The sequence below is a fragment of the Hyperoodon ampullatus genome (assembly GCF_949752795.1).
Source record: "Hyperoodon ampullatus genome assembly, chromosome: 6".
Classification (NCBI taxonomy): Eukaryota; Metazoa; Chordata; class Mammalia; order Artiodactyla; family Ziphiidae; genus Hyperoodon; species Hyperoodon ampullatus.
This window is the reverse complement of record NC_136919.1, coordinates 103,846,953-103,991,131: the sequence shown is the minus strand read 5'-3', so window position 1 is coordinate 103,991,131 and position 144,179 is coordinate 103,846,953. Positions and strand designations below refer to the sequence as shown.

The window sequence follows — 144,179 nt, the reverse complement described above, 5'->3', positions numbered from 1 at the left end:
TGCAAATGAAGCAACTGACAAAGGATTAATCTCCAAAATTTATAAACAGCTCATGCAGCTCAATAGCAAAAAAACAAACAACCCAATCCAAAAATGGGCAGAAGACTTAAATAGGCGTTTCTCCAAAGAAGATATACAGACTGCCAAGGCTATTGTTTTTTTATGGCCCTGGTATGCAAGGGGGTTGTTCTGAAAGGACACAAACAGGTAATTCTCTCTTTCAAGGATTTTGGTCGTAGTAGTTGAGCAAAAACTACAGTATGATAGGAAGCAGTTCGTTTTCTTTGTCTCATATACAGAGTTAAAATTAAAAAGTGAAAAGACCCTACGTTTTATCATTTTATATTCAACACTGATCTACATAAGTGTTAAAACAAATTGATCTTACTACCCATTATGATTATTAAGGTACCAAAAAAAATTCACTTTGAAAACGATTCCTGAATATGGATACATTTTGTATTCAGAATCACATGGAAAAAGAAGCCTCTTAATTTACATGGGCCAGTGTCCCATAGTTATTGATCATTAGTCATGGGAAATAAATTAATTTTCTAACATCCATCATTTGCTATTTTTTTAAAAAATAGGGATTTTATTGTTCAGCACAGGGAAATATAGCCATCATTTTATAATAATTAAATGTAGTATAATCTATAAAAATATTGAATCACTATGTTGTACACCTGAAACTAATATAATATCGTAAATCATCTCTGCATCAATAAAAAGAGGTATTTTAGTTTTCTTATCAGCTGTTCTGTTCTTTGTTAAGAAGTGAGGAAAAAAACACTTACTGATTCTAAGGAAGTCAGATCCTTGATTTGCCTGATGATTATGAATATGAAAAAAGTGTTCTCTACAGAACAGTAGCTCTTAACCAAAAAAAGGCCTGCTCTAACATATTCTACAAAGAAGACTGTGCCAAGATATAGCAATCCTTTTTGATTCTTTTGAAGTTTAAACAAATAGTGTACTCTGCATGAATTTTATCTTTCAACTAAATCATTCTACTGTGGAATTTATGATGCTATACTACTAGTTTACGAAGAAAGTGTAGTAGGCTTCACATATCTCCATATCTTATATTGATGTCATTTAAATTCTAATACCAAACTGTTATTGTTTCATAAACTAGGAGAAAATTACACTTATAACAAGCAGGAGAAGCTGGCAGAAACAATAGATTTTCCATTCTTTGCTTTCTATTGTTTTTAAGCCTAATTACCCTAGTTGACCAATTAATGACAACACATGATGAAATTTTCCTGACTGCTGATTAATGAGCTCTAATTTCACTAGCTTTGTTACTGCTAAGGCTTCCACTAATTCTATGTGTGAATGTCCTCTTACCCTACTCCTCCTACTTTCCCCTTTGAACTTCCTTATATGTAGAGAACCCATTTGATTGACTTAAGCATCAGAAGATACATATAATCAGAGAAAAAGCAAAAAAGAATGACTATAATGCCAATTAGTATAACTATTAATTAGAAAATATGTTTTGGGGATTTTCAGACAGAATAGGAGTAGAAATGACAATAGTTTAGTTTTAGGAAAGCTGTAGTACACAAAGAGAACCCCACAGAGAATTTTGCAGGAATTTAATATATCTGATATACACTCAATTTGTGCCCATGAATGGTGATCAACTAGAAGTAAAGGAGAATCACATAGTTACATTTCTGGACAAATCAGGTTATCAGAATGAGGTAATAATGGCAGTTTACCTCAATCACTTCTTAGGCTTTCTTATTTACTATGCTAAATGTTAAATGAGATTTCTGAGTAAAAGCATTACAATGACTCCAGCATTGTGGGACATGAAACACAGTGAGAACTCAGAGCAGGGAAGGACATAAGTCAGGTAAAAAGGAAAAAGAATTGAAAGAGCTGAAAGATGTATTACTTGGCTGTCAGGTGTTAGGAGAGTTTATTTGTGCTTTTTCTTAATCTTCATAATGCTCTTGTCAGAATGGTAGTAACATACCCATTTTTTTTTTTAGATGAGCGACCTTTAAGTGTAGGTTGCACTTGATTGTCTGCCAGGTTTTCAAGTCTGTGATGGGGACAGTAATGTCAGAAATTTCAATCCCAGTCAAATCAAGACCTGGTAGAAACACCATTATGGAAGTGCATAGTTTTGACCCAAATTTGACCACATTAAAATGTTGTTCTTTCTTCTCCAGGATGATAGTCTGTATTTCAAGAAGAATTCTAATTCTTGCCCCATAACAATTTCTCTGAGTTCTTTGTGCCAACTAAAGCCTTTGATTGATTTTCATATTAGCAAAGCCCTGGAATTCTATGCAAAATGCTATGAATAGTTAGCAAATAGCAAAAGGATGCAGAGCCGTTATCAGATTCTCAAAACTCAATCAGATTATCTAAGAGTTTTCATGAAATGTGGTAATGAATGCCCTTTCTGTATCCAAACATTATAATATTTTTAATCCTTACCGTGGTCCCTGAAATGTCTATTATCTCCAATTATCAGTAAGGGAACTGAGGCATCGTAAAGTCTAAGTAAGTGAGAGGTCTGGAGTTCAAATCCAGGTCAGTTTCAGTGTTGAACACCACTAATTCTATAGCCTACACTGCATTCTATACTCTCACTGTAGATAATCAATAAATGTTCATTTATTTCCTTTACCCCAGTTGGGGACAAAGAACATGGGTGTGTGAAAGAAAGTACAGATTAGTTTTAATGTAAATGATATAATAATAATGCTAGTCAGCAGTTACAGAATATTCATATTGTGCTAGGAGTTGAGCATTAAGTACTTTACAGGCATTCTTTTATTTAAAATCTCATATATATAATACCTACCTTAGGAAGTAGGTAATATAAATGTGCCAAGGTGATTGAAATAACGTGGTCACGTACAGTCAATGAAACTGGGAAGGAGTTTTCTGGGCTGATGGTTGAATTTTGGCCAAGACATTAAGGGGAGAAGGATGAGCACTGGTGGGGAGACTGAAAACTTATTCATCATAGGGAGAAAGCACTGGTGGAAGCATTGTACTGCTTGCTTAAGAACTGTTACCCTCATAACCCAAAAACTGAGGTTTTGCTGAAAGCTGAAGGCAGATTTCTTGCAGTGTGAAAAAGAATTTACTGATATCTCTTCATGTTTGAACATGACTGTTTTGCAGATTTGTTGAAATGACTCAAGTTCTCTTTCAGATCTGGACTAAATGTCTGTGTCATAGCATTAGGGCCCATGAAGCAGCATCTGCAAGCCCATACTCACCTCCCCCCTTTTTAGTGTTTTGCACTCTGGAAAAGCAAACAACAGCAACAACAATATCTTATTTCCTTTTATCTAGAGTTATTATTCATCTTGTCAAGAAACCCATTTGATATATTTATGCCAAAATATAAATGAGATTTTTCCAGTTTTATTGAGATTGAATTGATATATAATATTGTATTTGTCCAAGATGTACAATGTGATGATTGATATATATATATAGTGTGAAATGACGACCACAATAAGTTTAGTTAACCTTAATTCACATAATTACAAATTTTATTTTTATGATGAGAACTTTCAAGATCTACTCTCTTAGCAACTTTCAAACATAAAATACGGTATTGTTAACTGTAGCGACCAAGCTGTACATGACATCACCATTACTCACTTATCTTATAACTAGAAGTGTTTATCATCTTCACTCATTTTCCTCACCTCCAACCCCCAGCTCTGGCAACCATCATTCCATTCTTTCTATCATGAGTTCAGTAGTTTAGGTTTCACATATGAGATCATAAAGTATTTATCTTTCTCTGTCTGACATTTCATTTAGCATAATGCCCCCCAAATCCACCCATGTGGTCACAAAGAGCCAGATTTCCTTCTTTATCATGGCTGAATAATAGTACGTTGTATGCACCCCATTTTCTTCATCCATTCATCCACAAAAATCACTGAGGTTGTTTCCATGTCTTGGCTACTGTATTGGGTTGGCCAGAACGTTCATACAGTTAATGAATACACTGTTCAATAAAACTTGGTGGAAATGAAAAATGTGTCTTTCATTTTTACTTAAAATAAATCTTTGACAAAGACAGCTAGGCATCCCTTTGAGTAATGACTTATATCGCATTGAAATATTTTAAACATACGAACAGTAATAGCTTAAATGACAAATGTTACTAATATTGACACAATTGATCAAGGAGAATATGTTAGAATATGTTAAAATGCAGATGGACAGTGAAAGAACAAATATAACTTTTAACTAAATATTGCCTTGATAGTTAGAGCATTGGTTAAGAACATGATAACAGGTTTCATCCATTTCAAGAAAGCAGAATATTTACAGATCACTTAACATTTACTAGGTATGTTCTCAGTCTGGAAGGATATATTTCATTTACATGTGTCATTTAATTTAACCACATCCCTCTGTAATAGATAGTGTTATCCCTATTTGCAGATAGGAAACAGGTTCAGAAAGATTAAGAATGTTACCTAATTCTAGTAAGTAGCCAAACCTAAACTGATCTAATTCCAGGGCAAAGCTCTTTCTGACACATCAGTGGGGGTCTTTATCTCTTTGAGAATTGTTGAACATTAAAAGCCTTCTTCCAGGTAAATGCATAAAGAAACAACATGAGCAATGATATAACAATACAAGTCTCACTAAATAATTGGTGTGTTTGGCCTTGCTTTTGCTGATAGATCTTTTGCAAAATTGCTTTTCTCTGAGATAGTGGACTTTAAATATTTTCTTTGAAGACTTTCCTAAACTATACCTATCAGAAAGCTACTTTGCTTTCAGGCTAAAGAAAAATGAAAGCTTACTTAACTACACTTAGGTGCCAGGGTCATACTATGAACTCTACACCTGCCAGGATTCACGCTAAGATAGGGTGACTCCGCAAACTTTCCATAGTACTGTGATTTCTTTCTGATATTTTGAAGTAGAAATAATTTAATAACTATTCACAAAAGAGAGAAACACTGTTTCTTCGTCCTCAATATCATACTGCTGTAGGCTACTTCTTTTTCTCTTCTGTTGCCCCTTAGTATAGAGAGTGTGTTTTGGGGACCCTCCTTCACGATCTTCTCCATTCCAAGAGCATCTTACATAAATCCAGGACTTCTCAAGCAGCCGGTTTTGCCAGATGGTCTTAGGGTTGGTTGTACCCATATATGTATAATCCTGATCTTCTCAAGTAAGGTCCTTCTAGAGCATAATGGCTAAGAGAATTGGTGCTGATACCAGACCTGAGTTCAAATCCTGCCTATGCCCCTAACTAGCTGTGTAACCTTGGATAAGTAACTTAATCCTTAAAGGGATTAGATTTCTCACCTGGAAAATGGTATAATAAATGCATCTACCCCATATGGTTAGTGTGTAAATTAATGTAACTTGAGATGGTGCATGTTAAGCATTAGCACAGTGCCTGTCTCTTGTTAGTAATACCTTCTTTTATTATTAATTATTCTCTTTATATTCCCAGTTTCAGCTAGGTGCCTAACATATAATAGTTGTTCAGCAAATATTTACTGGATTGAACTAGCTCTGAAATTTAAGCATTGGGTCAACAGCAAAGTAGTCACCCCATCAATATTTCTCCCACAGAAAGGGAGAATAGATGGAAGCCAGCCATTATACTTTCTTTTCTTATTCTAAACTTCTCATCCAGGCCCAGCAATAAAATAATCTTCCTGAACCCCAACAATTTCGAGAATTTTTCAAATCACACTATTTGAAAATAGTTGGATTTCCCTAATCTAATATGTCCCAGGGCCCCAAGGTCACCAAGCTTATATTAATGAAGTCTAGTTAAGATAAATGATTACACTTAGTAAACCAACTGCTTATGAGCTCATTGGGCTTTTTAAAATTTACTATCTGCACTTCATAGAGACACAAGTATTTTGCTTTTGTAGGACACTCAACAGTCAAAGTAGTCTTTGAAAAAGCACAGATCAGATGCTATTATTGCACTGCTTCTAACCTCTAAAGGCTATCTATTGTAAAGAGATTAAATTTTCAACTACTTAGCCAGGTTCACAGGGACCATGTGCTCTGGTCACTTACTACATCTTTCCCTGACCTTCATGGCATTCGAGGCACAGTTGTCTTTTTCAGTCCCTCAGATGCAACAAGCTCTACTTCTTGCTCTCCCGGCTTTAGATTGGCTAATCCTTCTACCCAGACCAATTTCCCTCTGATCATTAAGGTCTCGGTTCAAACGCCACCACTACTATCTTGACCAAAGAGACCTGCCTCCTCAGTGCCTCTCCGTCCCATTGTCCAGTCGTATTTCTGTCGCTGTACAAAATTTATTTACATGTTTACTCTGTCTTCCTCCACCACTGGACATTTGCTTAAGAGCAAGGACTTTGTAATTTTTTGCTCACCACTGAATCTTCCAAGGCTTGCAGCAGACACTGGCACATAGAAAGTGTGTAGGAAATGTGTGTCTAATAAATGAATAAATATGTGAATGAAAAAAAACTGAAACACTAACACAAGAATATTCTCCTTTCAAAAGAATAATGAAAATAATTTCATTCAATAAGAGTCATTCTTAGTTACTGATACATGACTTAGTAGTTCCCAATCAATTTAAAATGTTCCATTTTTTTCTGATACTTCACAAGTCATTAATTAAATGTTGCTCACATTTAAGGCCAATCTGTGAGACATTATTAACTTGTCTACTCTAAAGTTCCAGCATTAATTCAGGCGGGGCTTCACCAAGTACTGATCATGTGACCTTGGCCTCTCATTGCCTCAGTTTTCTCATTTGTAACATGGGTATAATAATAGGCTTATTTCATAGGCCTATGAGGAAAACCTCATATATATATGTGTGTGTGTGTGTCTATATATATGTATTTAAACAGTGTCTTAGAATAGTGTCTGGCACATGATAAGCATTACAGAGTATTGACTGCTGCTACTAGTACTGTTATTATGAGAACTAACTGTTGAGAATAATCCTTCATATACTGGTTTATTCCACTGAAGATAAAGGAAACTAATAGAATGTTAGAAATCAGATTAAACACACAAAGCCAATAAAATATAAAAAGAAAGAAGATGATGAGAGTGTAAAAACATAGAAGAAAAAATGGTTTTTGTTTTTCTTATTCTTTTTCTTTTTTAAAGAAGGAAAGAGCCTAGAAATAGGACAAAAACTATTCATTGGCTATACTGAAATGGGAATCGCTGGTGACCTTCATAAGTAAAATTTCAGGACAGTGGGCAGTGAGATTACGGAGAGAGAAGTCTGATGGATGTAAATTATAGAGTAAGTGGGACGTGAGGAAATGGAAACAATATATGAAGATAACAATTTTGAAAAGCTCAGACATGAATTGGCTAAAGAAGATATGCAGGGATTAGGGGAGGAGGGAGGCTTTCATGTTACACGTATAGTTTTTAACATTTTAAATTGGAGTTACTAGTCTAGAATGAGGTTGAATTTTGGCAAGAATCATTCATAAGGAGTAGATGGGTTGTAGAAAATGCAGTGCTGTGAAGTACTTGAGAAGATGAGAGAAAATGAAATGCTATCTGTAGTGCACATGGCCTTTTAACTTTAACTCCGGTAGTAAAAGGGAATACAAAGATCAATGCAAATGCTAATGAATTCATGGATTTGGCAGTGGACTATTTACTGACTTCTGTGTTCTTAATGAGTTATGAAGCACCTCACCGGCTCAGAATGGAGGGAGTAGAGAGGATGGAGATTAAGTAAATCTTGTAAGAAAATAGTCTTTAAGGAGAATTAGAAAGAGCTTACTGTAAGTCAGAGTAATATTTCCAGTCTTGAAAATCCATTTGAAGCTGGTGATTATTAATTTATTGGAATACCAATTTGCCCTGCCACATGATTTTTCTCCAGCTACCTGGATATAAGTTACACAGAGGCAGAAGAGAATGAGAGATAACAATCGAGTGAAAATACAATTAGTATTTTTTTTTTACCTTTCTCCACATCCCAGCTCCAACTCTGGGGAGCCTTCATGGACATGGCTGCCCTCCCAGCCTCCAGCAGTACTCTGTTATCAAGGAATTCAAAGAAATGGAACATAGGTTTCCAACTTATTAATTTAGCAAAATCAAAAATTATATATAATGTCTTCTGTTGGCAAAGATGTTTGCAATATAATTTGGTTCCATCTTTTGACAAGTAATTTGGCAATGTCTAGCAAGATAAAAATGTTAATAGCTTTTTACACATTAATTCTAATTCTGGACGCTTATGCCAATAAATACTTTATAATCCAGAAAATTATTATATAAAGATGCTCATTGTCATGTCATTTGCAATAACAAAAAATTAGAAACACCTTTAATTGTTAACAATAGGAAAACAGTTTAGGAAATTATATCCACTTAGTAGAAAATTACACAGTTAGTATATTATAATTACAAGATGATGGAGCAAAATAGAATAATGCTTAATAAAGAAAGAATGAAGAAAGCTGACCTAAAATTGTGTCTTCCTTATGACAGTAATTATGTAAACATATAAATATTTATTAAAACTTAAAACCAAAATAAGGTTTTAAAAGCTCTGTACCAGTAATGGGGAGTTTATGTTTGTTTCAAAATATTTTTTAACATAACTTTTATAATTTTGTTTTTTTCTACTCCTTTTCTTAAGAATTTCTGATTATTACCTCATTTTTCGTTTCATAGTTTCAAATAAAGTCAGCAATTTTATCATCAGAGAAGATTAGACTTATTTGACAGTTCATAATTCCAAGTTATTTGGTATAAAAAGACCATATACACTTGTAGGTGTTTTCAAAATAAAATTTCGAAAAAAATTTTTTTTTTTTTGCTTAGTCTTTCCTAGTATGGAGATTAAGCAAACTACCTAAAATTGCTAGCCATTCTTTTTTCATTTTTGGCATTTTATTCAGTTATTCACAGAAATGATAACAAATGAGTCTGCAGTTGCCTCTGCCAATTTCTTAAATCCTCTATTATCCACAATATGAAACCATACTACTATGAATGCTTCCAGTATTTTCAGAGCTCTTTAGTTATTATACTTGAGCATTCTGTATGAAGTATCTTATGTAAGTGTAAAATTTAGACTCAACTAATGGAACCTTTTCATTTCTTAGTTCAAAAGTGAGAGATGCTTAATCCAGCCATATGATTAACAATTACTTGTATAGTAAGAAGCTCCTAAATTATTGTTTTATGGATACCTGGCAGTTTTCTTGCCATTTCTCAGAAGTTCTCTATTAAACACATTCTCTCTCTCTCACACACACACACACACACACACACATTGTGATTAAAAGCACAGACTTTGGCATTATGAAGTCTAAGGTTCAATTTCCAGTTCTGTAGTTTCTGGGCCACTTCACTTTAGTCAAGTAACCTAATGTCTCTGAACCTTGTTATTTTCATCTGTAAAATGGACATTATAATCATATCAGACAATCCTCAAAACATCCGTAATGATTTTAGAGTTTCAGAGTCAGGTACAAGCAGGCACTCAGTAAATGGCTAGTGCTTTTATTACTTTAATATTATTTAGGTCTTGATTTTCCTTGAGTCTGTGCGTCCCCATAATGCAACGTAATTTCTGGTAGATTAACACGTGTTTTCACTAAAAATTTTAACTGAGTTCATTACTTTCTGTGCAACCCAGATTAGTTTTTTGCCTTTTTTTCTGTGCCGTCTGTAGGTGTTCAATAGATTTATTTAATAAATGTATGAATGCATGAATGCATAGATGAATTTTTGAATACTTCTTTTTGAGAAGGTAGAACAAATGTGACACAGTAGAACAGATAAGAAAATAGTCCATGGAAAAAATGGCAAAGTCACATATGTGCCCAGGGCCAGCCTAAGAAGAATTGCTTTTTTTTTTTAAGGGAAAATGTGTTGAATAGCTTATTTTAATTATTTTTAAAAGTTAAGTACAAGTACTTCCCTGGCGGTCCAGTGGTTAAGACTTCGCCTTCCAATGCAGGGGGTGTGTGTTCAATCCCTAGTCGGGGAGCTATGGTCCCACGTGCCTCGCAGCCAAAATACCAAAACATAAATCAGAAGGTGTATTGTAACAAATTCAATAAAGACTTTAAAAAGTGGTCCACATCAAAAGAAAAGTTAAGTACAAAAATTTGCTGATGATTTACATATTTAGCACCAATAAAATAATGTGAGATTAGCTGTACTAAAACAGGATGTTGAGCTACATTCACATTAAGTGACATTATATAGTCTAATTTTGTGGAAAACTTCTGAGATGGCTGATAAAAAGTAAGATGGTGAGTGACCTTTGAGCAGAAAAAGACAGAAAGAGAAATGGCCTTTTCTACATTCTATTGTGCCTCTAAGTAAAATGCTTGGTAATCTAGCTACAAAGCTATATGTCATTTGGCTTTAGGCACCTACTGTGATTTACCTTGTGAAGATCAGATTTTGCCATGGAGAGGATTTGTAAAAGTATCACACATTCCAGTACCATTGGCAACCACAGCTACCAAAAACTCTAATTTAACTTGATGAACCTAATGTCAGATGATAGTATCATTTCTTGTGGGTGTTTTCGGAAAAGGTGGGTAGGAAATGTATAAAAGTGAATACTTTATTGACTGAAATAACAATTCATCATTTTGAAAACATTAAATACATTAAAGTTGTTATAGCATCAGACATTAATATTTCACTGTACTTTAGACATTGCCTACAATCAAAGTGTTCTGCCCTTTGAAACAGAATCATGCTTGTAGTATGCATTAATCATGTAAAAGATTAAACACTGAAAAGAAATTCAGCCTTTAAAGACAATTTGCTTTGATTTATTCAGTGGGTTCTTCCAAAAAGTTAATACCAAGAATTATTGCTTGTTGAATTGGAGTTACAAATTCTTTCAGAGTTACTTAGTATTTTCTTTAATATCAGTATCAAGGAAGGTAAAGCAAATTGACATATTTTTTGGGAAATACAGGCACATAATCATAAAACAAGAAACACGATGTTTTTATAGACTTTATTTTTTAGAAATGTTTTAATTTTACAGAAAAATTGAGAAGATAGTATAAAGTGTTTCCATATACACTATACCCATTTCCCTCTATGATGATCCACTTACATTAGTATGTTACATTGTTACAATCAATTAACAAATATTGATACATTATCATTTACTATAGCCCATCCATTAGTCCAGTTCCTTAGTTTTTACCTAATGTCCTTTTTCTATTCCAGGATTTCATCCAAAACATCACATTACCTTTAGTTGCCATGTTTCCTTAGGCTCCTCTTGGGTTTGATAACTTCTCATATTTTCCTTGGATGACCTTGACAATTTTGAGTAGTTAGTTTTTTGTAGGATGCCCACTACTAGAATTTGTTTGATGCATTTTTCATGATAATATTGGGATTATGTGTTTTGGGGAGGAAGACCACAGAGTAGAAGGGTTATTTTGTCAGATCACATCAAGTGTACAAAGTATCAATATGCATTATGAATGCTGAGGTCGACTTTGATCACCAGGCTGAGGTAGTGTTTTTCAGGTTTCTCCATCGTAAGATTACTGTTTTCCCATTTTCATACTGTACCTTTTGGAAGGAAGTCAATATGCTCAGCCCACAACTAAGGAATAGGGAGTTATGCTTAAGATGGAGTACTACATAAATTATTTGGAATTCTATTGCACTGGAGATTTATCTATTCTCCTGCATTTATTTATGTATCCAATTATTTATTTATATCAGAAGAACTCATGGATTTTTATTTTATGCTTTGGGTTATAATCTAATTCTACTTTAGTTACTTTGTTCCTCAAATTGCTCTAGTCCTGACCCTTGTGAACTCCTTTCAGTTGGCTCTTGTGCCACTCTGAGGTATCCCCATCCTATATATTTTTTTGGAACTTCCTTACTTTCTGACACTATAAGATGGTCTTGTCTATAAATCTTGTATATTTACTGCCCCAGTCCTAGAATCAGCTATTTCTTCAAGGATAACTAGGTCTTTTTAGTGGAGAACGGTATTAGACAGCAGGATCTGGGTGTGAGGTGTGCTAATTGCTGCTCGGATGTCATTGCTTCTAGATCTTCTCAGCTGACAGAGCAAAGAGATAATATGTGTGTACATGACCCATGTATAGGCACATATCTATAAGTATCTCTCTACATAACCATGTGTATTAAGGTAATATGAAGCAATATTAAGCTAAACATGAATGTATATTGATGTTTCCAACTTTAATCTGTTACCACATAGATCATCTTAGCCTCATCTCTTGCTTATCTTTAAATTTCAACTCCAGCAAAACACTTGGCTTTTAGAAGTATGAAAATCAAATTGTAGCAACTTTGGGAAGCCACATCATCTAGCAGAATAATTCTTAAAGGGCAAGGTGTTTATCATCAAATTTTAATTTACATTCAGCAGTACTTTTTAACATCAGTAGGCCTCCAGACCTCTGCTTCCAAGAAGATGAAGTAGCCCATTTCTCCCAGGCTCTCCCACTTAAAACTAAAACCCTGAACATAACAACAAACAAGCATAGGAAGATGCTGAAAGGTGGAAATGAGAAGGCTGACTTAACTAGGGACTTTGGGACTTGAGGAATAACATGGTGATGAGTCCCCTGTGTTTCCTGTTGCTTCCCATACATCCTGGAGAGGGTATTACAGGAACCCCCAATCAATAACCACCAACAGAACAACAGACAAAAAAGCTTCAGAAAAAAACACAAAACCCTGTTCCCCCTAGCCAAAGTATGAGGAAAGGGGTTGCTAAAGACAGAAGACCATTTGGGCAATAATATACACACTACTCGAGCCAAGTGCCAGTGGAATATTGCACCCATCCCCTATGTCCTGTCGTTTCAGTTGGGCCAAGCTAGGATTTGATCTTCCACACCACCCCACTCCTGCCCTCCAGAAGAGGCAGCGCTCTGATTCCCCACCAGTGTTGTTTCAGTGTGGTCCAGTGGTGAGCTGAGCCTCCACCCCTTTCCATTAGCAAACAGACTTTAAAAGGTGGTGCCTGACAGGCTAGTTATCACTGGGCTGCCCTCACACAGTCGTGGGGTCCAATGGTGGGACTTAGCCTCCGTCTCTCCCTGACATCAATAAGAATAGGATGTTACAGGTTGGAGGTAGTAGGCACCCCACTAACCCCCAACACATGATGTCAGTGAGACACAATGGGGTGCTGAATCCCCATAACCATCCTGAGGCAGTAAGACAGAATGAGATGGCACAAGCAGGGCTAGTTGGCAGTTCTCTTCTTATTACCTTGGTGTCAGTGGGGCCAGCACGTAGCTGACCCTCTGCCCACACCCGGCATCAACAAGAAGGAATGAAGTGGGAGGAAGGACAGCAAACACTTCACTTCTCCCCTCCCCTGGTGTCAAGAAATCTACTGGGGAGATGAACTTCCACTCCTACTAAAAGGCAACACAATGATATTAATGTTCCCACTTTTGGGGGAAGATGTCAGAAGGGCCATAGGATAGCTGAACTTCTACTTGATCTGTCTGCAGTGAGGCAATGTAAGTGCCCACTTTTGCTGGGGTATTGTCAGTAGGGCCCAATGGAAATCTGTACGTAACCTCCCAGTCCTCATACTACACCTCAAATAGGATGATTTCCTTCTAAAAAGTAATAATAAAATTAAATGGGATACAGAGTCATATAATAACTCACAATGTTTAGAATACAATGGAAAAATACTCATGACACCAAGAACCAGGAAGTCACAGAATAAATGAGAAAAGACAATAAACATACACCAACACTGAGATAAAACATCTATTGAAATGATCAGACAAGGATTTTAAATAAGCTGTCACATAAATGCTTCAATTAGCAATTATGTGTTCCTTGACAGAGATGGGAAAAATAGAAAATGTAAACAAACAACTAGAAGTTACGACAATAAAAACAAATGAGAACAGTAGAACTGAAAAATACAACAATCAAAAAACTTTGCTCAAGAGTAGAGTGGAGATTACAAAGCATAGAATCATGAACTTAGATCAATAAAATCCACCACATGTACAGAGAAAAATAGACTGAGGGGTAGAGACGGGAGAAAGAACAGGATCTCAAGAACGTGTAAACAGTAACAAAAGCACTAACATTCATATCATCAAAGTTCCAGAATGAAAACAGAGAGCAAGTAGGACTGACAAAGTATTCAAAGAAATCATGACTAAAAAGTTTCCAGGGGCTTCCCTGGTGGCGCAGTGGTTGAGAGTCCGCCTGCCGATGCAGGGGACACGGGTTCGTGCCCCGGTCTGGGAAGATCCCACATGCCGCAGGAGCGGCTGGGCCCGTGAGCCATGGCCACTGAGCCTGTGCTCCGGAGCCTGTGCTCCGCAAGGGGAGAGGCCACAACAGTGAGAGGCCCGCCTACCGCAAAAAAAAAAAAAAAAAAAAAAAAAAAAAGTTTCCAATTTTTTAGAAGACATAAACACAAATTCAAGAATCTGAGCAAACCCAAAGAGGAAAAACGCAAAGATATCCTTGCCAAGACATGTCATAACTAAACTTCTGAAAAGTAGAGACAAAAAAATTCTCGAAACAGGACAGGCAGAAACAATGCATTACTTATTGAGAAACACCAATTCCAATGACAGCATATTTCTTGTCTAAAACTCTGGAGTCAGAAACATTGACATAACATTTTCCAAGTGTTAAAAGAAAAGAACACTCAGCCACAAATTCACACTTTTTATATCCACTTTCTTGTTTGACTTACATTAATGGACTACTAACTCATCTTTCTATATCCGGGACTGCCATCACCCTTCTCCAAAAATCTAGTCACAGTATTTCCAGAGTGATCTTTCTGAAAATGAAACAAATTTTTCTTATAAAAATACCTGATTGTGTTATGAAACTTTTCTGTCTTCTAAGTTACCAGTTAAAATCCTTCAATGGATTCCCATCTTTCTTGGAGTAAAATCTGACATCCAAACTCTCTTTGTCCTTTTGGGCTGCTGTAAGATTATACTGCAGGTTGGGTGGCTCATAAACAACAGGCATTTTTTTCTCACAGTTCTGGAGACTGCAAGTGCAAGAATAGGGTGCCAGTATGGTCAGATGAAGGCCCCTTTTTTTTTTTTTTGGTGGTACGTGGGCCTCTCATTGTTGTGGCCTCTCCCGTTGCGGAGTGCAGACTCCGGACGCGCAGGCCCAGCAGCCATAGCTCACGGGCCCAGCCGCTCCGCGGCATGTGGGATCTTCCCGGACCGGGGCACGAACCCGTGTCCCCTGCATCGGCAGGCGGACTCTCAACCACTGCGCCACCAGGGAAGACCGAGGGCCCTCTTTTGAGTTACAGACTTCTCATTGTAACCTCACATGGCAGAAGAGCTTCAGGAGCTCTGTGGCGTCTCTTTTATAAGAGCACTAATACCATAATCATTTCCCAAAGGCCCCACCTACTAATACTATAATCTCCGGAAATTAAGATTTCAACGTATAAATTTGGAGGGGAACACAAAGACTACACCATAGCACTTATTATATATACATGGACCATTCATGGTCTGGCTTCTACCACCCTCTCCATTGTCTTCTTTTCTTACACTCCAGTGAGCATTTATTTATTTATTTTTTTTGCGGTACGCGGGCCTCTCCCTGTTGTGGCCTCTCCCGTTGCAGAGCACAGGCTCCGGACGCGCAGTCTCAGCAGCCATGGCTCACGGGCCCAGCCGCTCCGTGGCATGTGGGATCTTCCCAGACCGGGGCACGAACCCGTGTCCCCAGCATCGGCAGGCGGACTCTCAACCACTGCACCACCAGGGAAGCCCCAGTGACATTTCTTATACTGATTAGGAATGGAACTCCTTTCTGGACTGATCCTTAACCATTCATTTTCTGGCAAACATGAATTTATCTTCTCTTTTCCTCAAAAATTCACCCTTCCTTCATGTTACATTTCCATTTCAATTGCCTTCTACAGGAATCCCTACTGATATCCCCCATACACTACTCTCCGCAGCATGAATTAAGGTCTTACTGTGTCTTCCTATATCACTCTGTAATAATTTTTACGGTAACTATGGATTTTCTTATTTGAGTGTCACAATACATTGACTTCTAGGTGGCACGATAATGATTTTAGTAGCAGTAACACTGGTGTCTAGTTTAACTCACGGCATACTTTAGGTGTTCAATAAATGTTTGTTGAATGAGTGAATGAATGAATGAATGAATGGTCAGTTTGGAATCTTAATCATGTTACTTTTCAAAAATCTGTTAAAAAGATACCCACAGTTTTCCAGAAGATTAGGGACTTAAGATCTTCAACTTGATTTAATAGAGGAAATTTTTACTCATACATCATGCTTAAATACCTCAAAGTAAAACCATTAACCCAGGAATTTAAGGTTACCCATTTGGACTTGCAAGCCAATAATTAATATCTCCTGCCCCGACTGTATTAGATGGTTTCAATGCTCCACTCATATCTCCCCAGCACTCATCATTCCAGTATATGCTGATAGACTCATGCTACCACCTGCAATTATCCACCTTAGGGCAGGCCAGAAATGTACAGGAGTTAATGTATCTGGGTGTAGCTTTCAACCAAGGACAGAGGGGACTGGAAGATAAGTACTTCAAGTTTCTCACCAATTCTTGGGATAACTCTGAGACATGTTCTATAGAGTTTCACAGAACTCCCCTGAAGTACTGACAGCAGTTCCCTGCAGGAGTAATTTATTCCGTAGTGCACCTCTGTTGGCTTCCTTCCAGGCCTCCATTCTCAATTCCCACTCCACTTCTGAGTTTTCTGGAAGCACCTCCCAGATGAACAGTTTGCATTCAAATTATTGCCTCAGGTTCTGCTTCTAGGGGAATTCAATTTATAGCCTCCTAACAATCCAGTGCTCCTTACAGAGCCATCACTGGTACAAGTACCAAGGCATGGCACATTATGTATCACCCCTCCTAAATCCTAATATTTTTAAACAGATAGGAAAGAGCACGACCTTGAAGAGAAAAATCATTTATATGAGAATGGCCAATGGATAAAGGGAAGGAGAGACAGTGCCATTTGTTTTCCATTAATGATAGTGTGAAATTTATGGGCAGATGGTCCAACAGGTGTGACTATAATTTGAGGAGCCTGCTCCCTTGGTTACAGAAGACTGCTACTGTTATTATTATGGAAGCACAACCTCATGACTTTATTGCTTCACTTGATGTAGCCTTTTCCTTTACCCTTAAATCTTTCTACATCACTGAATTGCAGTCAATAGATTTATTTTCTCCCTATGGCTCCATCACAAAAAAAAGACACACATGTGCACACACACACACACACACACACAGAGTTTTGTGTATGCCAGTGCTAGAAAAGACAAGCTCATGGTGCATGTATGCAATGGGTATTGTACATTACAGGTCTCTGTGAAATAGTCTTCTGCAGGTTCGTATGTTTATTTTATGAATAATTAACTTTAGTAAAGTTAATTTCCTGAAGATCTTGATGAAGGCTGAAGAAAGGAAGTAAATTTTAAAGAAAAAGACTTAGAAACTTGCCCTTTTTGCCCTCTCTTTGTGTCTTTTTTTTTTATTAGTTTCTTCTTTATAACAAAGTGAATCAGTCATACATATACATCTGTTCCCACATGCCTTCCCTCTTGCGTCTCCCTCCCTCCCACCCTCCCTATCCCACCCCTCCAGGCGGTCACAAAGCACCGAGCTGATCTCCCTGTGCTATGCGGCTGCTTCCCACTATCTATCTACCTTACGTTTGGTAGTGTATATATGTCCATGCCTCTCTTCCGCTTTGTCACAGTTTACCCTTCCCCCTCCCCATATCCTCAAGTCCATTCTCAGTAGGTCTGTGTCTTTATTCCTGTTTTACCCCTAGGTTCTTCATGACATTTTTTTTTCTTAAATTCCGTATATATGTGTTAGCATACGGTATTTGTCTTTCTCTTTCTGATTTACTTCACTCTGTATGACAGACTCTAGGTCTATCCACCTCATTACAAATAGCTCAGTTTCGTTTCTTTTTATGGCTGAGTAATATTCCATTGTATATATGTGCCACATCTTCTTTATCCATTCATCCGATGATGGACACTTAGGTTGTTTCCAGCTCCGGGCTATTGTGAATAGAGCTGCAATGAACATTTTGGTACATGTCTCTTTTTGAATTATGGTTTTCGCAGGGTATATGCCTAGTAGTGGGATTGCTGGGTCATATGGTAGTTCTATTTGTAGTTTTCTAAGGAACCTCCATACTGTTCTCCATAGCGGCTGTACCAATTCACATTCCCACCAGCAGTGCAAGAGTGTTCCCTTTTCTCCACACCCTCTCCAGCATTTATTGTTTCTAGATTTCTTGATGATGGCCATTCTGACTGGTGTGAGATGATATCGCATTGTAGTTTTGATTTGCATTTCTCTAATGATTAATGATGTTGAGCATTCTTTCATGTGTTTGTTGGCATTCTGTATATCTTCTTTGGAGAAATGCCTATTTAAGTCTTCTGCCCATTTTTGGATTGGGTTGTTTGTTTTTTTGCTATTGAGCTGCATGAGCTGCTTACAAATTTTGGAGATTAATCCTTTGTCAGTTGCTTCATTTGCAAATATTTTCTCCCATTCTGAGGGTTCTCTTTTGGTCTTGTTTTTGGTTTCCTTTGCTGTGCAAAAGCTTTGAAGTTTCATTAGGTCCCATTTGTTTATCTTTGTTTTTATTTCCATTTCTCTAGGAGGTGGGTCCAAAAGGATCTCGCTCTGATTTATGTCATAGAGTGTTCTGCCTATGTTTTCCTCTAAGAGTTTGATAGTTTCTGGCCTTACATTTAGCTCTTTAATCCATTTTGAGCTTATTTTTGTGTATGGTGTTAGGGAATGATCTAATCTCATACTTTTACATGTCCCTGTCCAGTTTTCCCAGCACCACTTATTGAAGAGGCTGTCCTTTCTCCACTGTACATTCCTGCCTCCTTTATCAAAGATAAGGTGACCATATGTGCGTGGGTTTATCTCTGGGCTTTCTATCCTGTTCCATTGATCTATATTTCTGTTTTTGTGCCAGTACCACACTGTCTTGATTACTGTAGCTTTGTAATATAGTCTGAAGTCAGGAAGCCTGATTCCTCTAGCTCCGTGTTTTGTTCTCAAGACTGCTTTGGCTATTCGGGGTCTTTTGTTTTTCCAAACAAATTTTGAAATTTTTTGTTCTACTTCTGTGAAAAATGCCAGTGGTAGTTTGATAGGGATTGCATTGAATCTGTAGATTGCTTTGGGTAGTAGAGTCATTTTCACAATATTGATGCTTCCAATCCAGGAGCATGGTATATCTCTCCATCTGTTTGTATCTTCTTTAATTTCTTTCATTAGTGTCTTATAATTTTCTGCATACAAGTCTTTTGTCTCCTTAGGTAGGTTTATTCCTAGATATTTTATTTTTTTTGTTGCAATGGTAAATGGGAGTGTTTTCTTGATTTCGCTTTCAGATTTTTCATCATTAGTGTACAGGAATGCCAGAGATTTCTGTGCATTAATTTTGTATCCTGCTACTTTACCAAATTCATTGATTAGCTCTAGTAGTTTTCTGGTAGCATCTTTAGGATTCTCTATGTATAGTATCATGTCATCTGCAAACAGTGACAGCTTTACTTCTTCTTTTCCAATTTGGATTCCTTTTATTTCCTTTTCTTCTCTGATTGCTGTGGCTAAAACTTCCAAAACTAAGTTGAATAAGAGTGGTGAGAGTGGGCAGCCTTGTCTTGTCCCTGATCTTAGTGGAAATGGTTTCAGTTTTTCACCATTGTGGACAAAAGCCCAGAGGATGTTGGCTGTGGGTTTGTCATATATGGCCTTTATTATGTTGAGGAAAGTTCCCTCTGTGTCTACTTTCTGCAGGGTTTTTATCATAAATGGGTGTTGAATTTTGTCAAAAGCTTTCTCTGCATCCATTGAGATGATCATATGGTTTTTCTTCTTCAATTAGTTAATATGGTGTATCACATTGATTGATTTGCATATATTGAAGAATCCTTGCATTCCTGGAATAAATCCCACTTGATCATGGTGGATGATCCTTTTAATGTGCTGTTGGATTCTGTTTGCTAGTATTTTGTTGAGGATTTTTGCATCTATGCTCATCAGTGATATTGGCCTGTAGTTTTCTTTCTTTGTGACATCCTTGCCTGGTTTTGGTATCAAGGTGATGGTGGCCTCGTAGAATGAGTTTGGGAGTGCTCCTCCCTCTGCTATATTTTGGAAGAGTTTGAGAAGAATAGGTGTTAGCTCTTCTCTAAATGCTTGATAGAATTCGCCTGTGAAGCTATCTGGTCCTGGGCTTTTGTTTGTGGGAAGATTTTTAATCACAGTTTCAATTTCAGTGCTTGTGATTGGTCTATTCATATTTTCTATTTCTTCCTGAGTCAGTCTTGGCAGGTTGTTCATTTCTAAGAATTTGTCCATTTCTTCCAGGTTGTCCATTTTATTGGCATGGAGTTGCTTATAGTAATCTCTCATGATCTTTTGTATTTCTGCAGTGTCAGTTGTTACTTCTCCTTTTTCATTTCTAATTCTATGATTTGTGTCTTCTCCCTTTTTTTCTTGATGAGTCTGGCTAATGGTTTATCAATTTTGTTTATCTTCTCAAAGAACCAGCTTTTAGTTTTATTGATCTTTGCTATCGTTTCCTTCATTTCTTTATCATTTATTTCTGATCTGATCTTTATGATTTCTTTCCTTCTGCTAACTTTGGGGGTTTTTTATTCTTCTTTCTCTAATTGCTTTAGGTGCAGGGTCAGGTTGTTTACTCGAGATGTTTCCTGTTTCTTAAGGTGGGATTGTATTGCTATAAACTTCCCCCTTAGAACTGCTTTTGCTGCATCCCATAGGTTTTGGGTCATCGTGTCTCCATTGTCATTTGTTTCTAGGTATTTTTTAATTTCCTCTTTGATTTCTGCAGTGATCACTTCGTTATTGAGTAGTGTATTGTTTAGCCTCCATGTGTTTGTATTTTTTACAGATCTTTTCCTGTAATTGATGTCTAGTCTCATAGCATTGTGGTCGGAAAAGATACTTGATACAATTTCAATTTTCTTAAATTTACCAGGGCTTGATTTGTGACCCAAGATATGATCTATCCTGGAGAATGTTCCATGAGCACTTGAGAAAAATGTGTATTCTGTTGTTTTTGGATGGAATGTCCTATAAATATCAATTAAGTCCATCTTGTTTAATGTATCATTTAAAGCTTGTGTTTCCTTATTTATTTTCATTTTGGATGATCTGTCCATTGGTGAAAGTGGGGTGTTAAAGTCCTCTACTATGAGTGTGTTACTGTCGATTTCCCCTTTTATGACTGTTAGTATTTGCCTTATGTATTGAGGTGCTCCTATGTTGGGTGCATAAATATTTACAATTGTTATATCTTCTTCTTGGATCGATCCCTTGATCATTATGTAGTGTCCTTCTTTGTCTCTTCTGATAGTCTTTATTTTAAAGTCTATTTTGTCTGATATAAGAATTGCTACTCCATCTTTCTTTTGATTTCCATTTGCATGGAATATCTTTTTCCATCCCCTTACTTTCAATCTGTATGTGTCTCTAGGTCTGAAGTGGGTCTCTTGTAGACAGCATATATATGGGTCTTGTTTTTGTATCCATTCAGCCAATCTGTGTCTTTTGGTGGGAGCATTTAGTCCATTTACATTTAAGGTAATTATCGATATGTATGTTCCTATTCCCATTTCCTTAATTGTTTTGGGTTCGTTATTGTAGGTATTTTCCTTCTGTTGTGTTTCTTGCCTAGAGAAGTTCCTTTAGCGTTTGTTGTAAAGCTGGTTTGGTGGTGCTGAACTCTCTCAGCTTTTGCTTGTCTGTAAACGTTTTAATTTCTCCATCAAATATGAATGAGATCCTTGCTGGGTAGAGTAATCTTGGTTGCAGGTTTTTCTCCTTCATCACTTTAATTATGTCCTGCCACTCCCTTCTGGCTTGTAGAGTTTCTGCTGAGAGATCAGCTGTTAACCTGATGGGGATTCCCTTGTGTGTTATTTGTTGTTTTTCCCTTGCTGCTTTTAATATGATTTCTTTGTGTTTAATTTTTGACAGTTTGATTAATATGTGTCTTGGCGTATTTCTCCTTGGGTTTATTCTGTATGGGACTCTCTGTGCCTCCTGGACTTGATTAAGTATTTCCTTTCCCATATTAGGGAAGTTTTCATCTATAATCTCTTCAAATATTTTCTCTCCCTTTCTTTTTCTCTTCTTCTTCTGGAACCCCTATAATTCGAATGTTGGTGCGTTTAATGTTGTCCCAGAGGTCTCTGAGACTGTCCTCTGTTCTTTTCATTCTTTTTTCTTTATTTTGCTCTGCCTCAGTTATTTCCACTATTTTATCTTCCACCTCACTTATCCGTTCTTCTGCCTCAGTTATTCTGCTACTGATCCCATCTAGAGTATTTTTCATTTTATTTATTGTGTTTTTAATCGATCCTTGATTCATCTTTAGTTCTTCTAAGTCCTTGTTAACTGTTTCTTGCATTTTGTCTATTCTATTTCCATGATTTTGGATCTTGGAAATAGAATCTTGGATCAGCTTTACTATCATTATTCTGAATTCTTTTTCAGGTAGACTGCCTCTTACCTCTTCATTTGTTAGGTGTGGTAGGTTTTTATCTTGCTCCTTCACCTTCTGTGTGTTTTTCTGTCTTCTCATTTTGCTTATGTTACTGTGTTTGGGGTCTCCTTTTTGCAGGCTGCAGATTCGTAGTTCCCATTGTTTTTGGTGTCTGTCCCCAGTGGCTAAGGTTGTTTCAGTAGGTTGTGTAGGCTTCCTGGTGGGGGGGACTAGTGCCTGTGTTCTGGTGGATGAGGCTGGATCTTGTCTTTCTGGTGGGCAGGTCCACGTCTTGTGGTGTGTTTTGGGGTGTCTGTGGCCTTATTATGTTTTTAGGCAGCCTCTCTGCTAATGGGTGGGGTTGTGTTCCTGCCTTGCTAGTTGCTTGGCATAGGGTGACCAGCACTGTAGCTTGCTGGTCGTTGAGTGAAGCTGGGTGCTGGTGTTCAGATGGAGATCTCTGGGAGATTTTCGTCGCTTGATATTACGTGGAGCTGGGAGGTCTCTTGTGGACCCGTGTCCTGAAGTTGGCTCTCCCACTTCAGAGGCACAGCACTGACTCCTGGCTGCAGCACCAAGAGCTTTTCATAATGTAGAGAACATATCATGGGAAGCACATAGACAGTTGTTAAGCTACTCCACTGTATGGTAAAATTCTTGAATTATTACATTATAAACCGGTCCGGGGAGGAAGGCGCCATCCGGGAGCGCGTAAGGGCTGCGCGGCGCAGGCGGCGGGCAGGGCCGAGTGGTGGCGGCGGCGCTGTCCTAGGAGAGGTACTGGAGCCGGGGACGCCGAGGCGGCGGCAGCGGCGGCGTGGGGGCGGGGCCCTCTCTTTCTGTCTTAATGAACAAAGGATAACTGGGCCTTTTTTGAAGTCTTTGCTTGAGTTGAAGACACAAAATGCAACCTGTACTCTTATAATATGTTCAGTTAATCAGTACACAAACTTACAAACCGTGAATTTCCCTAAAGTTATTATACCATTTAGAAGATGTTTGCTTGGACGTTTACTTAAAACCAAACAATTGAGGTCTATATGTCCAAATAATTTCCTTCTCTCTTGCTGTCTCCATTTCAGTTTCCTGAGTTTCTGGGAAGGCCTGGTTTCCCCAAAGGAACGATTTCTGGTAGAAGTCTGAAGGTCTGACCCAAGAAAAATAATCCAGTATAGCCAATGAATTGAGGACAAGAAGGTTTCCAGTCAGGAACATTTAATCTCATACATTACAATCACCTTAAGTAAGGTGTGCTGATAGCTGGATATGATCTAACTTCTTGGGAAAAGATGCATATATAACCTACCCCACAAGGAAGCTGTTCTCAATTCCCTTAGTGGATGTGGTGTTTATCAGAGAGTGCCTTGGGGGAAGATGAATTCAATAACAGTATTATGCTTTTCTTTTCATTTTTCGCTCATTGTTGCCACGTACACTTGGTGATCTTGGTGCCTGTGGTTTAATCCCAGGAGGTTAGACATGTGGAACAGCACATGAACCCTTTTTAGTATTTTCTCCCAAGACAAATCATTTTTATAGGTTGTCTCCATGGTCTTCTAGTTGCTTATCAAAATTAAGCATCAAGTCTTCTAAGTGAGCAATAGCCCCAGTCAGTGTGAGGAAATCAGCTTGGTTCTTATTGGGGCACAAATTCTTGGTCTTGGCACAAAGTGAGTTCACATAGGGAGTTAGAAGGAGAAGAATGGGGCATGCGAAAGGGGAGTTCTCTGTTCTCATTTACCTATGCATGTTGAAACTGCACTAACAGTTTTATTTTCATTAGCAATTTGTGATAAAAACTTAGGGTAAAGGGAATAATGAAGCTGTCCCATTATATGGCAGGACAAAAGATAGTAGTGACATCAAAATCAGGGCCTATCCATCTCATTTGCAGTTATATACTCAGTGTTTAGCATAGCATTTGACCCCTCATCAGTATTCAATAAGAAGATGCGTGTTGAATGACTTAAGGATGAATTAATGAATGAAAAAAGTTAATATGGTAGAAAATGTGTTTTATCCTTGTATTTTCGTGTGCTGACTTCTGTATTTCAAGACCCAGCACTGTAACTGACACATAGAATATAAGCAGTAAAATTTGCTGAAAGAATGAATGAGTCCCCACAATTCTAAGAATAATTTTAAGACCAACACAGACCCCATATCTGCCAAGGTCTATGACAGAAGTATCCAGAGAAGAAAGCCTGATCTCAGCTAGTGGTAGAGCTGACAGAATTTATCTAGTTTTAATAATTTACAGCTCATCCCATTACATCTAGGCATAGTACCTATGTGAGCCATACAATTAAATGTTGACTGAAAAAAAATGCACAACCTGAAAGTTGAGAATTATGTTTTATTTGCAGGACATACTGAGGACTTAAGTCAGGAGACAGCCTCTCAGATAGGTCTGAGGGACTGTTCTGAAGAGGTAAAGGAGGGCACAGGATATTTAGGGGTTCTTGCAGAAAAAACCCCAGGTAGTTGGAACATCAAAAGATTACTGTTAATTAAAGAAACTAGACATCTTAAGTTAATAAATTTAGTACTTTTCTATATATGGTGAGATGCAAGAATCTGGTCTCATGGAAATCATTCCCTTGATATGCACTTTAATTATCTAGGGCCAGTATCCTGTTTTCTCCATCCTGAATCCCCTCAGGGTGCAGCATTGGGGGTGGCTTCAGTGGCTGATGGCTTGATGGCTCTAACATCCTTTGTTACTGATAACGCAGGCTACATTCTTTGTCCACGTAAATGACTTGAATATGGATAGTAAATCTGTGGATTTGCAAAACGTAATTCTTGGAGCATTTTTAGAAGGACAAAGTTAAGGGCAATTTCAGAATCACTAGCAGCTAAAATTGCTATTTAGGTAGTAATCTGCTGTTGCTTTCTTCAGTATTCCCAAGGGATAACAAAAGCCATTTAATTCAAGAAAGAAATGTAAACTTTAGCACAATGCAACTTCCACAAAACCAAACACACAAACACACACCCAACTCTCGCAGATATGAAGTAATAATCTAAAATAGAATCCTGGAACTAATTGCAAAAAAAGAGCAAATGTACTCATATTGGATTTTATTCTTTTATTAATGTTTGATATATATATGTATTTATTAATAAAATTCAGAGTTGCTTTATGGAGAAATAGCTTTGTACGAATATTGTCTTTGTATGTGTTTATCAATAATGTATGAGATTGCCTCCTATGCTCCTTTTCCTTTATTCTCTTGCAGGCAGTAGATGTAGTTATCAGTTGTTTTTAAAATTTCTAGGCAGCCAAAGGACTAGTATCACTTAAATAAAGAAGGCAAATTGTCCCAAAGTAGGAACAATTTTCCTTCATTATGGAACATAAAGTCCTCATATGAAGGGGGAAGAATTTCATAGCTAAAAGCTTTCAACTACAGAAGGTTTATGAGTAACTATGTATGTTGTTTCAAAGTGGACTCTCTATAATTAATGTCTAGGGGTTATCTTTGGTATATAATGGATTTTGATTTTTTAAATATTATTAGATAATATACAGAAGAATATATTTAATTATATGTAAGTTATGAGAAATAATAAAAACTCCTGCAAACACACCACCAAAACTAAGAACTAGAATCAAAACTGCTGAGTCTTCTCTCTGTTCTCTACCCTGATCCCACCTTCCTTCTTTCACCAAAGAAATCACTCTGATCTTGGCTTTATGTTCAACATCCACATAATTTTTATCTGATTTTGCTTATTATTGAGATTTATAAAATTGATATCATACTTTAGTCTTCTGTGCTTGCTTTTTTTACTCAACATTATGTTTCTAAGGTTCATCCACTTTACTTTAACTAGTGTTCATTCATTTGTACTACTGTATAATATTTTATTGTATAAATACAAGAAAATGTGTTTATTATTCTATTAATGATATTTGGGTTGTTTGGGGCCTATTACGGACAGTACTTCCATGAACATTTATTTTAATGTTTCCTGGTACACATGTGCAAGATTTAACATAAGTAAAAGAGTAGACATACTAAGAGTAGAATTGCTGAGTTGTAGGGAATTCAAATATTCAACTTTAAAAATTCATGTCAAAATGTTTTCCAAAGTTATGGAATCAATTTTCAGCCCTTTTGCTCTATAGCTTCACCAGTTAGAATGGCCATTCTAGTCTTTTGTTCCTTGTATTAGTCTGCTCAGGTTGTCCTAGCAAAATACCTCAGATTCAGTGGCTTAAAAAACAAGAGATTTATCTTCTCACAGTTCTGGAGGCTGGAAGTCCAGGCTCAAGATGTTGGCAGTTTTGGGTCCTCCTGAGGCCTCTGTCCTTGACTTGCAGATGACCACTGCTTCCTTGCTATGTCCTCACATGGCCTTTTCTCTGTGTGTATACATCCCTCTTATCTCTTTCTCTTCTTACAAGGACACCAGTCATATCAGTTAGGGCCCCACCATTATGACCTCATTTATCCATAATTATGTTTTTAAAGTCCCTGTCTCCAAACAGCCACATTGGGAGATGGGGCATCAACATATGAATTTTAGGGAACACAATTCAGTCCATAACAATTTTAATTTGTATTTCCCTAATTACTGATAGGCTGAGAATCCTTTCATTTGTTTAACAGTTGCCTATGTTTCTTATTCTGTGAAGTCCAGAGAATATCTTTTGTCCATTTTTCTACTGTTTATCTTTTTCTTACTTATTTGTATTGTTTTTTAAATACAAGCAAATAATCTTTGGTCAGCTATATATGACACAAATAAGTTATTTCATACCTTCTAACTTTTTTAATGTTGTCTTTTGATAAATAGCAGCTCTCAATTTTAATGAAATCAAATTTATCTTTTAGCTTAGTGTCTTTTTGTTCTACTTAAAATGTCCTTCCCTAGTTTAATGCTACCCAGATATAGTATATTTTCTTCTGAAAGTTCTAGTGTATCTTTGTTTTATATTCAAGCCATTAATGCACTTACAAGCGACTTGTCTGTATTATCCAATTTCTTTGTTTTCTTATGAATAATTAAGTTTTCCAGGACCATTTTGGAATGAATGGATTTTTTAGGTGTGTCTGAGCTGTTCTTGACCATTCACATAAATTCCAGAATTGGCAATCCTGTAAAACCTCTATTAAGTATTTTTATTGTAATTGTATTGACTATATAAATTAAGTTGGGGGAAACTTACACCATTATGATGAGTCTTTTCTATCCATAAACAAGATGTACCTCTCCATTTATTTAATATTTTTCAATAAGGTTTTATTTTCTCCATAAATGTCTTGCACATTTTTATTTAGATTTATTCCTAGGTAGTTTTTTTTTTCCATTTTAAATAATTTTTAAGCTCTCTCTTTGCTCCTGGATTATAGAAATCCAATAGATTTTTGCATCTTGAGCTTATATGTAGCCATCTTGCTAATATTGTTTTTTAGTAAGAGAGGATTTTCTTAGCAAAGAGGAATAAATGTAAAATTAAATAAAAAGGTTATGGGTCAGCTCTGGTCAATAGAACTTTCCATGATAATGGAAATGTTCTTAGTGCTGTCAAAAACTACAGCCATTAGTCACATGTGTTTTTAAATTTTTAAATGTAAGTTCAATAAAATTAAAATTTCAGTTCCCAAGTCAAACTTGCCCACATTTAAGTATTTAATAGCCACTTGTGACTAATGGACACTATACTGGACATTGTATCTCTAGACTATTAGACTGTGAAGCCATGGCGTCCCGGGATTTTATCTTTGTCAATGGCATAGTGAGATCTTTCATGTGACAGTTATTCTGTTATTAAAAAGAGAAGTTACTTAACCTAGTCATCCCTAACTTTTTGAAATAATCCAACATAGCTTTCACCATCCATGGATTTCTTGAATCATATTTATGTTTCTAAACTATTTCTTATGTCAAGTGTTCACTTTGTAGCAAGTTCATTGTCCTAAAATGGCACATACCAAAGTATCAAGAGGTTCCCTTATTCCTGAGAAGCTGTGATTGGATGAAGAAGACCTTGTTACCCTGCCTATCTGATTTTTATTATAATCAGATGTTAATCTGTATCAGTCTCCATATTCAAAATTCACCTTCAAAATTATATGTTATTCACATGATGGTTGTCTTTATGTCATTTAGCTAGTATGATGACCTTATAAATGCAGTTTTGGTCATTTTCTACTAAAACCTCATATTTATCTGTGTGGAAATACATCTCCTACTTGTTTGCCCTCTTATAAACTCTTCCTGTAATTTAATCCTCATGAGCTTTATTTCCCCCAATTTTAATTACTTAATATTTTGTAAAACATTTAAGAGATCACTGGTATGCTCTTTTTTTCAATCATCTATACATTTAAACAGTGTGTTGCAATAAGAAATAGTACTGGTAATCAGAAGACCAGAGTCCTAGTTTTACCCATAAAAATGAACTATATGTGCATTTAAATAAGTTTTATAGAAGGTTATATAAGGTTTATTCTGATTCTAAAATTGTTATGATTATTTAGAAAATTATGTTTGAAATATGACATTATTCAAAACCAATAGAGGTTTGAAATCTATTAAAAATCTACAAAGAATTCAAGTATTTCACCTTTTTCCCTGATTTGATATTAAACTGTAATCCTTCATCTTTCACTTACAGCATTCTGTAGCTGCTGTTGACACAAAGACAAAATATAATGTCTAAATATTGTGTACTTGTTTTTTAAATGAATACTTTTGTTTAACATTGTCTTTTACATAGATTCTTGATTCCCTTTTCACAACTTTTCCATTCCCCATGCTACTGCAATCAATCACTCATGATAGAAAATTATTCTCTTTTCTGTTTGCTAAAGCTCTTTTTAAAATACCAAGTTTCAAATGATCATCAATTCAAGAAACTTTGGGAAATGAACCTCATAATTTCCAGAATGAATATTTTGTTTCACTGGATACCAGGACACCATCCTCTCCTAGATTTCTCCCCTCCTCACTCACCATTCCTTGGCAGTCTCCCTTGGTGATGCCTCCCATCCCTCAACGTCTGTTAGAATGCCCTAAGGCTCATTCCTGGCCCCCTTCACTCTGCATCTACCTTAACTACTCATGAGTTTTAATCTAGTCCCATTACTTTAATGGGAAGATGACTTATGACTCCCCAATTCATACTTCTAGCCCTAAGCACTCACCTAACCTCCAGACTCCTAATTCCAATTTCCCACTAAATATCTCCAATCTATGCATAATAGACATTTCAAACTTAGCAAATAAAACTAAATATTTTGCTTTGATCCATCCATTGCACTCCCGTTTTTCCTGGCTCCATAACTCATCCAGTTGCTCAGGCCAAAAATGTTAGATTCATCCTTAAACTCTCACAGGAATTCTTGCCAGTCTACCTTCAAAATACATCCTGAATCCACCTACCTCTCACCTTACTCTTGCCGTCTTTACTTACTCCAAGCCATCATTGCTTGCCTCATCTAATGCAATAGGCAGCCTCTTCCACAACCTCCTTGCTTCCTCCCCTCTTGCCCCAATCCTTATAGTCTATAAACAATACAATAGCCAGAATAATCACAAAAAAAACATGAATCATATTACATTCTTTCCCAAAACCTGTTCCCATCACTTTAGAATAAAAATTAAACTTTTTACCTGTCCCACATGCTTTATTCAGTATTTCTTCTGCCCTACTCTCCAAGCTCGTTTACTACTACTATTCTCTCACACACACATCCAGATTTTCTTTCTGCAGTGGCTTTCCCAACATCAGGGCCTTTGCACTTTGCACTTTTATTCCCTAAAACCTGGAAGATTTTAAAAATCTGTAAGATTCCTCCAAGCAAGATCTTAGAAGGTATTTACATTTCATTTTGTAGAGACACTTGGTAGAAGACATTTTTGCAGAAGATAGATACATTTTACTTTGGCGGCTGTTCACACATCTGGCAATTTCCAAGTTGGTTAAATAACAAATGTGAATTGATGAAGCTAAAATAAAAGAACTGTAGTTGGTGAGACCTATGTGTTTTAAACCATGAACTTTGAGGAATTGTAGACATGCACACTACACCATGGTTTCAGTGTTAATGTGTGAGAATTAGCTAAGGTATTTTCCAAATACTCATTACTCTCTAAAGAGCTTCTGAGCAGGAAATCAGAACGGGGCCTGTGGACCTGAAATTTATCTAGTACCACAGTTGATTCTGTTGCAGATGGTTTTCAGTCAGCCCTTTGAGAGACACCAAGCTGGGGTATTTGCCCAGATATGATTACCAATGGTCATGCAAGTCACCAATGAGATACAATCGAGAATCAACAAATGACTGAAAAGAGTGACAAAAGAAGAAGAGGATCCAGTAAGGACCAGTAGAGACGCTATCCCAAGCACTCTTGGCTAGGAGTTTTACAAATCCATTCATATAAATGGATGATAGTTAACAGCCAAATGGCACTGCATATTTTTTTAAGTTGCTGAGTATTAAAGTGTATGGCTAAGCATCATAAGTTTTGTTAAATTATATTTTGGTTGCTATAAAATTAGGTGTACATTGTGTGTCATAGATGTAGGGATACAGATGTGTAAATATATGTCGTTGTTTCAGTTCTTCAGCTGATACTTCATAATGTCTTTGCAACTTCTAAATGAAGGACCTCTTCAAATATTGTTTAGAAAGGAAAGATACCTGTTCATCCCTGTCCACCTCCCTTTCTTCATCCCCTCCCTTGTCCATTCCCTTCTTTTTTTATATATCTTTATTGGAGTATAACTGCTTTATAGTGTTGTGATCCCTTCCCTTCTTGAACAAATTAGTCCATTAAGTGAGGTAAAATAACACTTTGTCAGCATGGGGGAGGTGGGCATTCAAGGAACCACATGACTTGGCATTGGGTCTCAGAGTCTGAGAAAGGGGAGAGGATGTCTGCATAAGGGAGCCTGGAGTTGACTGCTGAAGTCTGATTCGTGTGAAAGGGCATCCACATGAGGACGTGGCCTTGGCAACCACTCTGTACAGATTGTCCTAACCCGTGCCAGGTGGAGAAAATGTGTGGATGGGAAAGTGGCAGCTACAAGAATTTACTTAAATACAGGAAGATTGATCAAATAATTAAGGATATTAAGAATATGGTAATCAGTGTTATTTTAATATCTGTGGAGGGAGTTAAAATATGAAAAGGGCAAAAACTAGAATGAAAGGGTGTTGAAAGGGAATGGAGGATGTTAATGTGAACACATGATTTTCAATATAGAGACATTATAGAAATAAACATAGACTATATGTATGCATATGTTTATGAATGTGTTTGTGAATATGTGTAAATGGTTATGAATATGTGTTTTCTCATATGTGTATGTATATATGTACATAAATCCCCTAGCTCTGCCTATTGAGAGTACCTGGGACCACTGCTTCCCAAGAGCAATGAATACACCTAGTGTCCAGATCTTGGTTTCTAAATACAGCTCTCCAACTGAAGGAACTAAAGCTCTTTGGAGAAATGGCTGATTCTAGAACCACTACAGGGAAAATATAAGATGACCCTAGAACATACTATTGTTTCAAGAAGTAAGGGATCAGCCATAAAAAGAAACGAAATTGAGTTATTTGTAGTGAGGTGGATGGACCTAGAGTCTGTCATACAGAGTGAAGTAAGTCAGAAAGAGAAAGACAAATACCGTATGCTAACACATATATATGGAATCTAAAAAAAAAAAAAATGTCATGAAGAACCTAGGGGTAAGACGGGAATAAAGACACAGACCTACTAGAGAATGGACTTGAGGATATGGGGAGGGGGAAGGATAAGCTGTGACAAAGTGAGAGAGCGGCATGGACATATATACGCTACCAAACGTAAAACAGATAGCTAGTGGGAAGCAGCCGCATAGCACAGGGAGATCAGCTAGGTGCTTTGTGACCACCTAGAGGGTTGGGGTAAGGAGGGTGGGAAGGAGGGAGACGCAAGAGGGAGGGGATATGGGGATGTATGTATATGTATAGCTGATTCACTTTGTTATAAAGCAGAAACTAACACACCATTGTAAAGCAATTATACTCCAATAAAGATGTTAAAAAAAAGAAGAAGGGAGATATCAAAGAATAATTGGGAAACATCAAAGGATACAGAAGCCAAACTGAAGGGGTTTCCACTGGACAAATCTTGAACAATCTAAGCCTCAAAATCAATAATGGTAGAAACGTATTATAGTCAATTGAATAAAATAGGAGTCTATGAGTTCATACTGATTTAAATAATTAAATTGAATAAATTATGTTTGATGAGGAACAGGATATTTACATAATTACAAAGTGCCTTACCACAAAAATTATTAATAATGAAGGAGAAAAAAATAACTTTACAATGGAGAAGACTGGGTGATACACCTTAATCAAATGAGTAAAATAATATTCCAGTAAGGTTACAAGTTAAAAGTTTGCCGAAATTGTTTGATAGGAAGCAGTGAGAAGAACAGAGCTTCACCACTGTGTTATTCCTGCCAACTACACATATCCTGAATAATCATGAGACAAATACAAGCAGCTAAATCCTACAAAATAGCTGATCCATATTCTTTAAAATTTTCTAGTTTATGAAATTCAAGGGAAGCCTGAGAAAATTTTCCAGATTAAAAAACTAAAGAGACAGGACAACTAAATGCAACATGCGACACTGGGCTGATCCTTTCATTATGAAGGACATGATTGGGATAATTGACAAAACTTGAAAGGGGTCTGAGGATTAGTAGCTCTGTAGTCATGTGTCAGTGTTAATTTCCTGATTTTCATGATTATATTTGGATATATGTTTGTAGGAAATACTAGAGGATTTGGGGGAGACATTGCATTGTGTTGGCAACTACTCTCAAATGGTTTGGGAAATAAATTATTGTTATTGTCATTTCAACCTTTCTTTAATTTTCGAGATTGTTAAAAGAAGGCAAACAAAGGAGAAGACCCCTGAGTCAGGTAACCCTCCTTTTCCTGGCGACTCCCATAGTTAAAAGCTCAGTTTACAATGGTGGTCAGTTTTTCAGTCTATTTGTGCTAATTTCTGTTACTAACAACATAGCATCTTATTTTCTATTTGAGGTTTTGGGATTTTTCCTAATTATGCTTTTGCTTTTTATTCTATCAAATGTCTATGAATTTGATAAAGTCCTCGGTATTAACACAAAATCAGTAAGATTCATAAAAATAAAAATAAGTTCTTGGAGAAATTTATAAATTTCTACCTGCATTCAAATTGGAGTAAGTTGGCAAGAAATTTATAAGGGGAAAATACTATAAGGAGCACTCCCATTCAGAAACTCAAAATGGTTGCACGTGTTTATCCTGTAAGAGGTCTGTGATGAAACAGCAGGATGAAGGCTATATGTCCAAACTTAAATGCAATCTTTTAAATCACCTTTCATGTTAGGCCATGTAAGAACTGGGCAATTCAAGAAGTAAATTAGAACAATTCTTATTTTCAATAATTTCTTAGGTCAACACTTAGAATAATGAAAAACTTATCTTTAACTCCAAGAAATCTGGACAGTTATTAAAGCAAATGTGTTGTCCTACTGGCCTACACCTGGTTATAAACAGCAGTACGACTTCAGAAAACCCTGAACACTGAGTGGACTTTCTTTTTTTTTTTTTTTTAATTTATTTATTTTTATTTTTGGCTGTGTTGGGTCTTCGTTTCTGTGCGAGGGCTTTCTCTAGTTGCAGCAAGCGGCCGGGCCACTCCTCATCGCGATGCACGGGCCTCTCATTATTGCGGCCTCTCGTTGCGGAGCACAGGCTCCAGACGCGCAGGCTCAGTAGTTGTGGCTCACGGGTTGCTCCGCGGCATGTGGGATCTTCCCAGACCAGGGCTCGAACCCGTGTCCCCTACATTGGCAGGCAGATTCTCAACCACTGCGCCACCAGGGAAGCCCGTGAGTGGACTTTCTAAATATAGCTTTTTCTTTCTATAAAGGTGTTTTACAAGAATGCTATCTTTTGTGAAAATGTGGCCTTTATAAAGGGTACACTAAGGTCTGTGACTTTTAGACCTAGAAAAGATTTGAAATATTTTCTTAGCCTGGGAATCCACATTTTAGAGGCATAGAAAGAGAAACCCAATGAAATTAAATATTTTGCCCACCATCAAATGGCAAACAAGTAATAACGATAGCACTCAAGCCTCTGTCTTCTAAATCCATTGAATGCAGCATAAATAGATTGCAATAACTGCTGATTTTCATTGTCCTCAACACTACATTTCTTCTGTGCCTTATCCCTCTTCTTTTAAGAGGGATGACAACATTATCTGCAAACTTTATCTATAACTATTTTTTTTTAATTTTGCTGTTTTGTAACTCATTTTTGAAAAATTCTGTTTCTATGTTGAAAATGTGTAAGGACATTTACCTTCTTTCTTGAAACACCTTTGCCTGCATTTATCACATTTTATTTTGAACTATTGTGTAGCAATAAGTACAAAAGTGCGTCTAGTAGAGGAGATAATGTCAGAGGCAACAAGGTGTGTGTATGTGGGGGGTCGGGGTTAGAGTTGACATACCTTAAGGGAGATGAGGAGAGAGGGAAGAGAATAGAAATTTTATTTATTTGAAAAAATATGATGGCAAGTTAGAGAATTTTGGCTAAACTTAATACAATATAGCTTTCCTTAACTTAAATTCCGGGTTAACTTCCACTGTTTACATTGCCACAGACTAGGGAATAAACAAAGCAAAAAGATTTTTGGTACCACCATTTTGTGTTAATTTCATAAAGATTTCTACAAGACTTTTTAAAAATAAATTGAAAAACGAAAGTCTTGTCTTTAGCTTATTTTCCCTGCATGCTTGCACTTTAATAAGTTGATAAATGACATTTAAACTCAATAGTTATGATTAATTCTGTCCCACAATTTTTAAAAGCACTGGGGATTGTGTGCGCGTGCATGCGCGCACCTTTACAACCAGTAAAATAAAGTTCTTGATCAAAAAATTATTATCACTTAGACTATTGAATAAAATCAGATATGATAGAGGGGCCAGCTGTTGATAGGTTTAAAAGTCACCCTAGGTGATTAATTCATGCAGCAGTGTTGCACGTTTCTCTTTAGATGAAGCACTTAGAAGTATAACCAAGCTTGGCTCTAATTTCATATCTGAGACCTGTTTTATTTAGAGTTCTTTGGCAAGTGCTTGCTCTGTGTTTTTATAGTCTTTGGTTGTGCTATAAAAATGTCAAAATTATGAATTAACAGATATGCAAAAGTGAAATCCTAGAAGATAGGATAAACATGAAGTCCTCTAATTATCACTCAAATAAGTTTGGTTGACACAGAACTGGGAATCAGATAAAGACATTAATAATTCATAATGCTGAAGTTAAAATCTTCTAGTTACAGTACAAAAGAAATCCTAAATTGTACCACAAGGTAATGAATTCAGTACTTTTCATTTGTTAAATATTTGCTTATTACCCTGCACTGTGCATATAACACTGTTCCCAAATTTGGAGGGCAAACAGGAAAAACAGACACTCTCTACCCTCAAGTTGTTTATACTGCAGTCAGTGAAATTTCTCTACTTTGAGATCTTTTAATTCCTCAGTTCACTGTAACATCTTCTTCAGATGAATTGTTTTTTATTTGTTAAAACCAATGTTTAGCACTTTAAATAGTTTCTTCAATGTTCCTGATGGTGAAATAGAGTCATCATGCTAATTTCCAATACTAATTATAGAGTTGATAGGAGAAATGCTCAAAAAGATTGATAGTAAAGTGATTTCGATAATCTACAAAATGTCTTGAGGTTTCCCAGATAACAACTTGTCTCCCAGACAAAAATGCACTTATTATTTATATTCCAAGCTTATAAAAATTTTTGTACTTTAATCATATAGCGATTTTACAACATCTTTTCATTCACATTTTAAGATATTTTGTTCAGTAGATTATCTCATTTTGAAACTATTGATTTATATATACATACTATGTAAATATTAGTATATATTTCTCAATGACTAGATTAGTGCTTTCTTAACTACTTAAATTTGTTTAATTCATATTGTTGTTCTTCAGCATTTCTTTTTTTTTTTTTTTTTAATTTTATTTATTTATTTATTTATTTATGGCTGTGTTGGCTCTTCGTTTCTGTGCCAGGGCTTTCTGTAGTTGCGGCAAGCGGGGGCCACTCCTCATCGCGGTGCGCGGGCCTCTCACTATCGCGGCCTCTCTTTTTGCGGAGCACAGGCTCCAGACGCGCAGGCTCAGTAATTGTGGCTCACGGGGCTAGTTGCTCTGCGGCATGTGGGATCTTCCCAGACCAAGGCTCGAACCTGCGTCCCCTGTATTGGCAGGCAGATTCTCAACCACTGCGCCACCAGGGAAGCCCTTCAGCATTTCTTTTACTCACTGGAGCCTATCCCACTGACTTCAAAAAGCCTGAAAACTCTGAAAATCCCATTTAAAGTAACTGTATGGAAAATCGTTAAAATAACATATAATAATGGTAGAGAAGAAGCGTATTTAACATTGTGCTGAGATCATTCCATCAATAAAGAGATTAATCAATAATTCTAACATTCAGACATATAATAAAAATGAAAAACAATCATAATACTGAGCAATGACATTTTCAATAAAGGGAGGTATTAAAGATTGTATAGGAAACGAGAATCTGCAAAGCAGATAAGTTGGCAATGATTATACATATATTTAAAATACGTTGAAACAGTCATAGACAGTTTTTCTTTTTGGATGGAAAGAGGCATATTGAAGTGTTTAAGCACTACTTCAACTGGAATAGATATTTAGACACTATACAGAAAACACATGATTGCAGAAGGGCAGATATTAGCAGGTGTGTGAATGTGTATGTCTTTAATTAATGCATTTTCTTTTATTCAAAAAGGAGGAGAATGCCAAATTTACTTTAAAGGTGGCATTGTGATATGTTAAAGTTCCATTCTTAGACTTTTGCTGCTGTTACTGTTCCTTTAGTATTCACCAAAGAGTACCGTCCTGTCATTTATCCAAGTTAGAAATCTAGAAGCAATCCTAGGATTCTCATTATAGGGTCCCCTACCTTCATGCTCCCCCCTCAATAAGTAACAAATTCTTGGCTCTCCTATATAGGAAAGCTCTCTCCAATGTACGCCTGCTCTGTAACTCTCCGGGTCTCGGCGCGCGGCTGGGAGAGCCGCCCCCGCCGCCCCCCATCCCCTCGGCTCAGGATCAACGGGCCGCCCGCGCCGCCGCCGCCGCCCAAGTCGGTCTCTCACTCGCCCAGGACGCGCGCCCGGGCGGGCTGTGCGCAGCCAACTCGGTCCAAGCGGGGGAGGGGAGAACATGCGGCGAGGGGGACGCCACCCAAGTGGTCTGGGGTTCGGACCCAGATAGGCGAAACGCGCCGGGAATCGATGACGGCTGGGGAAACTCGGGCAAACCTTTCTTGGGGAATCACCCCTCCGACACCCCACCGCCCAGGCGCTGCAACGGAGGGTGAGCGGAGGGTGAGCGGAGGCTGGGGGAGCTCAAACTTGCGAGAGCAGGAGGCGTCGGGCAGGCGGCTGTCGCCCGAGCGCGGCGCCTGCGGGGGGAGGGGAGGCGGCTGCTGGGAGGGAGGGAGGGAGGGAGGGCGAGCGAGAGGGCGGAGGGAGGGGGAGGAGGAAGAGGAGGGAACCAGGGAGGGGGGACGCGTTGGGATCGCGGCGCGCGGCGTCAGACAGAGCCTGGGCTCCCAGCGGCGAGGTGAGGCGGAGCTACGCTCCTTGCTGAACGCGAACCGAGCTCGGCGGCAGCGGGGAAGACGCGCCGGAGCCCAGACCGCGACCGAGAGCGGGAGCGAGGCGGCAGCGGCGGCGGAGGGGTAGCCCGCAAGCTGCCGGGCGGGGAGCCCGAGCCGCGCAGTCGCCGCGCAGGGAAGACTTGGCCAACACACTCACACACACACATTCACACACCCAGCCCGAGATGGCGCTCGCGGCTAATCGTCAGCATGGCGCTGGGGCTCCTGCCCGAGCGCGGGCGGCAGCAGCGGCGACGCGAGAGCTGCTGAGCCCGGCCGAGCCCGGCCCAGCCGCCGGAGCCCGGAGGATCGCGCGGGGCTGTCGCCACCTGCCCGGAAGCTTTGAGCCCGCCCCGCCCTGCCCCGCCCCCACCCGGCCCAGAGCCCACCCCCTCGGCGGGGCCGACCCCGAGGGCAGCCGGCAGGCAGCAGACGGCGAGGGAGGCGAGCGGGCGCGGCGCCGCGAGCGGGTTGCGGGCAGCGGGGGACGGCACACTTTGCAGTTCGCCGCGCTTCCCCGGCCCGGCCCCTTCTCCCATCGCCAACGTCGCCACCCCACTTTCCTCCAACCCCGCACACCTCTCCCCACCCACCCCACCTCCCGTCGCTCCTCCTCGCCGCCTCGACTCTGCTCCGGGGAAAACTTCAAAGCGCCGGATCGCAGGCTCCCTGCTTACTCTCCGGCTGGGGATTTCAGGTCAGTGCCCGGAACACCTTTCCCCGCGGAGGCCGCGCGGGCTGGCGGGCGTGCGTGCGGCGGGTTGCAGTCGGCCCCCTCCCTCGGGGCCCAGAGTAGCGGCGGGTGGCTCCTCTGACTCTCTCGGTTACCCCTCGAAGCTTGTGCCTCGCGCTTCACTAAAGGGCTGCTTTGCTCGCTTTCGTTTTTATTTCCTAGCTGTAAGTTATTAAAAATGCAGCCAACCTAAGCGGCCCGGCGTGGGCTTCGGGGAGGGAGGGGCGCGGCGGGGGCGGGCTGCCGCCCCCCTGGGGGCTGGGAGGAGAGCAGGGAGTTCGCGGAGTGGAAGTTTGCAGGCAGTGTGTGCCTGTGTGCGCGGGAGCGCGGTCGTCGCTGAGTGCCGCGAGTCGGGCGTGGGGGGCGGGGGGGTGAGCTGGGCTGGAAGTTGGGAAGCTCGGCTCGGCGTTAGCTCGCTAGCAGGAAGGGGAGGGCGGCGGGTTCCCGTCTGCTTTCTTTTTCGACTCGGGAAAGAACTGTAAAAACCCCCAGCCGCCGCTGCCTCGTCTTGCCTCTCCGGGGGCAGCTCGTTCTTGCTCGTGGAACGACGGCGTGTGCGTGCGCGAGGGTGTGTGTGGCGGGCGCCCCGGGCCGAGCCGAGCTCGACCTGCCGCCGCTGCCGCGCGACTCGGGAGGGGAGTCCCGGTTTTTTGGGTTTTTTTGGCTTTTTTTGGCTTGCTCCAGAGCGTGAATCACGTGGATTAAAAAAATATATACTAGGAAATGGAGCAGAGCGAGGGGTTCCGACTCTGCCCGCCCGCCAGCCAGCCAGTCAGGTCAGACGCTTTGTTTTGTAAATGTTCTTTTAAAATTTTAATCTGCCACCCTGGTCCACCCCCACCTTCCCCGCGACGTCGTGGGGTTGGTTTTAAGTTGTGAGACCCCAGGGGTGGGGGTAGATCGTGCGGGGGCGGGGGCGGCGGCGGGCGGGGGGGCGAGACCTGGGTCCTCCTCTGGGTAGCGTGGAGTCTGGTGGAAAGCCCTGCCCTGTAGGGCGTGTGCGAGTCTGCGGCCGGAGGAAGTTGGTCCCACTCGGAGGGCGTGCGGCGCAGAGGCTGAGGACGAAGAGGAACTTGCGCACCCGGGCGCGATCCTCGGCCGAGGCGGGGAGGGCGAGGCGCCGCTGCGCCGCGGGGCCCGCGCTCGGAGCAGGCGGGCGTCTGCGCTGCAGAGCCTCCGCCAACTAGGGGGCTCGGGGCGGCGGCGACGTGCTCCTGCTGTTTACCAAGCAGGCCCTGGGGCGCCGTGTGCGGAGTAGGGCGGCTCGAGGCACGCGTGGTCCCGGCGGGCTTCCCGCCGCCTGTACTCTCGAGTGGGCACGCGCCCGGGTCCCTGAGACGGCTGAGCCTGGCCGCGTGTAGGCCGAAGCCGGGGCGAGGCTTAATTCGCAGTTAATGAATCTTTTCCAGAAAGTCCGCGATCTCCAGCTAGAGGCTGTGAGTGCCCGCGCGCGAGGGCGCGCGAGGCCGGCGTCTAAAGGGTTGGGGGGTTGCGGGGTTGCGGGGATGGAAGAGCGAAGGAGGGGGGAGGGTTATGTGTATTTAAAAACAAACCTTAAAAAAAGAAACCAGCGCGCTTCAAATAGGTATTCGTACAGCCTCTTGTGTCTAGAGTAGACAGCTCAGGGTTTTAGCTGTTTTTTTTTTTTTTTTTTCTTTTTTGAGAGAAGGACAGAGGAGGGGTAGTGGTATTTGCTTCTAGGGATAGTCTCTGGAGAAAAATCCTTAAAATGACTTAGGAATAAAAACGAGGAGGAAATGGCCCACCCCAGAAGGTGGTGGGTGGTGAACGCAGACGGACTTGGGTATTTGTAGCCATGTGACACTTGCTGTGGCACTGGAAACGGACACCGCGGGCCGAAATCAATCCTTACGAGGTGTTGGATACGGTTTGGCCAACAGAATTGCTTGTGTGGAAGGCATTTTAATTGTCGGCCTCCGAGACTCCTGTACGTGGACACTTGGAAAACACATTTGCTTCTCGACCCTTCCCACTCCACCCCCGACCCGTTATCTGGTCTGGGCTTTGCAGTGTTGGTTCCCGTGTTTATTTTGGGCATGATTTCACCGCGAGGAGGAAGCGGGGAGATGGCGGTGATTAATATGCCTCCTAGGTTTAATCCGAGGCTGGCCTTTAGTGTGCGGGTTTACGCCGCCACTCACCGGGATTGCCTGGGGTAGTGGCGGGGGGGGGGCGGGGTTCGGGCGCCAGGCGCTCCGCGGGCAGGTCGGGGTTGGGGCTCGGACGGCCCCAGCGCTGTCCTTTGAGGCACTGTCACCAGTAGGTGACTGAGAGTTAATTAGGAAGTGTTCTCCGGATCAGTGGGCCGCACAGCTCATTAGCGATTCTCTCCAGCCCTTTGCAGGGCCGGCCGGGCCTGTGCCTCCCACAGAGGCCGGGGCCCCGCGGCCCGGGCTGCGGAGAGCTCCTCTGGGAAGTGGGGAGGGATGGGCGGCGAGGGGCGACCGGGAGGTGAGTGTAACTTGGCCGGGCGGCGCGTTGCGTGCGGCGCCTCGAGGCCCGCGCAGCCCGCTCTTTCTTCCTGCTCTCGGTCGCCTCGACTGTGTCTTTAACTCGCTCCCGCTCGCGTCGCTGCCTGGCTGCCTCTCCCCGCCTCCCTCGCCTGTCTCTTGTTCTCTAAGCACAACGCCTGTGCTCCCCGCCCAGTTTGGGATTAGACAAGATAAAACTAGGACTGCCCAGCGCTCAGAGCTGTGACTTTGCCCCGGCAGCCGGGCTGGCGGGAGCGCTGTGGGCCGGGGCCGGGGCGGACCCGCTGTGCGCTCGGGGCAGCCCGAGCCCGTAGAGTCCCACCCCGACCCTGCAGGCGCGGTCACGCTCCAGCGTTCTGTCCGCCGGGAACCGTGCGGGCAGGGGGAGCTGGGTGGGTTCTCCGCGCTCTCGCGGGTGTTGTTGGTGTGCCTGTGATAGATGGGTCTAGACAGGCATGCAGGCTCCCTCCCGGCTGAAGGACGGGAAGGGGGGGCGCGGGCCGCGGAGGCGGCGGCAGACTCCCGTGAGCGAGCGAGCCTTCGGGCCCAGCGACCAGGGTGGAGGGAAGGCTGCGAGGGTTTCTCTTAACCCTTTAAAGACGATAGGGAGAGTGGGGGTGGGGAGTGTAGTAGAAATTCCTGGAGGCAAAGTAGCCCCCTGGGGAGAGGAGGCGGGAGTCTGGGCTTAGGGTTTTCCTTTCTCTTCTGTGTATACAATCTCACATCCTGGTACATTGGGCTCGATTCTTCGACGAACCAAACGCAGCTGCTAGGTGATCTAATTTGACCCGATACTTCTCACTGGGGAAGGTGTGAACACACACAGTGGGCACCCTCACTTAAGGAACTGAGTTGGGGAGATGCAGAGGTTAGACCTTACCGTTCCCAGCGGCCCAGTATGTGAAGGTCTGCCCAGAGCTTTAAGTCAGTGGGGCCTCTGACCGAGAGTGTTGCCTACCAAAGACCCAAGCCTGAAATGCCTGGCCAGTGCGTACAGGTATGCGTCGGAGAGAGCAAAGGGGTCCTTGAGTTGTCTATGTAAATAAAAACACTTTTAACCATGAACTTGTGGAGAGTTCAAATAAGATATGTGCAGGGAGGCAGCCTCCAAACAGGAGTTGGACAGTGATGTGTACAAGATCGATCATTTGTATATACATTCATGGGGTCAACATTGAATGGGTCTAAAAATTTAATACAACTCTGCAGGCATTGGTCTCGTTCTTTCCCTGAGGTAGACCCCTGAGGTAGGTGGGTTACCCTATAGAGAAATGAATCATTAGTCACACTCCTCTCTCCTTCCCCCTCCTCTTCCTTTTAGGGTTTGTAGTCTTAGGGGATCCTCTGGTTAGATTAAACTGCAAACCCATATTGGTCTGGGAACGAGCCCCATTATAGGCAAAGCAAGAATGTAAATCGTGGGGAGGTGTACGTGTTAGACAGGAATGCACAGATTAAGATGTGCGCCTGAATGACATGTGCTGAGACAAATCAAGACACTTGGGCTCTGGTGCCCACATGGAACAAGAGATAGAGAAGAGAGAAAGAACTGGCCGCGAGGAATGTAAACATGGGTATGCAACTACTGAGACCTAGAGCGAGATTCTAGGAGAAAATCCCAGACTTTGTTGAGCTGGAAACTGGAGCAGAATTTCTGCAAGTTCGTTCGAGAGACAAAAGCCCATTTAAAGGTGTGAAGAGGGTCACTTGGAAACACAAAAAGCATTCACATGCATACATCCATGATTAGATACACAGGCTGAATGACAAAAACTCCTCAATGCCTGATGAAGATTTTCCTGCCCAGCGAGACAGAGCAGGGCACGGAAGTGTGGGCCACACAACCACATTCGCACACTCATTCACTGGGAAATACTGTGTCTTCGGCTAGAGGGAAACTGAGGGCGACGGTGCCTAGCGAAGGGTGGGTGGCCCTTGGTTACTAAGATTGCTTCTGGTTATAGTTTCTTCCCATCTAGAGTGGGGAAGAGAGTATGTCTTGAGCAGGTAGGAGGATTTCTGAAAGATTTTTGAGTTCTGGACCCTGAGAGGATGGATGGTGGAGGAAAAAGAGGAGTAGCTTTGCATTCTGGGTCGGAAGCAAGGGATGTTGCGCTCCTCTAAGCCCTGTTTGCTAAGGTGGCGCAGGGCCTAGTGAACTGAGAGAGACTGAACCGAAAGAAGTGCGAAGCTCGGCCTCTGGGCGGAATCAAGGGGAGGTATGCTTACTTTCCCTTTTTTTTTTCCCCTCTTGAGGAGACCGTGCGGGGACGGCCAGCGTAGGGAGGATTAGCAGGCGCCTCTGTGACCCCAGACGCGCGCGTAAACTCGGCTTGGGTTTGGTTTGCGCGTGGCGTCGGTTTGCCGCGGTCCCTCTTTGTCTGAGCCCAGCTGGGAATTCCAGCTTTTATTGGGAAGACCGCACTCGGGTGGAGTCCGCGCTGGGTTGGGCACGACAGGCGGGGTTGGGCAGGAGGCTCGCCGGCGTCCGAGCCGCCCGAACCCCAGGACGGTCCTCGGGAGTGCCCAGCGGCCCCGGCAATGCCACCTCGGTGGTTTCCTCGAGGGCGGCGGGCCCGGCAGACCCAGCCCGGCGGGGCGTGGGGCCTCACGGGTCCACTTGGGCCGCCGTACCGCCCCTCTCCCCGCTGGCCCCACCGCTCCCCCGCCAGCCCGAGGCCGAAAGGAGCTCTGAAGGCCCTTTGTTAAGCTCCAGGGTCACACCCGTGCCCTGGGGGCCGCGCAGGGGCGGGAGGACCTTCTCCTGGCTGGAGGCCTCCAGCCCTCGGCTCACATGGTTCGGCTCACATGGTTCGGGCCTGGAGGGGCCTCGCCCAGTCAGGGGAGGGGAGGCCCGTCCCGACCGGGCTGCCTCGCCCGAGTGAACGGTCGGCAGGATTCCGTCTGTTTGCAAGGCTGGCTGCGCTGCCGGGGCCTAGATGGTGGCGCTGGCTTGAGAAGCAGCCGGGGCAGGAGTGGAAGGTCTTCTCAGGCCACCCCCGTGGCAGCCAAGCCGCCTGTGCCCCGAGCACTTGGCCGGGGCCGTCTCCCAACCTCCAGCCCGGCCCGTCGGCTTTCGCTGGTTGCCCCCCATGTGTTCCTCCGGAAGGGATAGCTGACTTTCTGTTGGATGGGAATTAACCAACGAGCTTCCCCCGCCCCCGCAACGTTTCTGTAGCAGGCCCCCTTTACCAGCGCAGGCTCATTTCCGCCGGCCCCTAGTCGAGGGTGTTGGAATTGGGGGGGGGGGCGTCCCCGCACTTTGTTATTTCTTAGAACCGTGTCTCCCCGGCCAGCCATCGCCCCTCAGCACCCATGGGCTCCGGCGCCCCGTGATTAGACTAGCGGGGAAGTCCGCTCGGAGAAGATCCTGACAGCATTAAATAGAATTTGATCTAAAAGACAGTTTCCAGTATAATCTCGTTATGCATCACAGGCTCCCGGTGTTACTTTGTGGAAGGCGCACAATGATCAATTTACATTGACCCGGGGCTGGGCGAGCTTTTAGATGGTAATTGCCATATTGATTTGCATGCAAAAAGGAGACCTGCTAAAATTAAAGACCGGAAGCTAAATGAAACTAAATTTATTGTCTAGGTGCAAACCAGAGGAACTCCTGGGGGGAGGAGGGTGAGTGAGGTCAGGGTGCCAGGGGCAGAGCAGGTGAGAGGCCCAAGAGCTCCGGGAGGTCACAGATTTGGGAGCGAACTTTGCCCTGGTGATTTCAAAACGTGAGGAGGGGGCTTGTTTAGGGTATGGGGACCCAGCAGGGAAAAGTTATAAACAGGCACTATTGCATTGAAGGCACTGGGATCTTTTAATGCTAATAGTAACCGCGAGGGGGGAGGAGAGGTTTATAGGGTTATAGGGGTCTTCCTGCACCATTTCCGGCACCCCCCATTTCTGTTGTTCTACCCGAGCGCTCATAACCGTGCCAAGGGCTCCCAAATTCTTGCATCTGAAGAGTTAAATTTTTTTTTAAAGACGGGCCTTAAACTTTCCCCGCCCCCCTCCCCCCCCCGCGTCTGGTCTTTGGAAGAGAGCGCGAGTAGGGGGCGGTTCTGCATGCCGCTGCGGGCAGGCCTGGACCTTTGGAGGCTGCGCGAGTTCCTCCCCGGACGCAGCAGCAGCCCCAGACTCGGCCGGACGCCGATCGCTTTGGGAAGCGGCTCGTTCCAGGTGGCCCAAGTGGCGGGGGCGGGGGAGGGTCTGGCGGGGCCAGGGACTCACGGTGCCCGGGGGCGGGGGTCACCTCCCTGGAGGTTGGAAGGGCCTGCACGGAGGGTGTGGAGGAGGGAAGGCGGGGCTGGAAATCCTGTCGGCAAGTTTAAAAAAGAGAGAAAGCCACTGGCTGCAAGCCAGGGGCTGCCGGGCCGCCGGGGCGTGTTTGGCTGACTAGAGGGATGAGGACCCGGCTCCGCCATCGCCTCGGTCCCTCCCGCTGCGGAGGCCCTGGCCTGCCCCAGGCGCTCCTGGAGCCATTTCACGCATCCGGAGCCTCGGCCACTGGAGGAGCCACCCGCCCGGGGCCGGGAAGCCGCAGGGGCGGCTGAGTGTCCGGCGCTCCTGCCCGTTCCCCTTCCCATCGAGCTGAGCTGGAGACGGCCCTCGGTCGTGGAGCCTGTGGCGTCTGTGGCATCGGGTGTGGATGGTTCCCGGAGCTTCTGAAAGCCCGGGGCAGACCAGGAAATTGAAGATGGGGTGGGGAGGGGATGTTGAGCGCTGACCCTGCGCTGCTGGGATGAGAAGTTGGGGAGAGGAGAGATAACCCCAACCTCCGGCTTGTCTCGGGACTTGGCTTTCTGTGGGGACCCCCAGGAGTCCAGGAGGGTCCAGCATCTTGCAAGCCGCTTCCCCCTCAGTTGCCTCCCCAGCCCACTTTGGTCCCTGGGTTTTTCATTAAAGTCCTAGGAAAGGTAGATGTAGGCAGTCTTTCCAAAGGGCTTTTTGCTCTGTCTAGATAATTTGATTTATTGCTTTATGTGGCAAAACTAGTGTGGCAAGCCTTCTTGTAGTTCCAGGTGTCAGCACTTTTTCCAGAGACCTAAGAGTAGCACCCAGCTCCCACTGCCTGTTCTGGGCTCCTGGAGGAGGCGAAAGTGGAGCCTTGTTGGGAATCCCTGGCCTCACACCAGGGTGTTCCAGTGTAGGGAGATGGGTAGGATGTTGGCAGAAATTTCGAAAGACTTCACATGGACCAAGAGATTTCTGGGTGTAGGAGAAACTAGGATGCGGGCTCCTTGTGGACCGAATTTCATAGGTGTTAAGTGCTATCCTTTTACTCTGTATTGGAGTACAAGGGCTAAGGAAGCCTTCCGAACTTCTTGGGGATTCTGGATGGCACAATTTGACCGATAATTGGCTCCTCTCCGCAACTCCAGGACTGAGTTTGACCGTGGCCCATTTTTACTAGCTGTGTGACCTTGGGGGCAGGTTATTTATGGCCTCTGAGCCTCGGTAAGTTTCTTCACTTGTAAGACTGGGTGTAATTTTCCACCTTTAGGATCAAAGAATACTTGGCACATAGTAGGCCCGGAGGATTAGTAATTGCTTTGAATGACTGGTCAGATTCCTATAGGTTGCTTCTCCGTTCCCTGCTGCCCCTGAGATGCCCGCCGCCCCCCCCCACCAAGACCTGCGTAGGCCAGTGTCTGGGGACCAACCTGCAGGTTAAGCTCCCCTCCAAGGGTATTCCTGAGGCTATTCCTCCAGGTCTGCCTCCGTGGGTTCCTCTTTCTTTCCCTTTGTTACAGTTCTTTGCATTCTGGGCTTTAAAGGAATCCATATGAAAAGGCTGGGATTTTTTTTTTCTCCCCCTAAGTGGGATCATTTATATGGTTAGGAATTGATTCCAGAACCGGTATCTAGGTGCTCTTTGTCAAGTCCTCCCGTCATTCTTTCGGGGGGAGGGAACAGCAGCTGCTGGAGGGGAGAGACCTGGTGGGAAGAGGTGAAAGGGTCTGGCCCGCTGCAGAGGCCAGAGGTGCTGTGGTTTGTCTGATAGGGATTAAGTCCGGATGTTATGAGGTCTCAGTGTGGTTTTCAATAAAAGTCTGTCAGGGATTGCTTCTTTTCTATCGATATGTATTTTAAAAAATTTACTAGCATGAGAAGAAAAGCAGACCTGTATGGATCCAGGCCGGTAGTAAGCTACTGTGATCAGGTTTCCTACTAGACTCCCAGAGGGGAAGTGAGCGTTTGATTGAAGCTACACTTGGTTCTTGACTCTCTGGGGATGTCTGCTCTGAAACAGGAGCCCTCCCTTTCTCTCCTCCCCCCCACCCCCCTTTTCCCTTCTTCCCCTAAAAGCCTTTGTGCTGAAAGAGCTTCAGTAGGCATGAGTCCCTGGTACCTCTCTAAAGAATGCCTTCCAGCCTTTGCTGACATTGTTTTGTGAACAGTGGGTTTTACCAGGCCAGCAGTTTTCCCCCCATCTTAGCTCACTATTTTAGAGGTTCGAGTATGCCCAGGATGCGCCCAACTGCAGTGCTTTCCAGTGTGTGTAGCCAGGGCCTTGCCTGTAATCTGAAGGCACCTTAACCTTTGCCCTAGGTGCCCCCCCCGGGGGTGGGGGTGGTGAAGGTGGGGAGAGCAAGGACAGGGGATCGTTGTTGAGTGTCTGTTTGTTTTCTCCAGCCACAGAGGCAGAGGGGTGGAGTGGGGCGAGGCCGAGAGTACCTTCCAGCCTTGGGTCTGATTTAAAACTTGGTTTAATTGGAGAAACTCTTAGGCATTTAACAGTTCTGTACACATGCAAACTTGAAATAGCTCTAGGCCTACGTCAATTAGGAAAGAATAAATGAAGTACAGAGATGTCCAAACTATGTAATTCCTAGGGTTGTCTGCCCTCCCATAAACACATGACAAGTGCCAAGGCATTTCCAGTCAAAACACCCATGGAACCAGCAGCCTCCATCCTTTGTATTTATTATTTTATTAACAGCATTTTACACAGCATTTAACAAGCACAGCCTGCCTGCTTTCCACCACGGCTCTCAGCAGACTGAGGGGTGAAAAACAGATGGGGGTGGCGAGGCGTGGTCTCTAGAAGAGACTTCTAAGCTGGAGAAGTCTCTTCAGATGGGCAAGGAAAAGGAACATTTGGGGTTCCTTTCTCCTGGCCCCGAAGAGAAGACTAAAGTAATGCTTCGGAGGAAGAAATCCCCTCTCCCTGCTCCGGAGGAAAGTCGTGCAGATGTGGTCTGTCTAGTCTCCACTTGGATTCCAGAAGGTGTGAAGCAGGGTCTGCCTTCCCAATACTCTGCCCATCAGTTATTGGTGCTTTTCAAAGAATAAGTATTTGTCTGTTATCATTATTCTATATCCTGGTGGAAAGTTTATAACGAAAACTAATGCCTTTCTTAAGTCATAAAATGAGCCTTGTATGATTATTTAACTAAAATCTATTTAAGGACCGATTAGGCGTGTAACTTGCGCTAATAATGACGATGATGGAAATGTTCGACTTAACCAAAAATCATAAAAGGAGACATTTTGATCAGTGGGGCGACCAGGAAGGATTCAGGGAGTTGGACGGTTTTCCGAAACACACGAGGCTTTGGGCTGCAGAAAGTGCCGAGCTGCCTAGCCTCTGGGACCACGGTAGAGAGGACTGCAGGACCCCAGGCTTGGCCGGGGCAGGCCGACCCACGCTTTGCTGAGCAGAGAAACCGACCCTGGGAGTCTGAACAGCCTTTCTTCCCAGCTGAGGAAATGGGGGAGGGGGCCTGGGAGGAGGACACTCTGGGAGAGCTGATGAACCGCACAGAACTCTGCGCGACATGGCTGTGTTCTCTTGCTTTAACAATCAGCGGCGACACACGCGTTGCTGCCTCGGCTAGCCGTGGCTGGAGCCTGGAGGGGTGGGGGGAGGGTGGTCTCTTGTTCCGGAGAAGCCTGCCAGCTGCTGGGCTTGGTGCGAAGGCAGACGCAATGCTGCTGTTGTTGGTTTGATCTCCAACTGGATTGTTAGTCTGGCTTTAACTGTGTGGTAAGGGGGGAATGTGAAGGCTGTTTACAGCGAGTGCAAATAATGTGACGGCTGTTGGTGCAGCAGCAGCGCTGTGCCTCCTCGGCGCTCACACAGTGCGCGCACTGTGCAGGCCCGCGGAGAGCTGCAGAGGTGGCCGCCCCTTGCTGGCCCGGGAGCCCTCGGCTGCGCTGCGAGAGAGCCCTCCGGCGGCGGCACCCGCACCCCCGCACCCCGCGACACGCATCTTTCTGGCTCCTGGGATCGTGGTGGACGTGCGCGCTGGTTGGTGTGTTGTGGTTTAGGGAACTTGTTAGGCAGAGGTGGCAGGAGAAGGCCTGCGGGGTCATGAGTGTCAACTGTCTGGAGGGGTTTGGCCGGGATCTGTTGACCTGGGGCCTCAGTGGCTTGTGACCGGGTTGTTAAGATTTGGGAAAGTAACTTTCCACCCTAAAGCAAGCCTGTTGGAAAGAATGTATTAACTGAAGGCTTTCTGGAAATTGCAGAGGCTCTGAAGGCCGTTGTTCTTCCTCTGGAATGGCCCTGTTATTCAGACAAGTTCAAGAGACAGGCGGCCGCTGTGTTCTATGCCCTCGGCCCTGTTTCCTGGATTGGAAACACAAGTGTGTAGGTTCAGGACCCGAAGGGGGGTGAATGGGGGTGGGGAGGGGTGCAAGTCGGCTTTTGATCACCCGCCTCCCTCTGCCTTCCCGGTTTTTAAGAGCGCACTTGCCTTTCAGCTGCAGGACCAGCGGTGCTGTCTTGAGGTCTGCCCACAGCGCCACCCACTCTGTGACTTAATCAACTAGATGCCCACAGCCCGGCCTTCTCTGAGTTCCTGGTCCTCTGCCAGGCACTGCGGGGAGGCGCCAGGGTGGGAGGGAGAACAGTTGGTGGGTGGCAGCAATACCCCGCTGGGCCGGTCCAAGCTGGCGGGCTCAGGATGGTCCTCAGGATGGTCCAGAAGATGGGCCTGCCCCTGGGCTGTCCTGGGGCAAGCTGGGTGTAAGCACCACTCCCCCCAACCTCAAGGTTGAAGGCTTCCGCAGCCCTGGCCCCCGGGCTTTGGAGGATCATTTAGAGCTGACTTAATTCTATATCCTGCCCTTCTGTGTGATTTCGGCCCCTGAGTGTACAGCTTGCAGGATATCTGCAAATTATGGGTCCACCTCCGCTCCCCCCTGCCCCCAGCTCTACTCTCTGAGTTATAATGTGGACTTCTACATCTAGTTGGGTTCCCTAGTGGGGAGCTGGGAGATGCTTCTGGAATGATACATGAACTTCGGTGCCAGTTCTATAAATTGGTCTCTTTTTATGTGCCATTTTCTGTAGGAATGTTGCTTGCAAAACGAGTTTCGCCTTGGAGGAAAGGCGGAAAGATAAACAAGCGTGCAACGCCAAAGCGCTGGCAGTCTTTCCCTCCTTCCAGCTCTCTTAAAGCAGCCGGGTTGCATTTCCAGGATTAGACTCGTGCTTGTGAAGAGGGACTCTGGTTGGCTTTTTTTTCCCCCGAAGCAAATGCAAATTAGAGAAAAATAATTTTCTTTCAACGATATGCAACGTATTAGTCACTTGTTATCGTGCTCCAAGGCAGGACTCATTTGCGCGTCTGCCAGCTCGCTCACATCTGCTCGGCGCTGTTTGGGGCATTTTAACCTTGGTGGTGTCGTGTCTGGTCCCACGGATCAAGGAGGAGTAATTAAGCTCTGAACAGCTAGAAAAATTCACGGGCCCCCACGTCTACCTCCGTTTTCCCACAGCTTTGTTTGGGGTGTTCCGGGTTCCAAGATGAACAGACGTGGGGTTCCTATTGTTCCTCGTAAAGAAAGTGGGAGCCCCTGTCCTCCTCTGACCCTCATCCCCAGCCTTCCCAGGACTCCCAGGCTGCACACAATCAGCAGGGAAGCCGGGTGCAGATCACAGGACCCTGTGTTTTATGCATCTTTTATTCGTAAAAAGTTCCTTTGTGCTTCCTGTGTGTACTAATGATAGCTGTCGTTAATAGCTTTCTGGTATAGCTTGTTCCTTGTGGGGGTAGGAGTTTGCAGTGAGTTCACTTTATTTCTACAAAGCCCTGATGGAGGCTGCAGTGCAGTGACACCCCCTCTAGAGTCGTGGTCTATGGATCGTTTATTCTGGATTTGCCTCCAGGTTGTGTAGACTCCAAGTGGGAACCCAGCCTGTAGGGACCAGACCCGAGGGGGTGTGGAGGGTGGGTTGGCGGGCAGGAGAGGAGTAAGGTTGATTAATTGCATTCAACCTAGGTTTCCTGTCCTGGGCTGCTGCCTCCTGTTGAGGGACACCAGCTTCCAAATGGGGCCCCCTCTTGCATACACGCGTGGTTGTGTGTGGCACAACCGTGAAAGAAAGTGAAAGGAACAAAAAGCCGAGGCCTGGCGTCGGGACGGGGGGGTTGGCGGGGGGAAGGGGAAGTGTCTGAGGTTGGTCCAAGAGCTGACGGGGGGCCACGGCTCTGTTTTTGGGGAAGGGGGTGTGTGGCGGGCAGCCCCGGTTTGGCAGCGGCTCTCTCGGTCGATCCTTGCTGGTGCCCCCCTCCCCAAGCCCCCGAGCCCCCTTTTACAGCTGGCTACACCTGGCTTGCATCTTTGAATCGGGGAAGGTGGGGGAGGCTTCCACGGAGAGAACACTCCAGACTGGCCGAAGGGAGCGCAGGACGATGGGCCGGAGCGGTCTCCAGTCAGTGCCCACTCCCCTGGGGCGCGCCGCCGCACATCCTGGGTTCTCCGTGCGCCCACCCAAAGTTGCTTTTTGTCAGAGATTCAGCGGCAGGCGCCTGGGAAGGGGGAGCCCAGAGGAGCGCGCGGGCGGGGTGAGCTGGGGTCGGGGGCTGGCCGAGAGAGCCGGGGGTCCTGGAAGGTCGGGCGGGGTGTGCGTGTGGGGGGGCGGCCCCGCGCGGGGACCTGGCGTAGGAGGGGCGCGGAGCCTGCGGCAGCGCGGGGGTGTGTGTGGTGGGAGAGAAAATCCCTTTGTTGCCGACCGATCCGTGCTCGGGGCTGAGGCGGGGGAGGGGGCGCCCCTCCCCCACTCGCTGTCGCCGCCGCTGCCGCTGCGGGCCAAGTTCACTCCCGACTGACCCGAGTGGCTCGCGGCGCTATCCTGGCGCCCTGGGAGGAGGCAGGGAAGGTTCTGGTTGCTCAAAAGGTCAGGGCCAGCCGCGTGAGTTTCCCGTCCCCCACCCCGTCACACCCGCACTCCTGCTCCGCAGCTCTGTTACTAATGCAAAACTTGGGTCGTGAGTGGGGACGCCTCTGGAGGCGGCGACAGCCATGACTTGGAGTGTGCCAAGGGACAGCGCCTGGGCAGGCTGGATCACTCCTCCCACCCCCCACTCCCCCCCAGCACCCATGCCCGGCTGCAGGACCCGTCGGGCGACCTCCTTCAGCCACACCCCAGGAAGCCTGCGACCCTCGCCCCGACCTGGGGGCATCCTTGGGGTTCCCTTCTCCCCACTGCTACACATACTGGGGAAAACATCCCAGGAGGACTCGCCCCAACGCTGCACACCCTGGACTGCTTTTTCTCATCTCCCACCTCCTCGCGGCCCCCAGTGCTAAAATAGGAACTTCTTCATCCCTCCCTTCCTTGACGCCAGTAGAGAAGTGTCTGTGTGTGACTCAGTCTGCGCTTGGAGCAGTCCCAGGGAGGGCTCCCGCGCCATGAGCTTTGGGCTTCCATGAAAGCCACACACTCTGCAGAAGGTCACCCCTCCCTGGCCCCCTCTGTGTCCCTGCCTCAGCCTTCCCTCTGCCGCAAGGAAACTATGTAGCCATTCTGGGGTTTGTTTGTTACGTAGAATGTTTAGTGGAGTCAGATGCTGTTTAATGGGTTAGATGTGGCCTGCACCAGCTATTGCCAGGCAGAACTCAAGTCCGTAGTGCAGTTTAATCCTCTGGAAAACACGGTGCCAAATATTTACAGATGAGGGGGCCAGAGTTGAAGACGTCCGGCCACCTGCCCAGAGACACGCTGTGGATGAGAGTGGGAGCTGGGAGGCTGTGGGGACTGCGCGCGCGCGCGTGTCCTCCACAGAGAACCAGCCATGCCGGTGCAGTGAGAGACACCCCTTCCCCGAAGAGGTCCCCAGCCTACGGAGGACCGTGGCACATGGCATGCTGGCTGGGAGCCCTGCCGTCTGCCCGGCCTTCTGAGCCGGAAACTCCCCGAAACCCGTCCAGGTCTTCTTGGTCACTAACTGGACAAGTGCCTGATGCGGCATGGGGTGCCTAGAGAGTGAGGCCCTAGGAAGGGGCACCGTTCGTATTGGAGTGGAGTTGGGATGGTTTGGTGGCACTGCTTCCCATTCCGTCGCTGTCACTTGACAAGCTCGCTGTGCAGACTTGAACCAATCCATCAGCGCCTCAAGGGCGGAGGCAGTGGAAAGTGGTCCGGTGCCAGGAGGAGTTGGGGTGGAGAGAAAGGAGAGGTGGCAGGAGTGGCCTGGTGCTGCCTTCCTCCCTGCGCTCTGAGTATCAGTGATCTGTAATCAATCGTGCATTCATTTGCATACCATTAAAGGGCCTTTTGGGGGCGGGGCGGGGTGTTTCAGGGCAGGGCTGAGTAGAAAGCCTAGGCCGCAGGACGAAGCCTCACCCAATTTCTTCCTGGCTCGCTTTCTTGGCTGTGCTCGCCATTTACGTCCTCGTCCCCTGGTGACTGGTGGGATACGTGCCGCCTTTTCTTGGATAAGCTACGTGCCACATCAGTGCTCGCAGCTGGATAAATTTGTAGCCTCCAAGTAGACCCTTAGGGTTTACCTTCCCAGTAAAATATGAAACAGAGCTGTCTTCAGATACCAGGGAGAGGAAGTCAAAAGACACAACTGCAGTTTGACCCGTGGCCTCTGTATTGATTTAGAAATGAGACAGCTCAAGTCCTTCATTCCTTACTGTCACCCTGAAGATTGGTTTTTGTTATGTTAAAGAATGCCTCCCCGCTCCATCCGGGAAAAACGCAGTGCACATCGCCCCGCCCCAACCTGACTGGGGCCTGGGGAGGGTGAGTCCGAGTTCTGTACCCCACAAGGGTGGTTCTGAGAGCAGTGGAGTTGGTATCACCTCAGTTGCAGCAAAGAATTTCTGCTGAGAAGGTGGATCTTCCGGAGTTAATAGACGACTGAATTAATGCAGGGGCCTCAAGTCTAAAGGGACCAACGTTTTCCGTGCTTTCAGGATACTAGTTGGACAAAGGTGAGGCGGCAGGCAGAGGAGGGTTCTGGATAAGCGGGGAGGGGGCCAAAGACCTTGTGAATCCTTTATTTTTTAACCGTTTCGGCTCAGATGTTGAGGCTGATGTCCTATTGAGCTAGTCCGCGGTTTCTCTTTGGGATGGGCTGCTTTGAAGGCATGTCCTCGGTAATACCCATATTCTTCTTCTGCGAAGGTGGACGCGACCACGGCCCATCGGATCGATGGCCTGGCAGCGCTGAGCATGGACCGCACGCACCGGCCTGATCCGGGAAGGGCTGCGTGTCCCCGGAAACATCGTCTATTCTAGCTCGTGTGGACTGGGCTCAGAGAAAGGGCGGGAGGCTGCCACAACCATAGGTGGTCTGGGGTTTTCTTCCGAAAGAAACCCAGAGATGCAGTTCAAACCGAATACACCCGAGACGGTGGAGGCCTCCGCCGTCTCCAGAAAACCCCCAAATGGCTTCAGTGCTATATACAAAACGCCACCCGGAATACAAAAAAGTGCTGTCCCCACGGCAGAAACACTGGGCTTGGACAGACCTGCCAGCGACAAACAGAGCCCGCTCAACATCAATGGTGCTAGTTACCTGCGGCTGCCCTGGGTCAATCCTTACATGGAGGGGGCCACGCCAGCCATCTACCCTTTCCTCGACTCGCCAAAGAAGTATTCCCTGAACACGTACAAGGCCTTGCTACCTCAGCAGTCCTACGGCGTGGCCCAGCCGCTGTATTCTCCGGTCTGTACCAATGGGGAGCGATTTCTCTACCTGCCGCCACCTCACCACATCAGTCCCCACATCCCATCATCCCTGGCCTCGCCCATGAGACTCTCGACGCCTTCGGCCTCACCAGCCACCCCGCCTCTGGTCCACTGCGCAGACAAAAGCCTGCCCTGGAAGATGGGCGTCAGTCCTGGGAACCCGGTCGATTCCCACTCGTATCCCCACATCCAGAACAGTAAGCAGCCTAGGGTGCCCTCTGCCAAGGCGGTCACCAGCGGCCTGCCGGGGGACACGGCTCTCCTGTTGCCCGCCTCGCCTCGGCCTTCACCCCGCGTCCACCTTCCCTCCCAGCCCGCTGTGGACACCTACTCCGAGTTCCATAAGCACTGTGCCAGGATGTCCACCTCGCCCTCGGTCACCCTGTCGAAGCCATACATGACGGTCAGCAGCGAGTTCCCCGCGGCCAGGCTCTGCAGCAGCAAGTATCCAAAGGCTCCAGAAGGAGCCAAAAGCACCCAGCCAGCTCCCGGGCACACCCGGAAAACAGCAGGTGAAGACAGAAAAGATGGCAGCTCACCTCCTCTCTTGGAGAAGCAGACGGTTACCAAAGACGTCACCGATAAGCCACTAGACTTGTCCTCTAAAGTGGTGGATGTAGATGCTTCCAAAGCTGACCACATGAAAAAGATGGCTCCCACCGTCCTGGTTCACAGCAGAGCTGGAAGCGGCCTAGTGCTCTCCGGAAGTGAGATTCCGAAAGAAACTCTATCTCCTCCAGGAGATGGCTGTGCTATCTATAGATCTGAGATCATTAGCACGCCTCCCTCGTCCTGGGTGGTGCCCGGGCCAAGTCCTAACGAAGAGAACAATGGCAAAGGCCTGCCGCTGAAAAACAAGGCCTTGGACTGGGCCATCCCGCAGCAGCGCAGTTCTTCGTGTCCCCGCATGGGTGCCGCCGACGCCGTGGTCACTAACGTTTCAGGGCCGGTGTCGAGCGCCGGCCGCCCAGCCTCTGCGTTGCCGGCCCCAAATGCCACCGCCGAGGGCAGCGAGACCAGCAGGAGCTCCGTGGATACCACGCCATCCGTCATCCAGCACGTGGGCCAGCCCCCGACCACACCTGCCAAGCACAGCGGCGGCACCGGCAGCAAGGGCTCCAAAGCCAGCAACCCAGAGCCGAGCTTCAAAGCGAATGAGAATGGCCTCCCGCCGAGCTCAATATTTCTCTCACCAAACTGAGGCGTTCAGGTCCCCACCAATCCCCTACCCCAGGAGTTACCTGCTTTAGCCAGCGCCCGAGGGCATTGTAAGTCCCCTCTCCTTACACGGCAAAGGCCCTGTCTACCCTCACCCGGTGGTGTTGCCCAATGGCAGTCTCTTTCCTGGGCACCTCGCCCCAAAGCCGGGACTGCCCTACGGGCTACCCACGGGCAGGCCGGAGTTTGTGACCTACCAGGACGCGCTGGGGTTGGGCATGGTGCATCCCATGTTGATACCTCACACGCCCATCGAGATCACTAAAGAGGAGAAACCGGAGAGGAGGTCCCGGTCCCACGAGAGGACCCGCTACGAGGACCCAAGCCTCCGGAACCGGTTTTCTGAGATGCTGGAAGCCGGCAGCACCAAGTTACATCCAGAAGTCCCCGCCGACAAGAACCTAAAGCCCAGCCCCAGCTGAAATCAAGGGAAGACCGTCGTCAAGAGTGACAAGCTCGTCTATGTAGACCTCCTCCGGGAAGAGCCAGATGCGAAAACCGACGCTAACGTGTCCAAACCCGGCTTCACAGCTGAGAGTGTCAGTCAGAGAGCCGAGCCCACCAAACCCCCGCCTGACCCGGCCCTACAGCCACACCGGGATTTCATTGCCCTGAGAGAGGAGTTGGGGCGCATCAGTGACTTCCACGAAGCCTATACTTTCAAACAGGCTCCGGGCCAGCCAGTGTCCGGCTTAAGCAAGGAGAATGTTCCAGCGGTAACCAACAAGGAGAACCTGGCGACGCCGGTCTCGACTCCATTCCTGGAGCCGACCCTGGGGAGCGACGGCTCTGCGGTCACTTTCGGGAAAACCCAAGAGGATCCCAAACCATTTTGCGTGGGCAGTGCCCCACCGAGTGTGGACGTCACCCCCACCTACACCAAAGACGGAGCTGACGAGGCAGGATCAACCGATGGCAAAGTTCTGAAACCGAAGCCATCTAAGCTGGCAAAGAGAATCGCAAACTGCGCTGGTTACGTGGGTGACCGGTTCAAGTGTGTCGCTACCGGATTGCACGCAGACTCCAGACAGCTCAGCCGGGAGCAGCGGGCATTGCAGGTAAGCCCCCCACCCGAATTTCAGGAGCCTGACCAGTTGTCAGGTTTTTTTAATGTGTGAAGAGGAGGGGGCCGGGTGTATGATAGGGCAGGACACCGGGCTGATTTGGTTAATGAAGCTTAGGATAATTTAAATGTTTGAAATGTGTCCAGTAAGGGGACGTAAGTGGATACTTTAAGTTCTTCTGTAGATTTTAAGCGAACTCCACTCGAATGCTGATAACGGAAGTTTTAATTATTGCGAAGGATGTTTAAAAGACTGCATGACATTTACCTATCAATCACTTTGATTTCTCTGCCCTTACTGTACGTTAACAAATATACCTAAAAGCGCCGCTTAGAATGCCTTACGTGATACTTGGTGGAGGTGTGTAGCGGCCGCATGTCTGTGAGATTCGTGCAATTTTTTTTTCCACCAAACAAACAAACAAAACAAAAAGCAAACCTTGCTTAAAGGGATAGAGTATGTATTTAACTTGCTAGTGAATGATAGATGTTGTATAGGAATTTCCTTAAGATATTTTACTTTTAATTAAAAGACAAATAAAGCCAAATTGTTTTGCAGTGTTAAGAAAAAAATTGGTTTATGCTTATAAAAATGGATGAAGTTATCTAAATGATCCATTGAGTGCCCATTTTAATTACATAGATGGAAGGATTACAAGAGGACAGTATTTTATGTCTACCCGCTGCTTACTGTGAGGTTAGTTCTTCAAATTTTTATTACTAGAATCTTACATAAACCTTTTGAGTTAAATTTCATTTCCAAATATACAAAGGGAAGTTTGTGGGCCATGGTCGTCTTTATTCATTGTGCATTTGTTTTCTTTTCTGTTGTGTTTTTGTTTTGCTTTCTTTGCGTTGTGTTTTTGTTTTGTTTTATTTACCTTCGAAAGAGAATATCTGTCTGTATGCCACAGTGCATGTATGGCTATACATACACACCACATATATCTCTACATACATATGGCTTTACGAATAAAGAGTGTGTGACTAGTTACACATAGACACTCTTACATTTTTATCGTTCAATTTTAAAATATCTCAGTTGTATCATAAATTGTGGTTGGTTTTGGGCAAACTTTTCTTTGAAGATACTTTCCTTTAAGGTAAGGGCAGTGAAATAGCTTTGGTGGTAAGGTGTGTCTTTTTTCCATCTCCGTTCTCTTTCTAGCGTGCAGTGATGCGCTTCTCAGAGTTGGAGATGAAAGAGCGAGAAGGTGGCCACCCCACGACCAAAGACTCCGAGGTGCGCAAATTCAGCCCCGCTGACTGGGAAAGGCTGAGAGGAAGTCAGGACAAAAAGCCAAAGTCGGTCGCCCTGGAGGAGGCCATTGCCGACCAGAACGACAGTGAGAGAAGTAAGTGAACCCAGGCGGCTCGTGTGTGGTACCACGTCGGTGGGAACGGGGCGGTTCCGCTCCCAGTGCCGAGGGAGGTGAGAGGAAACAGTACGCTTCCGACGGCCCAGCGTCTGGGTGCTGGCTGTTGGGAGAACGGGCTGCTCTGGCCACCCTTCCCAGCTGTGGATTGCAAGGCTGGTTGTCCTTTTGAGCGTTGCGGCATCCAGGAGTGAAGCACCTATGAAATGTTGTTTCCTGGCACGCATCTCCTTTTTCCGGAGAAATGCTAGTCTTGTAGTTAGTAATAGTCTGATACAGCGGAGCAGAGGAATGGCAGTGCAAGACCTCCAGCGTAGCAGGTATGTGTTCTGTTTTGTAGCAGGTACGGATACGGGTTTTTGGTAGCAGTGGAATGACACTTGCAGCCAGAGCCAGACCCTCCAGAGTGACAGTCTCCTATGGGAGGGAGTGGAGAGTACTCGGATTCTCCCTCCAAAGGCAGAGGTTTCGTTAAAATGAGATGAGGGCTGATGAAGGCACCAGAAAGATGAGCATAATTATTTTCTGTGGCAGGCTTGTTTGCAGTCATTAGGAGTTGACAGCACGCTCCAAGGGCGTGGGATAAACGAGGGTGTTCTTCCTACCAGACGGGGTGTATTATGTTTTGGAGAGAAAGCTAGTGTTTGCCTCGAGTCACACTCTGCGGTCCCATCAGCTGCTGCCCCACTGGGGTTGACTTCGGGCTTTGCCCTCGAGACCTCCTGGGCTAATGAGATGTGTTGGCAGCAAGTGGAGGTCTTTCTCCCGCCTTCTTCAGTGTGCGTGCTTGTGGCCTGCAGCCTGCTCCGGACCCCAGAAACCTCACCGGTGATGGTGAGTGAGGGCACGTAGGTGAACGTCGAGGACAGGGTGGGCGTGAAATCCTCCTGAGACAGGACAGTCGGGGGTGGTGGGCACGTTTGGGAGGCCCAGGCCCTTGGACCCAGTCGTAGGGTCGGCGTTGACCCGCACGCTTAGGTCGTGGGTGCCTGATGCAGTTCGGGAAAATTGTGGTCAGCAACAGCGTGTGCTTCTCTCTGCTGCTTGGAGCACTGCCCTCCCCCAGCTCATCTTTGGGGTCAGACAAAGGCCTGTGGCCAGGGTTCTGGGTAAGCCACACCGGGACCGGTTTGTCCTACGTGGCTCCCGTAGAAGGGGATTTCTGTGGCTAGTCAGTGGCGGCCTTACCCGAGGGATGGGGGTCTTGATGTGCCTGGAGTCGAGGATTCCGAGCTCCTCCCCCTCGGGATTGGAATGAAAAAAGGAGGGTCCAGGCCACCCTGGAGTAAAGCAGCAAGAAGGCCTCCCTCCTTGCCTGTGCTCACAGCTGACACGCAGCCCTCACCCTCCTGAGTGGCCTCATAACTCAGCTCCTGGGGAAGTTTCTCAGAGAGATGTGATCAAAGTGGGCAAGGCCAAGTTCACGGGGACGCACTTTTCTGAGGAGGGGCTCTGCCTGTTCTGGGTGGACGGTGAGGGAGGCTGGAGGAAGGGAGCGGGCAGTTAACCGGCCTCGAGTCTTCTCGCCCTTTTCTCCAGCAACGTGGCCACACCCAGGGTGGCCGCTGCCCTTCACGTCTCAGTGGCCTCACCCGCCCTTCTTCCCAGAGACGTTTGTGTGCGTCCTTCCCAGTCTTTCCTGCTGAGCGTGGAGACGAGAACTCGGTGTGGCTGATGGGGAGCAGGGCCTGAGCCCCAGATGATTCTGAAAGCCCCCTCCCCCCACCGCCTGCCTCCAGTCTCAGACCGACCGACGGGTCTCTTCCTGGAGCACCCGGGACATGGCCCAGTGAGCCATGAATCGCCACCATGGGAGGGCAGGAGAAGGGTTGGGGAAGGTGAGGGGCTCCGTTTGAAAGGTTGGGGCAATGGAGGTGGGTTCCCCACCCACCCTCTGTCTTGTAGAGACATGGGTTTTGTAAATAGCTGGTCAGGAAAGGTCACCTGAAGGGGCCACTGTTCTTACTGCCGCCTCCACATCCAAGGCACAGCAGGTGTTCATTCCATTCAGCTGGATATGAATGGGCCTTCTTGTTCTTGGGCCATCATGTCTTGAGCTGATATGGGCTCAGGTCCTTCTCATGGGTGTCGGTGTGGCCGAGAGCCGAGCTGTGAGCACACGGGAGCTGGGGTGGGGATTTGGGGCGGGCAGGGGTCACAAAGAGGGTCCAGGATGCCTTCAAGATGCCTTCCCCCTTCTGAGGCAGCCCCTACCCATGGAGGGACCAGGAGCTTCCAAGGTGGTGGGTGCTGTTTGCGTGTCCCTGGTTGTCCTGGTGTGGGTGCATCTTGTTGCTAGGGGTTTGTTTAAAAAAAGGAATTAACTTGAAAACACAGTGGCCGAGATACTCATTTATTTTTTATGATCACATGGGTGGCTGAGTGAAATTTTTATTTTGGAAGTTCACCAAGTGAGTTTGGAGGTTCCTCAGACTCGGAAGTTCATTACTAGGAACGCTCAGTGGCATTTGAAGATGGGGCGGAGCAAGGAGGCATTGGTCCCTTCCTTCTCAAACTTGGAGTAACCATCTCCCTTGCCAACCACTTGGCTGGGACAGGCCTAGGACCTGCTCAGTGGCAGTGCCTGGCCAGGAGCTGGAGGAAACCTCAGTCGAGGGGCTTCATGAAACTTCTTTGCTCAGGGAAGTTCTCTTCCAGCTGAGCACCTGCACGTTTGTAAACTACTTTGGAACAGAGATCCCCTGCACTCCTTCTGTAGAGGGTGTAACTTTTAACAAGGTTAGCCCTGACTGGAGGTGCTATAGTTAAGCTACAGAGAAGGGGATTTTAATCCTGGGGAGGCTTCCAGCAACTCAGAACCCTCTCACCTTGTTTAGGCCTCACTGGGCATGGCTCAACAGTGGTGAGGGTGCTTTGCTGCCACAGTGACTTGTAAATGTTGCTGTGGTGATGCTTCTGTGAGGTGATGCTATGGTACAACCATAATGAATTTGGGATATATGTGCTGTGAGTCATAGGACCATGCTGCAGGGACCACGTTCACATCTTGCTTAGACTGGGTGACCAAGGGCACATGGCTTCCCACTTTTAGAAGGGCCAAAAGTAGCAATGATGGCAAAGCCTGATGGTTAGGATCCCCGTGTATCTATTTATCTCCCCATCTCCTTTGCCCTCAAGGGTAATCCTCCTGTGGGTCGTGGTTAGAACAGTCTTTGAGAAGCTCCAAGTGACACGGAGCCTCTACCCCATAGCTGGTGGCCATGGGTATCTTGGGCAGTCGGGGTGGGTGTCCTTCAGGGTTATTACTGGCCTGGGTAAGGTCACACTAGCGTAAGGTCTTGGGGGGCCTTAGCTGAGGGGAATTGAGATCTTTGCCCTAAAAGGCTCCGGGGTTGGGGGAAGGGTGGATGGACCTAGTTTGGAAAAAGAAACTTTCAAATTGGACATGGGGGTTCTTAAGGTAGCCCTTCCATTCCTCCATGGATCCCCTCCCACGGAGCTTTTAGGGAAGGCTGGTTGGACCAGATTGGACCAGAGAAGTCCAATGGTGTAACCAGCAGGGCTCACCTCTTAAAATTTCCTACATTTCAGGCCTGAGATTCAGGCTGGTCTGAAAGTCTTGGCATCTTTTGGTTAAAGGGATTTTTCCAGCCTTTCTCTGTGCTGAGCCCGGCCCGTGATTATGAAGCCCACCCCTGGAGGGAGGCTAGCAGTAACATTCCCACTTTACAAGTGAAGGGGGCCGCGTTGTAAAGCGGCGCCATTCCTGCCCGAGTGTTGAAGAGGGTCACAGAGCAGCCCGAGTGAGAGTTGCAGCACGCCCTCTTCACCGGGCCTGCGGTAGCCTGGGCTGCATCACCTGTAAGCACAGGCCAGGAGTTTGGGGTTTCTCCTGCTGCCATGACAGGAGACCCTCGCGGTTGGGGTGATTCCACCATTCCGGCAAGAGTAGATGGGGATCCGTCCCACCTTGGGATACCCTTGGAGAAAAGCTAAGTGTGTTCCACCATTGAGAACACAGGTCAGGCTAGCCCAGGCCAGGGTGAGGTTCATCCCCACAACTGACTGCCATTAAATGCCGGGAATGCCCCCAAGAGAGGCTGATCAGGGGACCAGCCGGCTGGGCAGAAGTGGGAGTGATACTTGAAGTGGTCTAGGGAGAGGAGGAGGAATGCGAGCAGCATGTGAGGGGTGTGTCCATGACTTCATCTAGAAAAACGGGCTGTGGGAGCTTAGCTCAGGTGTTAACGAAATACCAAACTCATACACCCACCCCCACCCCCGGCCGGTGATGGACACAGGGTCATCTTCTGGGAAGTCTTTAACAGCACAGTGATCATTATGGAATTATTTGTGTGTTAGAAACAATGTGACTGGCAAAGCAGTTGAACTGTTTCTTTGGCTAGAGCAAAAGTGAGGAGTGATGTTAGGCTGGGGTGATTGGAGGAAAAGCCCCAAGTGGATGCTAGATTGAGCAGAGGGGGCAGGAGCAACACAGGCGGAGCTGGGGTGTGAGCAGTTCAGCCCTGCCCGCCGCGCCCCCCCACTCCACCCCCCATGAAGGGGGTTGGAGTCTTGTCTTTGAAATGTCCTTAGATGCTTGTTGCCTGGGAAGGAAGGCGTGGAGACGTGCCAGGTGGGTGACTGGTGTCACTGAGGGCCTTCTTCCTAGACAGGAAATAGGAGCAGCCCCTCGATGGCAGTGAAATGCTTTTCCCCCCATGGGTGTGGAAAGAGGACAGATGGACTTGTAGCAATCTGGTTGAGTTCTTTGAAAATGCCCTTGACCCTTGTGTGTGCACCAGGAAGCCTTTCCTTTCCCTTTGCCAGGCTCCTCTTCCCTTGGTCTCTCCAGCTTCCCAGCCTCCCACCATTCTTTCCCTACCCTTTTTCTTCACCCTCGCCCCTGCTGACCCAAGTGAACATTGGTGCTATGTCTGTGTAGATGGCAGTTGGGGGCTATTTGGTCTCTTGATGACATGAGCCTTTTTTGTTCACTAGCAGCTGTTTCCATAGTCATTTGTAGCTCCGCCCTGATTGGTTGGATCTTACTGTGAGGTCACTCACCCCCCCTTTAAAAGTAAGCCACCTTGGAGAGTTAAGCAGTTAGGGAGTTGTCTCACATGCCTATAGCGGGATGGTGTAGATGCGTCACCTTGACCCTGGAAGGATGGATTGTGAGTGGGCTACGCGCCTCATTTTCTGCTTTCTTTGCTGGTTGTGTTCAGCTGTCCTTCCTTTGGGACGTCTTTCTGAGGGTTTTGTGCTTCCAGCGTGTGAGGCCCCTGGTCTCCAAAGGGGGGTGGTCTGTTGGTAGCAGATTGCCTTGGGCATGGGGGTCCTGCCTGCTCCTGGTGACCTTTGTTCCCTCCTTTCCGGGTTGTCTCCCCTCCCCTAGGGGAGTGTTATGATGGAAGCAAACCTGACCCCTTCGAAGCCCCAGAAGACAGTGATCTTCCTGAGGACATGGACACGGAGCCCCCCCAGAGAGTCCCCCGCCGACCAGGCGGCCCCGGACGCGTCACGCAGCCCCACCCTCCGGCTGAACAGAAAGCGCAAGGTCTCTGGCGATAGGAACCACACTGAGACCACTGTGCTCCCGGAGGACTCTCTGCTGAAAGCCAAGCGGAGACGTGTCTCCAAAGGTGAGCTCGGTTTCGCTTCGGGCCCGCAGGGCACCCTACGGAAGTCCTGGAGCGGAGCAGTGGAAAGTTCCAGTCCCACCCTGGAGCCCTGGGGGGAGCCACTCACACCTCCCCACCCCCATCCCACCCCCCACCCCCCCAGAGCCAAGGTGCCGGGGCTGGAGCCCAAAGGTGGCCAAAGGCAAATAGGCCCCCTCCCGAGACTTGGTGACAAGTTCCAGCGAACACAGTGACCACACCCCTCTCCTCCCCCACCCCTGTTAGTGATGTGTAAGACGGTTTGTTCCCCGCGCACCCCCCGCCCCGGGGGGCTTCTTCATTAATTTGTAGTTATTTCTCCATTAGCTGACTGGCCTGAGAGGGAAATGACAAACAGTTCCTCTAACCACTTAGAAGAGCCACATTATAGTGAGCTGACCAACCTGCGGTGTGCATTGAATTAACAGGGCTCCATCCCAGAAAGCAGCGCCGCTTGCTGCACCTTAGAGAACGGCGGGAGCAGAGAGCAAACCTGGCTGGCAGGGCAGGAAGGAAGTGACCCATGCGGTTCAGCCTGCGGTCACCCCCCAGGGCAATAGCATCTCCGAAGAGAAACCTGGCAGGAAAAGGGCAGAGGCCAAAAGCAACAGAAGCTGGTTGGAGGAGTCCCTTAAATGCAGTGACAATGAACAAGGTACGCACGGGGCCGGGGGCGCTCCTGGAGGGTGGATCACCCGCCCTCTGTGGGAAACGGCCCTGGAGGGGACCTGAGCGCCATCCAAGTTGACAAGAGTAGCGTGTGGCGAGCGGGGAGTTTTCTTCATGAGGTCCTTTCAGCCTGCACACTTCCTTATGGAATGGACAGTGAGGCGGGAGCTTGACTTCCTGGGCTGCTCCTCATCACCCAGCCCGCGGCTGGGCAGGAAGGGAAGTCTTGGGTGACCCCAGGCGCTTGTCAGTGCCCCCATTCCAGCCTCAGGCTGTCCCCAGTCACCCTGTCCCGAGCAGCCAGGCCCCCCACGGGTGGGGACGGGAGCGCACGAAGGGCTGGCTTCTGCCCTCTCTTGTGGCCCTTTGAAGCGACTTGCCATTTGGCGTTTCGTGGGTTAGCCTATTTGCCGGTTGAATGTGGGATAATTAAAATATTAGTGCTTTGAAAACATAATTGGTATATCTTTAAAAACTGAAGCTGCTCCAACGATCAGTGCTAACAATGGGCTTTTCTTTCCTCACCGGCTACAACTGTGTGACGCCCGCTTCTTCTCCCCCTGACAGATGTGCTGTGCATGGACGAAGAAATGGATTGGCAGCCTTCGCCCCTGCCGCAAAAATACACCGACAACAGCGAGAAACCATCCGGGAAGCGACGGTGCAAAACCAAGCATTTGATCCCTCAGGAGCCCAGGCGGGGCTTGCCGCTGCCAGGGGACTCCTAGGTGGACAATGCGAATGGCAAGGTACCTCTTGCCCCTGGCTCTCCCCCGCCCCCCGGCCCCGTGCAGGCACATCCCGCCTGCCTACTTCTCTGCTTCTGGGGACAAAGCTTTCCTTTTCCTGAACCCCTCCCCCCAAAACGTCACTGCCCCTTCCTAGGGGACCTGTCCCCTGGGTGGTGGTGAAGTTTCCTGCTAGTAAAAATGCAACCCCTTCCTCACGCCCCGCCTCCCCCAGACAGAGAGGAGGAAAAGTGCTTTCCTCCACTCAGGTTTGTAACTCAGGGAGGAGGCGAACCAGGTGGGTGGTGGAAGGATAGCCTGAAATGTGTGCGCTGCCTGGTTTCGTGATAGGTGACCAGTCCGGAGATTTTGAAAGCGGCCTGAGCCCAGTTCCGACTAAGATCTTTCGCCGGCCAAGCAGGACCAGAAGCCCTTGGACCGTTTGCAGCAATTGTTACCAGCTTCCCAGGCCTCGCAGCTGACATGCTCAAGCTCCCCTCCGGAGACCACCCAGCCCCGCCCGATGCCACCGGAAGCGCGGAGACTTATTGTCAATAAGAACGCGGGCGAGACCCTCCTACAGCAGGCCTCCCGACTTGGCTACGAGGTGAGCATCCATGTGGGTGCCCCGGATCAGGATCCGCCGGCTGCTGCTCCTTGGGTGGGGGACACACTGGCTGGGGATGGGAGGCGGGTCTCAGAGCCCAGGCCCCTCCACGTGGCGGACTGGGCTGGGCTGGGTGTTCCAGCAGGGTGTTTGCGTTGGCCCCGCTCACACTGCAGGCTCTTTAGTGGCTTGTTCAGTCGTGGTGTGAAAAGAAAGGCAGGCCTCTCTGATGTTCCGTTCCGTTCAGGCAGGTAGGCTGCTTCGGCCAGTCCAGCTCACTTATCTCTGATGTAAAATCTGACCTAACCCAGGGCTTGGCGACCAGGGGGATTTTAATGAGCCCTTTTGGATTCTGAATAGCAAGAGGGAGAGTAGTTATTAGCTCTAATAACTTGTGCTGTTTGGGGCAGAGTGATGCCCCTGTGGGGTAGCGGGTGGGAAGTGTCTGTGCAGAGTGGGGGTGGGAATGGGGCAGACCTGAGCAGTCTCTTTCTGAGAGGGCACGGGAGCCGAGGGCTGATGGGCGGGGAGCAGGGCTTGAGCCTTGCCCAAAACTCCCTGTCCACACTGCTGTATCCCAACCCAGCACGGCTGATGACAGTGATAGCCTCTTGCTAGAGCAACATAGAAAGATAGCCGGTATCTGTCTAAGCCCGTGTGATCTGTAGTAACTCCTTTCACCCTTTTAACATCTTCACTTGGGAGTAACGAGTACTAGCCCACTCTCGGATGAGGAAGCTGAGCCTCAGAGGGGTTGGCTGATACCCATACAGGTAGCAATCCAGCAGTGCTCCACAGCCCACCGCTCCCCACCACGCTCCTCAGCAAGACTGGCTCACACTGGAATTGCCCTTTTTACAGTTCAAAACCTCTGTGAGACAGATGACTCTCCATGCCCTGTGCAGTTCCCCCACCATACTTGTCAGTAGCAATTGTGATGTAATAGCCCACAGGGCAAAGGCATTTTTCTGTGCTGGCATCAGCCCTCTGGGAGTTGAATGGTGACAGTAAAATGCGGTTCAGCAGGCTGAGCGTGGAGGTGTGGCTGAGCACTGGGGTGGCAGGACCCAGGCTGGCCCGGAGCCCTGGCGCCCACACCCTCAGCCAGCTCTGTGCCCCTGTACCCCGTCTCCCGTCGTGTCCCCCCACCCCGGTCCATAGTGCCGTGAGCCCTTGGAAGTGTGCCTGCCTTGGCCCTAAGGCATGACCGTGGGTGGGAAGTTGGAAGCACTAGGGCTATGCTTAGTTTGGGGGTGTTTTTTTTGTTGTTGTTGTGGGTTGAATGTGCTGTTGTTTATATCTGCACGTCTCTTGGAGACCTCTCCATTAGCTAGAGAGCACTTTCTGGGAGTTAGCGCAGTTACTTGCAGGTGAAGTCCAAGGAGCACCCAGTTGGTTTCCCAAGAGCTGAGAGCGGGCGCCTAGGAGGACAGAGCAGATGTTGCACATAGTGTTGAGCTAGACCCCCCGTGGTTGAGAAAATAGACTCCTTGCTTCCAGCAAACGCTGGAGGTGGGGGGGAGCCCCCCAACCCCAACTTTTGGGTTAGGGTTGAGAAAGTAGACTCCCGCTTCCAGCAAATGCTGGAGATGGGGGACGGGGTGCTGCTGCACCCGCCGTGGAGGGCGGGGCTCCGAGCCCCACCTGTGAACTTGGCATCATTTCCAGCAGCCTCCCTTTGGGACCAGAGACGTCAAAAGACCCTCGTTGGTCCTCTTAAGACAGTTTCCATTTTGGTTTGGTGGCTCTGAGGCCTGGACCAAGGGGTACTTGGTCCATACTTTCTTAGGCTACCTGGCCTTTGATTGCACAGGAAGCCTTGGGAATGTTTACGGTCGGATTTGTTTTTTTCTTCAAATGTAAATTTCAATATGTAGATTACACAGATCACCAGTGTTGATGCTGAAACATTGTGACAAGTAGATGAAGGCTTTCAACTTTGAATCCAACTTTCTGGGATTTCTCTGGGCAGAATTTTAAATGTTGGGATGATGGCCCAGTTGGGAGATGTGGCAGCTTAAACCTTTTAAAATTGAAGGACAGTTTGCTTAACCAGATAAGGGTGTGGTTTGGGAGGGTTTTCCTGAAGTTTTGTGTTCAGCATTCTTGGTTATTTTCTTCTGCTTAGCCAAAGATACCATGTGCAGTATAAAGGCTGTCTGAGCTTTATGTCATGATAATCTGGTTCTGGAAGTTTAGAAACACACTCTGGCTTCAGATCCGCGTTAAATAGATCACTTGCGTGGCCAAAGACCTCAAACCTTTCCCTCCTGGGAAAAAGGCTTCTATTTCTTAGGCTAAAACGCCAGTGTGCAACCACATGCTTGTGCCTTTAGCGGTGATGGTTAAATTTTCAATGAATTGAATAAGTCATGTTTTTTAAAAAGTTAATGAGGCATTTAATTAATTAAGAACGTCGGGCTTATGGCCTTTATGGTTACATTTTGCGGGTAATGGCATTCGGCTTATAGCCGCTGAACAGAGAGCTGTCCGACAAAGGCAGTTTGACTTTGCTCGGGAATGGCTGGGCTGCCCTTCAGACACTCCCGTTTATTTCTAGCGGAGAAAATAAAGCAAGGAATGTGTTGCGTCGACAGACTCGCCCCGCCTCTTCACCTTTCAGTTAGAGAAAGTGTTGGTGGCAACGGTTGCCATCCATTTAGAGGCCATCACCCTCCTAGCTAGGAGAGTGTAGTTAGCCCACTTGACCCCCAACAGAGAAGGCCTGTGGGATGCTCGTCACAGCTGGATTGCATCCCTCTAACTGGGGCCCTCTTGGGCCTTTTGAATCTTCCCAGCTGACCAGGTACCAAAGACCCGAGTTATAGGTCTAGTACTTCATGTTAATTGAACTTGGGGTTTAATATCTCTGGGCCTCAGTTTCCAAGTATTGAATGAGGATAGTACTACCTTCCTTTCCTGCTATCTCCTGGGTTCCTGTGGGTGATAGAAGACGTCCTCATCTGGGGAAATGAGAAGCACTGTGTAAATAGTGGGATCAACGTGGTTGAGTTAGGACAGCCCGTGGCCAAAAGTCTGACCTGGCCGTGGGGCTACTGCTGCCTTTGCTGCCATCTTCCAGGAGAAGAGAGGTGACTTACCCATCAGCTTGGACGGCCTTTCATTTCTAGGTACCCTTGAATCTGCCCTAGTAGTGATGAAGGTTTCCAGGTGAAGGCCATGATTGTCACAGCAAATAAACCCTGGGTTGAGTAAATTGATCTGTGCACAGCAGTTGGTGGCGTTCAGACCTGATCCCAGAGCCACGTGACAGGGCCTCTCCCTGGCTGGGGCACACAACTCATTAGCTTGCAGCCGTCCACTCAAGTCTGGCTAGTGAGGGCCTGCTAAAAGAGCAGCAGCTTCATGCGGTATCCTGGATACCAGGGCTCGGGGCAGGTGGCCTGGGAGCCCAGAGGACTGTGGGCTTTCTGGCAGGTTGGGATGTAAACGGAGAAACGCATTCGTGGGCGTGCCTTTTCTCTTCCTCCTCTTGTTTTGGAAGGGAGCTGCTGCAGTGACCTGAAGTAACAGGGCACCGATGGCCAGGTTTACCAGCATGCCCCATTAGGTTCACGTGGTAAGCAAATGGAACATTCTAGTTCGCTCCCAAGTGGGTGGTCACCTTTGATTGGCGTGTCCTCCAAAGGGCATAAAAGGTTTTACAGAACCCATCTCGCACTTACGGGCGGCTAGAATGACCCCCGTTTTAGGTTTAACAGATGAGTTACCTGAGAGATGTCACAAGGAGGCCTGTTCTGACCCCATCCCATCCCCCCTTACCCAGCAGACCATGTGTTGGGCCACATGCACGTTCTGCCTACTCCCAGCTCTGAGAACCTGACAGCTCTCTGCTGGGCACGACTTACCCAGTATAAACAGTATAACGTGTTTTCTGGTGGCAAATGCTTTCGATGTGTCTGAAAACTTTCTTAAGGTAATAAAACATTGAATAAATTCCTGCTCTGCTTACTGGGAGTGGTTCATATTAATATTTTAACAAGCCAAAGAAATAAGGTTAATAACAGTGATTCTGATGCACAGTGTTGACACAGAACATCTCCGTGGGGGGGTGAACGTTTTATTTGATTCTTGAAATGTGGAGGTTGCAGCCTGTGGTGTATCAGGTTCCTGTCATTAACTTGAGTAAATATGAAAATATTAGACTGATTCTGCCCCGAGAGGGTGGAGTGAGGCAAAATAGAGGGTGGGGTTATTGGAGGCATTTTGTGTCATTCCTCGAGGATGGAGGGAGAGAGCTTCTCTTTAACTCTACTTAACATACAGACAAGAGCATCTGAGGCCCAGGTTCTGATTTGGGGTCTTAACAGGGGGCGCGAGGATGTAGGTGACCTGGGTGTCCCTGCTTCTCTAAGCTGGCGAATGTTCTCCGGCTGATTTAAGCTCTCTTTAAGTGTTGGTCATCCATACTTGTATCTAAACTTGTGTTATCGTCCACTGCCACCGACTGAACAGACCCATCAAGTGAGAATGGTCTGTGCTTGGCAATGTGTCATCTAAGATGTTAGCAGCCGTGACACCTCTGTACTGGTCACGTCGGCCCCTGGGCTGAGGGCTTTCATCGCTATCTGAATGCGTCCTCTCAGCAGCCTTGTGGAAGCTTGGAGAAGTTCAAGGGTAACTTGCCCATGGCCAGGCCACTGGTGCAGCAGAGCCTTAGACAACACTGTCTGCATCTCCAAGCCCTTCTCACGCACTCTCGCCCCCCACCTGGATGCCTGCCGCCTGCCCGCGCCATGGTGGGCTTTTGGCCCCAACGATGTATGCCTTTGAAAGTGGGCACCGCCAAGCTATGGGGAGGTCACCCTTACAAGGTTCACTGTATGGTGGTCTGATGGTATTTCCTCTCCTCTCCTCTCCTCTCCCCGTAGGAAGTGGTCTTGTACTGCCTGGAGAACAAGATTTGTGATGTGAACCCCCCACCGCGACAACGCGGGTTACTGTGCCCTGCACGAGGCTTGTGCAAGAGGTTGGCTCAACATCGTACGACACCTCCTTGAATATGGCGCCGATGTCAACTGTAGTGCCCAGGATGGAACCGGGTCAGTGGCGGTCTTGCTCTTGGCCTGGCCCTGCTGGGGCATAGGCAGTGGTTCTCAGGGTGTGCGGGGAACCCCAGAAGGAAAGATGGAGAGTGAGTGCCATGTAAGCACACTGATGGTGGAGTCCTCTAGAATGGAATCGGACAGATCTTTCTGGCAAATTTACATAGAACTTTAAAACTCTGTGACGCTCTTATGGACAGAAGTCCCTGAAAATGTTGAGCCTGCATGAATAATCAGGGGTGTTCTCTTTTAAGACCCTGGACTCTTCACCAGCGTCTGTTGAATCACAATCTTTGACATATATGTGAGTTGAAAGTTCCAGGAGTACAGACAGGTCCAGTGGCAACTGGCTTGATAGGACCTGCCGTGTCCACCCACATCCCCGGGCCTGGCCCCCACTCTGTCCTTGACCTCGGTTTATTGGCCAGAGGCCCAGGTCTGAGTCAGCCCAAGCATCTTCCTGGTATGCCACCACGAGGCAGGGCACTGGGGCTTTCCTGACAGTCATAAAATTAGCAAAACCGTAAGGTATTTGGTGGTTCATGGTTTCCAAATAGCATCCTTTCTGGATGGGACTGCGGACAGTGTTCGTGACCCCAGCGGACACGGGCAGGAGGACTCTGTATCCTCCTGAGAACTCGCCCTGCCTGTCGACTGCTTCTGGGCGAGAGGGTTGATCACTCCTCTCCAAGTTGGTTTCAGGAGAGGTTCCGCTTTGCCCCAGTTTCTTTTACAAACTGCACTTTTGGGGTTTTGTTTGTAATGGTGTAACAATGGCTTCTCGTATCCGCTTCCGTGGTGCTGGGGTTCTTCCCCCGACTCCGCCGTACGTTACCTTCTTACAGTCTGTCACTATTTAAGTTCATTGGAAATGTTTTCATCGTGGCCTGAGTTCCTCCTTGGGCCATGCATTAAGAGAGATTTGCATTGAAGAATTAGGCCTGAGATGGTCCCTTCACCTGTCCCGTAAAGGGTTATGTGTTGAAATAACAGAGTAATTTGTCGCAGCGACCGTACACTCACCTCCTCGGTGAAATAGCGCGCCTACGAGGCTTGGCCGCACACGCTCGATTTTGCCCCGTGTCCTTAGAAGCAAGCGTCGCGTGCACAGGTGTAATCCCCCGCACCTTTCCTAGGCCTCTCCACGATGCTGTCAAGAATGATCATCTCGAAATTGTCCGCTTGCTCCTCTCCTACGGTGCTGATCCTACCCTGGCTACGTACTCAGGTAGAACCGTCAAGAAAGTGAACCACAGCGAACTTCTGGAGAAGTTCTTAACAGGTACGGCAGAGGTCAAGACACGGTCTTGTTCAAGCATCTAGATGGTGACTTCACAGCCTTTCACCTGGGTTCCCCCTACCCCCACCCCCCGTTTACTCTAAGTGACTCTTTACTGGGAAAAGCGGCCCAACGTTAGTCTGTCAAAGAAGAGATACATACTTTGAGTTTTGCAAGGTGGGGGGCCGGAAAACTCTTAGCTAGCCAGGCTAGCTTTTGTTCGGCCGGCTGGGGCGGTGAGGCGGGCAGTCCCTCGGGAAAGCGGGTGGACGCGTGGGGAGGTTTCAGTCAGGTACCTGGAGGCGTGTGCAGTGGGACTTGTCAGGAGGTGACACCAGCCCCAGCGTGAGATGTTCCCGAACTCCAGCAGCATTTGCCTCTTACCAGCAGGCGTTATCTTGTTTCTCTCTCTCTCTCTCTCTCTCCCCCTCTCTCTCCAGACTGTTTAAATAACCTGCAGGCTCCTGACGACGGTAACCCCGGTTGCTCTTCGGAGTTCTCTGGCAGCTGTGTGTGTGGTGAGCAGCCTTGTTCGTTTCAGTTGGGCTTGTGGGGGTGGGGGTGGGGTGGTGGTGGTGCTGTGAGCAGGGCTTGCTTGGGAAAGAATTTTTCCAGGGTCCTTTTTGGAGAACAGCTGGAATCTTGCTCCAGCTTACTGACCTCTCTCTTGTTTGCCCCCCCGGTTAGAACCAGATGATGAAAGTGGTTACGATGTTTTAGCAAATCCCCCAGGACCGGAGGACCAGGATGACAGCAACGAGGCCTATGGTGACCTATTGGAATTTGAATTTTCCGAAAGCCCCCTTTTGCCGTGTTATAACGTCCATGTGTCCGTCGCTCAGGGGTGAGCGTGGCCAGTGTGTGGTCGAGAGCCAGCCCAGCTGCTCTGTGGGGTGGCAGGAGTTAGAAATCCCCTTCAGATGAGGGTGGATGGGTTGGGGGGTGAGTGAATTCCTCACCAAGTGTCCACCGACCTCACATAATGCAGTGGAACTTTTCCAGAAAAGTTTGGGGGGTGGGAGGGCTCCCCAGCCAACTGCCCTCATTGGAACACACCCCTAGAGCCCAAAGGACACGGGAGTCAGCGACTGCGATTGCACAGTTTCAGTCACTAAACTCTTGGGGAAGGGATCCTCCCCAAACGGCTACCATAGGGGCCTTCCAAGGCGCGTGAGGTCCATGGGACGATACTGATGTGTACCCTCTTCTCGTGTAAGATTAGAGAAAGCCGTATGTGGCACCTGGGATCTTATGTGTCTTCAGATTTGCTTAGATCGAGTCTTGTCCCCACGGTCGGGCCACTGTGCCCCATGACCAACCCTTCGGGGTGAACACATCAGGAGACCTTGGTCTGCTGTGTGTTGACCCCGGTGCTTAAGGAGTAGCATCCTCCTTGGACTCTGAGGCTGGGAACGTGTCTGCCTTTGTGGTGACATTCTATTCGGGATAGAGATCATAAAGCGTGGCAGGGTATCAGGAAGGATTGTACCACCTCCCTTGTCGAAAAAGCCTCACTCCCGGCAGCATTGAGGGGCGGGTTGGAGGTGTGGGAAAGGAAAGGAAAGCCAGGTGACCTCGAGTGTTTCTCATGCTCTCTCCGTGAGGGCCAGAGGAGAGGAGAGGTCAAAGAGGTGTTTGCCATCTCCCTTGGGTTGGCATACAGACTGGTCTTCCCCAGTGACTAGAACGGGGTGCACTTACTTGGAGAGGGGTGACCTGAGTTGTGGCCAGAGCCAAGGCAGCACTGGGGTGGCCTGCAACGAGGCTCGTTCAGGGGCACTGCTCCTGCTTTTGTCTAAGGTGGCTGATCCGCCCTAGGTGGTCTCTTAACACATGCACATGAGTCCAGAGTTCCCCCGCTAGAAGTAGATCTTCCGGGCTTCCCTGGTGGCACAGTGGTTAAGAATCCGCCTGCCAGTTCAGGGGACACAGGTTCGAGCCCTGGTCCGGGAAGATCCCACATGCCACAGAGCAACTAAGCCCGTGCGCCACAGCTACTGAGCCTGCGCTCTAGAGCCCGCGAGCCACAACTAGAGAAAGCCCGTGCGCAGCAACAGGCCCAACACAGCCAAAAATAAATAAATAAATAAAATTAAAAAAGAAAAAGAAGAAGTAGATCTTCTAAGGACAGTGAGAAGTGGGGTGGGGGTGGGGTAATCAAAGTGGAAGCAGCAGGCCCTTTCACCGCCAGGAGACAGGTAGTTCATAGTTGGGAGCGCCTCTAATTTTGCCGGAAACTCAAACCACTGTCCTTTCTCTGGTGCAGGCCTCGTAACTGGCTGTTGCTCTCAGACCTGCTCAAGAAACTGCAAATGTCCTCCTGCATATTCCGCTGCAATTTCCCAAATGTGGAAATTGTCACCATCGTGGAGGCCGAGTTCTGCCGGCAAGTATCAGCAAGTCTCTTACTCTCTTGCCCCAAAGACCTGGAGTCCTTTAATCCGGAAAGTAAGGAGCTCTTAGATCTGGTGGAGTTCACGAACGAGCTTCAGACCCTGCTGGGCTCATCCGTGGAGTGGATCCTCCCCAGAGACCTGGACTCAGACGACGACTGTTGAGCTCGCCGGGGCCCGCCGTGTACAGTGTGTCATGGTGTTAATCCTTGTGCATGTGTGTCATAATATGACTATTTCTGTAAAGCAAGGGCACTATGAGACACGACTCCAGTCGGAAGGACTTTGAAACATGTTTTTTTCTTTTTAAAATTTTAAGTCAGTTTTTATGAAGTTGTTAATAAAGTTTCTTTACTTTTCAATGTACACATGCTTTGGAATATGTTTGTTTTTACTCGGAACAATTGTTTCTTTTCTTTTTTAAGGAGAAAAAAAAAAAAGGAAAAGGAGCTCCACACTTTGACTTAATTTCATACAAAGCTCCGACGACAGAGGCCATAACTGTTGAGAGTTGCTTTTGGGGCAAATTAAACCAGTAAAATTTTAAACTCTTCCTCCATATTAAAGGGATTGAATAAATTGGCCACTTTGGTGCACCTGTGTCCTTGCGAATTGTCCAATTGGAGATGGAGGTTTAGAAAGTGAGTTTCAGTCTTGTTTAAGTCTCTTCCCATCAGACTGGTCTCGTGATTTCCTACACACCATGTTACTTCCTGTCTACCTTTCCTTGATGGTGTTCATGCCTGGATTGTCTCCTGTACCTGCTCAAACCTTGGTCCATTCTCATTTGTACCATGGAAGTTTGTCATGCTGGATACTGTCAGAACTAATTTTACTTAAGTTTGCGTTAAGGTGCAAAGCACACGTTTTGTATGTTTTCTGTTTTTTGTGTTTGTGTATATTTTATGGTTTCGCTTCAAGAAATATTATGGGAAGGGAAATAGCAAGATGTAAAGAGCAAAAAAGTCATCATTCTCTTTAAATTGTTAGAACATCTATCTGCAATCATAATTATGATGCACTGTGGTATGTGTTAAAATAGTAAATACATGTAACGTCCCGTAGGAGCAGCAAACTCAGTGGTGTTGGTGAGGGTGTGTCATGGAAGTAATCACAAAGCAGGTGACTGTTGGTTGGGGTCCTGAAACATTAGTGTGCCTTCCCTGTGTCCAGTAGTGGTCTGGAGGGGTCAGGAAGCCTGCCTTTGAATTTGAGGGAACAGAGGGTTTGAGGTCCTCTCTCTCCTATTGCTCTAGTACACTGCATAGCAGCAGTATACTGGGTTTATAGTTGACGTTTAAATTGCTGATTGATCATTAAGATTGGGATGTATCTTTGGAAATGGAAATAGGAAGAATCGTATGCTTTTTCTTTTTTTCTTTTTTTTCCTATATCTGAAAAGGTATGTAGTACTTTGCTGAGTGGTTGGGAATAAAGTTTGCAGTATTGAGTGTATTCAGTTTTAGTATCTAAATAGAATTAAACTGTTGCTGTAAACTGGAATAGCACTTTGTTACTGACAAGTTTTAGAATGCATCTGTTCGTCAATTACCTGTTTGGGAAGATTGTAGTTAATGATTTTGAGAATGTGGCTATAAACCTCCAACTGACTCAAGAAAAGCAAATAAGTCAAGATTGACAAATGTATAGGCTCTTCATCTTATTGTGTGTGGGTTTTTTTTTTTTTTCCTTTTAGTTATTTGTCAAGGTATAAAGAATTCTATCACACTTAAGACAAGTTAAGTAAACTTCACGGGGTGTATTCTGACATGGCAGGGAGCAGATCCCATGGCCTAGATCTGAAAGGTGATTTTATGTTTAAACTTTCATGAAAACATATGTGATTGAAACACATTAATATATCGATACAGAAGGCAGTTAATTTTTGTCTTTTTGTGTGTGTGTGTGTGGTACTGTTGTGGCCTCTCCCGTTGCAGAGCACAGGCTCTGGACGCGCAGGCTCAGCGGCCATGGCTCACGGGCCTAGCCGCTCTGCGGCATGTGGGATCTTCCCGGACCGGGACACGAACCCATGTCCCCTGCATTGGCAGGCGGACTCTCAACCACTGCGCCACCAGGGAAGCCCTAATTTTTGTCTTTTGATACATGTGAGCGCAGCTTTCATTTTGCTGAAAGAATATGACCAGTTTTCAGTTCGGGATTCTACCATTTAGTAAAGATAGTCCACTTAATTTTAGAAATAAGAGATTTAATATATAATACCTAATAATAGTTTTATGTATTTTTTTTACTGAAAACATTTATTGTAATACTGTGAAGAAACTATGCCATTATAGTCTTCAAGACTTAAATGAATCAAGTGTTTATTAGCTGTTGTAGTTTTTAAACTAATAAAAGTCAGTACATCAGCAATTTGTAAATACAGTTTTTAAAATAATGCCTTAACAACTTTACAGTGGTTATAATGACTGTATTTAGGCCTAAAGTTAGTTAATAATTTGACATGAAGGCTTTTTAATAGTTTGATGGTGCAGATCAGGGATAGGTAAACTCTGGCTGGTGGGCCAGATCCAGCCCGTCGCCTGGCTTTGTAAAGGAAGTTTTTCTGGAACATAGTCGCACCCATTGTTTACATGGTAGTTATGGCTCCTTTCACCCTACACCAGTGGGGCAGAGTAGTTGCAACAGAAACTGTAGAGCCCACAAATCTGGAAATGTTTAAATTTAGATTTGAAAAATGGAAAAATTCTTGGAGCCTATACAGGGCAAGTCCATTGACCCCTGAGGTAGAAAACAGTCAGGAACTTGGGTGCGGAAGCCAAATGGCCTAGGTTCAAATTCCCTTTCTCCCATTTCATAGCTAGTGACCATACTAAGCACTGTGTAAGTGATTGCTATTGTTCCTGCTTGGAGCTTTAATAAGTTATTGTTAATAGAAAAATGACACTCATGATTTTCCTTTTAGAGTAACAAAGGCACTTTGAGTCTTTTACTTTTTCAGGAATGTAATAAGACTTTTTTCATTTACAGTCAGTGTTCCCTGTTACCAAAATTTACTTTATGAATATAAAGAATTGAATGTCTTCAAGACAGTACTTTTGCTTAAAGGTCAAACCCTTATTCTCCCAAGGCACATCAAACTGGCTCTGCATAGTCCAGGCCTCTAAAGCTGGTGTGCACACCCTAGGTAGCATGTGAGAGACATTTTGTAAATATAGTTTTTTAAATAATGCTTGAGACTTCCCTGGCGGTCCAGCAGTTAACACTATGTGCTCCCAATGTAGGGGGCTTGGGTTCGATCCCTGCTCAAGGAACTAGATCCCACGTGCCTGCCATAACTAAGAGCCCACATGCCACAACTAAAAGATCCGGCATGCTGCAACTAAAGACCCGGCACAGCCAAACAAACAAACAAATAAATAAATCTTTATAAAAAATAAGTAAAATAAAATAATGCCTTAGGAGTTAGGAAAAGAAAATATTAGAACATTTTTACCTTTGTATTATTTTAAAAAATCTGTGTAGTTTATCATGTACATAAATTATATGTATGGAGCTTTGTGTATATAATTTGTTAATAAATAAGATGCATATTAAAAAGTTTTCTTATGGTTTGCCCAGTCAGGTGTTTGGAGGCCATTGGAGGACAGGATGATGAAATATAGGGCCTCAGCAAAGATAGAATTTAGAACCATTTCCCTGACTTAGAAGATAAGGAAAATAATTCATAGACTGTAATTGAGTTGTCCAACTTTACATAAGTGTTCAGAAACAGGAAATCCAGTGGCTAGAATCTAATCACTGACCGAGCAGAATCTGGGTCACTGGACTCGTAAACCAGAAGTGACTGTTGAATTTCTCAGGTTGATGCTCCTGGCATATATGCTTGATATGTGTGTGTGTGTAAATCTCTGACATAATAAGCCATACTCAGGCACACCCTGTTTCCTTATTCAAGCATCTTAATTTCATCCCATTAAATCTTTGAAGTATCAGACTACCAGAAGGCACGAAGAAACCTGGGCTGAGAGTCTTCATTCCAGGAGACCTGATCTTGACTGCATGGCTGGTTTGAGGCGCATCACTCTGAACTGCAACACGCTCATTGGTGACCTGGGTGCAAGTGCTTTGGCAGAATCTCTTAGTGAGGATTTATGGCTTAGAGGTAAATTCTAAAATTGAAAATACTGATTTTTTGATATGAAATATGCTTAGCTTTTGGCATGATACTATTGTGATAGGATTTTTTAAAGCCTCATTTTACTGATAGCTTTTATTGTGCTTTTAAACTTTCTCTAACAGTTGCATATATCCTTTATAGAAAATACAGAGTAACGAGAACAATTACCTATAATTTTAATACCCAGATATAATCACTGTTCATTTTGGTGTATATACTTTCAGTCTTTTTTTTTCTACAAATACATATGTACACTTAGGGATTACAAAAATAGAATTGTAGTATACTTGCTATTTCATATTCCTGCTTTTTTCACTTAATGATGTATCATGTAGTATTGCGTCGTATTGATGTCCCATCGTTTAATCAATTCTTTGCAATTCTATTTAGACAGTTTGCTTTTCCCTGTCAGAAACAATGTGAATACGTTGTATATACACCTCTGTGTCCATCGGGATTACTTCTGTAGAATAAGGCACTACAAGTGGAATGACTAAGTGTGACATATTTTTAACACATTTGATACACATGGCCAAATTACCACCCAGAAAAGCTATGCCCATTTGTAGTCCACCCCAACAGTAGATGTGAAGCCTGCCTCTCACAAACACTGGCCTGTAGCACTTGTAAAAAAATGTAAAACTACAAAAATGAGTACCTCTCCATTTTCTATGCAAGTGGGATTACTCCAAATTTTATAACTTTTTTCAATTAATTGAGTATGAGCATTTTAGCAAGTCAGTAAATTTGCATCTCCTACATCATTTTTTGTGATTGTTCAGTATTCCATTATATGAATATGCCACAGTGCACATGGCTTATCCATTCTTGTATATAAGCTTTGTCCAGTTTTTCAGTTACAAATAGTACTCTGATATATATCCTTACCTATATCTCTGACTATTTCTTTTGGTTAAATTCTTAGAAAGAGAGTTGTTGGATCCAAAGGGTACAGACATTATTTAAAGGCTTTTCTTACAGAATCTTGGCTTCATCTGATAGGAGAATAACCACATGTTGTTTTATTTTGTATTCATTTGATTTACTGGTGAGGTTTACTGGCTGTTTGTATTAATTTGACTATTTGGTTAATTATACCCTGTGTCCATTCTTCTGTAGTGAGAGTTTGTAAGGGTTGTATCATATCCTGTCAGATCCGTATGTCTGACTTGCTATTTCTATGTGTCATGGGGGTGTTGAAAGACTCCAGTTATTTTAATGTGATGGTCCACACAACACTTAAACAAAAGACTCATGATAGTTTGCTTTCATGTAATCTTTTTTAATACCTGTGCTTTAGTGATGATCCCTTTGGTTTAAATGAGTAGGTTGTTCAGCCCCAGAACTACTAGAATTCATGATCAGTTTTTCTGGTTTTTGTCTGACCTTTTACTGCGAGGGTTCTTGACCATCATACTTTCATGATAGGTTTTTAGTATGTATTCTCTATTCACACATTGTTTAAAGTTTTTATTATTTGTATCCTCTTAGACTTGTCTTTTTTTCCTCTAAAACTAACAGTTATTACATTTCTTCTATTTTGTTTTCCCCTTTGAACTAGTTTCAAGTGTGATTTGGAGCTGAAGATCATGATCAAAAGAATGCAGTGCATTTCTGAGCTCCACCAGGTTTTGCTTGTGAGGTTTACATGCCCCTGCCGCCCTTGCCTAATTATGAACTGAGATTCATTTTGTGATGCTTTTTGCTCATAGGTTATATACAGTTATTCTTCAGTTCTGTAATTGTAAAATATGTTGTATGATTTATTGGTACTAAAGCCAGGGCTTTATCATTGCACATCCAAGAAGAGGTTTTTAAATTGGATTATGCATTATGTGTGTGCGTATATGTTTCTGTTTTTTTCCATACCCAAAATTACAAACCTGCCATGACTTGTCTTGTGCAGGACTCTTCCACACGTGAGAAAATGAGAGTTGTCTATATGTTAAATCTGTAGAGTTAGCAAGTGACCTTTTGTCTTTCATCGAAAACACTTGACCTGCAGCAGTGCGGCCTCACCAGTGAAGGAGCAAAGGCTTTACTAAAGGCCCTTGAAACCAACAGAACTCTGCTCGTTCTGGATATAAGAAAAAATCTGCTTGTTGGTATGTGGTCACTTTTTTTAAATTGATAAACACATAGCAAAACAAAAAGAATTTGTTCAGGTATTGACAGTTTTTTAAAACTTAATGTGTTTAACTTTCCTCATCATATACAGTTGGCCCTTGAACAACGTGGGCTTAGGGGTGTCAACCCCTACGCAGTTGAAGATCTGGGTCTAAGTTTATAGTCAGTGGTTCCACATCTGTGGATTCAACCAACCTTGGATCATGTAGGACGATAGTACATATGTATTGAAAAATATGCGTGTGTCAGTGGACCCGTGAGGTTCAAACCCATGTTGTTCAAGCTTCAACTGTACTTTTCTAGTGTTGCACTTCCCTTATGTTTTTAGCAGATAATGTACTAATTAAAGTGAATGATACTTGTAAATTTTTCTTATCTCTACTCTGAGTAGAGGTGAACCTAGATACTAAGCCTGCTTCCACCAAGAGCATTATTTCTTTCCTGTGCAACCTCTGAATTCTTGCCAGGAGTACTTTATTCATTTGTCAGATTCACAAGTAATTTTTTAATCATCTTCTGTGTGCCAGATACAGGTTTAGGGACTAGGGATAAAGCAGTGAACCAGACAGACAAAAGTCTTACCCTCATGGAGCTTACATTCTAGTGAAGGAGATCAGATAGAAATGAGTAAACAGATAAGTAATATAATTTTAGAGAGTAGGAAGTGCAAAAATATCTTAATGTGAGGAGAGTGAGGGAGAGCAGGTAGGACTCCATTGGATAGGTTTGTTAGGGGACAGCTTCACTGGAGAAGTGGCATTTGAACGGAGACCTGAATGAAGAGAGGAACAAGCGATGGAAGATCTGGAGTAAGCACATTCCAGGACAAGGAGGCAATGAGTATGTAGGCATGTAGGTGGGTGGAGTATTTAAGGAAAAGCAAGGAGGCCAATCTGGGCAGAGTACCGAGTGAAGAAGAGTGTGGTATGACATGAGGTCAAGGAGCTAGCCAGGGGTCTGCTCTTGTAAAGTCTTGAAGGCCAGAGTAAAGATGTGGATTATTCTAAATGAGTAGAGGGGTTTGAACTGGAAAAAGGCATGATCCAAATAGTATCTGAATAAGGTGACCTGGTATAGAGAAGGGAATTGGGAGGATAAAGAAGAGGAACGGGGCTTCCCTGGTGGCGCAGTGGTTGAGAATCCACCTGCCGATGCAGGGGACGTGGGTTCGTGCCGCGGTCCGGGAAGATCCCACATGCCGCGGAGCGACTGGGCCCGTGAGCCATGGCCGCTGAGCCTGCACGTCCGGAGCCTGTGCTCCGCAACGGGAGAGGCCACAACAGTGAGAGGCCCGTGTACCGCAAAAAAAAAAAAAAAAAAAAAAGAAGAGGAACAGGGAGACCAGTTAGGAGACTATCACAGTGCTCCAAATAAGAGATGTTTACAGCCTAGGTTAGGTTGGAAGTTTGCATTAAGTGAAAAGTGGTTGAATTCAGGTTGTGTTTTGAGGGTGTAGCTATCGAGACCTGCAGTTAGATGTGAGGTATGAAGGAAATAGTAACAAGGAGACAAGTCGTTGATGATTATGTGTGCAACTGGGTAGTATCACTTAGAAGAAGGGGGCTGATGGGAGCAGCAGCTTTTGAGGGAATATCAGGACTTGGTTTGTTATCTTGGATGCCCTGGTTTGATATCTTAGTTGCTCCTTAGGTATCTAAGCGTCTGGACGGTGCTCAGACTGTACTTTGTATCCAAAGGTATCCAAAGCCACTTTAGATGCAAAATGTTTAAAGTTGACCTTTGCTGCTGCCAAAATAGTAGCCACTGTGGGCAGTCTGCAAGATGGCATCTTAGGTTTCTGAGGAAGAAATTAGAATACACAAAGGGGGAAATAAGTGTATAATTATATAATGTAGATTTCATATTTAAATTTATGGGAAAAGCAATAATTAGTTGGCTTTTGGTTTGAAATGGAAATAGCCACTCATTGGAAAATAATTACTCTAATTTCAACTCATTTTACTTTAGATCATTCTGTGATGAAAACAGTTACCAAAAAAGTTCTCCAGATGGAAGGAGTGCCAAGTCAGAGAGGTATACAACATGTTTCAGTTCTCTCGGAAGAATTTCTCTTTAATGGCTTGGTTTTCTTTCTTTCTTAAAAGAAAATTATCAAGGTACTTTCTGCCATCTTAAAACTAAGATTTTAGTCAAATCAAATGGCTTTTCTGTTTTTGAAAATGTTGTGTGATGCTTTAATTTAGGTTCCCAGATATGCAGATTGAAAACCTTTTAACTTTTTATTTTCTGTAACATATGATCGTTAGTCACAAATAGTCTTTTTTTTTTGGTGATAAGAATGAATAGCAGGAGCAGCATTTGTGAAACCAAATCTAATATGAAACTGACTCTTTCTTGTGAGTAAATTTGAATTTTGAAACAGCAAAACAATAAGGTTTAATAAAAAGCAAAATAAATTTTTTATGTTTATGATCTGCCAATTTCCCAGAAAGAGTTTTGTGGTGACTTTAGTTATATACCAGATACATTAAAATCACCAGTGGACAACACATCTTTTATTCAGGTGCCCTCTGAAAGTTTAAAAAATGTGTTGACTTCATATCACTGAACGGTCCACTTTAAAATGGTTAAAATTATAAATTTTCTGTTTTGTGTAGTTTACCACAATTTTTAAAAACTGTGTTGTTTGAAGATTTTTGGGTTTTATAAAGGTATTGTATTAGCATAAAAATGAAAAATTTAAAAGACCACCTCTAATCCCATTATCCTATCAAGCAATATTTACATTTTTATTTTCTCTTTCTGCTGTCTATAAACATAATTCCACATAGCTTCAATATAATTTGCCATTCTTATCTTTTCATACTAAATTTAAATTCTGTGATTCATAGTTATACTTTTTAACATTGCATTCACAAGGTTTCATTGAGTAGGTCAATTTTTTTAATTGGTGAAAAATTGGAAATAACCTAAAATAAACTATTGTAAACATCTTCATAAATACAGCTTTTTTTTTTCTACTTAGAGTTGTATGTTTTTGATTCTCTATTCATCAACTTGCTTGGACAATAGTGTATTAAATAAGTTGTTAAGAGTGTTTATGAAGTCAAAAAAAAGCTTATGATCGTCTGCCAATTGTTATTTCAAGAGAGTGATATTTTAGTAATCAAATAGTACATTCAAAGAAGTTAAGATTTGTGATATCACACTAATTAGATATTATTATTAAAAATTTATATCATATGTAAAGCATTCTTAAAATAGCTACATTGACTTTTGCTATGATATTAGAAATGGAAATATATATAAATAAAACATGTATATGTAAAACACATTAGGAATTCTGTAAAATTAGTACAGAATAATAGGGCATCATGGAATGAGAACAGTTAAACATTTTTTTTTAGTTAGCATGATTAAACAAAGTGGAAATGTAACTGAAGTATACAAGCTCATTGAGCTCTTTTAAGAGTAATTTTATTTCTTGGGCTTTTTTTTGTATTTGCCTCAGTTATTTGGAGACAGAGAGGTAAGCCAAATCAGTATCTGGGTATATACCTAGATCCAGGTGAGTATAGGGGTGAAATAATGGTGTGAATTGTGTCACATTTATATTGTACTTATGTATGCCTAATAAAAGATGGGAACTTTTATTAGAAATTTTTTAATCTCCTAACAAGAAAAGTGTAATTTAAAAAAATTTTAATACAAATGTATTTGCATTAGTTTCTGAAAGTAAAGGAAGGGTATACACATACAAACCATATGCATACAAACATTTTTTTTGATGGCAATTAAGTTAAAAAACACAGTAAAATAGCACAAAATGAACTGAGCTCCTATATATATATGTATATATATATTTTTTTTTTTTTGGTGGTACGCGGGCCTCTCACTGTTGTGGCCTCTCCCGTTGCGGAGCACAGGCTCCGGACGCGCAGGCTCAGCGGCCATGGCTCACGGGCCCACTCGCTCCGCGGCATGTGGGATCTTCCCGGAACGGGGCACGAACCCATGTCCCCTGCATCATGGCAGGTGGACTCTCAACCACTGCGCCACCAGGAAGCCCTCCTGTATATTTTTAAGAGGCATGTAAATCACACAGGATCGTGTGGTGATTATCAATAAGCTACACTCTATGAAATATTTGTCCTATATTACTGCATACACTCCATTTTACCCTGCATCCTAATGCTGCTAAAATATAGTAGAAAGCAGCAGCATAGCACAGGGAGATCAGCTTGGTGCTTTGCGATGACCTAGAGGGGTGGGATAGGGAGGGTGGGAGGGAGGCTCAAGAGGGTGGGATATGGGGACATGTGTATGCATATGGCTGATTCGCTTTGTTGTGTAACAGAAACTAACACAGAATTGTGAAGCAATTATACTCCAATCAAGATCTATTAAAATAAATAAAATAACATAAAATATAGTAGCTTTGAAGGATAAATGTAACCATTTTAACCTATGATGTTTGTTTTCAGTAAATTCAAATTAAATATTTAAATGTGAATTTTAATATATGTCTTGTTCTAAGTAAAATATTAACACGTAGGTCTAGTTTTTGCAACCAAATGTTTCATATAAAGATACTTGCCTCTTTACTACTGAAATATAGGGTAAGTCTCCACATTTCACTCTTTCATCCAGTGGGTTTCATTTGTTTTTTTGTGTGTTTTCTATATGAAATCAAAGGAGCAGTGAAGGTTGACAGGCTTATAGGAGGGTAAAATTGACTCACCTACCCCCAGCAACTTGCAGCCTTATAACTTGTATTGTTTTTACATAGAAAAATTCATCTTAAATTTAACTTTTGGTCTACTTCTGAAGATTCTGTTTGGCAGAAGTCATGGGTGTATCTGTGTTTCTGTATCCTTGAGATTCAGAAATGCCAAAGGTGTTCTAAGATTCAGGAAACTTGAGTGTTTCTGCATGATACATAAAATGTATCATACTTTGGGATTTTTTTTAAACTTTATTTTTGCATTTCTGCACATCTCAATACTTTTGTTTTAGTTAAAATAACTTGTTACTGTAGAGAACTTATATTTTTTTAAAATGCTGGCTTATGTAAAAACTTTGTACAAAACCGATTCTCTTTTTAATGGGCTTGGCATCATTGTCAAGTGCCTTTTTGATTCCTTTCGACGTGTACACGTGTGACAGTTGCTCTGTAGACCTTCGGTGCATCTTGATTCCTTCTTTTCACGCTTTGTCAAACGTAGTCTTCTTGGCCGCAAAGAAGCCTGTAAGTAATGGAAGGAAACACTCTGCTGGTAAAGAATGTTACCCTCCTGAACCGCTACCACCTGGAGTGCCTGGTTTCCGGCCATTGTGTCCTGCAGAAAGTGCAAAAAGCAACAGGTAACCTGTTCGCATTCCCTGTCTTTTTCAGTCATTTAGAGTTCTTTATTTTGGAACTTCTATTATGTGGGTGGTCTCTGGTGCTTTGTGTAGAGGAAAAAAGGTAACTCACACATGGCTTCTGCCTAATGAGCCCTCTAAGGAAGAAACATTAAAAGTAATTGGGAGTTTCAAGTTGTTTCTCAAGTGTCACAACAGAGGTAACTCCGTGGGAGTCTTGAGGAGACTAAAATGATCACCAATTGTGCATGTGAGAAAAGTTTCATTAAAGGCAGGTGTAGTTGAGCGAAGCCCTACAGCACAGAAGTAGGAATTTGGATACGTACGAATGGGAAAAAAGACATTTTAGGCATGGGAAATAGTTTAATGCAAAATGGATGAAAAATATGCATTAGACCTATTCTAAATCAACTGGCTTATTAATTCAGTAAATCAGTTTTAGTGAGTCAGACTAGCATTACCTGATTTCTTATCCAGGGGATAGCTGTTCATAGTAATTTTTGTCACAGAACAGTAAATAAAATGGTTGAATTATAGCTTTAGGCTTGCTAAGTGAAAGAGATGGCTCTAGATGATCTTCAGGTGACTTACTTGGTAGTAATCACGAAATCGGGGATTAACAATTCCTTAAGAAAACAAAGAGAATTGATTTTAAATAGTACTTGAAGTAGTTACTGTGTAAAATATCTGTTCAGTTGCTCATGTTAAATGGATGTTTCTAATCCCCACTGGACAACCGACTACTTTTTTGCAAATGGTAATGTGAATTGCTGTTGCATAAACTATAGTGTTGAATCCCCAGTGTTTGCACTTGAGTTTCACAGCTCTGTGGTTTCCTATCTTCTTCCTGAGACACTTAATCGCAGGTCCATCCTCGTCACACAGGGTGGTAAATTAGAGAACGATTAATATCACCATTTAAAGAAGTGAGACTGAAATCTCAACCATCCTGAACATAGGAGCTGAAGGGGCCTCTCAGCAGTTCAGAGAGTTATTACCAAGCCAGTAGGCTGAATTCTGTTCTGTTTTCTCCGTAGCAGAGCCCTCCAGGTCCTTGTTTTGAGCTTATTTATTTTTATACACAATTCTTTATGGATACTGTTCATACTACTAAATAGTTGTATTAACTGGGTTTAACTGGTGATGTATTTACATGAAGATCTAACTTCGTTTTGTTGATATCTTTTTAGAGGCTTTCCATTCATCAAAGCTCATGATGTATGTAATCAGTTGGTGGTGTGTAGCTATCATATTTATGATATATAGGGCTTGAATTGGGAAAGGTGGATGGTCATTCTTCTTGCTTTTTAAACTGACAGAACCTTACAAGAAGCATTTCCCTGTCTGAAATAAATCCACGTAAAACATGTTTGGTCGCTCTCCCAATGCAACTGTGTAGTTGTGTGGATTTGGCACACAACGGGCAGCCTTGTGGTGATGTCTGTAAACAAGGAATCCTGTTTTCCAGTCCGCAAATCAGCTGTTACCCAGAGAAACGAACTTGACTGCCATTTCTGACCCCTCACATGGAGCTGTCATACTCAAGAATGTTCACATGTTTTCAAGAAACGTTGTTTGCGGGCTATATGTACAAATTGCTGATCTGAAAGCCAATATAAAGCAACATCTCCCAAACCTCTGCTCTCTCACCAAGGCCACACACATTCCCTCGCTTATGACCTCATGGCAAGCTAATACTGTCAGTATCAGATTCTCCTTCCCAGTGGTCTTGGGAGACTGCATAGTTGCTCTGTGAAAGGCACCACTGCTGAGGTTGAGAGAAGAGCATCTTGGGTGTCAGTCCTGGCCTTGCATTCCCAGAGAGAGGGGTGTGCACCTCATTCTCCTGTTAGGGTTTTCCTATGCTGCAGGGTTTGCTGCTTGTTGTCAAAATGATGTCCTAGTGACTTGTCTTCTGCGTGGTTATATAATCCCAGCACAGTTCATTATGATCTGTAGACTTTTATGGGGTTGTGGCAAGGTCAGTTTTTAAATGTTTGGAAATGTCCTATTGAACAACATTGCAGTGGCAGTGAAGCTTGCTGGGAGAATTGTTGCCCTAGTTTTGGCTTAAGGGTGGTGAGAAGATGAAATTTTTATTTATTTTTTTATTTTATTTTTTTTTATTTTTTGCTTTATAACAAATTTAATCAGTTATACATATACATATGTTCCCATATCCGCTCCCTTTTGCGTCTCCCTCCCGCCCTCCCTATCCCACCCCACCAGGTGGTCACAAAGCACCGACCTGGTCTCCCTGTGCTATGCGGCTGCTTCCCACTAGCTATCTACATTACGTTTGGTAGTGTATATATGTCCATGCCGCTCTTTCGCTTTGTCACAGCTTACCCTTCCCCCTCCGCATATCCTCAAGTCCATTCTCTAGTAGGTCTGTGTCTTTATTCCTGTCTTACCCCTATGTTCTTCATGACATTTTTTTTCTTAAATTCCATATATATGTGTCAGCATACAGTATTTGTCTTTCTCTTTCTGACTTACTTCACTCTGTATGACAGACTCTAGGTCCATCCACCTCATTATAAATAGCTCAATTTCATTTCTTTTTTTTTTTTTTTTTTTAATTTATTTATTTATTTTTTATTAGTTTCTGCTTTATAACAAAGTGAATCAGTCATACATATACATCTGTTCCCACATCCCTTCCCCTCATGCATCTCCCTCCCTCCCACCCTCCCCATCCCACCCCTCCAGGCGGTCACAAAGCACCGAGCTGATCTCCCTGTGCTCTGCGGCTGCTTCCCACTATCTATCTACCTTACGTTTGGTAGTGTATATATGTCCATGCCTCTCTTTCCCTTTGTCACAGCTTACCCTTCCCCTTCCCCATATCCTCAAGTCCATTCTCAAGTAGGTCTGTGTCTTTATTCCCGTTTTACCCCTAGGTTCTTCATGACATTTTTTTTTTTTTTTTAAATTCCATATATATGTGTTAGCATACGGTATTTGTCTTTCTCTTTCTGACTTACTTCACTCTGTATGACAGACTCTAGGTCTATCCACCTCATTACAAATAGCTCAGTTTCGTTTCTTTTTATGGCTGAGTAATATTCCATTGTATATATGTGACACATCTTCTTTACCCATTCATCCGATGATGGACACTTAGGTTGTTTCCATCGCCGGGCTATTGTAAATAGGGCCGCTATGAACATTTTGGTACATGTCTCTTTTTGAATTATGGTTTTCTCAGGGTATATGCCCAGTAGTGGGATTGCTGGGTCATATGGTAGTTCTATTTGTAGTTTTTTAAGGAACCTCCATACCGTTCTCCATAGTGGCTGTACCAATTCACATTCCCATCAGCAGTGCAAGAGTGTTCCCTTTTTTCCACACCCTCTCCAGCATTTATTGTTTCTAGGTTTTTTGATGATGGCCATTCTGACTGGTGTGAGATGATATCTCATTGTAGTTTTGATTTGCATTTCTCTAATGAGTAAAGATGTTGAGCATCCTTTCATGTGTTTGTTGGCAGTCTGTATATCTTCTGTGGAGAAATGTCTATTTAGGTCTTCTGCCCATTTTTGGATTGGGTTGTTTGTTTTTTTGTTATTGAGCTGCATGAGCTGCTTATAAATTTTGGAGATTAATCCTTTGTCAGTTGCTTCATTTGCAAATACTTTCTCCCATTCTGAGGGTTGTCTTTTGATCTTGTTTATGGTTTCCTTTGCTGTGCAAAAGCTTTTAAGTTTCATTAGGTCCCATGTGTTTATTTTTGTCTTTATTTCCATTTCTCTAGGAGGTGGGTCAAAAAGGATATTGCTGTGATTTATGTCATAGAGTGTTCTGCCTATGTTTTCCTCTAAGAGTTTGATAGTTTCTGGCCTTACATTTAGGTCTTTAATCCATTTTGAGCTTATTTTTGTGTATGGTGTTAGGGAGTGATGTAATCTCATACTTTTACATGTCCCTATCCAGTTTTCCCAGCACCACTTATTGAAGAGACTGTCCTTTCTCCACTGTACATTCCTGCCTTCTTTATCAAAGATAAGGTGATCATATGTGCGTGGGTTTATCTCTGGGCTCTCTATCCTGTTCCATTGATCTATATTTCTGTTTTTCTGTCAGTACCATAATGTCTTGATTACTGTAGCTTTGTAGTATAGTCTGAAGTCAGGGAGCCTGATTCCTCCAGCTCCATTTTTCGTTCTCAAGATTGCTTTGGCTATTTGGGGTCTTTTGTGTTTCCATACAAATTGTGAAATTTTTTGTTCTAGTTCTGTGAAAAATGCCAGTGGTAGTTTGATAGGGATTGCATTGAATCTGTAGATCGCTTTGGGTAGTAGAGTCATTTTCACAGTGTTGATTCTTCCAATCCAAGAACATGGTACATCTCTCCATCTATTTGTATCATCTTTAATTTCTTTCATCAGTGTCTTATAATTTTCTGCATACAGGTCTTTTGTCTCCTTAGGTAGGTTTATTCCTAGATATTTTATTCTTTTTGTTGCAATGGTAAATGGGAGTGTTTCCTTGATTTCACTTTCAGATTTTTCATCATTAGTATATAGGAATGCCTCCAATTTGGATTCCTTTTATTTCCTTTTCTTCTCTGATTGCTGTGGCTAAAACTTCCAAAACTATGTTGAATAAGAGTGGTGAGAGTGGGCAACCTTGTCTTGTTCCTGATCTTAGTGGAAATGGTTTCAGTTTTTCACCATTGAGGACGATGCTGGCTGTAGTTTTGTCTTATATGGCCTTTATTATGTTGAGGAAAGTTCCCTCTATGCCTACTTTCTGCAGGGTTTTTATCATAAATGGGTGTTGAATTTTGTCCAAAGCTTTCTCTGCATCTATTGAGATGATCATATGGTTTTTCTCCTTCAATTTGTTAATATGGTGTATCACGTTGATTGACTTGCGTATATTGAAGAATCCTTGCATTCCTGGAATAAATCCCACTTGATCATGGTGTATGATCCTTTTAATGTGCTGTTGGATTCTGTTTGCTAGTATTTTGTTGAGGATTTTTGCGTTTATGTTCATCAGTGATATTGGCCTGTAGTTTTCTTTCTTTGTGACATCCTTGTCTGATTTTGGTATCAAGGTAATGGTGGCCTCGTAGAATGAATTTGGGAGTGTTCCTCCCTCTGCTATATTTTGGAAGAGTTTGAGAAGGATAGGTGTTAGCTCTGCTCTAAATGCTTGATAGAATTCACCTGTGAAGCCATCTGGTCTTGGGCTTTTGTTTGTTGGAAGATTTTTAATCACAGTTTCAATTTCAGTGCTTGTGATTGGTCTATTCATATGTTCTATTTCTTCCTGATTCAGTCTTGGCAGGTTGTGCATTTCTAAGAATTTGTCCATTTCTTCCAGGTTGTCCATTTTATTGGCATGGAGTTGCTTATAGTAATCTCTCATGATCTTTTGTATTTCTGCAGTGTCAGTTGTTACTTCTCCTTTTTCATTTCTCATTCTATTGAGTCTTCTCCCTTTTTTTCTTCATGAGTCTGGCTAATGGTTTATCAATTTTGTTTGTCTTCTCAAAGAACCAGCTTTTAGTTTTATTGATCTTTGCTATCGTTTCCTTCATTTCTTTTTCATTTATTTCTGATCTGATTTTTATGATTTCTTTCCTTCTGCTAACTTCGGGATGTTTTTGTTCTTCTTTCTCTAATTGCTCTAGGCGCAAGGTTAGGTTGTTTATTCGAGATGTTTCCTGTTTCTTAAGGTGGGATTGTATTGCTATAAACTTCCCCCTTAGAACTGCTTTTGCTGCATCCCATAGGTTTTGGGCCGTCGTGTCTCCATTGTCATTTGTTTCTAGGTATTTTTTAAATTCCTCTTTGATTTCTTCAGTGATCACTTCGTTATTAAGTAGTGTATTGTTAGCCTCCATGTGTTTGTATTTTTTACAGCTCTTTTCCTGTAATTGATATCTAGTCTCATAGCATTGTGGTCGGAAAAGATACTTGATACAATTTCAATTTTCTTAAATTTACCAAGGCTTGATTTGTGACCCAAGATATGATCCTGGAGAATGTTCCATGAGCACTTGAGAAAAATGTGTATTCTGTTGTTTTTGGATGGAATGTCCTATAAATATCAATTAAGTCCATCTTGTTTAATGTATCATTTAAAGCTTGTGTTTCCTTATTTATTTTCATTTTGGATGATCTGTCCATTGGTGAAAGTGGGGTGTTAAAGTCCCCTACTATGATTGTGTTACTGTCGATTTCTCCTTTTATGGCTGTTAGTATTTGCCTTATGTATTGAGGTGCTCCTGTGTTTGGTGCATAAATATTTACAATTGTTATATCTTCTTCTTGGATCGATCCCTTGATCATTATGTAGTGTCCTTCTTTGTCTCTTCTAGTAGTCTTTATTTTAAAGTCTATTTTGTCTGATATGAGAATTGCTACTCCAGCTTTCTTTTGGTTTCCATTTGCATGGAATATCTTTTTCCATCCCCTTACTTTCAGTCTGTATGTGTCTCTAGGTCTGAAGTGGGTCTCTTGTAGACAGCATATATATGGGTCTTGTTTTTGTATCCATTCAGCCACTCTGTGTCTTTTGGTGGGAGCATTTACTCCATTTACATTTAAGGTAATTATCGATATGTATGTTCCTATTCCCATTTTCTTAATTGTTTTGGGTTCATTATTGTAGGTCTTTTCCTTCTGTTGTGTTTCTTGCCCAGAGAAGTTCCTTTAGCATTTGTTGTAAAGCTGGTTTGGTGGTGCTGAACTCTCTCAGCTTTTGCTTGTCTGTAAACGTTTTAATTTCTCCATCAAATCTGAATGAGATCCTTGCTGGGTAGAGTAATCTTGGTTGCAGGTTTTTCTCCTTCATCAATTATGTCCTGCCACTCCCTTCTGGCTTGTAGATTTCCTGCTGAGAGATCAGCTGTTATCCTGATGGGGATTCCCTTGTGTGTTATTTGTTGTTTTTCCCTTGCTGCTTTTAATATGATTCCTTTGTGTTTAATTTTTGACAGTTTGATTAATATGTGTCTTGGCGTATTTCTCCTTGGGTTTATTCTGTATGGGACTCTCTGTGCCTCCTGGACTTGATTAACTATTTCCTTTCCCATATTAGGGAAGTTTTCAACTATAATCTCTTCAAATATTTTCTCAGTCCCTTTCTTTTTCTCTTCTTCTTCTGGAACCCCTATAATTCGAATGTTGGTGCATTTAATGTTGTCCCAGAGGTCTTTGAGACTGTCCTCTGTTCTTTTCATTCTTTTTTCTTTATTTTGCTCTGCAGCAGTTATTTCCACTATTTTATCTTCCACCTCACTTATCCGTTCTTCTGCCTCAGTTATTCTGCTATCGATCCCATCTAGAGTATTTTTTATTTCATTTATTGTGTTTTTAATCGATGCTTGATTCATCTTTGGTTCTTCTAGGTCCTTGTTAACTGTTTCTTGCATTTTGTCTATTCTATTTCCAAGATTTTGGATCTTGGAAATAGAATCTTGGATCATCTTTACCATCATTATTCTGAATTCTTTTTCAGGTAGACTGCCTATTACCTCTTCATTTGTTAGGTCTGGTGGGTTTTTATCTTGCTCCTTCTCCTGCTGTGTGTTTTTCTGTCTTCTCATTTTGCTTATGTTACTGTGTTTGGGGTCTCCTTTTTGCAGGCTGCAGGTTCGTAGTTCCCGTTGTTTTTGGTGTCTGTCCCCAGTGGCTAAGGTTGGTTTAGTGGGTTGTGCTGGCTTCCTGGTGGAGGGGACTAGTGCCTGTGTTCTGGTGGATGAGGCTGGATCTTGTCTTTCTGGTGGGCAGGTCCACGTCTGGTGGTGTGTTTTGGGGTGTCTGCGGACTTTTTATGATTTTAGGCCACCTCTCTGCTAATGGGTGGCGTTGTGTTCCTGTCTTGCTCGTTGTTTGGCATAGGGTGTCCAGCACTGTAGCTTGCTGGTCGTTGAGTGAAGCTGGGTGCTGGTGTTGAGATGGAGATCTCTGGAAGATTTTCGCCGTTTGATATTATGTGGAGCTGGGAGGTCTCTTGTGGACCAGTGTCCTGAAGTTGGCTCTCCCACCTCAGAGGCACAGCACTGACTCCTGGCTCCTCAATTTGGGATGATTTGTTGTCTATTCATGTATTCCACAGATGCAGGGTACATCAAGTTGATTGTGGAGCTTTAATCCGCTGCTTCTGAGGCTGCTGGGAGAGGTTTCCCTTTCTCTTCTTTGTTCTCACAGCTCCTGGGTCTCAGCTTTGGATTTGGCCCCGCCTCTGCGTGTAGGTCGCCGGAGGGCGTCTGTTCTTCGCTCAGACAGGACAGGGTTAAAGGAGCAGCCTCTTCGGGGACTCTGGCTCACTCAGGCCGGGCGGGAGCGAGGGGCACGGAGTGCGGGGCGAGCCTGCAGCGGAGGAGGTCGGCGTGACGTTGCACCAGCCCGAGGCGCGCCGTGCGTTCTCCCAGGGAAGCCGCCCCTGGATCCCGGGACCCCGGCAGTGGCGGGCTGCACAGGCTCCGAAAGGGCGGTGTGGACAGTGACCTGCGCTCGCACACAGGCTTCTTGGCGGCTGCAGCAGCAGCCCCAGCGTCCCACGCCCGTCGCTGGGCTCCGCGCTTTCAGTCGCGACTCGCGCCCGTCTGTGGAGCCCCTTTAAGCAGCGCTCTTAATCCCCTCTCCTCGCGCACCAGGAAACCAAGAGGGAAGAAAAAGTCTCTTGCCTCTTCGGCAGCTCCAGAGTTTTCCCGGACTCCCTCCCGGCCAGCTGTGGCACACTAGCCCCCTTCAGGCTGAGTTCTCGCCGCCAGCCCCAGTCCTCTCCCTGCGCTCTGACCGAAGCCCGAGCCTCAGCTTCCAGCACCGCCCACCCCGGGGGGCGAGCAGAGAAGCCTTTCGGGCTGGTGAGTGCCGCTCGGCACCGATCCTCTGTGCGGGAATCTCTCCGCTTTGCCCTACCCACCAGATATGCGGGGAGTTTCTTGCCTTTTGGGAGGTCTGGGGTCTTCTGCCAGCGTTCAGTAGGTGTTCTGTAGGAGTTGTTCCACGTGTAGCTGTATTTCTGGTGTATCCGTGGGGAGGAAGGTGATCTCCGCGTCTTACTCTTCCGCCATCTTATCCGGAAGTCCCAAGATGAAATTTTTGATGGGTCAGTTTTAGTTGTGTATGTGTATGTGATTTATTTTTTTAAATTCTAATGTCTATTATTCACAGCTTAGATATGTTGACTTTCTGATTATTCATCAGTCCCTTTACTGATGTATTTTCCTCTGAAAAACTACATTTTCTTCCAGTCTGTTTTTGTCTGATGGTGAAGAATAAATTTTTCATTTGCAGTATAAAGTTGATCTGAGAAAAAATGTTGACCTTGGATCTTCACTTGGCTTCTGTGAAAGAAACTTAATAAAATAATATGGGCAATTCCCATTACTAATCCTAACCACGTACAACAGAGGTCTGTACAGTAACATAGCAAAAATAAGTTACTGTACTTTTACTTAGTCATTGCCTGTTTTACACTAAAGAGCAGTGAGAGACATTTATAAATAATGATACCTCAGATCACTTTTGTTAAATGTCCTCTAATATTTGGATATTTGGTATCTGGCTTGTGTTGTCTTTTATACAATCTTGTCTTCTTTTTTTTGCACTTTAGTTTAACAACTCTGTGGTTTCCTATCTTCTTCTTGTGACACTCAGGTCCATCAGAATTTCCTGTGACTGTGACAGTAGAGAGTCCTTCCTCCTCAGAAATCGAAGAGGTCGATGATTCCTCAGAACGTGTTCAGGAGGAGCCAGAGAAAATCCGTTTGAAACAAGAAGCATTGCAGGTACAAAGTTATCACTTTAAAGCTATAGAGAAGATTATTTTTCAAACGGAAGGCTGATTGCAACACAGCACAGCTTGTGTGAGGGTTCTGTTTTCTCCTCCCATCTGCATTGTATCCCCTTGAATGGTTCCTTAAGCTTAGACCAAGGTGAATGGTGGACGTTTGAACTCTAAGAAACTAAAATCAAAACATGTCGTTAGTAATATATTTTCCTTTCCTTAGAACCTTAGTATATTAGATTTAGGGAGAACCTTAGTGATCATAAGATAAGGAAATTGAGTTCTGAATGAATACAGTCAGCTGATTCAGTGCTCTTGTTTTACAGATGAGAAAATTGCCAGTTCTAGTTGAACTCTCTTTTTATAAGAGGAAAATATGGCCTCATTTTAAATAAAAGTAAAGTTGAAAACAGTTTTGATGTTGATATTCTCCTTTCCTAAAATCAAAAATACCAAGAAGCTACATTCTATTACCAAATAAATCTGACCTCTAATGTCATTCCATACTTTTGTTTGTATGGACAGAAAAGAAAAATTGATTTTTATAAGAAATTTTTGCACCTCAAAATTAATATATTTATTTTATTTCAACTTCAATGCAGAGCTGAACATTTCTAGTAAATAAAGGAACACCATTTGGGGGGGACCTTGTCTTTGTGCTACAAAGTCCATGTTTAATTTTTAAAAATTATTTAATATGATTTTCTCTTCGTATGAAACATGACACTTGACAGGTTTCAGAACTAATTATCCCATTATTGTAGGACTATGGGAATTACTCTTTGATTTTCAAAAGAGAAAGTTAGATTTTTATTTTTAATTAAAATTAATGATAATATAGAGAAATTTTAAGAAAAGAACTTAGAAAATTATGAAATGTTAGAGTAGGAGAAATCTATAGTTCATGTAGAGTTACTCCCTTTCGTTTTATAAATGAGCACCTACAATTTGTAGAACGTAAGTGGTTTATTAGTAAATGGCAGAGTATGACAAGACCCTAGAGCATCTAACCCGCATTCCTTGTTATTTTAGATGTGGTGTATTCATTTCCTTCACGAATAGACCACGAGATTGTATTTGTAAAAGCAGTAATAGACACTGGGGAAGTCCAAGAAGTTTAAACAGTGGGACCACAGAATAGCAGATTAAGAATGCACTGAGAACCCTTTTAGCTCTTCTCTGGTTTGACAAGACACTACAATGATGGTATCAAAGTGTTTAAGTATATATGCCCACAACAATCAAGAGATTTCAACATAGTTTTGAAAGACAGAAGACAGGTGGAAGAGTGTGAAACTGAAGCAGTAGAACAGAGGAAAAGCATCACCTAGAATATGCACAGGGACCACGTGCAACTGAGGAGGATTCTGACCCCACCTGAAAAAGTAGCCCCATGCTCAGGTGCGCATGTAGGAGAGAGGGTGGAGTTAGTTAAAAGTGTGACTGAGATAGGGGAGCTCATTGAAGGGTTGTGTTTGGAGGAGTGGACTCCCAGCCCCGCCCTCACCCTCCTGAAATGAGATGATTTCATTTTGAAAACAGTGAAACTGGCGAGAACTGGGGCAGCTAGTATGAGTTTTTACACCCTAGAAAACTGTGTTTGGGGGAGATCCTGTTACAGTTACTCCCCGCTTCTTCCTGCATAAGAAGCCAATCAATCGTTGACTTCAGGGAGCTTTCTGCGCTCATTCTTAAATAGAAAATAACTGTCATTTGCCTGTTAGTTGAGTAAAGCTTACAACATGAGAGAGGGGGAAAGAGTGCAAACATATCCTAGTAGGACCAGGGACACTTTAGGGAACAGAATAATTTAAGAAAAAACCCTAATTAGTATCCTGAGAGAGGTTTAAAAAGAGCTAGCAACTATAAAATAAGACTAGGGTATTAATGAAAAGGAGAATGGTCAGAAAGCAAGAGAGTTCTCCTGGAAATGAAAATATGGTTGCTGAAATAAATTCAGTAGGAATTTAAAAAATTTCTCAGTATATAAAAAAGAAAGACCCAATGGAAAATGTGATAGAAATATGTTAGAGAGGCTGCATCTGGGAGATCCCACATGTTACTATTAGAAACTCCAGACCCAGAAAAAAAATGGAGGGAAGCTGTCAAAGGGCAACAAAATTCCCCACAGCTGAAAGTAGACATCAGGCCTCAGATTGAAAATAGTTATGCAAGATGAGCAAGAATAGACTCACACCTAGGCACCCTTCATTGTGAAACTTTAAAATACTGAAAAAATAAATGAAAATAGAATAAAATACTGAGAGGATACATCCATTCCAGAGAGAAAAATACTGGTCACCTAAAAAAAAAGGTTAAAATCTGACTTTATCATACTTGTCATGAGCACCATGGATCCTGGAAGGCATTAGAAAGATACCTCCAAAGTTTCTCAGGCACATAATTTTCACCCTAGGGGTTTGTATCCAGCCAAACTATGAGTCATAAGTGGAGGCTGAAGAAGATATTTTGTACCCAAAGAAATGTGAAAAATTGACCTCCTGTGCTACACCTTAAGCTATTTATAGAAATAATCCAGCAAAATGAGGCAATAAACCAAGAAGGAAGGTAATAGGGGATTCAGTGCAGATTGCAGCTAGTCTAGAGTGGAGAGGCTTCTATTGATTGTGTGATTGAGAGCTTAGAAACACCTTGAGGCATATTGTACTTACTAGGTGTTAGGCACTGTTGGAAGGGAGGAGGGAGCGGAAGAGGAGAAGGAACTTGAACTCCAGAGGAGAAAAGGCTATACAGACATAAACCTGAAGCACACTAAACTATGGTTGATTTTTAACCTACTATTGGTGAGGAAGGGAAGAATCCACTTCAACTTGACACTATAGATGTCCCCCTTTTCAGTGACACACAGGGGTAATGACCACCTATCTAATTTGTTGTCCAAACCAGAACTTGTCCAAACTCCTTACACTTCAGTAGTGTAAGGAGGCACTCTGATGCTGTAACATCAGGACAACAGGTATAAACTGGAACAGCCCAAGGCGGCTTGGGGTATGTGGTCACCCTGCACAAGGGCAGTGACACTGGCACAGTATGGAACGAGGTGTAGTCTATACACAGAGACACAGTACATCTGCAGTGGGCAATATTAATTTCATTGTAATAATGGCAATACTGTCTTGGTTTGCAGCTTTTATTGTCAACTTGCATGTAATCACAAATAACTAAAGTAAACTATACTTAGTATGTATTAGTAGTAACTTGGTATGTACTGAAATGTATTGTGTACTGGTATGTACTTAGTATATATTAGGCTCTAAGTGTTTTTGCATATATTAACTCATTTAATCCTCTGAATAGCCTTATGAGGTTGGTGCTAATATCATTCCCACTTTTGAGAACAGGAAGCTAAGACAGGGAAGGAACTTGCCCAGGCTGTACCTAATTTAAGGTTGGATCGAGGCTTTGAGTTTAGGCTCTCTGCCTGTTCTCTTAAACCTTACTCCGTACTGACTCTCAAATAACAGAAGACTTAACTGCACATAGAACAGAATATAAATTTCAACTTTGACAACGTAACAGCTAGGTTTGGAAGGTAGACAGGAGGTAGAAAAAAGGGAAGATGGTATGAATGTCCTCATTTTACAAAGCGTGATGTTGAGAGAGTTTCTAGTTGATCAACAGTGTAGGTTTTTAAGTATATCACTACAAGTCAAAGAGATCATGAGCAGTGGAATAACTCATGATGACATAACTTTACTGAGCAGTGTGGACATAGGAAAGAGTGTGGAGGAACTAAACCCTTACTTATTAGTAAGTTAGAAATTGAACAGATAATGCCTCCAATTTAGTGAGAAAATAGTCATGGAAGAGTATTACTTGGAAATGGAGAAGAATTCAAAATAACAATAGTTGGACCTCCCTGATGGCGCAGTGGTTAAGAAACTGCCTCCCAAGGCAGGGGACACGGGTTCGAGCCCTGGTCCGGGAAGATCCCACATGCCACGGAGCAGCGAAGCCCGTGCACCACAACTACGGAGCCTGTGCTCTAGAGCCCGTGAGCCACAACTACTGAGCCCATGTGCCACAACTACTGAAGCCTGTGTGCCTAGATCCTGTGCTTCATAACAAGAGAAGCCACCGCAATGAAGAGTAGCCCCCGCTCGCCGCAACTAGAGAAAACCTGCATGCAGCAACGAAGACCCAATACAGCCAAAAGTAAATAATAATAATAAAATAATAAAAAATAACAATATTTGACGTAAACCTCATAAAAAAGGAAATCCATACAGCCAGTAAACACAGAAAAGTGTACGACTTCATTAAGTAATAAGTGAAAAGTGAGTCAAAATAAGTAATAAGTGAAAAGTGAGTCAAAACCAAGGAAACTACATGTCAATCAGATTGCAAATACATAAATAAAAAGTCTGGTAGTATCAGGTATTGTAGACCTGAAGTACTATGGGAATCTTCTACCCTGTTTATACTGGAGTATAAATCGACACAACTACTTTGGAAAGCATTTAGCCCTCTCCATCAATTGAAGGTATATAAATAGCCTGTGAGCCAGCAACCCTCACCCCTGCCCTATGTAAATGCACCAGAATAATGTGTACAGCAGAATTCCTGTCCATGATTTGCATTAGCACAAACTGAAAACAAACCAAATGTCCATTAAGAGTCAAAAATTAAATAAATGATGTGTATTTGTACAGTGGGAAAACTATCCAGCAATAAAGTTGAATGAACTAGAGCTACAGGCAGCAATGTGGATGAATTTTTTAAACCAATGTTGAGAGAAAGAAATAAGATAGAAAAGAATTCATATACTATGATCCTGTACATAAAGTTAGATGTTGACACAACTAAACTCTTGTTAGGGATGCATGCAGGTTAAAGGAAATGACTGTCAAGAAGTGAGGTTGGTGTTTAACCGGGAAGAGGGAAGGAACTTGTGATGAGAAAAGGATATGGGGGGTTTTTGCGATGCTGACAAGTATCAATACTTTCAGATTCGAGTAGTGCTTATGTAAGTATTCTCTTTTTATTTGTCACATTGACAGTTTTGTTCTGTGCACTTCTCAGTACACATATCGTATTTTACAATTAAAAACTGCGTAAAGAATCGGTCGCTTCTTGAGTGCTGGATGTGGGAGTGGGATGAGACCGTTTCATTTTAAGCCCTTCACTACTGTTTGCATTCGCATGTTCATTCATTCAACATTAATTGCACATATTCTGTGTACCAAGCACTCTTCTAATTTTATATGTGTTTTAACTCATGTAATTCTCACAAGAGCTCTGTAATATGGGAGCTTATCTCCATTTTATAGATGAGGAAGTTGAGGCCTAGAGTTATAGAACTTGTCCAAGGTTATATAGCTAATGGGTAGTGCCAGGCCCATTTGCCTCAGAGAATCTGAATATTTACAATATAATCTAAAAGAGAAATTTAATTACTAATTATAAGCAAAAAAATTGCACATTAAAGAAGATGACAAGTTTTCATCTATCCAGTTAGAGAAAAACACACAGTCTGTCTTTCACACACGTACATCTTATATGTACGTGTGTGGCAGGGATTTTCCTTATTAAGCAATTATTTACTGACCGTCTACGTTGTGCTAGGCACAGGTGCTGGGGATAAACACTTAATAAAATACACCCCCTATCTTCAAATAACTTGCACTCTAAGTGAGGAAGTAAGCCAACAGTTATAGTAGAGGTTATATACCAAGTGACACATCGCTGATGGCAGTGTAAAACCCCAGAAATCTTTTGGAAAGAAGTCTGGAGATAGGTACCTCAGAGCCTTAAAAATGTTCATTTGCTTTGATCTCAAACTCATTTTTATGGATGTATTGTAAGAATGTTATTCTCAATATGGAAAAAAGCCTTCATGCATAAAAACGGTTATTTTGTCTGAAAATATTGAAAAGTTGGAAAGAATTTAAATGTGTAAAATGGTTAACCAGTAAACCCACTCAGTGGAATATTTTGTAGCCCACACAAAAAAATCAAGGTTATGAATCCCCTGATTATATGAGAAATGATTGATTTCAATGTTAAATGGAGAAAAGTTGAACATAAAATTTGATATCCAATATGATGGGAGCTTTGTCCCAGAAAAATCACCCTAGCCGGTGTACAGAAGGGAGGAAGGAGAGCAGATGGCAGGAAGGAAAATTCTTCCAAAGCCTTATCATTAGTCTTACTTCAGTAATAGAATATCAAGCAATTTTACTTTCTAACTTTTTTGGTTCCATGTTTCCATGTAAGGGACATGAATTCTGAATACTTTGTAGGCGGAGGGTACACTTTTTCACAAAAATTTCACACTGTGTTCTAATTCCCTCCATTAGAGGGAGAAACTGTTGCATGTAATTGCACTTTGATGTGCTATTTAGAATCAGTCAGGAATTTTAGTCTACTTTCCTCTGACCGTGCTGAGGGTTTTTTGGTTTTTTGTTTATTTGTTTAGAATTTCTTTGAAATCAGTTTTAGAAGATTGATTAAACCATTATATTAAAAATAGAGGAATTTTGCAATTTTTTTCCCTTTTTCCCCATTGAAAACTTGACTGGCTTTAGTAATGAAACATTAAAGAATTTGAAGTTCTTAAACTCTCAATTTTTTACACATGTTCTGAATATAGAAATATATGTTCCTTGAGCAAATGTTTGAAAACAATGAACAACTTCTTGAAGGAAATAAAAGCCACCTCTGCATGTACACACACCTAAGCTGCTCTTTTGTCTTAAAAAAGTATCAGAAATATTTTGCCATGTCACTAACTACTCTTGTACATCAGAGAATTTGATGAAGCTTATGCATCATCTCCCAGGAAAAACGCACAGATACATTTTGAATGTAGCACTCCTGAAGCCCATTCATTAACTCTGGTTGAGGCCTCTTGTCATTCTTAGTGGCTTCATAGCGCATTCCTTCAGACGATGAGCTGTTTTTATTTAAACCAGTCCCAATTCGGAGGCTCTTAGCTTTCTTCTAGGGTTTGGTTATAAACAATCTTATGACATCATGTTGGTAGATAAATCTTTGCCCACATCTTTGATTTCCTGAGGGTAAACTCCTGATGTAGGATTGTTGTTAGGTACCAAAAGCTACTCTCCAGAAAGTGATACCAGCTCCTCTCCCAATGATGGCAGGTAATAGAGTTCCTCATTCTTTAAGTGATTGTTCAAAGCACTTAACATGTATAAATATACCTTACTGTTTTCATAAGTATAGGTATTATGATTGTTTATCACTGCATAAGAAACCACCCCAAAACAGTGGCCTAAAACAATGACAATCATTTATTTTGTTCACGAACCTGGAGGTTGAGTAGAATATTAATTCTTTTACTACACTCTTACTGACTGAAAACAATACCTATTTGACTAGCTCAGAGTTCTGTAGGTCAGAAGTGCAGGCACAGCGTGACTGGGCTTCCTGCTCAGATACACACGGGAACATGTGGGTTCCCTCCTGAGAGTGTTAAAGCACGTGAAATTTAAGTGTAAGATATTGAGCCCCAAACGTTGGATGTTCACCATAGTTTGTGTGGGCCACAGAGCTGAAATCAAGATGTCAGTCTGTCTGTGTTAGCGTCCAGAGGCTCTGGGAAAGAATGCCTACAGGCTTCTTCCGGCTTGTTGGCATAATTCAGATTCTGCAGTTGCAGGACAGAGGTCCCCATTTCCTTGCTGGCTGTCAGTCGGGGGAGAGTTTCAGCTCCTAGAGGCCTCTCGCTTGCCTTCCCTGCCGCAGCATTGGACTTCTTCAGAGCCAGCAATGGAGAGTCTCCCTCTTGTCCCTTTTGTACTTCAATTCAGGAAGAGTTCAGGTCCTTTTCATGGGGTGCCTGAGTAGGCCACATCCACCTAAAATAATCTCCCTATCTTAAAAGATCAACTGATTTTGAACCTTAATTCCATGTGCAAAATCCCTTCACTACAGCACCTACATTTAGAGTTTGATTGGATAAGTGGAAGGTTTGTGTACTTCAGTAAGTGGTAATCTTGGGGGCTCTGTCAGAATTCTGCCTATTGCAAGCAGTGTCCCCACTTCAAGGACCGAAGTGTCTTAGTTCCTAAAACTCCTAAGATAGTTTATCAGTGTTCATTTTATTTCAGTGACCTTGGTGAAGGGAAGACTACCACCTCCGTGAGCAGGAATGGCAGCCAGCTTCCTGAGTCCACAGTGTGGCTCTGCTACTTAGTGGTGTGACCTTGGCTGTGCTGCTCTACTTACTGTACTTCTCTGCCTCTGTTTCCCTCATCTGTAAAATAACATGGAGTTAGTGATCGTTCTTTCCTCGTAGGGTTTTTTGTTTTATAAATTTATTTTTGGCTGCATTGGGTCTTCGTTGCTGCTCGCCAGCTTTCTCCAGTTGCGTCGAGCGGGGGGCTACTCTTCGTTGCGGTGCGGTGGCTTCTCTTATTGTGGAGCGCAGGCTCTAGGCGCGCAGGCCTCAGTAGTTGTGGCACGTGGGTTCTAGAGCGTAGGCTCAGTAGTCGTGACGCACAGGCTTAGTTGCTCTGCGGCATGTGGGTTCTTCCTGGACTAGGGCTCGAACCCGTGTCCCCTGCACTGGCAGGCGGATTCTTAACCACTGTGCCAGTAGGGAAGCCCCCTCTTAGGGTTTTGATGATTCGATTATTTAATACCCAGGGAACTCCAGGAACAGCGCTTGACTGTAAATTGCTTTAAAAGTGATTACTTTTTTAAAACATGCTTTTGAATCTGCAATTATGCAATTCAGGTATGCTAAGCAGGTTCGTTAATAGGACTTCCTGCTATAAAGAGACCCACAAATAAAAATAGAATTTTTCTTTCTTGGTCGTAACTTCTTATTTCTGACTTACTATGTTATATGCATATGCCTTTTATGGTGGGCTGCCACAAATTTATGTTGGAAAGAGTGGAATTTAAATAAATCTTTGCCAATTTGATAGATTTTGATCATTCATTTCACTGGCATGGTATGATATTACCAGTAGCAGACTAAAATCTGAGTTCACTTCTGGCTCTGCCCCTAAATCCTGATGAGACCAATAGCTGGAAAGGCTTTTGGATATTATACTATGGATTAGTTATAATATTGACTCTGTTTGCTTAGGAAACCCTGGAGGAGTGCCTAAAGCAGTTAAAGGAGGAAAGAGTAATAAGACTGAAGGCTGATAGACGAGTCAGTGAGGTAAACACGTTTCATCTGCTTTTGAGAGTGTTTTGGTTTCATTTTGATTTGATTTTAAGCCATATACACATATTTTGTAAGCTTTAAAACTGTAATATGTTGCAAATTGGTTGTATCATATGGACTTTTGCATTTACTGGTATTTAGTGATCATATGATCTATATTCCAGAAAGCATGTTTTTAAAGATGTGAAAATCTGGTTTTGTGTATGTGTGTGTGTGTGTGTGTGTGTGTGTGTGTGTGCTTTTATATGACATTAGCTTATTTCCTGTTCATGATTCTTTGATTCAAGAAGGCACTTTCTGTGCATATATTGTATATACAGTAACATAAAAGACATGATGAGACTCTCCTGGCAATGAATTAGGAAAGTGAATCATTTAAATAAATTTAAGATATTGGAAAACTTCTAAGAATGCAATGAAAGATAAAAATATATACTATGAGAATTATATTAGGTAATGTGCATGAAAGCAGGGCATAATCTAAAAAGTTCTATCTAAATATAATTTATCACAGGGTGAGTGTAGGGAGGAATTTTTGAAAGTGCATCCATTGGATTGGCAGACACACATTCAATAAATGTTGAGTACCTGCTCATGTAAGGCAAAAGGGGCATCATGAACATCAACGGCCTTTCTGAGAAATACGAGAGTTGAGCTTACAGGGGGTTTTAAGTGCATAGATGATGAGCGGAAGGGGAAGAGTGCACGGGGGTGAATATTTTCAAGAAGCCAAAGAAAATATTGGTGATCGTACATTTAATAAATTGGGTTGGGTATGACTTAGGACTTTTAAACGTAAGCATTAGATATTTTACTCACTAAAGTTAATTCTTAACATTCAGCAGAGTAGTAATATGTTTTGTTCAAATCAGATTCTATAATTCATTTTCTAATTTAAGGGAAACTTAAAGCAGGTAATTTTCTAATGTGGAATGAGGCTCCATTATGAATTGAACCAGTTAGAAATGTGATCTTTTGTGAAAGATCATTAATAAAACGGTAACTTTGGTTTATGTATATACCACCTAAGTGTTATATAGGAAACTTTGTTGGGTGCCTGTGGGTTTTGGTTATTATGTGACATGGTCTCTGTCTTTACTGGCGGAGGGTTACATTTATTATAAATTAATTACATTTTGAGTGTTTTAGTTTTGTTCCTTGAAACTAGGCAAGACTACTTTCTGTTTGTTTGTTTGTTTTTTGGGGTTTTTTTTGCGGTATGTGAGCCTCTCACTGTTGTGGCCTCTCCCGTTGCGGAGCACAGGCTCCGGACGCACAGGCTCAGCGGCCATGGCTCATGGGCCCAGCCGCTACGCAGCATGTGGGATCTTCCCGGACTGGGGCACGAACCCGTGTCCCCTGCATCGGCAGGCGGACTCGCAACCACTGCGCCACCAGGGAAGCCCAAGGCAAGACTACTTTTGATGACAATGAGAAAAAATCATGTCAGACGTTTTCAGTCTTCTTGTATAGCTGGAACATGAAAATGCCCAGTTAAGAAACACAACTTTCTCTTTGTCTGAAGCCCTTCATGCCCACTCATTGACAAGCATGATCCTGGATGATGAAGGTGTTTTGGGCAGCAGTGAGAATTCTTTTCAGAAGTTCCATGCTTTCCTGGTTCTCCTTAAAGATGCTGGGTTAGTTCATTTCTCTTCATGGCATTCTTCTCTTTGCGACTATAATGGTAGTTTGCTGAGGAACTGGAGCAATTTTCATCACTTACGTGGCTATATTTAGCCAAATTTAGTGTAATTGTAGGTAATATGGTTGACGTTTTAAAATGAGGAATTAAATTTTTTAAGAAATGCAAATAGGGAAGCCTGCTTTGGTAGAGTGGGGAGCCCATTATAAAAGAGTAACCTGTAGACAGAGTAGTAATTAGTAGGTATAGTTGTTTTGTAAAGACTAAATTAAAGGCAGTTTTCATTGAAAATATTCGGGAATGCATAAGAATTTTCCTATCTATCACTTATTTTGCTTGTTTGATAAGTTTGAATTAAAGTTATCTTTGCCTTAGACATAAAAATGTTTATTAATCTGCAGGGGAGATATAGGTCAGTGGTTCTCAACCGGGAGCAATTTTGCTGAAAGAGGGAAGTGGAGATTGATAGTTGATGGAGTGGTGTTTTGTCAGTGAATGAATTGGTGTTGGTGTTGGGAAGGAAGGAACAAACACATTCTTGGAAACTGGAGGAAAGGTGGTAAAGAAGTGTGGGAATGGAGGTGTGACAGGCAGTGGACAGGGTGCATGGTACCTATTGAAGCTGCTAGTGAGACAGTGGGATGTGTCCTAGAGGATGAATCTGGAAAGGGCTGAGGATTTGGGGGAGAGAGAGGCTTGTAGTCTGGAGTAGGATGTTGGCTTTTAAGATTTTAGAAGTAGGGCTTCCCTGGTGGCGGAGTGGTTGAGAGTCCGCCTGCCGATGCAGGGGCTACAGGTTCGTGCCCCGGTCTGGGAGGATCCCGCATGGTGCGGAGCGGCTGGGCCCGTGAGCCATGGCCGCTGAGCCTGCGCGTCTGGAGCCTGTGCTCCGCAACGGGAGAGGCCGGGCACAGGAGTGAGAGGCCCGCGTACCGCAAAAAAAAAAAAAAAGATTTTAGAAGTATTTCATGATTGTAGGTCTGGGGAAATCTAAACTGCTCTTCTGTGATTGTAATAACCTTTGTCTTTTCTCCTTTCCTCCTCTCGTCTAGGCTTGGGCAGTTGGCCACAATGGCTGGTATAGATCAGTCAGATTTTCATTTACTAGGTCGTCCCCAGATGAATTCTACTGTTAGTAGTCCACCTAAAGAAGAAAAGAAGGCACTTGAAGAAGGAAAATCGGAATCAAAACAGGGTGCCCCATAACAAATGCAAAATATCCAAGTAAATGGACAGAACAGCACTTAATGATTCTAAGAGTGATTAGCAAAAAGGAAATGACCAAGTCAGGGAGAAAACAATAATGATCAGTCTCTAATTGTTCACATGCTTGGGAGCTAGAAGACTCTGGAATCCTTTCCAAATCTGAGATTAGTAAATGTGTGCCCATTTCATGATACTGTACTTTTGTAAATAAGGAGACTGGAAGTTCTTTAGAAAATTTATGAGTTAAAGCAAACTATCCTTAATGAAGAAAGAAGATATTAGAGAAAATATTCCAGATTTTAAATTGTATAAATGTCTATTCTGTTCATATTTTATCTAGGTTTCTATTTGTATGCAGTCAGCTTACAATGAAGGAACACTAATGAAGGTACACATACTATAATTTTTAAAATAAGTCATCCAGACATAGCTAATAGGTAACATATTAGAGTGAATCACCTGGTTATGGGAATGAGAGGGGAAAACCTGTCAGCTTTTCCTCTAGCCTTACTTGGAGCCCCCATCAACCAATCTCAGAGTGGTCTTGGGAACTGACAGCTTGAGAACACAGTCTGGTCACAAATTATATACGGTTTACATGTGCCTGGAGGATAGAAAAGAAATTAATTATCTTAGAGAATAGGGTTTTATTTTTAGTGAGGGAAAGGAAATGGGTAATAACTAGCCCAATCACCAAAGTCTGAAAACGTAGCGGACATAGCCTTGGATATAGCTAGGTTAAGCTGAGAATCACTTGGCAAGATATAATTACAAAAAAAACCGGCTCTGAAATCTTCTGATTAATCAATTGACTGTGTTAATAATAAGATTACAGAGTAACATTGAAGTTTTGAACTCTACTTTTTAATGGTTGGCTTTGTTCATCACTGAATTTTTGTCTTGTCTTTTGTCTTCCCCTCCACTTTCAGAAAATTACAGGTGATGCTAGGATTCCTTTGCCTCTCGACTCCTTCCGTGTCCCAGCATCTACTCAGGAGGCCTTAGAAACTTCCAAAGACAACCTCTGGGGGTCCCAGTCACAGAGCAGCGGCAGGAGTCTTTTGAAGATTTCATTGCTAGAACATGTTCTCCTTCAGCAGACATCATTTCTGGAACTGGAAGTCAAAGAAAAGAAGAGGAATTATCTAGAAATAGCAGGTCTTCTTCAGAGAAAATGAGCAAAGCAGGTGAATATACCAAAAAATACTCTGCTAAGAAACAACCTGGGAAGGACCTGCATTCCTGCTCTGACTCACCTGTAAAGCAGAAAAGCAAAGGAATTGGGCAAAATAATTCTTTGGTTAATAAACCAACTAAAAGTGAGTCTTTGAAAAAACACATTTCTGTTAAGAAAGAGAGTAGAATAGTGACTGTTTCATCAAAGACAACTAAAAGTAAACTCAGTCTACTAGAACAGTCTGAAAGTGATACTCTTGGATCTGATTGTGAATTTCAAGAAAGCATCCATACTCTATCACGCCTAACATAGGTCTAAATCTTTTAAAATTATGTTTTTGCCTTCAAATTTTAATAAACTACTTATGTTTTTATTAGAGCATATGGTGTTTTCAGTTACTTGACTGGAAGCCATTAGAGAAAGATTTTTTTATCTATACTTTTTTATTATAATGAAAGTTTTGGTGTACTTTTCCTTGTAACACTTTGCACCATTCTTTCAGCTAGTGTTTACTGAGGGCTTCATATGTACAGTACTTTTCTGGGTGCTGTTGCTTTCAGCAGTGAACAAAATAAAGCCTTTACTCTCCTGGAACTAGCACTCTGTGGTGGGAGAAAACATAAACAACAAAGCAGGCTAAGGGTTAAAAAGAGATGGGAATAATAAATGGAATCGTTTTACCATTTGGTTAAACATCAAACTATTATAAATCACACGGCCAGAAGCCATTGACATATTTTAATTCACAATAACCAGAGAGCCTCAAACATTTACCAAGGCACTTAACCGTGTTTATGGATTACAGCAACGCTCTGAGGTAGGGAACTCTTACCATCCCCATTTTATAGATGAACAGTCTGAGTAGACATTATGTGAGTTGCCCAGAATTACACAGCTATAAGTAAGTGGGAAGTTGGAATGTGACCCAAACCCATGCTCTTTTTTTTTTTTTTTAATGTATGGACTTTATTATCTTTCATTTGTTTCTGATTTATGTGAATTTTTTCTTTAAAGATTTTTTCTGATGTCAGCCATTTTTAAAGTGTTTATTGCATTTGTTACAGTATTGCTTCTGTCTTATATTTTGGGTTTTTGGCCTCAAGGCATGTGAGATCTTAGCTCCCCGACCAGGGATTGAACCCTCACCCCCTCCATTGGAAGGCGAAGTCTTAACCCCTGGACCACCAGGGAAGTTCCCCTTATGTGACTATTTTTCTGGCAATTTTTTTAAATTTTATTTTTTATTGACATACACTTGAATTACAGTGTTGTGTTAATTACTGCTGTACAGGAAAGTGACTCAGTTACACATTTATGTACATTCTTTTCCATTACGGTTTATCACAGGATATAGAATATAGTTCCCTGTGCTCTACAGTAGGACCTTTTTGGGGTTTTTTTAAATACATGCACTTTTTAAAAATAAATGTATGTATGTATTTATTTTTGGCTGTGTTTGTCCTTTGTTGCTGCACGCGGGCTTCCTCTAGTTGAGGTGCACATGCTTCTCATTGTGGTGGCTTCTCTTGTTGCAGAGCACGGGCTCTAGGTGCCTGGACTTCAGTAGTTGTGACATCCGGCTTAGTTGCTCTCTGGCATGTGGGATCTTCCCGGACCAGGGCTTGAACCCATGTCCCCTGCATTGGCAGGCATATTCTTAACCACTGCGCCACCAGGGAAGTCCCATGTAGGACCTTTTTGTTTATCCATCCTGTATATACACCAGTTTGCATCTGCTAATCCCAAACTCCCAATCCAACCCTCTCCCACCCCCTCCGCCTTGGCAACCGCCAGTCTATTCTCTATGTCCTTGGTTATGTTTCTGTTCACACATAGGCTGTAACCAGGCTCTTAATTACTTTGTTATCCTGTTTCCTTAAGAGAAGAAGGGTTTAAGGAAGGCACTGAGAGAGAAGCCAGTGACCACTAGAAGTGCAAAAACAGTGGGGCTGTCAGAAAGCACACCTGTCTCCTTCCCCCATCGTGAGCAGAATTTTTAAATGGCAGTATGTGAGAGTATGTGATGACACATCTCTGGATTAAATTATGTCTCCCTAGTAAAACATGTACAGATAAGTCTTTAGTTCAATCAGAGTGAAAGGTGAGATCAGAGAAAAGCTGGAGTGTCAGATTTCTTGTAGAAGGTCCTGCCTGATTGTTCCTAAGAGGGCTACTACAGTACTAGTTAGTTCATTAGTCATGGGTTGAGTGTTAGAGGAGTGAAACAATGAGCAAGATGTAGTGTTGGCCCTTCAGCAGTGGAGTGAGAGGGGAAGACGCACAGCAGATGTCTCATCCTACACGTGACCTGCTGTGACGGGCATATTCAGGGCGTTTAGTCAGTGTTTGTGGAAGAAGAGGGGGAGCTGTGAGGCAAAGAAAAGTCATCTAAAGAGGCAGTCCCTAAGCTAAGTCTTAAAGGACTCGTGAGAAACTGGTGAGTCAGCCGGTGAAAGGCAAGGATACTCAAGGCAGAGTGGACAGCGGAAGTCCAGAGCCGTGAGTGTGCGAGGGGTGTGTTACAGAGCCACAGGCACAGGCTCTGGAGGATCCGTGCAGTGTCCCCAGGCAGCGGCAAGTGCCCCTAAAGGAGGCAGCGAGGAGGAGGAGAGCAGGTCTTAACCATCCATGTGCGTGGAGCTGGTTTCCTCAGAAAATAGCTAAGAATGGAAAGGACAAGTTCAGGTGGCATTTTAGACCACTGACGTCAGTATGGATGAGGAATCTGAAGAAGCCTGGAGATAATTATGCCCCACTCTTCTGAGGAGCAGTGCTTTATATTTTCAAGTGGATTTTCACGCTGCCACCTCCTCTCCTGTCCCTACTGAAAGGTTTATAGGCCGGCAGAAGGGAGAACCTGGCTTAAATAAAGTTAATCAGGTTTCTTTACTGTACAGCTTCTCGGGGCCGCTGTAGGCTAATGTTCATTCTGGATCGTCACAGCAGGCGTATGGTACACAGCCATCCTCAAAGCTATTTGACCCTAGAGTCCTTTTTTAATAGAAGGTCTAACAACTGGTTCCACCAAACAGCAATTTCGTAACTTCTAGACCAGGTAATAGCAAGAAGAAAGGGGTCTGAAATAAGGTATAGATGAAGGGAGGAAATAAGTTCTAATTGTATTTAGGAAATTACCAGCAAGACTTGACCTTGGGAAGTAAGGAAGAAGTAGGAGGCGGAGGCTGAACCCCCATCTGTGTGACTAAGGTTGGGTGGTGGTATCATTGAGTTTGGAAGTAGGGGATAAAGAACTGAAGTGGGGAAAAGACTTTAGTTCTGGACATGTAGAATTTGAAAGCACCTGTAGAATTCAGAAGACAAACTGGTAGATAACTGGACATGCACGTGAAGACATGGAAAGATAAAAATTTGAATGTCATCAGCACATATCATCAGCAGTCATTAAAATCATGAAAATGGATGAGATTTCAGAGAATTGTGAGTACTGACAACGTTTAAGTAATAAGCAGAGAAAGAATTCTGGGAAGGAGAGAGGTGATAGAGTTTCAAGAAGGAGGAAGTAGATGACAGCGTCATCCTTCAGAGAATGTGAGTGTCCATTGGATTTGGGCAGTTAGGTCCCCAGTGACCTTAGAGCAGTTCAGTGAAGTGGTGGACAAAAAGCCAGATGGCAATAAACTGAGGGTGTAGGGCTGCCTGTCGGGGCCAGGCGGGGCTAGTGAGGACAGTGGGAATAGGCTACTCTCAAGGAGTTTGGATGAAAAGAGAAAATAATTAGCAAAAAATAATTTTTTAGAATGAGAAGGACTTATATTTTATATGTTGAAATGAAGGAACCAGTAAAGGAGATCCTGAAGATGTAGATAATAATTTAGAGAACTGGGGAAACATGGACATATGAATAAGAAAAAAAACCTTGCACAGTATATAAAAATCACTTGTATCCTTCGAGCTGGATGGATACTGGTAAGTTTGGGAGGAAATAAAGGTAAGAAGAGATAGAAGTTAAATAAGTTTATACTGATAGCCTCTTTGACACAGATTTTTCAGAGACACATACATAATTACTGTTTGAAAATTCTTTCATAGTTACATGTTTTATTAATCACGACTGAGAAAAGTCACTGATTTTCATTTTGTACAGCATTATCTTGTAAGGACAAGATACAGTGACAACTTCCATGCTTTTTGCATATCAGAGCTGACACTGAAAGTATCTGCATAATTGAATTTTCACTTCTTATTTGTAATAAGTTTATCCTTAGGAGGATACTTTCATAGTGTTTGATCACAGATGAGTTTGGACATTGCTATCACTCAATAATGTTAAGCATCTGTCAGGTTCTCTCCTATACTATATATTAATTTTTTGTCCGTTAAGCAAATATTTATTGGCGGCCTGTGGAATAAGATACACCTAGGTCCTCTTTCCTTGGTATATTCACAAAAGCCTCTGAAACTAAATTTCCAAGTCAGGCCATACTAAGGCCTGGCATAATAAGTTTTCATTGTTAACAGTTTTTTTGTGTTTGTGGGGGTTTTTTGTTTTTATTTTTTTGAAGCAAGGATAAGACACTGTCTTGTAGTTGTCCATTCATTAATAAGTCAAAGAAGACATTGATGAAGCATGGTATTTTGAATATCTTTCCACAGAATAGGTAATGGGCCATCCTGAAACTCTGGTGAGATGCTTATCATTTTCAGATTTTGGAGTGGCTGAGAAAACCCTATTACGCCTTGAATTATCACTAGAAACATGAATTCAGCCAAATAAAAACAGTGCCTCTGCCTACTGAGGTTGTCAATTTCCATCTCAACAAAAGTGACCATTTCTCCTTTAGATTAAAATCAAGAAAATCCCCTCTGTCCAGGATGCAATAATGGGGTGCACGAAAGAGGAAAACTGAAGCTATTCCCTCTTTACACCTGAACAGTGAATTCATTCTGATATCAAATATTTGTTATGATTCTGTTATGACCAGGTGCTTTATTGTTTAGAGATCAAGTTACTGTTCATTCTTGGTAAGTAAGAAAAATCCACGTTTTAGGACTCTGAATAGTAACTTTATATATATATTATATATATATATATATATATAAAAAATAAATATGTATATTATATGTAATATATATTCCACCTATTCAACAAAATTGTAACTTTCATCATCTCTTACGAATGATGAACTGTATTCACTCTTTGGAAAGGGCTTATAGGGAATTAAAGTCTCCATATACTTTTTATATAAGACCGTGGAAACCAAATTCTCAACTGGGAGCAAACTTAGGTTTTGCTATGAAGGTTTATGCTTGCCTGGCCTTAGAGTGGTAGGCCAGGAACTCAAGTTTTTTTCCTCTATGTTACTTTCATTGATGCCACCCTGAAAAAATTTGGAGGGAGTATTTTTGAAATAGCTTTATCTCAGTAACCCTTTAAAAATGCTTCAGGGTATGGGGAACATAACTGTCAAAATGTTCAAGCAACTCTTGTTGATTTAAGTGTAATTGATCAGGAGCAATACAGGAAGGAGCTGGGTACAAAAGACAAAAGGCGTGAGGCTATTTCATGTATTGTTTTTGGCTTATTGTACAAAACAGAGAAAGTCTCATACACTCGCGCAGCCAAGGTCCCCTACTGTTCTCTCCTTTTAGTAGAAATAAAAGAGAGCTCGTTTCTCAATAGCAGCATTCTATCCTTAAGTGGGTACACAGTGATATTCTGATGGTCTCTGGAGCAGAGAATAATTCCGTGGCAGCTCTGACCTCCAGTCACCGGGTTCTCTGTAACTTAGTCTTTCATGGCCAAGGACTATAATCATTATTTCGATTTATATTTAGCGTCTCAAAATTGAAAGGATTCCATGGACAACAAAACAGGAAGTGATTTCATGAAGTGTTTTAGTATGGATAAAACAATAAACTATAAAAATACAAATCATCAGTAAAGCTTTTTCTTTCCGGAGAACTATATTCAGAAATAAATGTAAGCCTCTAAGGTGCGCATGTGTGTTTTTTCACCCATGATCATGTTTGTATGTGTGTGCATTCCACTGCTACAGGAGACATGTAAAATTATATCAGATTTGCTACTGTATGCAGTACTGGTTTCTCCCAAGAACTGTGTGCTCGCAGGGTTCGTTCAGGAAGGTGAGTGCCCTACCACCACATCACAGTCATATCTCATCACCTTCGGCAGGAATAGTTTACACTTTAACCTCACATGCAGGCTTATTAAATTAGTATTACTCATCAGAACTTGCTTACTAATAAAACAAGCTGAATTAGCCACTGCAGGATCATATTTGGCAATTCAATGAAAATTTTACATTTTTAATAAAGGCCCAGAAATATTATTTCAGAGCAGGTGGTACAGAAAAGTGTGGTCAAATTTGACATTCATTAATCATTGAAGTGTGGAACGTGACAGGTGAAAATTGATATTGATTTCTTTCCTCTAATATTTGGAAGAGTTCTAACAGGTAAATCAAATGAGATAACAAGACATATCAAGTCTCACTCATTTCTATGATCACATCCTCCCCACATATCACTCCTTCGCCTGCCATGTTTTGAATAATTCAATGCCCATAGTCTTTCCAGTCCAGTGTATTATAAGACACACTCAAGCTGGGTTTCAATCATATTAGACTGAAAGCTGAACATTTTATGAAGGATTATTTAAAACCAAATGCGTCTTGAGCCCAACAGCCTTTGAAACCAAACAATCCTGGGAGTTCAGTTGGATTCAGAAAATTCAGTAATCCTATTTGATGTATGTTAACCGTATCAATATTAACAACCTTCTGCTGGATTTCAGCACTGATTTGAGAGCTGAGTTACTACTGGTCTTGTATTTTACCTAGTTGTGAAAGCACTGAGAGAGTTGTTCTTGGGTTGAACTTGACCTGCCTCTGGGAATGCTCTCTGTTCTATCCATCTTGAAAAGCTTTATTCAAGTGCATTTCTCTGCCTTCCTTCTCTTCACTTGCACCCCTTGGGAAAACGAAAGATGCTCAAATATAGATGTGAACACTGCAGATGCTCTGCTTGGCAATGGTGTCTTTCAGCTTCCCAATAAAAAATTATATTGCTGACCACCCATTTGACTGAAAAGTGACTCATTTTACTGACAGATATCTGGATTGAGATGCCAAAAGAAATAGGTCATTTCAAATTTCCTTTTTAAGTCATAGCTTTGTGTTTCAACACTACTTGTTCGAAACTTAGATCATGAAGGTTCCTTCCTATGACCTCCAAATAATTAAAATGTTCTTCAATAGGCTATATAAAAAGCAAGCAGAGGGGCTTCCCTGGTGGCACAGTGGTTGGGAGTCCGCCTGCCGATGCAGGGGACACGGGTTCGTGTCCCGGTCCGGGAGGATTCCACATGCCGCGGAGCGGCTGTGCCCGTGGGCCATGGCCGCTGGGCCTGCGCGTCCGGAGCCTGTGCTCCGCAACGGGAGAGGCCGCAGCAGTGAGAGGCCCGCGTACCGTAACAAAAAAAAAAAAAAAAAAAAGCAAGCAGAATATTCCTAATTATCTTTCTCTTGAGTCATATAGTTCTTGTAATTTCAAGGAAGAGAAACTCAAATGTAAAGTGTTACAATAGCCAAGCATACCAGCACTATTATCTAACCATTCAGCAATTTTCTCTGCCAAGTCACTCTGAACCTTAGACTACTGAGGATGTCTTCTTAATTAATTTTTAAGGTTCTCCTCTTTTGAGTTAAAAAATGGTCACAATTTTATAAGTAAAATTAAAGAAAAATACCAAATAGAACATCTGAGATGTTTCCATTAGGCATTATATATATATACATAAATTTAATAGATATACATATATAAATGCACTGGGATAAATCTCCATCTTCTGTGTCAGTCGGACATAGGTCCATTTTCTTAGGAATAGGGAACTCCTTTCACAATGGAAGCGAGGAAATTGGCAAATGTACACCATATAAGTACTTTTGGGTGGTAGTGACCAAGTTCTCAAAACACACACACACACACACACTGAAGAATCTCAGAACACTTAACATTTCAGAGACACAGGAAGAGAAATGGAAGTTTCCCCTAGAAAGCCTTTTGTTTTTTTGAAGTCAGAATTCTGAAAAGATGTTTTTATCAAGCCAGCTTTTTTTAACTTAACTGCATATGCAATAAAAGAGTCCTATCTTAGTCATTTTTAGGGCAAGATTTTCTTTAAGTCCCAAGAAAGTAAGCACTTGTAAATGTAAATTTTGTATGTACATAAACCTGGCCAGGATATCCGTTGGAGGCTGGAAATCTGTTGTTGTTCCTTTTTCTTTTGTATTGAAAGCTAAGTTCCCCATTCTGAGTTCAATTTGTGAAGATCACTTTTATTTTGACAAACTCTATTAAAGTAGCCAATTCAAGGAAGACAGGTTAGTCTTCCACCTAATTACCCAGTCCCACTTTTACTCAGTGTCTTTCATCTGAGCAAAGTCTCCCCAGTCTTTCAGCTGAGGATAAACCACGCAGTGTCTAAACTGAGCAAGATCTTCCCAGTGTCTTTTAAGTGAGGCTAACCCACTTGAGCAAAAGTCTTCCCAGTGTTTTTCTACCGAGGTTAAGCTCTCAGTGTTTAAACTGAGTAAAAATCTTCCCAGTGTCTTTCACTGAGGATGACCCAGGTACTTCTTCTTGAAACCAAGTTTCAAGGATAACCTACTACTCAAGAGAAGAGTTGAACACCACTGAATAAAACTTAGGATCATCAACCAAAACTGGAGATCCAAGAACCAGGAGATACTCACCCAAATTCATCTGGACTCTGAGAAAGTGGACAGGCCCAAGAAGCCTCTGCTGGTGCCAGGACTCTGGATCCTCATAGAGTTCAGGCAAAGAAGAAAAGTCTGCTCTGGGCCCCTTCATTGGTTGCCAAGACTGCTGACTGAAAACTATGCACAACCCAAAAGGAGAATTATGTTTTATTTGGCAGATTTTCTGAGGACTTAAGCCCAGAACACAGCCTGTCAGATCACTCTGAGGAACTGCTCAGAAGACCTAAGGGAGGAGTCAACAAAAACCAGGTAGTCAGAACATCAAAAGATTACTATTAATTAAAGAAAACTAGACATCTCAAGTTAAGGACTTTAGCACTTTTCTATGTATGAGAAGATGAAAGAATCTGGGCTCCGTGAAATCATTCCTTTGATATGCACCTTAACTCTAGAATCAGTACCCTGTTTTTCTCCATCCCGAATCCCCTCAACGTGCACAGTTGAGGGTTCCTGCTTTGACGTCTGACTTGATGACTGCAACATCCTTTGTGTACTGATATGGCAGGGAACATTTTTCATCCACGGGTAAGAAATTGAGGAGAAAATTAACATAATTCAAGATATAAAACCATTACAATATTAAAAATTCCCAAATGTCAAACAAACATAAGTACCCTTGACCTGTAAAATGGAAGATGCCAAAGAAGGGAAAAAAAGAAACAATAAAGAAAATGTAGAAAATAAAGCATAAAATAAGATGGCAGAAATCAATAACAGTAGAACAATAATTAAATAAATCAAGGTAAATGTGATCATAAGATTTTTAAATTTCAAAAAAAAAACCCATCAAACAAAACATATTGAAAATAAAGTAATAGAGAAAATTTAGAGAGCAAATATGAATGCAGAGAAGACCTGTTAGGTAGTTAGTCAGACATTAGCAGCAAGGAGGTGACAGTGGTGAGAAAGACAAGAAGAAGAAATTGAGTCACACCCAGCCATCTGGGGACTCTCCCTTGACTCCACCCAGAACGGGAGAAACTATGGTCGGGTGGTGGGCAGCTTATCCTGATAAAGAGAGGCACAGTAACACAAGGGGACTTCTCCAGGCTGTGCATGCCCAGACCAGACAGGCGTATAACCTATAGTAAATCCAAACTCATTAGACCATAATTACACTAAATTACATGTGGTTTTGCCCCTCCCCCCACCCAGTAGGCATTTCTTGGGGATTCAAGGATGAGAGCATGCGCAGCAGAAAACTTGTTACATAGCTCAGGACTGTCAATCAAATAATGATCCTTGTCTCTCACCCCCACCTCTCTGCAAAATGCTCCTTAAAAGCGCTCGTAAGCCTTTATAGGAATGCTGCTTTCAATTTGCAGAAAGAGTACACCCATCCCCCCCCACCCCGAGAGTGTACCTTTGCTTCGATATACTTTGCTTTGGGCTTGCTTCACTTCGCTGAAATAGCCTGTTCTCAGAAACGGCCTGCTCTTTCTCTCTCCTTCTCTCTCTCCCTCTCTGAGAGTGTACCTATGCTTAAATAAACTTTGCTTTGTGTTAAAGCTTAACATGGTAGTTTGCGATCCTTTGCTTACTATCATGGAACCAAGATAGCTAGTCCAGGCCTTCCACTGACCTCCTCGGTTGAAGCTATTTTGTTACAGAGCATGTCCACATGGTGACAGACCTAAGTCTAAATTTTGATAAAAGGTTGAATTAAGGTGAGAATATCATATGGGAGGAAAAGACTGTAGGAAAAATAGTAGATGTAGGAGATATGTTTGTGAAAGTGCACATTCATGGCAATATAGCCAAATAAACTCACATGCCCACGTTCCCACTAAAACTGTATAAAATTATGACCAACAAGCAGAGAATACACATTATTTTAAAGCCCTCATGGGGCATTAAGACATATTTACCATGTGAATCCTTCAGTGAATCTTGTGTTACTGCTAAGGGATAGGAAGCGGTGTCATAAGGGAATTTTGTGTAAGACTCAAAGCTCCCTTTTTATATGGTTCAGGCTGGACATGAAGCTTCAGGGGCCTGGGAGGATGGGGCAGGAAAGGCAAGGCACACTCAGAAAAGAGAATACATACATAACACACTAGGAATATCTGAAGAGGCTGCTCAAGACCTGGCTCAGCCCCAAGGGTTTGACCCCTAGTCCTACTCTTCACCCTACAGCCCTTTAGGGTCAGGACCTTGGCTCCCCCTAACCCATTCCTAGCTTCCGGGTATAGAATGAGTGCACATGTCTGAATGTTAATGTTCTGTCAAAATTTACATGTTGAAATCCTACCTCTTAAAGATAGGAGGCCCGGCCATGCAAAAGTGCTTATGAGCTTTCATGAATGGGATTAGTGCCTTATAAAAGAGACTCCAGAGATATCTCTAGCCTCCTCCCATCATATGAGGATACAGAGAGAAGGCTCCAGCTGTGAACCAAGAAGAGAGCTCTCACTACAAGGTGGCCATACTGGTGACTTGATCTTGGGCTTCCCAGCCTCCAGAACTGTGATAATAAATGTCTGTTGTTTTTAATCTACCCAGTCTATGGTATATTGTTATAGCAGCCCTAATGGATTAAGACCACATATTTCAAAATTTATCTGGAGAGTGGGGACTGTCTTATCGTTGCAAACTAAGAAGTTGGGTTGAGACAACATATGAAAGATTTTTTTTAAGTAGAAAAGTATGGATTATTGGATTTGAAAGTACTAGATTGGTTAAGGAAAATGAGTATGTGTGTGTGTGCGTGTTTGCAGTGTGTCCCAAAAGTTTTTGTGCAGTTTAAAGATTTACTAACTCCAGAATTATAAACACTACAAACTTACAAAAACATCATTTGAAGGTTTAACTGTTACCAGATGCAAGTCTGTGTGCCTGATGCACAGTGAGGCTAAATACTGAAACATCAGAGTCTGGAGCAGAGAAAGGTTTACACAGTGCCATGCAAGAAGACACGTGGCTCATGCCCAGGAAAACCCCCAAACTCCCTGAAGGCTTTCAGCAAAGCCTTTTTAAAGGCAAGGTGAGGGAGGGGCATGGTTAATTGTTGCAGATATCTTGGTGTTGGATCCTTTGTTCTAGCAGCTGGCCAGATGGGTCAGATCCTGGTCAGGTCATGTGTTCCTGTAAACCTCCAACAAAACAATTATTATTCTCTGTTCTGCAACTTTTTATCTCCATGAATGGGCTCTTAAAAGTCAGAGCCTTAGAAATAGCCTATCCTGTATATTTCAGGCTCTAGGCAACATTGTTTTACAAAAAGTGCAGAGCCAGCCTGGGTCACAGGTATGGACAGAGTTAGCTCCGGCAACAAAGCATAAAGATTAAAGTAAAAAAGATCTCATGTGGAGTCAGATTTGTTCTTCCCTATTACGTAACTATTTATAATTCTTTCATACTTATGAATTTTGAAAAATAAATTATTTTAATGTTTGTGTTTAGTTCCCTCTGATAGAAAATGAGGCAAAACATACACTATTCAAAATTCACAAAACTAAATAAGTGTAAAAGAAATTCAAGTTCTATCCCTGGGTTTACACAAGACACAAACATGATGTGGGAAAGTTGGAGCTGAGGACAAAGGAAATCCTGAGTAAAAATGTCTGTGAAACAGCCAGTCTTCCAGGGTCAGCTTAAGATGTTCAAGAGTTATCAAGTTGGTGGGCCTCAAGTAAAGGTCTCTCATGGTTGAAGGAACCAGGTTCCAGATGGAATGAACAGAAAATTGGCTAAGGTCTCTCTGACAGGATGAGAGTAGTTGGAAGGAGGGATCTGGAAGCCCCAGGAGGGTTCACAGTGTCTGTGGGTCTGGATGGGAAGGAGGGGCAGTGATTCAGCCTATTTCTCTTATTGCCCCTCCCCCACACTCGGGAGCCCTTAGTGACAAGGCCACAGCTCTGTGACGCAGGCCTGGTGTTCTGCCATCAAGTGAACTCCCAGTGCTCTGTTGCCTGAGGGCAGCAATGCAGTTCAGAAGATGGAGAATCTCTTTTCTTTGAAAGACATTGTTGCTATCTGGCTGAGATCCAGCCCAACTTCCTGGGTGATTGATATCATCCTTGGGTTCCTGTGTGGACTGGGGCTCTTCGTAATGTTACTCCCCTGCTTCCACAGTAATCCATTCTTAGCACGACCTAGGAAACATAGAAACATCAGGAAGGTAAAAAACCTTTGGCTTAATCCCAGCAGAGAGTATCTCTTTTTTTCTTATTCTTATTTCCACTTTTTAAACCACGTAGAGAGACTCCTGAGATGGGAACTCTCAGAAAAGTATAGAACATCATCCTTCTAGGGAAAAGCCAGGCCAGAGAGGGGTTAGAGTGGGCATGAGGATTTCTAGCCTAAGATCTTAGACCAGGAGTTCAGGTATGGTAGAGGGCTCCAGGGCAAGTCACAAATGCAGTGACTAATGGTCAAGGACTGGATTACTAAGAGTTCAATCTCTGCAGGAAGGCTGACCTCTGAGCCCTGGTTCACCAGCCACCTACCCACAGCGGGTGTCACAAGTGAGACCTTCCTCTGTGTTGGGGCTGAGCCCCTGAGAGCCTGAGAGAAGAGGCTGGACTAGAGGTCTGGCCTTGGGAAGCAGAATCCTATCTGACAAAGCTCACGTGGGCATTTAGGTCTGAGAATGTGTGTGTTTCTTGATCAGAGGAACAGTGACAGAAGAAATCTATGGTGATTAAAACTTAAAAAGTCCTTCTTGGGCTTCCCTGGTGGTGCAGTGGTTGAGAGTCCCCCTGCCAATGCAGGGGACGCAGGTTCGTGCCCCTGTCTGGGAAGATCCCACGTGCCACGGAACGGCTGGGCCTGTGAGCCATGTCCGCTGGGCCTGTGTGTCCGGAGCCTGTGCTCTGCAACGGGAGAGGCCACAACAGTCAGAGGCCCGCGTACCGCAAAAAAACAAACAAACAAAAAAAAAAACAAAAAAAACCTTCTTTGCACTCTTCAAAGAAGAAAAACTGAAAATATTGTTATCCACTTTAAAAATAAGTAAAAGGGAAAAAACCCCACAGAGTTTTAGTTAAATGTAGAAAGTCATGTTGTTCATGAACACAGCTTGCCTAGGTAGAGGACAGTGAGAGTTGGGTGTTCGCCCCTCACTTTTTCTTATCTCTCAGCATCAAGTAGAGCTGAAGGGGAGGAGCAGGAGTAGGAAGAAAAGTGGATCTTTGAAAGGAAAGCCTTTGCCATTCAGCCCTGCGCCACCCGAGAGTTAGCTTCCATCTCTCCTAATCCTGAGGGCCCAGCTTCACGGTCTCTGAGGATGCCAGTGGCAGAGCTTATTCCTCAGGAAACAGAGCCTGAGCCTAATTAACAGAGCCTAATTAATGTGGAAGCACTTTGCAAAGGACAAACCCTTTTCAAGTGAGACTTACCATCACTGTCAGGGACATGTGGCCTTGGACACTGATACTTGGGCTCCAGAGTCTAATCCTCCAAAGATTTCCCTTAAAGGGCCATTGTACTCAGCCTCCTGAAAGACTCTTAGGCCTCTGCCTTCACCACCATGACCCAGTCTCCTGATTTCCAGCTTGCAGAGATTGCCTGGAAGAACTGGAGGGGACTCACGACCTGGTTTCACTTCTGCAAAGGTAAAGAATCTTTCCCCTTCTCTCCTGGGTCGTCCTTCCTCCCAGAGCCTATAATGTGACCCCAGCCCTGGGAGGGGGAGCCATGGGAGGGCGTGGCTAAAGCCCTAGGGTGAGGGAGAGCAGGAGCATTATGAAGTCAGTGTGGGGGCAGAGGAGGGTTCTTGGGCTGCAGGTGCCCACCCCTGCCTGTCCTGTCTGGCCATCCTGGCCCCATCTGCTCTCCTACAGCTGCCTGGGGAGGCTTCCTGGCAAGGGCAACTTTCATCAGCTCTCATGTCAAGACCCTCCTGGTGAGACGTGCAAAGCAGTGCCTGCTGGAGCCTGTGGAAGATACTGCTTGAAGGGTTGGGAACCCTGCATGAACACCTCCTGTAGGGTTTCCTTCCTTGATCCAGACACTCGAGAGGTGCTGGAAGCACATAAGGTTTTGGGTAAAGCACAGGTGGACCCTACCCCTCAAGGTCCTCAAGCCCATAAATCTCTTTAACGAAAAAGTTCCAACCCTCCACCATTCTACAGTTTGCCTTTTCCCCTTCAGCCACCTGTGTATCTGGGTCCCACTCAACAGTCAAGTTTGCTGAGTTCCTGGAGAAACCTCCTCAGGCTCATTCAGGAGAGAAGGTGATAACAGAAGAGTCAGTTCCTATCCTGAAGAGGCCTCTCCTTGCCCCCTCCACTGTGTGTAAGGAAATCCAGAGTGCCCTGGGAGCGATTCCATCTGCTGACTACCATGGGCCCTCAAAGGCTTCTCTGACTGGACAGGAGGGCAGGCCACCTTCTCAGTCCCTCACACTCAGCCTTGTGGGCAGAACCTGGAAGAGTGAGACTGTGGAATGGGTCAAGAGGGACAGCCTAGAGCCAGGTCCAAGTTCAGCAATGGTCAGGAATGAGCCAAGAGAGGAGAGTGGTGGTCAGGCCTCACGGGACCCCTGCCATAGGGTAACAGTGATGGAGGTGAACTTAGGATCCCAATCTTTGAGAGGTGAAGAGGCCAGGGAGGCTGTGGAGGCCAAGGAGTCTCCTGCTCTTCAACCACAGTCTAGTGTTATCTTGGAAACCAAAGTGTTGACAAAATCCCAAACCACAAATGTACATATGAGGAGTTTAGAGGTGCCAGGGGCCAGTAGAAGTTTCCTACTACCTAGACTGTCTGTTTTCCAACATCCAGGTGAGACATGCCTTAACATGGAGGTTGCTAGTGAGTTTAACTCCAAAGTAAAGGTACAGTCAGACAGCCAGCTTCAGGACTTTCCCAAACACAGGTTCCTTGCTTCAGACAACTTGGCTTCTCAGGTGCCTCAGTGCCATCCCCAGAGAGTCCCCACCAGAGACAGGTTAGCTTCCCAGGAGCTAAGTGGCCTTATGGAAGCCCAAAGGAGCCACCTAGGGCAGCAGGAGCCCAAAACTTCAAAACTCCAAGACTCATGGAAGAGCCAGAGCAAGATGATTGCCCCTACTTACAAAAGAGAGGACTGTAGGAGGCATAAACCAGGAGAGCATGAAGAAAGGTTTAAAGAATTAGGGACCTCTCAAGCTGGAAGTATGAGCCGCCCTGCCCAGGTCAGGGGAATAACAGACTCTATTGGGAGCAGATGTCTCCAGCTCATGCCAGAGAAGAAACATAGCCCTCCAGAAAGCCTCTTCAGAAAAAGGATGAGGCTATTTTTAAAGTGGATTTTCCCCAAGAAAAAAGTCAATGGTCGAGATGCTCTGCAAAAAAAAAAGCCCATATCAGCCACTGCCCAGAGTCACGGGTCAGTCAAAAGCAGATCAACCTTGAAGAGTGAGACTGCTGAGGGTCGGGCACGCATGACAGCTGTTGGACAGATCGTAGAAGAAAAAAGAGCAATTCACCATGGACTTCATGCCACAAAGTTAAATGAACACAAACTGGAATTCCAAGTCCCAGTATGTGGGTGTTTCTGCTGCCATAGGCTTACCTCCTACCCAGAGCAAGGGAGAATGATGGGTTATACAGCCTGCAGTCATAAAGCCACCTCCAAGGGCCAGAGTTGTTCTATCAGGGAGAGGGAAGTCAGACACCAACATAGTTTGAAAAGTGTAAGGTTCGACGATGAGCAGCTGGGCCTAAGGTGCCTCCCATCCTTGCCCCCCAAGAAGAGTTTGTTTCCAGTTAGTACCTGTCAGTATGGGCCAAGGATTCCAGGTGCCCCAGCCCGCCATCAACACTGTCCAAGGCATTGTCATCTTTGGGGAGGTGTCTTGCCTGGTCGACAGTAAAATCCTTCTTTAGTCTTCCCTTTAGTAGGAAAACATGTCTCCAAGTAAAAATTCAGTCCATGTAGAGAAAATGATTTTCTCATTAGCACATCCAAGATATTTAATGTTCCCCAATACATATATATATATACATATATATATTTTTTTCTAATAAAAGCATAGTGTAATGGCTGCTATCTGTGCTGTGCACTTTGTCTTCTAGAAGGGAGGGGCATGGAGGGAGGTGGACAGTAGCATCACAAGCTTGCTCCTTGTCTCGTGTCCCTTCATTGCACCTTATGATACTGTCATTACACAAACCAAAATTACTCTAACAATGAGATGGGAAAAACCTATGAAACCCACAGCCAAGGATCTGGTTCAACCAGTCTTTCTCCTTCTTCTATGTTACTTTGAACTTTATGCAACTGTAGTGGATAGGTTTACACGATAGGGCCGGACATTCCAATTCAGGCTCCAGGAAGTGTCAGAGCCAAGTGGATGGAAGTTTGGGGGGAATAGAGTATGGGCTCTGAGTTCAGAAACGGGAGAAATCTTGCCCCTGGATCTCTTGGTAGGGAATATACAACATCTGCTCTTAAGAGTTCCTTCTCTCTCTGATGAAGGCTGGGATTGAGATATGCCCTATGAACCCCTTTTAGCTTAGGCATAATAAAATGTACAGCATCACCCTCCCCCACCTCTGTTTTTCCTAGACTTTAGAGCAGCAGCAAGGATGGCATTTCCAGCTCTGTGTGTGTAGGTGGGGGGAGTATCAGGGAGGCTGCTGAGGGCTGTGTTGAGTCCAGTCCCATATAAATGAATGGCTATGTTCATGGGTCACCTACCTTCCACTCTATGTTAACCCCAGAGAAGGAGTTTTGGATGAATGGAATAGGGGTGTGACTGTGGGTAGTAACTATCTGATGGTCAAACGCTGTGAATTTAGGGTGGGACGTAGGTGTAGAAAAATCACTGGATCCACGGAAGGAGGCAAAGTGGTACCAGATTCCCATAAATGTGCAGTTCTGAAAGAGCAGCCCCCTGACATACAACCACCATCTAAAGGCCTAAAGGGGAGGAAACGTTAAGGGTCCAGTAGCTCATCATGACCCCACCCCAGGGTCTCTACGCTATTCCAACTCTAAGATCACAGACCTAGAGAAACCACCTTTAGGTCAAAACAGAAGGTCAAACTTATAGAAGTAAAGCAAATCAGGGAAGGTTAATCTCTTAATACTATATTTAATAAGCTTACACATCATCACCTCTTGACTTTTAGGAAGGATAACTTAACAATAGGTGTAAAAGCCAGGACTAGGGAACTTGGGATGTGACTCCTAGTCTGGTGACCTTCACATAAACACATGGCCCAAAGACTGCTCCAGGGGAGAGGTGGGGACTGGCCTGTGATTGTGTAGTAAGCCTTGCCTGTCTCCCAGTCCTTGATCACGGCAGAGCCTGGCAGGTGAAGAAGCAATCAGACAGGATTTGTGGTGGTGTGGAGGTGACCTGTGCAAAGTGGATGGGACAGGGTGCAATCCAGGGGTGTTCCACTGATCTGCTTCTGGCACAGCTTTTCTTGTCTCCTGACCCCCATCCATATGGAAAAGCAGGGAGATGAGGAAGAATTTCTCTAGAGTGATTTGGTGCTTTCTGCCATGTGCAAGGCGCATGGTGGACACAGCTCCAGGTGGTGTCTTTCTCATTGTGGAGATTTCTGTTCCAGCTGATGCCCCTGACAACAGAAATGGACCCCATCCCCCATCCCTGTCAGGCCCCTCAACACGTGGAAATGCTGTGACCTGGGGTGGAGGGGGCAGAGTGAGCACAGGACTGCTCACACCCCTGGTTTCTCCCTGGAGCCAGGCCCTACCTCTGGGCCCCAATTCCCAAGGCAGCCTCCAGAATGGGCAGAGCAGTGAGAGTGGAGCCAGGACTTGTGGGAGGGGTCGGTACCCAGAGGAAAGAGTTGACAGGGCTGGGACCTGAGCCTGGCTGCTGCTGGGTCCTCTCAGGGGCACCCAGAAGTGAGTTCTGGGAATATGGGGAAGCTGGACTTGGACCCCCCTGGCTCCTGCTGGGAGAGTGCCACAGACAGGTGATGCCGATGGAACAGCAAGAAAACAGAAAGAAGCAAGTCCCTTTGCCCTTCTCTTGCTGCTCCGTCTTCCATAAGGTACAGTAAGACAAGAAATTGAGAGACCAAAAGAAAAAAAGAAATGGAGAGACCCAGAGACAATACACAAAGACTTCACAGACACACCTCTCAAGAGACACTTCTCACGCAAACACCTTTCTCAGAGATCACATACTGAGACCTCACACAGGGACCTCATGTTGCTTCACAGACTCTCAGAGAGAAACCTAGCACAGATTTAACAGATTTCCCAGAGATACCTTCCAAAGGGACCGCATACAGAGACTTCACACAGAGATCTCACCCAGAGACAACACACAAAGACTTGGCACAAAGACCTCACAGAGACCTCACATCTATTCTTCAGTATCCATTGACAAGCCTTTCTTAGTGAATATGAAACCCCTTAGTAAACTGGCAGCACGATAAATATATTATCAGCTGTGCCCCTCTGAGATCCACCAGACACTCACTGTCAGCATTACTCTAAATGGGGAAATGTTTGAGAAGTTTTGTTCTTTTGGAATGTCACTGCCTCTGAACAAAAGAATTATACATTCCAAATGTAGATTTTCAAATTTCTTTCTTAGGTGTTCATTAGCTTGAAAATCACATATTACATTATTTTATTTTTATTTATTTTAGAAGAATAAAGAAAATAATGTTTATTTCTTAGAAATGCATGTAGTACTCTATTTTTTTATTTTAAAAGATTTTTATTGGAGTATAGTTGAGTTACAAATTTGTGTTAGTTTCAGGTGTACAGCAAAGGGAGCCAGTTATACATATACATATGTCCACTTTTTTTAAAGATTCTTTTCCCATAGAGGCCATTACAGAGTATTGAGTAGAGCTCCCCGTGCTATACAGTAGGTTATTATTATCTATTTTGTATATAGTCGTGTGTATATGTCAATCCCAATCTCCCAATGTATCCTTCCCCCCTTATCTCCTGGTAACCATAATTTTTCATTTGTACCCTTTTTTTAGGAGAATCACAAATTTTAAGCACAACTAAAACACTGTCAGTCTCCAGTGAGAGAAAATATTTGTCCAGTTTTAGTTATCATCCAGTCAAATGGTATCTGGCACATTTTTTAATTTATTGAGGACAGAACTTAAACTTGAGATGGCTTACTTGTTTCCTTTGGGAACATAAGAAAAACCTGCAACAAAGGTACTCTAGGAATGAAATAAACCAAGAAAGAAGCATCCGGACTCACATTCACTTCCCAGAGGGCTGTGTAACTAGCACATTATTTTGCACATAATAGCTTGCATCAGGTTTGTGGGGTTTGCTTTATTTTTTAACAGGCCAATAATCATGTGAGGATTTTTCACAAGTCAAATTTCTGGTTTTAAATTTTACATTCTGGCAAAATTATGCTTCTGAATATTATTTTATTTCTTAAAATGTGGTGATGCCCTAAAATGATATTACACAATCATAACGTTCAGCTAACATACTTAAAAAGATGGGCTATTAAGGATTCATTCTTAAATAATTCTATGAAATGCACATTTTCTAAGACATGCAGTTAGGATCCATTTTATATTCATTATAGGGTTAACACATTGCTTTAAAAATTTTTGAAAGATTATAAAATATATGACTTAGCCTATGCTTGACATTATACATGTTACCTCATAAAATTACTGAGGGAAGGATATCTTAATATCTGAATTGAAGGTAGTGTACATTTAATCTACATTTGGCTTATAACAATGAATAATGAAAGGCTTTCATTTATTATATATCTCACACTTTCCAAAGGGTACACTTCTAAAAGACTACCGATTTCTCACTGCTAATAAGCAACCTATTGCCCTTGCCTTGGTAAAATCTATTTTAATGACAGCTGGTTGTCTCCCAGATTATCCAGTGGTATTACAGTGTCACGGTCTTTTAAGAGGAACAGGGCTGACACGAGGACTCTTTGGGCTTATTTCTACAAGAAATTTAGTTTTTCTATTCTCCTAATTTAAAAATGTATAATTATTAATTTTTCGCTTTACTCCTTTATGTCGTTGAATCAGAAAACAATGGACTATGGTCATGTATGTCATCTAATACTCTATCAGATCACTTTTTTTTAAATAGTGCAGCTTACTCAGGTAAGTTTACTGATCAGAACAAAATGGAATCAATTAGGAAAAAGTTCATACAGGAAAATATCCTTTTCAAAGTTGACTATTTTAACACAGTTAAATAAGCGATTATTTTTTAATCCTTTGAGTTAAAATTGTTCAGGGTGGCCAAGAAAGTCTGGAAACATGAAAAATGTCCATAAAAGCACTTTATTACTATAATACGTTGAATGTGTTGCTCCTCATTATTAATTCACAGTTCATTAAGCTGGGCAAAATTACAATGAACAATGTGCATTAAAGCAAAATCCCCATCAATCATTTTGCATCTGTCATACATTGTGTCAGATGATTTGTGTGTCTACTTTTCATGGAAAAACTTGTACCTTTACTCCAGAATAAGAAATCAAGGGGGATCAATCTATTAAAAAGATATTAATATTCCCAGACTCTGTGGCCTTCCGTATTTTCTTTTTAAGAAGATTCACCTAGTTCAAATCTTATAAATATTTTTACCATTTAATATGCCCAGACAAAATGGATACAAAAATTAGATAAAAGAGAAAACAACAAAAACAGATCCCCTTTGTTTTCAAAACATTTGATGTTTACATCAAAATATTTTGTTGAAAATGAAGTGATTTTTAATCTATAGTTAAAAGACACTATAATGATATTTAGAACATATTACAGATCTGGATTTTTACAAATAGATTTTTATTTAAAACAGGTCTCACACTGATATCAAGAAACCAGGCACTCTAGAACAAAATGTGGAGAGATGGCAATTATGCGATGACTTCTTAATACTCCAAGGGAAAAAGATTTTTTCCAAAGTAGTCCATCTACAATAGTAACCCTTAAGATCTACACCCCTTGATAGGTTTCAATATTATTTTCTCTTTTATACACATTTACTTTATAATTAACTCCTACAGGAGGACATTTCTGGAAATGTTCCCAGATATCTACAGCCACACTTTCTGTCATGATCACACCATGGAAAAAGTAGGGAACATCCAGATCCTGATGATCCAGGGGTTTCATAATTACCCCTTTGAGGTCAGTCAGAATCATAATCATTCCCAGAACAGGGTCGGTCTTTACATTTGTGCCCCTAGACATGCAGATTGTAACACTACCCACCCAAAGGCAAGTTGTCTTCCTTACTCAGGTTTGCAGGGGCACCACTCACTGTGGTAGCTAGAAGAGTCCATTGCCCCCAGCCCGGACCTGCATTCTCTACTCTCCACAGACACATCGTACTACAAATATACAAGTGGTGCTGATGAAACTTCCAGAAAGCTATAAAATAATGCATGCCAGGCACGGTAGATGAGGATTTAGAAAATGCTAACATCTTCTCTAGGAAATAAAGGTGACATACCTATGTGGCTTTAAGCATTTTTGTGCATTAGCTGGCCCCCTGGATCTGGGAAAAAGCATCTGATTTTAAAGTTTCTCAGCCTCATTCTCTGCAATGAAATCTGAAGCTCTTCCTTCCTTCTCTGAGTCCAGAAGCTGGAATTGATACAGTCTGCTCTCTGTGATTTGTCTCTACCATTTGTTTCCAGTGACCACTTCAACTCAGATATCTCTCAATTCAGGGATCACTCCTAAACTTCAGGACGAAGGTCACTGCCCTTTTTATTCCCACCACAATTTTATGCTAGTAACCATTTACAGTGTCAATAAATTTATTTTGTAGAATGTGCCCCCTGGACTCCACCTGCTAAATCTGTTTTGTGGGCAAATCATTTGTTACTTAGCTAAACAAATTTTATAAAATCATATTTCATAAAATTGTATTTTATGAAATGTTACTTTCTTATTTTATAAAATTGGTAAATCCAGGGATTTAGGCTTAATTATTATTTTTTAAAATGTTGGTACTCATTTTGCCAATTTTTCTCTTTTTACATATATCAGAAAATATGTTAAGAACTCAACTGTGAAGATACCACTAGTTTTATTTTTTCTCACTTTTTGTACTTAACTTTTATAACAAACCTTTATTATTGCACAGGAAACAAGAAAGTTTGTTCCTTGGAAAACATCAGTCCTAAGAACGTACTAAGTTAAAGCTTAGCATGTTAGATCTGCGAGTAGCCTTGTCTTTTTTTTTTTTTTTTTTGGTACGCAGGCCTCTCACTGTTGTGGCCTCTCCCGTTGCAGAGCACAGGCTCCGGACACGCCGGCTCAGCGGTCATGGCACACGGGTCCAGCCGCTCCACGGCATGTGGGATCTTCCCGGACCGGGGCACGAACCCGTGTCCCCTGCATCGGCAGGCGGACTCTCAACCACTGCGCCACCAGGGAAGCCCAACCTTGTCTTTTTTTTAATGATGCTTTTTTCTGAATTGGTAAAAAAAAAAAAAAGCCTTAAGGCTTAGGAACAGAAACAAATTGAGAATTAAAATCCAAATCATTCAAATGAAGTTTGTCAGAACAGTTTGTGTGTGGAGAGGACAGCTTCTAGGCACTTCAGAGAAACCAGCAGGACAGAATTGAGAATAGCCAGCACCTTACAGGGCTTCTCACAGAAATGCTTTAATGCAAAGAGGTGACTAGATTTCACAGGGAGACCAGGTAGAGGATGCAGAGATAATTAAATCACATTCAAGCACCTGTTTACCTGGGAGGTAAGTTCCTTCATATTGTGGTCAGATGCTGTTTAGGGGGACACTGGTGCAGGGGAGGTGTTGGGAGGATGAACTCTTTTCTGAGTGATTTTGCAAGTGTGAAAATTCATCCAACAGAGATGCTAGAAAAATTTGCTCCTAGTAGCGAGCGTCCAACATGATATTTTGGGACAAAAATGTGTATTTGGAAGAATTTTTCACAAAAGAGCAGTGATGGGAGGAAAAGATTCATATGGGCCTGGCTAGTAATATTCTTCCTTCACAATTTTCTTGTGGGTTCCTGAGGCCTGTTGTGACTGCTTGGAGACCTGGTCCCCAAGCAATGGCCCTCTTTGTCATACTCAGGGTAACCCAGGAAGTTGCTTGTCTGAAGCAGAAAAGGTTCTCCCTTCCACTCATGTCCTCTTGCTGATCAGATGAACACATGGCATCATCTACAGCTGAGAGGTGTTTGTTAACTACCTTTGTTTCATAGGACACAACTCATATATACTCTACAGTAATGTTTATCACTGTCTTTTATAATCTCAAGGTAAGAAGCAATCAGTGTTAAAATCATTCTACTGGAATAACAAAGCACATGATTTTTTTTTCCCTAATAGTGATTGTATTTGTTTGCTAGGGCTGCCATAACAAAATACCACACTGGCTACTAGGTGGCTTAAACAACAAAAATATATTTTCTCACAGCTCTAGAGGCTAGAAGTCCAAGATCAAAGTATCAAGTTTAGTTTCTTTGAGGTCTCTCTCCTTTGATGGCTACCTTCTCGCTGTGTCCTCACATGGTTGCCCCTCAGTCTGTGCATGTCTGTGTTCTAGTATTCCCCCCTTATAAAGATACAAGTCATATTGGATTAGAGTCCATCCATATGATCATTTTACCTTAATTTTCTCTTCCAAAGCAGTATTTCCAAGTAGAAGTTAAGCTTACTGTACAAGCAATCAGGTATTGAATAAGAGGCATTGCTATGGAGACAAAAAAACAATGGTTAATAATGGAGGCAAATTTCATATCAGTTTTTGAGTTCTGAGGGTAGACAGTTGAGAAGATCTCTAAATGTCAGGGTTAAAGCATCTTTTGTAGTTTGAATGTCCATCAGATGTTCAGGTAAACTTTCTGAGTGGTCCATATAGCAACAGGAACGAAGAAGACTGTCTAAACATGAGCTGCTGTGGAGATTTCTCTGAAGTTTATATTAAGATATCTACCTTCAGTATGCAGGACTTCAGAAAAAAAAGGCAGTTTTAGTTTCAATGATTCCAAGTTAAAAGGGTGGGAGAAAATTTGGAAACACTAGTTTGGAGAGTTGTAGTCAGGTAGTGGAGGAAACTAGAAAAATTCAGGACACAGTCCAGTTTTCAGGTAATTAACAAAACTTCAAGGAAAATTAATAGCACTAGAATCTAATATCCACAATACGTATTTTGGTTTCTATCGAAAGATAATTTTTCTCTCTAAAATCACCCTCATTTCTATCAAAGATAGCCAAATTAAGACAAATTTGTTTGCAAAATAAGTCTAGATTCAATAAACTTGGTCTTATTTATATAAGTATAGCAAGGATTGTGACTGACCATATAGGCTTATTTTTTATTTTTATTTTTTGCTTTTATTAAGAGAATTTATTGCCTCTCTCTCCTCCCAATAGCTCAAACATGAAGAAGCAACATCAGAGGAAGACAGACAGAAAATGGCTCTTTGAGTTTGTCCTTCTTGGCATTGGTGAAGGAAGAGGCGGCTTTCTCAAAGTTTTTATCTGCTTAATTGGATGTAGTGGAGAAAGGGAACAAGGAAAGTCAGAGGATAAGTGAACAGGCCCTGCACCTACCAAGGATGTGTTATCCTCCTAATCGTCCCAGTAGGAATATTCCATTCATGTTCTTTGATCTGATCCTTGCATTGGAAGACACTCTTTTTTTAATCTCTTTTTTTAATTTAATTTTTATTTTATATTGAAGTATAGTTGATTTACAATGTTGAATTAGTTTCAGGTGTACAGCAAAATGATTCAGTTATACATATACATATATCCATTCTTTTTCAGATGCTTTTGCCATATAGGTTATTACAGAATATTGAGTAGAGTTCCCTTTGCTATACAGTAGGGTCTTGTTGATTATCTATTTTATATATAGTAGTGTGTATATGTGAATCCAAACTCCTAATTTATCCCTCCCCATACCTTTTCCCTTTAGTAACCATAAGTTTGTTTTTTAAGTCTGTGAGTCTGTTTCTCTTTTGTAATTAAGTTCATTTGTATCATTTTTTCAGATTCCACAGATAAGTGATATCATATGATATTTGTCTTTCTCTGAATTACTTCACTTAGTATGATAATCTCTATGCCAATTCATGTTACTGCAAATGGCATTATTTCATTCATTTTTATGGCTGAGTAATATTCCCTTGTATATATGTACCACATCTTCTTTATCCATTCATCTGTCAATGGACATTTAAATTGCTTTCACATCCTGGTTATTGTGAATAGTGCTGCACTGAACACTGGGGTGCATGTATCTTTTGGAAGTATAATTTTCTCCAGATACATGCCTAAGAGTAGGATTGCTGGATCATATGGTAGTTCTATTTTTAGTTTTTTAAGGAATCCCATAATATTCTCCATAGTGGTTGAACCAATTTACATTCCCACCAACAGTGCAGGAGGACTCCTTTTCTCCACACCCTCTCCAACATTTTTGTAGTCTACAGTTTGTAGACTTTTTGATGATGGTTACTCTGACTGGTGTGAGGTGATACCTCATTGTAGTTTTGATTTGCATTTCTCTAATAATTAGCGATGTTGAGCAGATTTTCATGTGCTTTTTGCCCATCAGTATGTCTTCTTTGGAGAAATGTCTATTTAGATCTTCTGTCCATTTTTTGATTGGGTTGTTTGCTTTTTTGTTATTGAGCTGCATGAGCTATTTGTATACTTTGGAGATTATTCCATTGTCAGTCTCATCATTTGCAAATATTTTCTCCCATTCTGTAGGTTGTCTTTTTGTTTTGTTTATGGTTTCCTTTGCTGCGCAAAAGCCTTTAAGTTTGATTAGGTCCCATTTGTTTACTTTAGTTTTTGTTTTCTTTCCTCTAAGAGGTGGATCCAAAAAGATATTGCTGCTGTGAAAGAGTGTTCTGCCTGGATTTTCCTCTAAGGGTCTTATAATATCCAGTCTTACATTTAGGTCTTTAATGCATTTTGAGTTTATTTTTTTCTGTGATGTTAGAAAATTGTTCTAATTTCATTTTTTTACATGTAGCTGTCCAGTTTTCCCAGCACCACTTATGGAAGAGACTGTCTTTTCTCCATTGTATATTCCTGCCTCCTTTGTCATAGATTAATTGACCATAGTTGTGTGGGTTTATTTCTGGGCTTTCTATTCTGTTCCATTGATCTATATTTCTGTTTTTGTGCAAGTACCATACTGATTACTGTAGCTTTGTAATATAGTCTGAAGACAGTGAGCCTGAGTCCTCCAGCTCCATTTGGCTTTCATAGTATGCTTTGGCTATTTGGGGGTTTGTGTTTCTATACAAATTTTAAAATTTTCTGTTCTAGTTCTGTGAAAAATGCCATTGGTGGGGGCTTTCCTGGCGGTCCGGTGTTTGGGACTTCACCTTCCAATGAGGAGGATGCAGGTTCGATCCCTGGTCAGGGAGTTGGGATCCCCCATGCCATGCAACCAAAAAAACACACAAAAAAACAAAAACCAAAACATAAAACAGAAGCAATATTGTAACAAATTCAATAAAGACTTTAAAAATGGTCCACATGAAAAAAATCTAAAAAAAAAATTCCACTGGTAATTTAATAGGGATTGCATTGAATCTGTAGATTGCCTTAAGTACTATAGTCATTTTGACAGTATTGATTCTTCCAATCCAAGCACATGGTATATCTCTCCATCTGTTTGTGTCACTTTCGATTTCTTTCATCAGCATCTTAGAGTTTTCAGAGTACAGGTTTTTTGTCTCCTTAGGTAGATTTATTTATAGGTATTTATTCTTTTTGATGTGATGGTAAATGGGATTCCTTCCATAATTTCTCTTTCTGATCTTTTGTTTTTAGTGTATAGGAATGAAAGAGATTTCTGTGTATTAATTTTGTATTCTGTGACTTTACTGAATTCATTGATGTGGTGTATCACACTGGTTGATATGTGGATATTGAAAAATCCTTGCATCCTTGGGATAAATCCCACTTGATCATGGTGTCTGAGCCTTTTAATGCGTTGTTGGATTCACTTTGCTAGTATTTTGTAAATGATTTTTGAGTCTATGTTCATCAGTGATATTGACTTATTTTTTCTTTTTTTGTAGTACCTTTGTTTGGTTTTGGTATCAGGGTGATTATGGCCTCATAGGATGAGTTTGGGAATGTTTCTTCTTCTGAAATTTTATGGAATAGTTTCAGAAGAACAGGTGTTTAGTGTTCTCTAAATGCTTGATAGAATTCACCTGTGAAGCCATCTGTTCTTGGACTTTTGTTTGTTGGGAGCTTCTTTTTTTTAAATAAATTTTAATAAATTTTAAAAATAAATTTATTTATTTATTTTATTTTTGGCTGCATTGGGTGTTTGTTGTTGTATGTAGGCTTTCTTTTTTTAGTTGTGGCAAGCGGGGGCTACTCTTCATTGTGGTGCATGGGCTACTCATTGCGGTGGCTTCTCTTGTTGCAGAGCATGGGATCTAGGCACGTGAGCTTCAGTAGTTGTGGCATGCAGGCTCAGCAGCTGTGGTTCGTGGGCTCTAGAGAGCAGGCTTAGTAGTTGTGACCCACGGGCTTAGTTGCTCTGTGACATGTGGGATCTTCCTGGACCAGGGTTCGAACCCATGTCCCCTGCCTTTGCAGGTGGTTTCTTAACAACTGCGCCACCAGGGATGCCCTGTTGGAGTTTCTTAATCACAGTTTCAATTTCAGGACTTGTGATTTGTCTGTTCATATTTTCTATTTCTTCCTGGTTCAGTCTTCGAAGGTTGTACCTTTCTAAGAATTTGTCCATTTCTTCTAGGTTGTGCATTTTACAGGCATATAGTTTCTGGTAGTAGTCTGTTATGAGCTTTTGTATTTCTGTGGTGTCCATTGTAACTTCTTTTGTATTTCTAATTTTATCGCTTTGAGCTCTCCCCATTTTTTTCTTGATGATGCTGGCTAATGGTTTATCAATTTTGTTTATCTTTTCAAAGAACCAGCTTCTAGTTTCATTGATCTTTCCTACTGTTTTCTTTGTCTCTCATTTATTTCTGCTCTGATCTATATGATTTCTTTCCTTCTACTAAATTTGGGTTTTCTTTGTTCTCCTTTCTCTAGTTGCTTTACGTATAACGTTAGGCTGTTTATTTGAGATTTTTCTTGTTTCCTGAGGTAAGATTTTATCACTATAAACTTCCCTCTTAGAAATGCCTCTGCTGCATCCCATAGGTTTTGGATCTTCGTGTTTTTGTTTTCATTCGTAGGTATTTTTTAATTTTTGCTTTGGTTTCTTCAGTGATACATTGGTTGCTTATAGCATATTGTTTAGCCTCCATGTATTTGTGTTTTTTACAGTTTTTTTCTTGTAATTGATTTCTAATCTCATAGCATTGTGTTTGGAATAGGTGCTTCATATGATTTCAATTTCCTTAAATTTACCAAGGCTCACTTTGTGGCCCAGCGTGTGATCTATCCTGGAGAATGTTTCGTGTGCACTTGAGGAGAATGTGTATTCTGTTGCTTTCAGATGGAATGCTCTCTAAATATCAATTAAGTCCTTCTGGTCTAATGTATCATTCAAGGCCTGTGTTTTCATATTGATTTTGTCTGGATGATCTGTCCATTGATGAAAGTGGGGTGTTAACATCCCCCAATACTATTGTGTTACTGTCAATTTCTCCTTTTATGGCTATTAGCATTTGCCTTATATATTGAGGCGTTCCTATGTTGGGTGAATATATATTTACAATTGTTGTATCTTCTTCTTGGATTGATTCCTTGATCATTATGCAGTGTCTTTCTTGGTCCTTGTTACAGTCTTTATTTTAGAGTCTATTTTGTCTGATATGACTATTGCTACTCTGGCTTTCCTTTGATTTCCATTTGTATGGAATACCTTTCTTTTACCCTCTCACTTTCAGTCTGTGTGGGTGTCTAGATCTAAAGTGAGTTTCTAGTAGGCAGCATATATATGGTTCTTGCTTTTGTATCTGTTCAGCCAGTCTATGTCTTTTGGTTGGGAGCATTTAGTCTATTTACTTTTAATGTAATTATCAATATGTATGTTCTTATTGTCATTTTGTTCATTGTTTTGGGTTTGTTTTTGTAGCTCTTTTTTCTTCCCTTCCTCCTTTGTTCTCTTCCCTTGTGGTTTGATGACCATCTTTAGTGTTGCATTTGGGTTGCTTTTTCTTTGTGTATCTATTGTAGATTTCTGGTTTGCATTTCCCATGAGGTTTTGATATAGCAGAGTGTATATATATATATATATATATATATATATATATATATATATATATATATATATATATATATATGAAAAGTTGCTTTAAGTTGCTGGTCTCTTAATTTCAAATGCATTTCCAATATCCTGCATTTGTACTCTCCTCTTCTCATGATGGCTTGTTTTGATATCATATTTGTGAGTGGATGATTTCCTACCTTTACTGTATGTTTGCCTTTAATGGTGAGCTTTCCCATTCATAATTTTCTTTTTTTCTTTTTTTTTCTTTTTCATCTAGAGAAGTTCCTTTAGCATTTGTTGTAAAGCTGGTTTGATGGTGCTGAATTCTCTTAGCTTTTGTTTGTCTATAAAGCTTTTGATTTCTCTGTCAGGTCTGAATAAGAGCCTTGCTGGGTAGAGTATTTTTGGTCGTAGGTTTTTGCCTTTCATCACTGTAAATATATTGGGCCACTCCCTTCTGGCCTGCAGAGTTTCTGCTGAAAAAATCAGCTGATAACCTTACTGGGGTTTCCTTGTATGTTATTTGTTGTTTTTCTCTTGTTGCTTTTAATGTTTTCTTTGTCTTTAATTTTTGTCACTTTGATTCATGTGTGTTGGCATGTTCCTCTTTGGGTTTGTCCTGTATTTGACTCTCTGTGCTTCCTGGACTTGAGTGATTGTTCCTTTTCCATGTTAGGGAAGGTTTTGGCTATTATCTCTTCAAATATTTCTTCAGCCCCTCTGTCTCTCTCTTCTCCTTCTGGGACCCCTATAATGTGAATGTTGGCACATTTAATGTTGTCCCAGAGGTCTCTTAGACTGTCCTCATTTGTTTTCATTTTTTTTCTTTATTCGGTTCCAAAGCAGTGATTCTCACCAATCTGTCTACCAGATCACTTATTTATTCTTCTGCCTCATTTATTCTGCTATTGATTACTTGTAGAGTATTTTTCATTTCAGTTATTGTTTATCTCTCTTTGTTTTTTAAAACTTCTAGCTCTTTGTTAAAAATTTCATCTATGTTCTTGGTCTGTGCCTCCATTCTTTTTTCACTTACTTGTATCATCTTTACTATCATTACTCTGAATTCTTTTTCACGAAGATTGCCTATCATCTCCACTTCACTTAGTTGTTCTTCCGGAGTTTGATGATGTTCCTTCATCTGGAACACATTTCTCTGCCTTCTGTGTTTGTAGCCTCCTTTCCTCAGGCTGCAGGATCTTGACTCCTCTCGCTTCTGGTGCCTGCCCCCTGATGGGTGAGGTTGGCCCAGGAGCTTGTGCAGTCTTCCTGGTGGTAGGGACTAGTGCCTGCCCACTGGTGAGTGGAGCTGGGTTTTCTCCCTCTGGTGGGCAGGGCTGTGTCAAGTGGTGTTTAGAGGTGGCTGTGCGATCAGAATAACTTTAGGCAGCCTGTCTGCTCATGGGAGGGTCTGTGTTCTCACCCTGTTGGTTGTTTGCCCTGAGGCATCCCAGAACTGGAGACTGCAGGCTATTGGGTGGGGCCAGCTCTCAGTGCCCAAATGGTGACCTCCAGGAAAGCTCACACCAAAAAATATTCCCTGGGTCCTCTGCCACCTGTGTTCTTGCCCCCACAGTGAGCCACAGCCAACTTCTTCCTCCCCAGGAGACCCTCCAAGACCCTCAGGTAGGTCTGGCCCAAGCGTTTATGGAGTTACTGCTTTGCCCTGAGTCCCAGTACACATGAAACCTTGTGTGCACCCTCCAAAAGTGGAGTCTCTTTCCCCCAATCCTGTGGAGCTCCTGCCCTCAAGTCCCACTGGCCTTCAAGATCAAATGCTCTGGGATCTCCTCCTCTCATTGCCATGTCCCCAGGCTGAGGAGCCTCACGTGGGTCTCAGAACTCTCACTCCTGTGGGAAAACCTCTGTGATATGATGATTATTTTCCACTTTCTGGGTCACCCACCCAGCAGGTATGAGATTTGATTATATCACAAAAGCACCCCTCCTACCATCTAGTTGTAGCTTCTTCTTTGTCTTTGGATGTAGAATGTCTTTTTTGTATGTTCAAGTCTTTTTTTGTTGATGGTTGTTCAGCAGTTAGTTGTGATTTGGGTGGTTTCATGAGAGGAGGTGAGCTCACGTCCTTCTACTCTGCCATCTTTGTCTCTACCCTCTCTCCTGAATGTCACTGTGAGGAGTTCTGGCTTCTTAAAGTTCAATTTTGATTGAAATTCATGAAGGACTTCAGGCTTTACCTCTGGTCAACCACTATCTTTGCAGAATATCTCCAGGGTTAGAGGGAAATCTCCCATATAGGCTCTTTTAAATCTGCTTTGCTGGAACTCTTTATAAGGAATCTCCAGATTAAACTTTGTATAGTCCCTTGAGGCTAAGAAGCCAAGCCAATCATTTGACATCTATAGATTTGGGTGAATTCTTCTCCTCAATGTCCCCCAAATATTCTGCGGTTCTTGCATTTGCCAGGAAGTGACCTTCCTTACTCAGCTAGTAAGGCTGCTGGGAACTCTAAGCAAGGTACCACACTATTTTCCCAAGGGGCTTTATTGGCTCCATGAAGTCAACCTTAGTTTCTTAAACCTAAGTTTATGTATATCTCTCTCAAATATGACATTCTAGGCAAAACTTTAGTAATATAATCAATGTTTGCAATTATGTGCTATTATAAGGAGAACAGATTCTTATTGAAATTATGCAAATAACTATATTGCCAAGAAAACAAGAATGTTCACTGAAAGCTTCTGAATTCTGGAGGAATCAGGTAGGGAGAAAAAGACAAATGATTCAATTTTGCTTACAAGGGTATAATTTACCAAACTGCTCTAAGCTTAAGGGAGAAAAACAAATTTTCCTACATTTGGAGAAACAAAACTTAAAAAAAAAAACCCAGCAATGTTTCAAATGTAAAAATCATAGGGCTTCCCTGGTGGTGCAGTGGTTGAGAGTCTGCCTGTGATGCAGGGGACACGGGTTCGTGCCCCGGTCTGGGAGGATCCCACATACCGTGGAGCGGCTGGGCCTGTGAGCCATGGCCGCTGAGCCTGCACATCCGGAGCCTGTGCTCCACAACGGGAGAGGCCACAACAGTGAGAGGCCCGCGTACCACGAAAAAAAAATCATAAAATGGGGCTTTCCTGGTGGCACAGTGTTTAAGAATCTGCCTGCCAGTGCAGGGGACATGGGTTCAAACCCTGGTCCAGGAAGGTCCCACATGCCGCAGAGCAACTAAGTCCACGTGCCACAACTACTGAGCCTGTATTCTAGAGCCCATGAGCCACAACTACTAAAGCCCACGAGCCACAACTACTGAAGCCCATGCACCTAGAGCCCATGCTCTACAACAAGAGAAGCCACTGCAATGAGAAGCCCACGCACCACAACGAAGAGTAGCTGCCATTCGCTGCAACTAGAGAAAGCCCACACACAGCAACAAAGACCCAATGCAGCCAAAAATAAATAAACTAAATAAATTTATTTTTAAAATCATAAAATATTATAACCATCTTCTTCAGTTTACTTAGTCCCATGTAATTAATTCTTGATTTGTTTGATCTTTTGTTAGAAGTTTTATGAAACCGTCAATTTCTCCATTAGGGTTTTGTAAATTCTTACTCAGTTCAGTGTAATGATTTGAAATTCATCAGAAACTTGTGTTCTAGAATACTTGTTAGATCCTTTTCCATGAATTTCTCTGAACATGAAACACATTTTCAGGAAGCTTTTGTAAAAGCATCTGAGTAAAACCATTGTCTAAGTAATAAAAGACAAATATCCATTACTAAAAATTTGATTCATTCTAATGGAATTGACAAGAAAATTTATCTCTGTGACATAAAACATTTAAGATAATAACTAGAATTATGACTGATAACATTATACTAGGACATATCCAATTTTAGGAATTTCATATACTTTTGAGAACATTTATATTAATAACATTCACCCTTATGATATAACCTAGAGTTTATGATCATTTATTTAGCAATGCTTCCCATGTAAGTAACATACCAAATAAGCCTAATGAGTTTCATAGCTCTCTTTTCTAGTAAGATAAAACAAACCTTTTAGGGTGTTCCAAGGGGCCACTGGAAAACCTGAACATTATTTCCAGGTCAATAAGACTTCATTTAGAATTTGACTTGGGGGAAAATCTACTTTTTCAAAAATAAAAATGTTTTAAAACACTTTGTCAAATATGATCATATGTCACTGTGAATTAATATTTAGTTATCAATTTAATCAAAGTGACAAAGATTCACATGTAAATACAGATAGTTAAATAGTGTAAAAAGACTTAGCTCTTTTAATATTGAAAGCACTCAGTTTTTCTTCAA

The 144,179-nt window shown here is 43.2% G+C and overlaps 1 protein-coding gene and 2 pseudogenes across 3 annotated transcripts; all 3 read left to right on the top strand.

Annotated features, from left to right (window-relative positions):
- The first annotated feature begins 53,744 nt into the window (after positions 1-53,744).
- Positions 53,745-75,865, top strand: LOC307054875 (BCL-6 corepressor-like; annotated as a pseudogene). The gene is made up of 14 exons: positions 53,745-53,760; positions 54,452-54,525; positions 54,910-57,752; positions 58,401-58,454; positions 58,926-59,112; positions 64,493-64,739; positions 65,085-65,461; positions 65,924-66,175; positions 66,506-66,761; positions 71,654-71,824; positions 72,964-73,109; positions 73,547-73,624; positions 73,794-73,950; positions 75,373-75,865. The product of its transcript is annotated as a BCL-6 corepressor-like (transcript).
- LOC307054874 (centrosomal protein of 78 kDa-like) lies at positions 75,729-110,370 on the top strand (annotated as a pseudogene). Its single transcript has 14 exons — positions 75,729-75,740; positions 76,067-76,140; positions 77,196-77,282; positions 79,428-79,625; positions 81,608-81,745; positions 83,736-83,801; positions 86,856-87,092; positions 88,283-88,332; positions 96,716-96,846; positions 105,925-106,002; positions 107,482-107,648; positions 108,706-108,877; positions 109,200-109,247; positions 109,783-110,370. The product of its transcript is annotated as a centrosomal protein of 78 kDa-like (transcript).
- A 14,113-nt stretch (positions 110,371-124,483) lies between these two features.
- LOC307054873 (spermatogenesis-associated protein 31A6-like) lies at positions 124,484-126,594 on the top strand (the record flags this gene model as incomplete). Its single annotated transcript, XM_079706741.1, is given in 3 exon segments — positions 124,484-124,767; positions 124,769-124,840; positions 124,842-126,594. Coding segments are annotated over 3 exon segments (2,109 nt in total).
- Positions 126,595-144,179: the final 17,585 nt, after the last annotated feature.